Below are 108,953 nucleotides of genomic sequence, written 5' to 3' on the forward strand. Positions count from 1 at the left end.
GAGCTGGTAGGGCATCTTGCTCAAAGACACTTCAGCAGGGTGAATGCTTGCTGTCACTGAGTCTTAAACTGGTTGAAGGATGGGTCTCAAATCATCCTGCTGCACTAACACAATGGACTCAATCAGGCCCTGGTTTCCCGTCTGACAGGCAGGGATACTTGCCACTAAAGTAAAATTGTTTGATCAACTTACCGTATTGACTAGTTTAAGGAGAGTCTCTTTGAAGAATTGACATCAACCCAAGTTGTAGCGTCCTTCCGCCCAGTGACCGGGCTTCACACAGTCCACAGCATGAAGCTTCCTGTGCGGATCATAGGGAATTATTTTGCTTGGACTGCATAAAGTCAAAAGAGATGCATTGCCAAGGAACAAGCCAGAACCTTGCCCATGGTTAGTCTCCTGGAGAGCTGGGATTGGCAACACTTCCTTCTTCAACCCTACTATGCATTGCATTCGGCCCTATCTATTCCTACTGAATATTATGATGTTGCAAATGTTGCAATAACGATATTATGCATGTGTAACAAGTATAGCTGAGGTAGCCATTTGAATTTGGAAATAAATTATAGTGCCTAATGTGTGTGCGACTGTGTGTGTGTGTGTGTATGTGTGTGGATATTTACCATGTGGTCATGACATATGCTGTCTGATGGGAGAGGGTGTAGTGATGTCACTTCTAGGAAATCTCCATTTGTAGTGGCAACCAATGGGAGAGCTGCAAAAAAAGAGAAAAAAAAAATGAGGCAACCATGAGGCATGCTGCTGTTAGGCAGAAGAGAGCATTCTGGGAGGAGTAGGGTTTTCCAAAGCGATGGCAGTGACATTAGCCCCTGATAAGCTCTGGGCCTTGTTCCAACACTTGTAAGCTGCAACCTTCTTACCTCCCTTTCTCCCTTTTCCCCCCCTTACGCCCTTCTTCCTAAGGGTGCAATGACTGGATGGTCAAGGTTGTTTGTTGGAAATATGAAAGTACAGATAACTCTCACCAAGCTGTGAGAGAGACAATTCTTCAAGGTAATCCCCAAAATAGGTAAATCTGAAATTTTATGTGAAGTCAGAGAAGCATTTCCCCTCTTAGATAGTGTTTTTTTTTTTATAACCTGTGGCTGTGTGGCAGCTTTTACCAAGAGCTAAAGATGCTTGTGCCTTCAAAGAACGAGTGAGTGAGAGAGATAAAAGAAAAGACAGTGTGTGTAAGAGAGAAAGAGAGAGAGAAAGAGAGAGAGAGAGATGGTTTCAAAGAAAACGATATTGCTGCTGTTGCCATGGGGACAGCAGCAGGTTTTTGCAGTGACCTGAGTGTGTGTGCGCGTGCGTGTGTGTTAATATCATCATATCTGGACCACTTTGAGGTCAATTTAATGTCATAAAGGATCATATAATTTTTTCAGAGATGCTGTGACTTATGTTTCAGACATAGCCAGTGTCCACCAGTGGAACCTACAGTTGGATGCACTATAGTAACCTGTGCGTTCCCACAACCCACCACTAGATGGGGACATCAAATACTCACAAGGGGCCGGCAGTCATGTGGTTGGTATAATGCAAACCAATAGACATTGTTCATAGCCTCAGCTGACTCCTTCAAGTCCTTTACATAAACACAGAGCAAACCTTGGTACTGTTAAGCCACAATGCCTGATATGTCCAAGCCATGGCCAAAAAAGCACAAAAAGACTTTTGATGAAGCACCTGATGTGTTTTGAAGGCCAGTGCAGCTCACCAACAGTTCTAAAAATTTATCTCTGAGAGGTAAACAGGCTTTATAATAGTGATATTGTGTTATCAATGCAGAAAACCTTGTTTACCCCAGGTTATCTTTGGCTTGTTAGTTTCAGGAAAATGTGTCTTTGGATCCTAAATTCCAGCTCCCCCTTTTATCGATTGAAGTTAAGTTCCTGATTAACCATGCATCACTGACATGGGTTTCCTTGTCCTCTGTCAGCCAATGAGAATCCCCCCCCCTTGTGTGGCTATTTGAGAATGATACTGCTGTGGTTGCCCATAATGCCCATAATAAGTGTGGCACGGCCTGAAATAGTCGTGAGCTGAAGGGGTGTTCCCACTGCTCCCAGACTGGGCTCACATTTCCCAAGGGGACAGGCAGCGAGGGTGGCAGGGAGGCCGCTTGGGAGGAAGAGCAGGGGAGGACAGTATCGTCATGGGAGGCCAAAGCTTGAGGCCCGGGAAATGATCTGAGAGAGAGAGAGAGAGAGGGGAAGAAAGAGTGTGTGTCTGCTTGGATGCAAGTGTGTGTGCCAGTTTGCACAGCGCGTGCATACTTTTGCAAGCATCTATCTCTTTGTGTGTTGGGTGAACGTAGGGGTGGGGGTGTGCTGCATATTTCATATGTAGCGCATATGTGCAGTGAGGACGGGAATGCACATGTGAAGCGTTAAGCAGGTGAAACGTGGCAAACTTGCACGGTCTGCACCTGTCAGGAGGAGAGGGAAGATGAGGAAAAGGAAGGAAATGCCTCACTGGCCCCTAGGTTCAACAACAACACAAAGAAATAGACACTGGCAAAATAACGCATACACATCTCTCTCCATCCCCTCTCTCCATTCTCGCTCTGTTAGCCAGACAGTCAGACATAAGGACCTGCCTGCCACAGCGGGAGAAATCGACTTGTGCCCTCACACATTCACTTACTGTAGTCTGGGGAGCAGCCCTTTGCTACAAACTGCATGTCAAAAACAGAGATGGGAGATCAATGAGGGCTCCGACACTGTCAGAGCTAGCAGAGGCTGTCACACTGTCTGGATCCTAAAGCTCTGGGGCTACAGGCTCTGTCTGGCTTCACTTGAGAAACACTTACATATACTCATGTTAGGCTCTTGAGAAGCAGGAAAATGACAACTTGATGTACAGTAATCCAAACAATAAGAGGCACAGTCTTGGTTTGAAGCATCAGTCAGTGTATCAAGCCTTAGCAACAAAAACTATCCAAAATATTTCAAATTAGGTAATTTATCTTCTAATATTTTATCAAAGACTGGGCTAAGCTCTTGCATATTTGGCTCATCTCAGTAACAGAGGGCCTTAGGTTTACTTAGTGTTATTCCTGTGAAAGCTGTTTTATTACTGGATAATGATATCTGGAAACTTTGTTCAGCAGTTGGCCAATGATCATCATTACATCAGTAGAGGCAGCAAGCCGTTCTGGCCTTAAGTTTGGCACAGTCAAAAATCTTCTCATAAAGATGGTTCATGGGTTGTGTTATTTTCAATCATAATAGAAGGCCAGTAATTCTCAGCCCCAATGCCGCTTAGGATCTCTTACAGCAATGTTTTCATAGGCTCCCAGATAGATAAATATTAGACCGTGGACCCCCATTTGATAAGATTTTGTTTGAGGCACCTGGGAAGATGTTTGTTGTTGAATAATGGTTGATGGTAGATGACTGGACTACAGTCGAGAGAGTGAAACCTATGAACCTATGATGAAATTTTAAGTCAAACTATTCCTCATTTTGCTGGGGACCCACTGGAATCCCCTGAAGGTCCATGGCCCCAATTTGGGCATCACCGTTCTAGCGCTGTTGTTCCCAAAGTGGGGTCCGGGGACCTCCAAGGGTCCTTGAGGGGGTTCCAGGGGGTCCCCAGCTTATGAGGAATTATTGTATTTCACTGTTGTTTCGCTCACTCAACGTTAGCACGGTGAAAAACTGCAGTAAGAATGACTTTTCACTGTTGTCTTCCCGCCTACAGCATGCCAGACAACGAAAACGCTGTCAGATGGGGGGTCACTTGGGGTAAAATCTTTACCCAATGAATGTCTGTAGTCTCTAATTGGGGTACCTTGACACGACAAGGTCTGGGGGCCCTGCATGCTCTACAACACAGGTGCTCTATATATTCAGAGCGCTCTCCGCCCTCTCCGCCGCCACGAACTGCGTTCATTCGCTCTCCCCAACAGCCCGGATGTAGCGCACAGGACCGCACAGTCCTCCACTCAGTGATAATAACATGGCGCTGGCAGACACATAACGGTGCCCACCATAATAATAATAACCGTAAAACAGACCAAAATAAGCCACGGGACATGTGAGCACTCCCGATCCGAGAGAAGCAGGTAGGTGCGGAGGATTTATTCGACAAATGCGCTTTGCACGATGCGTTTCGGCGAAATGTGACTGCTTCTTGCAGGGGGGAGAAAAAGCCGCTCTGGAAAGGCGAAATGCTTGTCTAAGGGTTTATACTCTGTCTCTCCGTCCGCGCGTTTAAAAACAGCAGTGTCATTCAAGGGAGATTGTATTGCTGTTTACAGTGCAGCCGTGCATATATAAATCTGTCATTTCGTAGTGTAATGTGCTTGTCATGGCTGTCAGGCGCTCCGTGCGTCGACCGCTGTCCTTGGTATTGAACTGGGTGGGCATCACACCTATGCATCTTGCAAATATATTTTGTAGGCCTGTTTATGCTTGATTTTCATTTGTACTGATATCGTAGCTTAAACGAATAGGAATGGCTGTCGATGGCTGCCGGCCGAGCCAAAAATCACTGTCATATGTTCCTATAATAAACCAATAGGGGTTCAATAGTGAGTTTATGGTGACCTTAACGGACTTTATTGTATTTTCACTATTGTGTCACTATTACATGCCTATAGCTTTGTTGTGATATCTGTAAGGTATGCTTGTCTTTATTATAGGATTCCTCTCCGTTTTGTCAGTGCTGTGTATCAGTGATGATGACAGTGCAAGGCATTTGCACTCAGGCGGCCCGTGTTTTTTCCCAGTCAATCAGAGTTTGAGTGTGGTCCGGCTAATGTAGGCCAGGTAAGGGCTGGAACAGATGGCTTGTTTTCAAGTTCATTGTGGCTCTCGGATTAGAATGTGTAGACGAAAATTAAAAGTGGTGGCTAGGCCCTTTGAGCTGGGGTTCCCCCCCTAAGCTCATAATCGCCCTAACAGTAACAGTCTATTAATAGGGGTAATAATAACATCTAGCACAAAACCCCTGAATCTGTCGGTATAGGCCTATATTTTGCCCTAGAACTTGGAGAACAGTCAAATAGTACTCATTAGTGTTAGGCCTATATGTCTAGGAGCTAGCCTATGTTGATGCAGATTGCAGTACTGAATCCTATATTTTACTCTTTTGCCGTGATGTGGTAAATTTAAAAGGGGGTAAACTATGATCTGCAGTTGGTGATCATCCTGAGGCAAACCACCACCAATATAAGCAAAAATCAATTAAATTTTCATGTTAATATATGCCTTTTTTCTGTCTGCAGTCCCTCTGTCCCTATCCTCATATAACTATCATTTGTTTGATACTAGTTATCAAGAAGTGTGCTATGAATAAATGCCATAAAGCCTGAAAAGTAGGGATGGGACGATATGCTTATCTCACGATACGATTCGGGGTTCACAATTTGAATTCAATGACATCAAAGTGTGACTGTGCAGAATTATGTTTATTTCTGAGCCACAAATCTTTCTAGCAATGAGATTGGCTTGCCAGAATGTAAACAACTATTTAAAAATGTCATTACAAAGTGCAAATAATATAATTTGGATGCAGAGCTTGTGAAATTGTGATGGGCAAGCCGTCTCATTTGTGATTACTACAGCAGAGTAAAATGGAGCTAATATCGCGATTCATTTTTCAGCCCCATGATACGCACTGACACATTTTTGTATTGCGAAATTGTGAATTCCGATATATTGTCCCATCCCTACTGAAAAGGTGGGTAAACTCTGTTTTGCAGCTAAAAAAGGTGTCTAAACTGATGTTAGGTGGGATTACCCTCCACTACAACTCTGCCCTTTGGCCTGTATTCAGTTGATAATAGTGTTGTGGTGATTGGTATGCCTACCTTCTCAGTCAAAGTAAAGCCTTTCAGTAATAAATCACTACATCTATCATTGGTGTTGCTCTATAATCTGTCAAACCCATCTGCGTTCTATCCAGATGACATGGCAAGGTGAGATTAGTGTGAGATTTCACTTTATTTGTCCTTTAGAGACAGAAGGGATATGCGTGCTATTTTGAATCCCCCTCTAAAAGGTCCTGGAAGGTAGAAGCTGAGTCAATGTGTTGGTCTGTGTGTACAGTTTGCTTACACACTCTCTGGTTATCCACTCTGTAATGTATTCAGTGCCAGCACCGAGCACAACAGCTTTACATAATGATCAAAGCTAGAGGGACGCCAGAGCATGGCTTCAGCCTGCAGTAATAATAATAATAACCTTTGAAGTTATCACAATCCCACAACCTTATTCCTTTCATATTCTGCCTCTCTCTCCCCCCCCCTCTCTCTCTCTCTCTCTCTCTGTATATGTGTGTGTTTCTCTTTCTCTCTCCTACATGTACACACACACATACAGACCCACTCGAAGGTCCTCGTCTGTTTTATGTTTGTGGATTCAGGGTGAGCGCTTTAAAGAGGACAGTGATAATGAACACATGACTAACTATTTTAGTCCCTATGGCTCTGCACTAGACTGCTCATGCTGTCTATGAGGAGGCTGCCTTCATAGCTTGCACAAATTCACGATTACATAAGAGTCAGAGGGAGTCATACATTGAATAATTTGACAAAAAAAAAAAAAACCCTCAGCGGTGCTTTTCTATGCACTGCACACACTGTATTATGCGTTCCCTGTTGGTACTACTTCTCCAACCTTTACGACTGACCTCATGTGCCACAGACCAACATCTCTCTCTCTCTCTCGCTTCCTACCTCGGATGTGGCTAAATAGTGTTTGAAATGCAAGCGTGGGAATGTGTTATCTGTAATTGAAGCGTCTGCCTGATTCAGACCTCTATTTATGTGGGAGCCTCTCGAAGACTCATTGGCCATTTTAACCAAGTGTCTGGCAGACTTGGCCTGATCGATCCCGCTAATCGAGAGGCAGACTCGAGGAGCATGCAAACAACAAGGCCCAGATAGAGGAGAGGAAAGGAGAGGAGAGGAGAGGAGAGGAGAGGAGAGGAGAGGAGAGGAGAGGAGAGGAGATGCAACTGATGAGAAGCGTAAAGCAGAGAGAAGGAGAGGAAGAGTCAGGGGAGCAGGAATGGTGAGGGAAAGAGAGAGAGAGAGAGAGGAGGTGAGAGTAAAAAGATGAGGAGGGAAGCAGAGAGGAGAGGAAGAAGGCGGAAGAGATGAGAGACGTGAGAGGAAAGGATATGAGAGGGAGGGCAGACGAGAGGGAAGAGCAGGAGAGGTGACCATAGGGGAGCAGGACGGGGATAGAGAGATAAGCTGCAGCCCAGAGGTGGTGGAGGAGAGAGGTTTAACAGGAGAGGAGGAAGAAAGGAAAATAAAGGAGGGAAAAGGAGAGGGATAAATGGGTTGGATGGAGGAGGGGACCAGGGAGAGGAGGTGAAGAATGAAGATGAGCAGAAGAGGGGGGGAGAGTAAGAGGATCAGAGGGCCAGAGACTAGAAGGAGGAAAGCCAATGGAGGAGGGATGATCTTATTGGAGAGAAAGACAATTATAGGAGGAGAGGATGCCTGGCTGTATGTTTGTCTGTGGGTCTCTTGGTCTGTCTGTCTGTCTGTCTGTCTGTCTGTTGGGTCGATCTCTCTGCCAGTCTGTCCCTTCTCTTCATATCAGCTGCAGGAGAACAGTCAGTCTGAATGCCACAGTCATACAGATTCATCTTCACGTCAGCACTTTTGTCCCAGGTTATTGCATTTTGCTGTTTTTGTTCCGGGATTAAAAAAAAAGCTTCCCTTGTGTTTTCTGCATGACTTGGCATGTGTATAACAAAATGAGGTGCGTGTGTGTGTGTGTGTGTGTATGAGAGAGAGACAGAGAGGGAGAGAGAGAGAGATGGAGTGTATATGAGAGAGATGAACATACGTGATTTAGAGAGATGCAGGGAGAAACAAACTGTGTGTGTGTGTGTGTGTGTGTGTGTGTGTGTGTGTGTGTGCGCGGGATTAAACTGTAAAACTCAAAGTGGGTCCGCACAACACCTGGTGTCAGGTGAAGAAGAGTATCTCAATCGAAACGTGTCATAATAAAACAATTAAAAAAAAGAATGTTGTGCAGACCTACTATGAGTTATACCAAGTCTGTCCTTTTTCTCAGACAGCCTAAGAGCACGCACACACACACACACACACACACACACACACACACACACTCAGACAAAGAGTAACCTAGTTACTCCCATAGAATTAGTAGAACAGACGAGGTCCACCATAACCTACATACTCTGCAGTTCTCTCAGTCTCACTCGTGTGCGTCTGTGCTTGATGAAGCCATTCCATTTCTTTCCCGATTCCCTTTCTGTCCGAAGCTGGAGAGGCCTGACTGTGTCTCTGTGCTGCGAGTGTGTGTGTGTGTGTGTGCCATTGGTCATGGGGGGGTTGGCATCAGAGGGCACTGATGAGAGGCCTAGTGAAGCTTGAATACCCAGCGATGCCCTCAGGCTACTCACTGCTGCATCTGCCTCTGCTGCTGCGGCCCTTACCCAACCCAGCGCTGGCCCTCACAACTCTGTCATTCACCCTCCAGGCTGAGGGAGTTACGTTATGTCTGTGTAAGTGTGTGTGTGTGTGTGTGTGAGTGTGAATACAGGAATGGGGGTGGGGGAGAGTGTGTGAAGTGTTAGCATGCTAGAGCTTCCCTACGTGTTTGCAAAAAGTAGCTTGAGTATGCAGGCTTGTATTTGGGTGTGACATGTGGAGGCCTTAAAGTCACAGTGGAATGGCATTTGCAGAGCATGTTGCTTCTGTAATGTGATGTATTTCCAGTCGAAACAGGATATTGGGGCGGGACATAATGCAGGGAGGGGTCATTCAAAAGTGTAAACCAATGGGAGATCAGTTAGGGAGAGAAAGGCAGATTTATTTGATGGAAAGGGCGGGATTGTTCAAAAATCGGTGATGTTTCATTGGTTGGAATTTGTTAAAAAGGTGTATATTATGCCATGGAAAATTGGCAAACAAGGTGAAAAAGTAATTTTTTATTTCGTTGTGACTTTTACATGAGTACGCATGTGTGTTTATAAGCATTATGTGCGTGTGTGTGTGTGTGTATGCACTAGTAAACCGCTGTAGTAACCAGTGGGAGCGTAATTCCAGTTTAATCGCTATTAAAGCAATACCTGTTTAGAATGGGCAGCCTTAAAGCCAATTGCTGTCTGCACCCTTCCCCCAAAGCGCTTTTTGAGGCTGTGCTTTAGGACTATGAATTGGCATAAGTCTTCTTCATCTGTACTGACGCAAGAGAGATCCACTGATGAAAGCCAGTGCCACTCCCATTTGTTTCATATCCACTATATTACCAAAGCCAATACTGCCTTTTTAGGTCAGCACATCAGGGAATAGAGGGGTGGAGAGGGAGTGCCTTTAGCTCCTAGCAAGCATCTGAGGGATTTCACAATGATGGGTGATGTACGGTGTCTTATAAACTCTGTAAGAATGAATTTAAACTCTGTGTTTAAGACTAACATACTAAAATCTCCCATTGAGAATTAGTTCTAAAATTGACTTACCTAGATTTGGTGGGAGAGAATAGAACAGAGCTGACACAAGGGCTTCAATCTGGCAGCTATACCTTGTTACAACTCTAATACTCAACTTGATTTTGACTTAATCGACTCTTTCTGGTGAACTTTCAGTGTAATCCTCACACAGGCCCTGGTTTTCACAGCGGCTTAAAAATCAATTTTACTGCAGTGGTTCTGAAACAATTTGTGTTACCAATCTAGTTAAATACCAAAAGTTGCAGAGCAAACTACCTGACTGTTTTTAACCAAGGCATAGCACTGTAAAACTCATAACCTGTAGCAGCAGCGGCCTATTATGAATGCAGCTGCAAAACAGACAATTAAAACGCAGTCCTGGTGTTTCACTAGGACGATTCATTAGGTCTTATGCACAGCTAAATGCCATTGGCAGTCTATTGTACGCTATGTCTTTGAGATCCCTCTCTATAATTACTTACTTCTTTGTTCATTCCTGGCAGTCATCTCTACCTATCCTGAATACCGAAGGCTTTCAGATGGGCCCCAGACTTCTACAAAGCATGTCGCCAACACTACAGCGCCCCATCTCCTTTGAACTGTAGAAATGCTGCACAGTTTGGCTTATTGCTCATTTCTATATCCTCATAAATGACACTGGCAGTGATTTTGCCACAAATTGTGGGATAAGTAAGCTATGTTTGCAGCTTGTAATGCCTTTTAATGTTTTATTGTTCTGCAATAATATTCTGTGACTGGGACTCAAAGATGACTTGGTGATTTTGTGATATTTTAATGTATGATGTATAAATGTGTGTTTCCACAACATGCTGGTGAATGGGCAAGGCTCAGATTAAGTAGTTTACCATACAGAGTTGACACCTCATAAGCAGGTTAACTGCTGCACGTGTGCATAATCCTAAAATCTGGCCCAACTTCTGGGCTGAAACAATAAATTATGTCTTGTTTTCTAAACTGCTCCTCTGTGTGTTTTCCATTTTTAGAGGAGCAAACAACTATATGTGGCCAAGTCATTGGGACGGTGTCCTGCAGACCAATTAAGGAGCGAAAATGAGCTAAAATGACTTAGCATGAAGACGTCGACTTTAACACCTGTGCAACTGTAGACTCAGCACTTCTCCCACTCTTGCTCATCTGACTTCCTCCTACTCAGTGACCAGAGAGAAAGAGAGAGTGTTACAGAGAGAGAGAGAGAAAGAAAGAAAGGATGGAAAGAAGGAAGGAAGGAAGGAAGGAAGGGAGAAAGGAAAGAAACAGAGTAGAGGATCCTGAAGGAACAGATGACCTGAAGTTGCTTAACACTCTCCATCATATTGCCAGCCAGTATATCTTTCATAACAGTTGTCTTTCATAACAGTTGTCAGCGAGCTCTCGCACCGTTTTGCGCTGTGATTTGAGATCAGTGAGGTGGAATTCCACTAAAGCACAGACTTGAATACGGACATTGTTTCATTACGGCTCAATTTCATTACCAACCCCCAACTCCCAAACCCCCTTGGAGAGGCTTCAAAAGAAGCTCTGGGAGTGAAGATGTTGGCTCCAGTAGCACTCTGTGATACTTGCATCCTCTCCACCAGCCACACTGCCTCCACCCACTGGGAGGGATTTATGAGCCGATGTGCAGCAGTGGCCTAAACCTGACCTTTGTGTATTAGAGCCAACTGCATCCCTCTCTCAACCCTAAGACCTTCACACTCAGACTCATATTAAACATCTGGCGTAGATTAATTTGAATACAGTAGGACAAATGCCTGCCAATGACAAGGTCTGATTTGCAGCAGTCAGTATAGCCAGTGAGGTGAAACTGGACAACTGTTGTTCTGCTATTGACCAGAAAGTGCTTGGAATTCCATTTATTCTCAGCAAATGAGTGAAATCCATTCAGTCAGCATTAGAGAAGACAAATAGCATCCTGTTGTTAAGCTAATTATACAGAATGGATGACTTTCTGAGTGGACACAAGTCAGTTGACAACAATTTATATGAGCCGAGACAATCTAATCTATCCTATCACTAACATTTGGTGTGCGGCTCTATAAAACGTCACCTCCATTCAATTCCTGGACATTCCCCAGAGTCAATTTTGCAATTAAGGTTTCCTGCCATGCTTTCGGCCAACACAGCACTGTGGATGTGCTCGTACGTCAGCTGATGCGGCCTTGTAAACGCATGTTTTATAGAAGAAGTGTCTTATAACGGCGTGATTAGTGGTGTTTAACAGTTACCACTGGAATAAGGATGTTGTGGCTCCTTCTCCCCTTTCTCCTTCCTATCTCCTCCTCTTTTCTGGGACTATGAAAACCGTTGCTTCTCATCCCTCCGCGGAGCACAGAGTCAGTCAAAAAGAGCGCTGTCTGGCCTAAATTTAGCACCGCTTGGACACTTGACCATCACATAGATTAGCGTCTGTGATGTGATGTCTTAGCATGGCCTTCAGCTGGGAACCCAACACAACCTCGGGCACAAAAAAAGCCCCTCATTATCCTCTCAAGTCATGCTGTGTGTGTGTGTGTGTGTGTATCTGTGTGTGTGTGTGTGTGTAGCAGGGATTTTTTACTCTAATTCCTGCATGAAAGCACACACACACTCATACTCACACAGAGATAGATTCACATGTGAAAGCACATGTGCACCCACACTCATGCATACATGTGCATGATTGCATGTACAGTATGTGCACTCACATGAATACTCACACACACACACACACACACACACACACACACACAACATAGCATGTGTGCCAGCTACTCCAATTTAGTTGTGAACAGCCACACACACACACACACACACACACACACACACACACATCAGGGCGTGCTGCTAATGACGTAGCGTAAGGCAGAGCGCACAGATGCGCTGGCTGAATAGATTAAAGCATTCATCCAATGACACAGCTGTGCTCTCTTTGATGCCTGGGCATGAAACTGCAGGAAATTACAACAAAAGAGGGATGCAGAGCCTTAGCTGCTATAAAAAAGATCTACAGTACTCTGACGTGTATGGCATGTTAACGCACTGTAAACTTGTCAGAGCAGCAGCTGCAGGCTAATGCCCCTCTGTCATCTGATTCAGTGTTCCTATTAGACTGATTGATCTACTTCACTGTTTGTAGAGGGTGCTTAGAATGCTATAAGACCAACATCAAATCTTGACCTATTTGGTATTATGTAATTACTGGCAAAATGTTCTCCCAGTACGTCATTATCCATTTACAAAGTCTTTCTTTTGCAGTCACAATTATTTAATAGAGTTTGTTACTGCAAGAGGAAGCCGGTGCAGATGAGATGATGTCTAACGAGAAATGTAAGTAAGTGGCAGACCGCCATCCCATCACCATCGCTTTTGGACTGGGTTGCTAATTCTTCGCTGGGTTAAATGCAGCAATCTATTAGAGTAAGCAGAGACTAAATGTGTAGCATATAGGCTCGCTCGCTGTATGTACTCCGTGGGGATTTGCTGTGTGCCTGTTTGCCGGGCTGTTTTTCTGGCAGGAGCTCCAGCAGCCTCGCAGAGCTCGAGTTGTGCAGCATCCCCGGTGCTGCCAGCGCCATAGCTCTAATTAAGCTAGGCATGAGTCTCTTTTAAACCCCCCGTGTGCTTAAGAAAAAAAGACAACACCCTAAGTCAGCCGTGAGATGCAGGAGGAGGAGGAGGAGGACGCATGCTGCTGAAATATAAATGGGCTGCATGCCTTCCTTTGTTGTGAGTTTGCTGCAACAGAGCAAACAAAATGGTGGACTCTTCTAATGGCAACAATTGAGCACAGCATTATCCTTTGTTGACAATAGGACGGTGTAATTCTAAGGTGATTACCCTTGGATTTATATGGGTGGATTGTGCAGTTGTGTTGTCACCCATGCATCAACACCCTTGACCTAGTAACACAGACAAGGGTCAGTTGCATCCGTTTACATTATCTGGTGAAAAATGAATGAAAGAAGAATGAATGAAGTTTTACACCTAAACAGCCAACAGCAAAAACTAGGCCTACCGCCTCTTTTAGCCCTGCAAGCAACTGTCTGGTCCCTTTTGTAAAGCTCTAGGAAAAAGCCAGTTCTCCTGATTGTGCAGTTATGCAGTATGCTACAATGCATTATGAATTATTTGGCTTTGTTTTTCCCCTGTCGTTCTATTATCCTCCTAGCTAAGCCTCTTCATTTCCTCTGCCTCGGATGGCTGTGCCACTGTGCATTTCCCTCCCTGTAATTTATCCATCTGCAGAAATGGACCGCGCGTGTGTGTGTGTCTCTGAGTGTTTGCGTGTGTGTGTATTTGCGTGTGTGTATGTGCTGAGTAATAGGAAATGTTGTGTTTAAGAGTGATGATTGCTTTGGCTCTCGTGGTTTACAAGCAGACAAGGTAATGATGGTTGCTACTTCTCAGCTAGCTCCAGTCAATCCCCCCACAGTGTGTGTGCGTGTGTGTGTGTGTGTGTGTGTGTGTGTGTGTGTGTGTGTGTTTGTCTGTGTGCTGAGTAGTAGGAAATGTGTTTAAGAGCTCTCATGGCTTACAAACAGTAGGCCTGGGTATTATAAATTTTTTAATAACAGTATAGTTTTTGAAAATGTGTTCCTTTTAAAAATAACTTTCCTTATTGAATGAAAGCACATTTTAACCAGCAATTGAGTAAATTATTTTCCAAGTAACATTTATACATCTCTACATTTCCAAACAGAATTCCTCCATGAGTGCCATTAGGTTAGCGTAAAACCTGAGATCTCACTTTAGGAATCCAACATTTTTAATCTTTTCAATACTTTTTGATACCTTTTGATGCCTATAGATTCTGATATGGAAAAATCAGTACTGTGCTAGTAAGTATCTCTTTTGATACACAGTCCGAATAAGCAGACAAGGTCATGATGGCTGCTACATCTCGTCTAGTTCTTACCTGTTTTATGTAATGCATGCATGCGTGTTTGTGTTTGTGCATGTAAGTGTTTCCTCAATGTAGGCTAAAGGCTGTGTGTGAAATGCAAGTAGGTGAACATCTCTCCAGGCCAGTGAGCTGGACAGATGGGCAAGGCTGCTTCATCAAATTATAGTATAAATAGCAAGATGTACTGGGAAAGGATAGGAGAGAATGAGATGATGAGATGAGAGAGAAACAGAGGCAGAGCCAAATGAGAGAAAGACAGTAAGGCAAGTGAAGAGAAAGAGATGGGGCAAAATTAAGTTTTGTGTAACTTTGTGGTTTCTCGCACATAAGACGCTTCCTAAGAATCCACCCAGTCTCACTTTGCATGAGTTGTAGGCCTGATTCTAACCGGCTGTGACAGTATTATCCTCTGCTAGTAGTTCTTCTTCCTGGGATAGAATGAGGAAGGCCGAAGTAGCTGGAGAAAAAATAGAGTGAAGGAGAACCAGGGGAGATACAGAGAGAGCTGCTACTTCTTTTTACACTTAAATGCCATTAAGGGAGGTTTAACGCTGCTACTGGCCACTTATCTCTGCCCAAAATTAGCGATGAAAGGGGATTTCAAATGTCCATAGGCAGGCAGACGTCTCCATTTCCCATTTATCACGTGTGAACAGTGACCTGAAAATACCCTTCATCTAGTGATTCATTTCTGAACTACTTTCCTCTGTGATTTCTGATTGGTAGTTGCTCTCCTGACTTTTTAGCAGAGAATTTGGGGGAGTAGAGAGTCATTTTCACCGCTCCTCTCCATAGACATTTCATGGAATCTGGTCACTGGTTGCTGCTGGTGGGCGCTGTTAGCAGAAATTAGGCGCTACATGAGGTGTGCTTTGAGTTAAAACCCATATCTGTGTCTTTTACATGGATCCTAGGCCTGAGAACGGCACACACACACACACACACACACACACAGACACACTCACTCACACTCACTCACACACACACACACACAGAGGCCCTAATCCCAGCACGTTATCAGTGAGCATCAGTGTGTGAAGTCATGTGGACTGGTATGAGTCTGTGGCTGAGCCTCAGACGCCATACAGCCGGGATCCGCTGACGAGAGCATCTCCGCTGGACGCCTGTCATCTTTTCACACCCCTACCCACTGCCTAGCGGCCCACATTAGCTCAGAAGCTGTTTGGTAGAGAGGGAGAGAGAGAGAGAGAGAGAGAGAGAGAGAGAGAGAGAGAACAGCAAGCCGGGCTATATTTAGCATTATATGTAGTCAAGAGACGCTGTAGTCAAGAGACAAGTCAGAAGTCATATGTAGGGAAAATTCACAGTACTATAATGCTTCCTAGAACAGAATTCATGTATGCAACATTTTATGATCTTCGACAGCTAAATGAATTTGTGGACATCAGTTTTTTTTTCCATATCCAGGGAATCAAGACTTTAATCTTTGATGCTGTCAAGAGACACTAGGATTAGAAATTGATTTTGTTGACCCATACAATGTTTGTTTGAGCTTTTACATCCAGTTGAACTTAATTTCTTTGCAGTGCATATGGTCACAAACCAGAAAATGAGCCCATATGTCACTGTGTCCATTAGGTCAGTTCTCCCATTTGCTATCAGTGCAGCAGCTCCAGGATTTGCCACACATTGACACTCAACTACATTAGTTCAGCTTACTAAGTGAATTCTTAAATCCTTGTTTCAATTGCTCAACACAATAGGCCAATCTGAACTCATTGTCTCTGTCACATCGGCCTGTATTTGTCTGCTTTTCTGGAACACATGACTCAGTCTGTGTCCTCTACAAACTCCAGCGCTCTAGTACAGTCGCCCCTTGCACGCGTGGCTGTGGGTCGCTTCATGTGCACGATGGTGTTATTAACCACTGCCATCGCAACCACGCTATACTCTCCGTGTTGCATATCTCCGCTGTCATGCAGGTTCATCTTTTTCTAGAAATGTAATCCTTTAAGTAATAATCCGTGACATTTTCATATAAATCAATTTCAGTTTTGCTACGCTCTAGTCTTTCAACCTATACCCAGTTCATGAAAGCTATTACATTTGCTTGTTCTAAACAAATCCTCTGGCACACAGGGAGTGATGGGTTTTATGTTTATGGAAGCAGCAACAGTTTGTTTGGAATAAATAGGAGAAGAACTTGGTAGCTCCACCATGGCTGAACAGACAAATTAAATACGGGTACCTACAGAAACTCAAACTGCATCGACATAAAAAAAAAAAAAGATGAATCGCTCAGAGGAAAGCAAGCACGATAAAAAGGAAAGGGACCGTCTGAGACAAAAGTGGAGAGAACATCAGCATTGTGTTTCCAAGATGAAAAGCACTGTAAGATGAGAAGGCGTGATGCAGATGTGGCTCTTTGATTGCTGCTAATTGGATGCTCTTTTTTCTATAGCGCTAACGTTACTTTAAGCAGCCGCTGTATTTTGTCAATGTAAAGTTATTGAGCTGAGCTATCGCTGTAATAGATCACTTGCCCCTTCACAGGGAGGTCAGAGGTCGGGGTCAGATACAGTAGAACAGCAAGCCTGGAGCTGGTAGGGATTCAGTGTCTTGGTCAAGGACACTTCAGCAGGGAGGATGCTTGAATCCAGCTTCTCCGGTTGAAGGATGTTGTTTCTCCTCACTACGCCACAGTGCTGATAACAGGAGAGCAGCAGCCTCCCCCTTTCAAGCCTGGCAAGACAGTGGGAATATAGGTCAACAACAGGTGTAAGCTTGCATTTACCGTCCATGGCTAAAGACAAGTGGGGTGGAAGAGGAGGCAGTGGGATGTGAGCGCCATGCGGGGTGGATGGATGGAGGAGATGGAGGGGGAGGATGGAGGGTGATTGGTAGACAGACTGTAGCGGTAGTTTGATCAATGTTTTATAAGTGTCACTACTCTGATTGTAGGCTAGACTTATCTTTCTCCTCCCCTGTGTGGGATACTGTGGAGTTGTGACTCATACAGGGCTGTGTGGTTAAGATAACAACTTGGCATTGTATGCCTCTCTATGGGTGTGTGTCTGTGTGTGTGTGTGTGTGTGTGTGTCTGTGTTTGTTTACATATGTGGGTAGACCAAGATGGCCTGTGCACATATTGAAGGTCTACATCACTTTATTACACAGCTTTGTTGAATACTCAATTCTGATTGGCCAACAAACGCATTCTGAGGTCTGTTATTTCTGAATAACAGCCAGTTGTTTCACATCTTATCATATCACTCAAGAAGTCGATTTTGTTGATTTTTCAATCAAATTAACTTGCGACACCTTGTGCCAAAAATACATTACTCTTTGCAGACGAACACTCAACTAGCTGAGGTTAGAAACATGGAAGTTTTTTCCACCAGTACTTGCAAGTAATTTATTCAGAGAGCACAAAACTTTTGATTGCTGGTTAGAGGCAGAACGACAGTCTTACCTGATTTGTTTACGTTGCTATGGTTACAGTTCTGCTACAGTGTAGCCCATTGATGCTAGATACAGGCATTTCTATGGTTGCAGTCCTGCTGAACTGTTTTTTGTGGCAGAAGCTTGTAAATTACTTTAGCTTGTAATAAAATCATTTAAAATGAATATTTCATGTCGAATGATTGATGTGTTAGGTAAGTAGTTGTGTAAAAAGCGGGATAATGTGCAGGGAGCCGGTCATGACTGCAAAACAAGGGCTCCTGATACACCCTGCTGGGGCTTATTGTATGTTAACGACTGTCTCGCTGTACATTATCCCGTGATTATTGCCCTGTTTGTTTATGCTCTTTACCTTTTGTTTCCTGTCCGGACGTGCATGTTCACCTGACCTTTTACTCTTTAAATGAGGTCACATTGGTGCTCCTGTACTGTATGTGTGACTTTCTGGAGAGTAGTAGTCGCACTGGAACTGACTCAAAGCAGCGGTGTGAACTGGATAATCCACTGACTGTTGTAGTGAATATCCCAGGCTGCATCATCAGTCAAAGCTGACGGTTTGCTTGCTGTCCTTGGCTGAGATGTGAGGGATTGAGTCGCTGTCAGAGCCATGCCATCCGGCTCATAAATAGCAGGTCCGGCCACAGCTTTTGCAGAGGGATGACCCCTGCTATACCATAGGTAGGTCTCAGACATTGGCCGCTTCTTGTTGTGTCATGAACCCCTGTTACACAGAAAAGCTGTCAGAAAAGCAGTATTTAAACATGCATGGCTGATTTAGAGCCACTTACAAAGAGCAACTTGGTCCTTTTTTGTACCTTTTCATGCATGCATACAAAGCTGAATATACCCTATGTCATAAAAAAGGTGTTGATTTTTAATGCTAAACAACAGAACTGTCAAGTGTGTTTGTTTTACTGGCATTCAAGTTGAATGAAAAAGAAATTTTGCTTATCAGTAGCCGTGATAGATGACTATTGCGCTGTATTTTAAGGAAAGCCTCTCAGCCTCTTTTGTTCTCTTTCTTGCTGTCTTGCTCTTGCTCTCTAAGCAGCTCGCCCACTGGAATACCACTATAACACACACACACACACATACACACACACATACACACTTACAAGCACCATGCTGCGTAGTCGTTTATCGAAATCCACTTAACACACACCTTGCCCCAGCAGTTTTGAATTGAAGAACAGTCAGGCATAACAATACTCCCCAAACATCAACAAGGCTCATGTAACTCGGCCTACTCAAAGCCTGCCATGCTGTGCTGCAGCTAGCTCCATAAAGCCCTAACCTACATCTTTTACATCTCAGCCTCAACCATCTCCCCATAAAGCCAAGAGGGAATGCTCCTTGCCCAGTTATCAATAATAAACGATTAAGAAGTAAGTCAAGGGTTTAACATGCCTAGATAATGGAGAGGAGAGGAGGATGCTTTCAAAGAACTGAGTGCTTTTAGCCCAGAAAACCACCACCAGGAAACATAGAGTCTTTATGGTAAGGAGCGGTAGTAGCGGGTTTGGGTTACTTTCTGAATTTCATCTGTTACAGATCGCTGATTACTCATTTCAGATTGTAATCACTAACACTAACGTCCAGAAATGATAGAATATGTAGTTAAATGAACATTTTATTCCAATTAACATGCTGTAATTTGATCCGTGTTCTATCATCACCTCCAACCATTATTAATCATTATTTAAATCATGGTTTTTAACATATCTGTAATAGGATTACCTTGTTGTGTTTAAAGTGAGTGTAATTGATGATAGTTATAACTTTTTGTAATCACATTTCTGTAACCCAGTCACATGTAATTCATTACTCTGCAATTCTGGTGGTAGCCAAGAGTATCCAAGCCTGAAACCTTGTTGTCCTAAATATCTCTCATGTCCAGCTGCAGGTGTGTGGTGTTATGTTTACATGTCTCATAATGAATATATTGATTACATCCGGTGCTATAGGACAGGGTGAAGGTACAGTTTACTGAATGCTAAAGGAAGGGTTGGGGTTAGACACTTACTGATATATACACTAAGAGGCATGCTAATCACATCAAAGATAGAATAATATTATTATCATTATAGTAAATATGACAAACTTTAATTTATTTTAATCTCATCCTCTGACATTTGAAAGAGAGTAATTTTCAAATGGATCACTCTCTGTTTGATGTACCTTTGAACAAGTAGCACAGCAGCCATTGCTTTCTCAGGGTGAGAAGTTAGGCTCTGCTTCCTCTGGGTGTTAAATTCCATGCGCAATTATTTGCATTTTGGTTTAGTAAATCGATGGGAGTGAGCCATTTCAATAAGCTCCTCTTCCATTTTTGCGCCCTACCATTGCCACTCCTCAAAATACATATTAATTGGGTCAAATGTGCCAAAAGTCTCCTGTCAAGTGTCAAGTCTACCCCATTTCCACATGCAAAATGCTTGTGTGCACCAGTTAGTAGATCAGAATCAGCACTTTTAACGCATGCAACTGCATTAGTGCCACCGCAGACGCTTAGTAAATACGCCCTGATTGATTACGGTATGTCATGCACTGTCAACTTAGACTTGTCTGGCTTGCCTGAGAAACAGACGCATATCTGAGTCCGGAGCTAACTTTTATTTTTACAAGTGCATGTATAAAACATTACGTGGGGGAACTGGGTTCAGATGTAGTGTGTTACAGAGGAGAGCAGACACAGGTTTCTCTTGTTGCATCATCTCTGCCCGTCTGGTCCCTTTAATATGAGGGCAGACGTACTGGAGTTGTGCTGCAGTTTGAGAAGTGACTGAAAGGTCACTGTTTTGAATCTTCAGGACAGCTGGGAAAAGTGAGAGTGGGAAGTAAACTCGAAAATGCTCTGCCCTCCCTCAACAAAAATAATAATAATAATAATAATAAACTTTATTTATATAGCACTTTTCTTAACAATGTTACAAAGTGCTTTACAAAAGAAAATAAAACCAGACAAGGCAGATAAAATGAGAATAAGGCCAAAGGGCTTGAGCACAGAGGAAGTAAAGATAATAAAATGAATAAGATCAAATAAATAGAAGCAGTAGAAACAGTATAAAATAAAAAACATATATCAAACATTTCCAAAGGCTAAAAAGGTTGAAGTGCTCTTTAGCAAGGCAATCCCAACTGGAGCAACCAAGAGAAGGACTTTGCAAACCATCTCCAGGTGTTTGTAAGTGTGTAACTCTCCTTCCCCTTGAAGATACTCCCCCAGGTTGTTTAAATAGGAAAGTATTCTCAGTCAGCCTGACTAGTTAAATCAGGGTTAAGAAATAGCTGTAGTTTTTTCCTGCTCTAAGTAGCCCTTGAATAGTTAATAACGTGTAATGTAGCAAAGCAGCAATAGTGCTAAAATCTGACTGAGGACACTGGCTACTTTTTACACTGTGGGTAAATGTGTAGAGTACCAGGCAAATACAATAGGAGGCTTTATCACCATTAACGCATGCTCAGACCACAGATACAAACAAAAACCACTGAGCTCTCAGTGAAAAGAGGATACAATTGCATTGCCTTACCAGCTGCCATTTTGTTGTAAGCAGTTCATCTATAATCGTGTCTGTCTGCCAGCATTTCATGTATCACAAGTGTTCCAGCATTGGAAACTCTCGCACCATCGCTGTGAATGGCTCATTAGCCATCAATAGAGGACAGCTTTACAGTAAATCCACACACTTGCACACACACACACACACACACACACATACACATGCAATAAACACAGGCACCCACTGACCCTCAGGGTTGCCAGTCGTCCTCTTTGTGTTTGCCCACTTCTCATCCTTCTGATGGCAAACCCATGAGGTCAAAAGACAGAAGGCCGCTCTCAGTTTCAAAAAAAGAAACGTTTGTCTCCTCAGTCTTGATGTGATGTGGATGCTGTCTGTGTACAGATGTTAGCCCTGGGGCCCAGAAACAAATACCATATGGCAGTGCCTTCTTCTCACATGATAGCAGGACTGAAACGCTGTTATCCTTTGTACTTTTTCAGCTTATCGACTGTATGGGGCAGATTAAGAACTTGGCTTGATCTACATGTACCTGTTGGCTTTGAGATGTAGCAGATTGGTATGATTTTAGTGGTATTTTATGTGTACTGCTACATTCTCCTCTACCTTACACTACACAGAATGAATGATTAAAGCATTTCAGCTGCTTTATGTTTTTTTTTTTAAAACTAATTACAGCTTCAAATCTGCATGTGAACAACTAACTACTCTGTCACAACAGGTGTCACATACAAAAGTGCCAACAAGCACTACACAACAACGCTATAGTCACGTATACTATCACTTGCATTGATTTCTAACTTGCATTGTAGCACCTATTTTCTTTGCTGTTTTATTTTTGGGAACTTTTTAAAACCAGGACACACATTTCTGGGAACATTTTTGGATGACGGCCAGAAAATGTTGTGGAGCCTATACTTCTCTCTGTTTTATCATTGTCTTATGATTCCACATCTCTAACACTGCAAATTCATTTCTGAAAAATGGATGGATTAGAATATAATACTGTGTTTTTTCAAAATCTGGGCCGAGACTAAAAGGTGGGTTGTGGGGAGATGACAATTGCATCCATTGGAGGATTTAGTATCAAAAGTTTTCTGTGTTTTATTAATAGATGCCTTTGGCTAGGTTATGTTGCATCACAATAAAGCAGTATTAGCTAATAGGTTAATAGTCTGAAAATGTATTTACAAATTTTGATAACCTGAGAAAAGTTTGTTGTCCAAGTTAATAGTCTCTTTTTTTTGTACATGGATTGTATGTAAAAGCGTTGCAGGCCTGATCCTTCAGGTTTTCTGCTAGTGAGTAGGCAGTGAGTCAGTGGATATTGCAACAATGTCCAGACTTATCTATCTTGCCGCAGGTTATGGCCGCTAAAGAGAATAATTCATTCTCATTCAACATAGTTGGTAAACAAAACAGACTGCAAAAGCACAATGTGTGTCTGTTCTCTAAACGGATCCATGCTTTTCCACTGAAGTCTTTCAGAGTCAAACAACTATAGTGTGCAGTGAAACTTTCAGTGAAGGATTCAACATGGAAAATGAATCCTTTGACTAATGGCTGACACTGAAGCAGTGATTCAAAACCTAATGATTATATAGAAACTGTGGTGATGGGCAGCATGGGTCAGTTCCCATTAAACAAAACCCTGATGTCTCAAAAGCACTAGCCTCTCTATTCTAATTGCATTATGCAGCATCATTAGAATGTGATGCGCTTTTGAATTTGCACTTCGCATGTCTCCTCATAACTCTGAATAACTGAAACGTGTGAATTTTCCATTGAGATTTCACATCAGATCCACAAAAACCAAAAGCAGAATAAAAGACAGAGTGCTTCAGGAACTTAGTTTGAGGTCACCCTTCGCTTTAATGTGCTTTTAATGAAGGCACACACACACGCACACACGTACATACATACATATACACGCACACTCACACACGCTCTTTCTCTCAAACACACACTCACGCACACACACACACTCTGTCCTCAGGACTGTAGAGATCTCATTTAGATAACTCTCCTGATCTCTCAGTACCTCCCAGTCACCCTTCCCTGCTATATTCATCTATTACGGTGCCGCATCGAGAAGATAGCAATAACTTTTGCTGATCATTTCCCCCGATAGTGGCAAGATCATTGAAAGACTTGAAAACACTCTCTGAGTTGGATATCTGCCTTTCAGACGTTCAGTAACTTGGTCATCGGAGTGGTTTTCATGTTGCTAAACACCACGCCATTATAGAGAAACAGCCTGTACTTTGCACTAAAATACTGTATGCGAATTACTGTTTATCTCACTGACAAGCGTTCCTCTTGTGACAGTTGTGATGCAGCCACCCATTTGCCATGTGGACTGTGCTGTAATGATGCTGTTAGAGTGTACAGTACTTAGCATAGCAAAAGCTGCCTCAACTGTCGTAATTCTAGTTGCCTCTTTCTCTATTTAGTCTGCAGCTGCCCCCGCAACTCTCCACCTGCACAGCAGTTACAGTACTTCTTTGCACGGTGTGTGTGGGTCTGTGTGTGTGTGTGTGTGTGTGTGACAGAGAGAGAGAGAGAGAGAGCCCGGGTGAGACCCTCCCAAAGTGGCATGTGTATTTATATCCCAGAGGACTTGTGGAGGGGTGTGGCTGCTGTACTAGTCTGTTAACCAACAGACTCCCATATTTCCTCTCCCCATAATGCACAGCAGTGGGCCTGATAGCAAACCTCCATGGGGGAGGTGGGCCGATCAGTCAGTGACAGAATACAGGCAGCCCACGTTTTATCTTTAGACCTATTGCTGTGTGCATTATATAAGACGTGTTTTCTTGTCTCTATCCTTCTTTTTAGTAGAAATTGCTTTTAAATTTACATCGCATATGAACAGAAATCAAATGCTACACTGCATGAAATTTTGAAGGTAAGAAATGAGTTGCAGACCTGAAATGAAATAGTAACTATCAGGTTTACACTCTTGAACAGTCCCTCCCTGTATCACAGTGCTGCCCCAACATCCCGTTTCAGCCAGAAATATGTCAAATCACAGAAGTAAGATGCTCTCAAAATGCTGTTTCATTGTGACTTTGAAAAACACTAGATGTGCCATTTCTTTTTTCAATTTTGGACTACTGTTCTCTGACAAAGATTAAGCCTCCACTCTATAGCAAGATACTGTATGTCATAACTGTCATTCAATCAATCAGTCAACTCTGTTACACTTGGCTGTCAGTCTATTAATCAGTCTCCCTCATCTTTAGCAGCGTGGGGGAAGTTTGATAGTGAAAATCACCAATTTCAAAGCGATGTTGTCTGACGATGATGCCGTTCTTATATTGTAGTTTGGTGTTGTTTATGTACAGGCATGGAGTAGATCTTTGACCTACTTTCTAGCAAATTTGGGCCAGCCGGCTGATTGAACTGGCTGGTTATTAGGAAGTAGTAGGACAACTACCTGTTACACTACCTGTACACTGATGAAAGCCAAGGGCGGACATGTCTGTATATTTATCTATGTCAGTCATCTCTTTAAGTGCGAACGCTCTTTCTTGCTAACAAGTCTTATGGTGAGTCTTATGGTGGTTTTGTGTTTTGAGCACAGTAAAGAATCTGCTTTTTTGTACAGAAATTGGATTCGGCAGAGCTCAAAGGCTGGTAGCTATATAGACTGTCAGCCATAGCTCCACATTGTGCAGTTTTTACACTGTATCGTTCATCAATCCATACTGCAAAACTCAGTGGTGAATCGCAAAACACCAGGACAATGAGACGGACATTGTGAATTTTATTTGTCTACAACATTGCCTTTTTTCGGCAGTTGCTGGCTGAATTGTCTGCCAAACACATTGATTTACTTACATATAATGATGTTAAATGGCTTAGAGAAGGAAAGGTGCTGAACCGCTTCCTCGGGCTCAGACAGGAGATTGTCTTTCCTCTTGCAAATGTCAGCACAAACGAGCCGCAAAACTTTTGGAGAACATGTTGCACGAGAAAAGTCATGGTGAAAATCTACCTTCTCTGTGACATTCCTGAACACCTGAACAGTATGAATCTGGCATCGCAGGTGCTGGGAAAGTCTGTTGTGGATTTGGGAGAATGGTTGAATGCTTTCAAGACAAGTAATGTTCTTCTCATGGGACCTAAGAGGAATAAAGTTGCAACATTTTCCACAGCTATGTGCTTTCATGAATCACCAGGACATTGTCATGACAGAATTCCTGGCAAAGTTTAGTGAAAACTTATGAGAGAGATTTCAAGGTTTCAGCTGAGGTCCTGCAGTTTGCTCATGATCCTTTCTCCATAACACCTGATACAGACTTTAGTCATTCTGTAATTAGATGCACTAAAGCAGTACCTGCAGGCTGGTTGTGCAATGGACTTTTAGATTTCTAATATTTGTCAACATCAGTTCTCCACTCTGAATAAATTGGCATTGTTAACACTCACCATGTTCGGATCAACACACACCTCTGAGTCAAGCGTATCTCATATGAATGCCATAAAAACAACCTTACTTCTTATGAGCCAGACTTTGTTGAAAGAGCAAAATCAAGACAGCGCAACTTTTCTCATTGATAGAAGTAGAATTCAATTAATAGAATCAAACCATTGCAGTCGAGCTCTTGATGGATTATGTGACTAATGCCTACCTGTAAATATAGTACTGTATATCTTTCTGTAGTAGTCAAAATGTTGAAGAAAAAACAGTCAGCTAGTTTACTATTTATTTCAGGTCTGTTCGTGTACAATTCATTCCATGCATTCATAACTGCAAAGTTTGAAATAGTGTAAAATTTGATTTGATTGTTGATATGCAATGTAAATGTAGAGTGAAGGTCAATGGGATATCAGTTAGGGAGATGGGTGGGGTTGTGGGATGGGTGGGATTGTTAAAAAATCTGAGCTGGTACTATTGGTTGGAAATTTTTGCACATCAACTGGTACACCATGAAGTAACCATTAAAGATACCCTGTCTTCCAGGAAGTAAAAGCAATAAGATTTTGATATAAAAATTTTGGATCGTTTTGGGGCATTTATTGTTAAATAGAGTTTTTGTGACTTTTAGAACAGGCCAACTATTTGCTGCAGATACAGGTAACTGAATATGTTCAAGGCTGACATCCTGTATGTTCATTATGTCCAGTATTTTCATTTAGTGTTGCTCAATATTTTATTATATTATACTGGTAGGCCTACTATTGTCATTTGGCCCCCAGCCCGCTGGTTGACTAGGTTTACTGTATATTATCTCTTTCACACTGTAGTCATCGCTGCTATCTCTCCACCAACTCTCTCTCTTTCTCTCTCTCTCTCTCTCTTTCTTACTCTTTCTCTCCCTCTCTCTGTCAGGTGGTTCAGGGTGAGAGAAATAGTGTAGAATGTGATCCTGTCAGCCCAGTAGAAGATGAATGCTAGTTTGTGTGTGTGTGTGTGTGTGTGTGTGTGTGCCCTCACAGCAAGGCCTGTCCGTGGTTGTCACTGCTGAATGTCCCTTTGGTATCGGCAAATGGCCAGACTCTGTCACAGCCGCTGACTGGACCAGCTGTTTCCTTCTCTTTCTTCCATCTTATCTCCTCCCCTCTCTCTCTCTCTCTCTCTCTCTCTCTCTCTCTCTCTCTCTCTCTCTCTATCTGTCTTCCTCTCTCTGATTCAGTCACTTGCCTTCTGAAAGAGTCAGTGATAGGATGCCCGCTGGTGTAGAGCTTGACACGAAAGTTGATATCCACACGCGCTGGCATCACTGGTAAGGCAGTTTTGTGTGTGTGTGTGTGTGTGTGTGTGTTGTACAGGGCAACTAGGACACAAACACCATCCTGTGGATTGAGGGAACAAAGAGGACACATACACTCTCTTGTTGTTGTTGTTGTGGCAGTGTTGACAGAACGACAAGTGGGAGGAGGACTGCGAAGGTCGGAGGGTGTTAGTTTGGGACGTGGCCGGTCATACCGAGTTAAACAAGCGATGAAAGCGAAAGGGGATGGGTCCGGGCTTAAAGCTGTCTGGCTGTGCCTTGGTCTGGGCTGCTGGCGTCGGCACTTTTTGCCCTACGCATCTCGCATTGGGAGTTATCAGAGTGTGCAGGCAGGGACAGTCATCACAGCAGCAGGGTAGCGGTGGTAGACACTCACCAGGGGCTGCAGAGGGTCCTGGTTTGTCAACTGGATGACTAAATTGAAGTTTTGGTCCTCCAGAGAATCAGTGGGATCTATATTCGGCAATCATGGATCAGGCAGGGGACTCGCTGAATCATGTTTTGTTGGAAGAGAACGAAAGGCCATAATGGATTTATTAGGTGCGCAGTAGGAATGTTCGTTTGACATCAAAGTATAACAGCTGAGCAGGCTCTGATTGGACTGGACGATCTCACCATGGCTTATCCAGAGCATTTCGATTGGTTGAGAGAAACTATCAATTTTCTGCCAGGTAAGAGTATGGTAGGTGAGTGATTTAATGATTTGACTTCTTGGCTGGAATAGAACTTCAAAGTTGAGATGTAACGCAGCAGGACTGAAGTGAGATGTGCAGCGTCAGACCTGTAGCTGCACATGCTGCTGCTCACTGATCATGCTGAGACTTCAAACTTGACTCGAGTTTTGGGTTGATACAAACTTTCCAGCGTGCCGTAAACAGCGCGCTGCAGGAACACAGCGGTAAAAAGCCTCTTCCAGACAGTCAACTGAAGTTGTTTACTGCAGTAGAAATACATCTACAGGGAATGGAATCTGAAGTGCATGTCCATGTAAACATTTTCTTTTGAGCCAATTAAATCTTCTGAAGGGAATAAGATCTTGATAGAACAAGCGAATACAAATGGGGCAGAATGGAACAGCAAACAACAGAGCAGAGCAGGACTGGAGAGAGGCGAGGGATGAGAGAAGCTACTATTGATGAGGATGCAGAAACATTTGGTCTCACTCTGTAGCCTAATAGACCGACACATGCTCTTGTTTTGAAGAATATATGGAGCTGCCACACTTTCAGAAAAGATACTTGCCTGACCAGATAGCTAAACACTTCCTACATATTTAAAGCAGGCAAATGGCAAAAAGATGAGTCCTTTATGGTTGAATTTCTAAGAGTTTGTGAAGTTTCTGTCACTTTAACCAAGTTTAGCAGCATTCACAAACATTGATATAATCCAGTGGAACAGGAGGATAGTTTGGGCAAAAATGGAGCATCAAGTTTTGGTCTTTGCCTTTGAAATTCTTGACCTTTTGATTGAATTAGGAATTCCTCCTCTTCCCTGTAGCAGGAAGTAGAGAAGAGAACATCGCCCCTCCCTCCGCTTGTTTTTCAGGAAGAATTTGTGTCCTTTTCATGTTGCGTTTTTAATTATGTATGAAATGTATTAGCATGTTTGTGCATGAGTGAATGCTCTGTGCCCCAAATACCAAATTATGTTTCCGAGTTAGAATCTAAGGGATACAAAATTAATGTGGTATTTTGAAATCACACAAAATACGCCGTGCTTCAAGCAACACAGCATTAACATGTGCTTGGGCACCAAAAATAGACACACACACACACACACACACAAACAGCAAAATACGTACATGTTGGCACATACAGTACATGCACACATCCATATGTTTGCAAATGTTCAAACACACAGAGACATGTGCTCATGTGTAAATACTGTGAACATGCCCAAGTGCATAGACACACAAGCTCTCTCTCTCTCTCTCTCTCTCTCTCTCTCTCTCTCTCTCTCTCTTCTCGCTCTCTCTCTCTCTCACTCACACACACACACACACACACACACACACACACACACACACACACTCACACGCACTCAAAAAATACCTGTTTTGGTGTATTTTGGGGGAGGTTCCAGTGAAATTATGTATGTGTCGAGGCGTGGTTGGACAAAAGGGGAAATGCCTGCAGAGGCTCAGATGGTGACAGATGGTTTGGAGACAAATCAGCCTGGGAGTCAGGATCTCTGCCCTGGGAGTAGTAGCCCCTTTAGTGTGTGTGTGTGTGTGTGTGTGTGCGTGTGTGTGTGTGTGTGTGTGTGTGTTTTTTTGTGTGTGTCTGTGTGTGGCTGAGCATTTCTGTTTTTTGTGTGTAGAATGTCAAGCCGATGGTCTGTGTGGAATACACACATGCGTAAGCGTGGTTATGTAATGCTGCTGTAACGGCACACTGAATGTGACAGTAACATCAAAATATATTGTTTTTACATACTTTAAAGGGCACATATTCCTGTAGCAGGACAACATGCAGTTCTCAGTTATATAAGGTCATCTGTAGAGGTTTATGAGGGAATACACACAACACACACATGCATACATGGACACACACCTCCACGCTTACATATTCTTGCCTGTGCTTGCACATTGCTATTAGTTTGCATTGGTGCGTGCACACACACACACACACACACACACACACACACACACAGACACACGTGTACATAGTCAATGCTAAAAAGCACAATCCACTGCAGTCTTGCACACCTTGAATGATGGAGTTTCGTAATCTCCGCAATATATTACCAGGTGCTATTTCCCATCAGAGTGACTTTGTTCCTCTTTGGTGGAATAACCTTCTAGGCATTAGTTTTAAACTTCACAAAGTGTTTTACAATCTACCCATAAATTACAGCTCAAGAGGTGCTTGTGTGGCAGCCAAGAGCAGTTGTGCATTAAGTAGTTCCTGTGGCCTCATGGAGGCAATTCCCCGAGGTCCCTGCGCTTAAAGTACATCTCAATCCAAAACCTGTTTCATCTGTTGTGAGAAGGCAGCCATGCACACTGGAAACCATTCCACTCTTAACAGCCTTGCAAAATGAAGTTTGTGTTCTTGCGGTGTGTGTGTGTATGTGTGTTGCTCCATCTCTTAGCAGTTGGGCTCGGCCTAGACGACTTAAGCCCTACTAGCCTTAATAATCTCATTCCCAAGACATACCATCTAGGTCAGGGGTTTGCATCTTTATTATGGCTGCTTACAGACCACAGAGTCTCTGATGAAGGCCGGTGTGCTGAAAATGTTTTGTCCGTCGTGAAATAAATGCTTCTTAAAAATGTCCTTGCTGCAGAACGCAACCCCATTCTTTTAAATAGACATTTTATATAAGGATAAGCACAGATTGGTCTGAGCACAGTGGTCCACCTACAAACGGCATGCTCCACACATACACACACAAATGCATGTAAAAATAGATACATGCTCAAATGTTTTGTATCAGCAGAGGGACGGGACTATATTCTGCTGTTAGACCCAGTCTGATTATCACTTCCACTACCTTGCGGTTTAAAACGGGTGCTTAGTTGGATACAGTATTATGGGGTGTGTATTCGTTTTTGTTGACATATTGCTCTATGGTAACAGGGGCTTCAACTACAGTATGTGTTACATGATGATTCAGTGCAAGGCTGCTATCAAACCCTGTTTAGTCACTGTGTGTCTCACTGCAATGAATGCAGAAGGCAACTTTGTAGTCGACATTTACAAAACACTGGAGCGCTGCCTTCTGTCAGAAAGCCTCTGTCTTTTAGCTTCATCCTTGACGGCGTCTTCATTTACTTTATCTTGAGAGTGTCATTTCTCATAAGTGGAGTGTTCGCATGCCACTGTTTCATCTTGCAGAGGACACTTTGTTTACATGCTCCAGAAATAGTAACACGGTCAGACACCTTGGGCCAATTTGTGGAGGTTTAAGTGGCAATCAGCCAAAAGTGGAAAGAGGGTTGCTGGCATGTCCGCATTGCGTAAGAGATGATTGGCAGCTCAGCAGAAAATGGATAAGAGGAGGGCTAAGGATTGCAAAGCATTCACTTTTGCTGGCTATTTTAGGAGAATACCTGTGGAAGGTATGTATGTTATGCGTTTTTGTGCGTGGGATCATGTGATGGAGCAGGAGAATTTTGTGCTACTCTGGTTATGCCTTTTGGAATCAGTTACCATTGATTTATTGATCCTTTAGCAGTTAGTTCAGTTAGTCAGTTGCCCCTTCTCAAAATGACTAAGAGCATCCATGCCTAGCTCTCTCCTGAGCAATTTTGATGTTTCCACAACTCATTTCAAGTAATTGATCGCAGGTTAAATGCATGTTAGGCGCCTTGTGTCATAAAAATTGCACAGAAAGTTCTCTCTAAGCTACTGTATGCACCTTTTGGGGCCATAATGTGATATACTGCACTGACTTTCAAAGCTTTCCTTGGAGGACCCACATTGTAGTTTAATTTTCTTGGGACTCATATATGATTTTGCAGGCTAATCTAAAGTTTGGACTAATTTTGAGGACCTATCTCAGTATTTTGCTCACTCAAATCATATCCCAGTTACACTGAATTGATACAATGCATCCCTCAGTCATTGCAATGTAAACCAAGGCTTGCAGAGAGTGCAGCATAGAGGCTGGAGTTGTGTAAACATGCCTGTGGGACCAGGTTTCTATCTATGACTTCACACCCTTTTGATCCAGTATTGAGCTTTATACAGGCGGCGGTGTACTGCATAATAATTTGCTGTGCTATGCTTTTCCTCTACTGTATGCATCACAAAAGCCTTAAGCCTTCTCAACCTCCTGCCCTTCCTCCCTTCCTCTCTCCATTCCATCCCTCTCTCTCCCTCTTCCCCTCCTTTCCTCCCTCCATTCATTTCTCTATCTCCTTAACCTCCTGACCATGCTCCCTTACTTTTCTCATCTTCTGCACCCCCCCCCCCCCCCCCCCCCCCTCGCTCTCCCCTCAGTCCATCTCTCCATCTTTCCTGTTTGAGTCCACTAATTTGGCCTGTCTGGCTCAGCTGCGGGACAGGGAAGAAAATGAGAGAGACTTCTATGATTGCAGGTTTTTTTTTTTCCAATCTCTGTCTCAGGTTAGGTTGAGGAACAAAGTCTTCAATGAGTTCAGTCATTGCATCTTGTCCAGAAAGTACTGTTAGTCATTTTCAGACCTTTTCTTTGGGAACCCACATTTTCACAACCCAAAATCAATTTTGCACACTATTATGCAGACCTACTTATGCAGATATACTTTTTTTTTTTGACAACTAACCTGCTTGTCTACAATAGTTTATTCAACCATTACATGGGCTTGGTAGTTCTGTAGCAACATAACATAACCGGTAGGTTATGTCATGTTATGTATTAATTTGGGCACCCATTTTAAACTTTGTCTGCCTTTTAGCATCAACCCAGACATCAAAATCCTCAAGTGGTTTGGCTGAGACAAATCTCTCAATGTGTTTCCTTAAGTAGAGGTTTCTTGCTTGTTTTTGTGCACAATGCACATGTACAACACATGTGTTTTTGTGCATGCATGAGCGAGTGGTATGGGCTGGTACAGCAAGCATTATTTGTGAAAAAACATAAAGAATGGAGAGAGAGAGAGAAAGAGAAGAGGGGGGAAACAGAGAGAGGAAGAGGGATGACTTTGTTTTTCTCCAAGGACAATGTCTCTTAGAGGAAAAAGACACAATAGGCTTCTTTCACAAAATCATGACATCTTGTTCCTATGACTGGAGACTATGCATCCTCCCCTCCCAGCATTACCGCAGCACCCAGCAGATTTCCAAACAATTCCTCTTGGGGATGGAGTAACAGTGCAGCAGCAGTGTGCAGCAGTGTACACCTGAACCTGGCTGTATTCCCACAGCAAGGATACACAACTCTATATTGCTATCAAATATTACAAAAAAAATACTTATATGCTTTCCTAACTGAGCATAGTTTGTATTCTTGTTCTGTTTGCCTCAGTGCATCAGCTACTTCTTTTCTCTGATGTTTAGGTTACATAACCAAAGTGGACACTTGGTTTTCCAGCATTTTTGGATGTTTTTGCTTGTTTTCTCCTTGTTGTTTGTATCCTGCAGCATCTATAAGGCTGAGCGTAGCATGCTACACAGCGTACATAACAGCACAGCACAATACAAAATACAGTTACAGCAAAGCAGTCTGACTGATCAAAGATTATGTTCCAACCATGCTAACAATTTGTTATTGGTTGCTATGCCAACAGTATGTTAACCAGGGCGATTTGATTGGTGTTTATCAGCAATCTGTCTTATATTTACCTGTTTTTATGCATATACTAATTTGAAGTAAACTTTTTAGTCAGTGCATGTGTTGGTAGCTGTTGTATAAAAGCTTTAATACATTTAAGGACTTCGTTTTTTAGTATTCCATAGTGTAGCATCTGCAAGGCTCAATATTGGATCAAAAGCTTGGTATTGGATCAAAAGCTTGGCGAGTCAAAGAAACTGTAAAATCCTAATGCTTGTCGGCATGTTTACACAGCTCCACCATCTACGCTGCATTCCCCATCAACAGCGCTTTACATTGAAGGATTTAGTAGTATCAACTCTCAACATCATAAGCAATTCAATGTAACTGGAATGTGATTATTGTTCTCATCAGGGAAAATTAGCTGGAGAATTTTGGAGATGGAAATGGCTTCTGTTTGGCTGATTTAAACAGACAGCTGTTCAATCATTTTGCCAGTGATTTAAAGCAATGCTACAGTCTCTTTCCACTGCTGCTGAAACATGGAAACCACATCAACCGTAATGACATAAACCGTAATAAGGCTTTCACATGACAAATTTTCACCCAGCTGCCGAACGTGCGATGGCAAGTTTAAAGCTTTTAAAAGACCCTTGTACAAATAAACAGACGCTGAACGCTACGTGCTAATTAACTGTCAAAGCCCAACTGAAATGTATGTGTATGCGCTTGCTTGTGTGCATAGGTGTGTATGTGTTTGTGTGCGTTATGTTAAGTGTCTGATGCGTTCATTATGTTGCTCCGTGTTTTCTCCTTTCCCAGTAAGAGGACAAGTGCACATTTGATAATGCTGTGTCTGAATCCGTGGCATAAACGCCTCTCATCTGCATCCACTCAACCTAATGCACTGCCCCTTACCTCCCATATGAAATACAAATTGTGAATGCATTCAAGGTCAACAGGCTATACATGCTGAAGTGGAGGACAGATTGAAAAACCTTTGCCAAACCTAGAACATGCACTGCCCTTCAGGACAAGAGTATTCATTGTACAGTAGAGAGTGCTGCTTTGAAATACTGTGTGCAGTAATGAGTTTCATCTGAGTATTTATGGATTTACCTCTTGAAATCAGTCGGTGAAGCTGTTCCGCACTCCCATTAGTTCCTGGAAAACAGAGCATCTTTAATGGTGACCTCATGCTGCACTAGTAGACGTAAATAAAAATTCCAACCAATAAAACCATCACAGATTTTTGAACAGTCCCGCCCCTCCCATCACATAGAACTGCCTTTCTCTCCCCGACTGATCTCCCATTGGTTTTACACTTTTGAATGATGTAGTTTGTTGTTTCATGGTGGTCTTTAATCGGCTCTCTCATTTGGGTTGCCAGGTTTGCCAGGGTTTTCCAGCATGTTTGGGAAGAAGAAGAAACGGCTGGAGATCTCGGCTCCGTCTAACTTCGAGCACCGGGTGCACACGGGCTTCGACCCGCGGGAGCAGAAGTTCACCGGGCTGCCGCAGCAATGGCAGAGCCTCCTGGCGGACACTGCCAACCGGCCCAAGCCCATGGTGGACCCCTCCTACATCACCCCCATCCAGCTGGCGCCAATGAAGGTAGAGTGTGATTGGGCAGAGAGCATGCAGGCCGAAACACTGGGGGACAAATCATTATCACTCTCTGTGTCTGCGTTTGTCTCTTACCTCACCTCTCCTGCATCTGTGTGACTCTCTTGCTCTCCATTCCTATTTATTTCTCTCTGTTTCTTCTTATTTGACTTTCTCTCCCTCTCTCTCCCTCCCTCTCTCTCTCTCTCTGTCTCTCTCTCTCTCTATAGGTATTTATCTCTGTATAGTACCCCCTATTTTCTGATTGATTTCTTCTTTCACAGTAATCTCTCCGCTGTTCTCCCCCTCGCCTTTTCACTCTGTTTATTTCTGTTTGTCTCTTTCAGTGACTCTGTCTCTCACCACTCTGCTCTCCACTCACCCAGTTTGTCACAATCCATTCACATGTTGCACTCTGTTGTCTTTCTTCTGAGGGAAAATGGGTAATTCTCCAGTGCCATGTGGCCGCTTCATGCTATTTGTTTATATTACACTAGTATATCAAATTATACTACATTAGATTACGTTAAATTGCATTAGATTATACTAGATTATCTCATAAAACTACAGTGATTTTCTGTAAAACAAAGTCTCAGCTACCAGAAACCGTAATGCAACCTGCTGTTTTTGGTGGTTTCTTTTCCACACGGCTGTGTGAATTCCCCAGCTTACCTCCTCTGTGACCGTGATTGTGTGTCTCCTCTTGTCTCTGAACCTTCTGAGTGTCTCCTCTGATGTGTTGTTGTTCATTGGCTGTTCATAATATATTCGCTGATCAACTGAAACAGGACCACAACTGATAAAAAAGACACTGACACATTAAAAAAAAAAAAACATTTGATAAATTGCACCTTAATCTTTCAGCTGTGCACCTTTCTCTGAGGTGTAGCAGAAACACATTGTACTTTTGTATTCTAGAGGGTATTTTTAGGGCAATTCCCTTGCTGTATTCGGCTACATGGTGTTCAACACAGGGTCTCTCCAGGCCCAGTCACTGCTTAAAACGTGGCATTCCTCCTCTCCCCCTGCCCTCTGTCTGTGGTCCCATCATACTGCATGTGTGACCCAAGCCTTGGCCTTCCAGCGGGCCATTGCTCTTCAGCTTTCAAACCCTTAGACCTTTTGTCCTGTGTGTGTTACAACACCTGCTTGCACTGACACCATTTCCGTTGACCTTTATGATATACTTAACGGATACATGCCACATAAACGTGTCAGTTTCAAACAAGTTTCTCATATCTGATGCTGAAAGTTGATATTTAGCAGTGCAGCACTGAGTCATATTACTTGGCTGCATTTGAATACATCTAAAGCAATGAGGCTTAATCCACTAGTGTTAGTATTATAAATTATGATAAGCTATAAGGAATATTGACAGGAAAAGACATGATCAGACGTCCCCAAACCTCCTATAAACCCTAGAACAGCAATATGCCACAGGAGATATCTCTGAAGAGGGGGAAACAAGAAAATAATTCTCTTGCTCTCTTCACAGATATCTCCCAAGAAAGTCCGGTCATCCGAAACGCCGTTGCTAAAAGTATGACTTCTACTTCCCTTCTGTTTTTTTCCCCTCTTTTTTCTTTTTTTTTTTTTCTTTTGTTGGTCGCTCTCACGCAATCACAACTTGCTCTTCTCCTTTTTCTGTTTCTACATCCCTCCTCCGCTGCCTGCTGCCATGCGTTCAGGTGGAGGTGGTGTGTCAGCAGTAGTGGGGAGAAACATTGAGAATGACTCCACACATGACATAACTACATTGCTCTGCCAAGTCTTTTCTTAGACCTCATCACCACTCTCTTTTTGTGCCATTCGCATGAGACTCCCCCCCAAAAACGACAATATTAACTGTAGCGGAATGTTCCCTTGTTTCTCCCCTTGCTATGGAGTTGTGTCATCAGCGGCATTGATGATGATGATGATGATAATCATGTTGATGATGATAATGATGATGATGGAGAGAAGTGCATGTTGCCATGACAGCTGATCCTGCTCTGCCGTAGGCCCCCACTGTGTAGGAAATAGGTCATGTGGGGTTTGCATGTGTTAGAACCCTTCCTCCGATCCTTTTCTTGATCCGACCGAACCCCGTCTAGCCGGGCTGAGCCGGTTTCCATCCTCTCCTCTCCTCTCCTCTCCTCTATCCTCTCCTTTCCTCTTTCCTCTCCTCTATTGTCATCTCCTCTTGTCCACCCTCATCAAAGGCTCTTAGTCACTGAAATGAATCAAACATGATGCACTCTCTCAGTCGTGAAAGCACGATACGGCCCGGCTGGCTGGCAAGCTGTGCTTTTTTTTTTTTTTTTTCTTGTTCAATTACACCATCGACACGGAGTTGTTGTAAATGTTTTATAGAGCATCTATAAATCTTACATAGCCAAAATTGAATCCTGTTGTCTGTGTTTTAGGGCAAAAAGGTGAACATTCAAATTCAGAGCCAACATTTAGTCTTCATCACACCTTCACTCATCCTCCCTTAAGTACCCCTCTTTTCTCTCCTTTTGCTTCTAGAATAGAATGTATGTGTGTATATGAGTGTGAGTGTGCATGCATCCAGGAATGTGTGAATATGTGTGTAGGTGCGTGCATGCCTGTGTGTGTGTGTGTGTGTGTGTGTGGTGTGTGTGTATGCTTCTGCTTGTGTGTGTGTCCCTGACTCCCAAGGTGGGCTAGGTTATTTATAGTGTCCCACCCATGGCCTGATATCCTTCTCCTTTGGTTGCCCTGACACTTGATTGACATTAGGCTTCCTCTGCATGGCAGACTCCCCCAGCTCTGTCCACTTGTGTGTGTGTGTGTGTGTGTGTGTAGGGGTGAAGCAGTCTCCTGTCTGGCAGACCTCCAGTTCCGTCCCCACAGTACAGTACAGAGGGACAGACTACAGTAAAAGGTCGACATGGTGTGTGTACGTGTGTGTGTGTTTGTGTGAGAACATGTGTTGCTCAGGCAAGCCCTTGTGTGTGTGTGTGTGTGTGTGTGTGTGTGTGTGCACGTGTGCAGCAGTTAGAGAGGTCAGCGCGGTCATCATGCTGAAATAACTACCATCGTTGCCCTCTGGCTTGTGCGCTCATCGTTTATTCGCGAGGCTTGTAGCCTTGTTGTCAGACTGCTCATCTCAGCTGAGCATTAGTATTGCTTAAAGCCTTGGCTCTCTTCTCTGTTCTGCCCCCTTCCCCCTTCCCCCCTCCACCAGCCCTCAGCGCACATGCAAATCCAGAAGTAGGCTAACGTCATGCCCTAACAGCATTTCCATGTTTAAAACATTGTGGTCTTAAAGCTTCTGCAGTCAGTCTGAAATTGTGCATGTTGGTGTGCGCTTGTTTCTGCCTGTCTGTGTGTAACTGTGTGTGTGTGTGCGCGCGCGTGTGTGTGTGTGTGCGTGCGGGTATGTGACTAAGTGCACACTGTAATTGCAAATTTAGAGCATTTATAACTACTGCCTTGCAAAATTTGTGTCTTCATCTTTATCCTGGCCTTGTATTTCTTGTTTTGATGTAGACATAGATGATTCAAATGTGTGTTTGTGTGTGTGTGTGTGTTTCTGAGTGTGTGTGTGTGTGAGTGTGTATGTGGCAAGGATGTGTGTGTGTGTAAATTTGTCGCATTCGTTAGCAGTAGCAGGGACAGCGCCGTGGCTATTATTAATGGTAGTCTCATGTAGCTCCTTGACTTTCACACCCTCAAAGTGCCGACTCCTGTGGAGCTGAGGAGATAATTTACCAGGATGGGGTGTGTGTGTGTGTGCTTCTAGTATGCGTATGTGTGTGTGTTGGCAAGCATGTAAGTGTGTGTGTGTGTGTGTGTGTGTGTGTATGACTGCCTGTTGATGTTATCACCCTGTTCTTATTTGCTCATGTTTCCACAGCTGTGTGTCAATATTAGATGTCTCTGGTTTTGTGAATGAGACAGTATGACGAGTGTATGAAAGGTGAGTGTAGCAGAGTATTACTTTAGTGGGAGTGGATTGTGTTTCTACTGTATTTCCTGCCTCTATTGGAGACCCTGTTACCTTGGCTGACTTGAGGGTGCCACCCACTTCTCCTTGTGCCATTTCCATTACATTACATTTTGTGCATTTAGCAGATGCTCTTATCCAGAGCAACTTACAATGAAGTGAAACAGTAGAATAAGCTTAACTTCCTACATAACCAACATTTCAAGCAACCAACAGTAAGGAGGGCAGGGTCAGAGCGGTAGAGGCCTGACAGTATACATTCGTGGCAGTAGAATGATTATGCAAGACAGAAGTGCTAGGAGAAGAAACAGGAATAAACAACTGAAATGTGGTCTTGGGATTGTATAAGACAACAGAGAAAAAAAGTTTACAGTAAAGTTTACATCCTCTACACAATGTCAGGCTGACCCAGAAGAGGATGACACCCCAATGTCAGAGCTTGGCCTGGTTCTCTGGCACATAGAGAATAATGTATCGTTTGAGCTCAGAGATGGTGTGGTAGTTCAAGTCAAAATTCATATATTGTTGTCAGTGTGCTGCAAAAAGAAAATGTCAACTTTTCAGGAACTGAGAGAAACTGGTTCATTTCCGTTTTGACACTCATAGATTTTGTATTTATTTTATTTTCATTAGTTTGGCTCGGTCCCAGGGTTATCAAACAATCCTTCACACATGGAGGTCAGTGTCAGTATGTTCATTACAAAAAAAATCAACATAAAAGGACTTTATAGAACTCTTATGATATATTATTCCTGGCCAGTTAAATCGAGATCTATCAAGTGTGACTGGAAGCTTAATTCTCTTAATTCTGCAGTAGCAGTGGAAGAGAGTTGTTCATGTTCACAGATATTGATTGAATGAGCCGAGATCACAGGAATAACATATGCAAATCCTGTTTTAAGGTGGATTTTTCTCACATACTGTACCTCTCCTGGATGAGGATCAAATCCCTCCAGAACCATAATCCTAATTCTTCTCATTACACATACTGCCTGTGACGACAAATACTGCAGAAAGTGGACTGTTGCAGAATATTTTATTACTTTGTATCGCCCCTTATAGTCCATGTTCTGCCTCAGTTATGTGTACACAAGGAGTTACAGTATATGCCTTGAGCATGATTATTATAATTTATCTCCCTGTGCCTGTGGAGAAGACCTTGTCCAGAGTAAAATGAGCCCTAAACATAGGACTGGTCTTTGAACAGTGGCATAAATATTAATAGAGTACAGTTAATAAGTGAGAATGATAATAATAGACCACTATAGTGTTTAATAGCTTGAGTTGGTCCACCAGATTAAGCTCACAAAACGGCAGGGATGGATGGGGAGATTTGAAGACAGCAGTGAGAGGATCAGTCATAGAGATATGGGTAGAGTGCACAAATATTTGTTTTGTTTTGAAAAGTGCTATATAAATAAAGTTGACTGTTATTATATTGAAAGAGTGTGCTTTTGGAAGCATTGAGTGAGCTCCATAGTTGCTGTGATTTTAGTTTTTAAACTATCCAACCACACAATGGGTTTTTAACTGTTCATCCCATACCTCCAAATTAAAGCTGCCTGCATCTAAATTTCAAATACAAAGTACTGCATCTCTGTCCGAATGCTTACAAAGTTTGCTAACTCCCAGCGAGGGTCAGGGAAGATGACAAGGGGTGACAGTGTTATTAAGGAATAGGCAGGTGCTGCAGTGAAGATGTTGCTTGGTGTGACTGATGCTGGGGCTGCAGGAAAGGGAACCATGTGGGGAGTGAGAGGGTGACGTGCAGGGCGTGAACCGCGCTGGTTTGCATTAGCGCTAACATGGATGTGACTTTGGTTCAAAGCCACAGGGGGACCATGCATATAAATCAGACAAATATATATTGATATTCAGAGTAATGAAGGTACGGAACAGTGTCTATGTTAAAGGGAAAATTCCACCCACGGATACTCCTACACTGTTATATATCATCAGTCTGTAATGTTCAATGCTTTCCAGGAGTTATTTTGTCATGAAGCGTTGTAAATTACTTATTGGTGTACCCACTTTCCCTCATCCTGCCTCATCTACTTCGGCTTCAGTTAGTGATTTCCTACATTTCCCAGAATTACTTTCAGCAGCCCCTAGAGAACTGTGGCTTTTGCATGTAGGTGGAAAGAGCAACAGCAGTGGCGATTGTGGTGGGAGAGTTTTTCCAGTCGAGAACACAAGTGAGAGACATGTCCTCTGGCTGCATTGCATTCTGGTCTATTGAGGCTTCTGTCAGTGGAGAAATTGGTCTCTCTGCCTCTTCTGCAGTGGATCTCTCCCTGTATGATTGTCGAACATCGGTGCAAAATGGTGACTCTAGAAAGAAGCCCTTTGATTCTGAGAGACTGACACCAAAACCTGGCATTTGATGTTTTAGATAGCTGAATTTTTTTCTCCAGTCAATCAAACTACATTGTAGCTGCACTGGAAATATCTTGATGTGACACTACACTATTCATAGGAATTAGAAAATACACTACCAAACAACAATTTTCCCTGTAACATATGGAATTTGGTGGACACTTTTATCTAAAGCACCTCACAGTACCATGAATGCATACGCTTTTCAGCATGGGCAGCCTCAGTGGGAATCAAACCCGTCACCGTGACAGTGTTAGTGCCATGCTGCAACCAGATCAATTGAAGAACAGTCTGTAATTCATCCACACAAGTCATATTTCTGTGAGTTAAGTGACACTGAGACTTAGCTTCTGTACATTTAGTCCGAGTCAGACAATAGTGAGGCTGTCACAGTGTGGGAGACTGGGAGACAGAAGAATGGACTGGCACAGTGGGAAAAATGACACCATGACAATGAGCATGACACACAGTCTGGGGGGGGGGGGGGGGGGGTCATAACTGTTACAGCGCCACTGTAAATGTCAGTGGGTCAGTGATAGCAGAGCAGGCTTTTTGTGAGCCAGCCCTCCCACCTCCCCTCCCCTCCCCTCCCCTCCGCACCCCCCCACCCTTGGCAGGTGATGGAGCAGGAAACTCGATCACTGGGTCGCTCGGAGGGTAGGGGGCCGTGGGTGTGCAGACGGCAGAGTGGCTGGATGCGGCGGCAGCAGCTGGGCAGAGCGACTTATGGCGGGGGGGCGAGGAGCAGCAGAGGCCCGGGCCGGAGCGAGCGGGAGGAGAGAGGGGCCGGGAGCGGCGGGGAAGGGGCAGCTGAGGCCGGGGCCGAGGCAGGTGGCGGGAGCGGTGAGGAGGGAGAGAGCGGCGGTGTTGGAAGCCCAGGCACAGACGATGCATAAGCAGTTACAGGTGGGGTGTTCAGTGCTCAACTGTTTCTGGGTAGCCAAGACTGCATGCTGGTATGCTGGCTATGCAGATTTGTCTGTCTGTGCAACAACAGGTCTCCGTTTTTCTCGCTGCTAGCAACCTGACTGGATGATATACTGAGTAAAAACCCTATTAGAATAAACAATGATGGTGTGGAAAGGTTATGCTGTAGCTGCATGTAGGGATTAGGTTTTTCCAAATAGCATTTACTCTCACTTTTTACTTTGTGCTGACACTGATATTACAGAGATCAGGTGTTTCAAGGGTCAGGTATTTAAGATGTTTAAGACCTGTTACTATTTTTGTGGTGTTTTCAGCAGTGAACCATGACATTCCATAAATTAAAGTGCTTATGTGTTTTCTCATGTTTCTTGGGAGAGGTTAAGTTTGTGCTGCCTGTAAGTATGGAAAAGTTATTTTTGTAGCGCCGGTGCATTGCTGTATGTGTATGTATGGAGACAGAGCTAACACAGATAGTGTTTCCAGTTAAACAGGGTCACCCTCCCTCTGCTTAAGGGGCGGAAATGCAAACCTGCATCTTTATTTAACAGGGAAGTGTAGCATTAAGGTTCTGACATAGTGCAGAGAGTTGCTAATTTGAGGAGACATTTTATTGCTGTATGTGTTAATGATACTGGATGCTTTCCAAGGCAGTGAACTCTCCAGACTCAGAATGGATGCGGTCTAGACAGGTGCTGCTTAGATGTGGAGCAGGTCCAGAATCTCTAACATGTCTCTGTGTTAAAGTTATTGTTGTTATTCTGATGAAGGTCAGCAGCCAGACAGTCTGTCTACTGTCTTTTTTTGAGAAAGTGTCTCCTCTGGTGTCTGTTTGTTTGGGCATTTATCTCTGATATTGCTGCTAATTATCAACAGTCCAGATCACTGTCTGTTTAAAACAAGCTACAGACAAGTTGTGCTACTACGATTACCACAGTATTTAGTATTTAGAGGCACATTTTGAAAGAACTCCAGAGTGAGGCTGTTTTCCATGATGATGTTTTTGCAAAGAGAGCCTCCTTCATTCATCACAGAGACATTTTAGTGCTTAAAATCTGACAAACTGCATCTTAAAGTGAAACTGAATAAATCTGTCTAGTACTCTGGATCCTCATGCACAGTGATTGTGTATGATTTATGCAGCTACTTCACTGACAGAAGAAAGGTAGATTTTGAGATTGATTTGTGCTTGATTTTAATGGTCATTTGAATTCGACCGCACATGTATGAAACTCTTTCCTACATTGATCTCGGAATAGTCTCGGAGGAAAATAACTCTTGATTGATGTGTGTTTGTGCAGACACACACGCACACGCACACACACAGATAGAGAGAGCATCTGTCTTTCTTGGCAGTCAACTGAAGTGGATGGCATTGATTTAGGCCTCTCTCATTCCTTCCTCCACTCTGCTCCTCCTCCTCTGCTCTCTCACTTTGTCTTCTCTCGCTGCTGCCATTCACAGTCACACTCTTCAGATCACCTCCCTGGGAGGCTTCAGAGTCGCAGTCAGTGGGGGAAGTTTGGCTTTCAGCAGCGTGCGCCGTACCTTGCCAGGGCAGCTCAAAATGTCCTGGCTAACAACCATCCTCCAATGACCGAATGTGGGTTTTTTGGAAGGACATTTCAGCTGTGAATTTTAAAAAGGGTGATTGTTGAGGAAATTGATTTTTGAGGTGATTGGTGTGTCATACTTTAAAAGCTGCAAGTTTGTAATGGATTGAAGAGAACGCTTTCCAAGTTCTTAATTAGAGACTGGAGGGCGACTTTTGAAAATCCTAATCTTCCAGAAACCCTCAGGACTTTGGTGTCCTGTGGAGTTAGCTCAAGCATACCTTGGGAATTTGTTCAAATGAGAAGAAAATTAATTTTGAAGAATAAAAAAAAGCTTTACATTAAGTTTGTTAAAATTCAACCTAACAGGCTAAAATATATATATTTTATGGTACCATAAGGTAGGTCATTTGTTCTTTTTTCTTTGTCCCTTCTCCATGGTGATGTGGATTTTTGCATCTTTCTGACGTGTACCTCAGCATCTAAAAAGTGAGAATCACGAACACTGAGAATAAGCTAGTTTCTCACAATATGAAATAGCATGATGTCTATGACATTATTTGAATTTTATCTTGTGTTTCTCAATCAGCAGAAACTAATGTACACTTTGGTGTGAAATAATTTGTTGACTGGATCTGCAGTATCCTCGTGTGGCCAAATAGTGAACTACAACTCTCAGTTCAGTGTGTTTCAAACCCCCATCCTCCTATTTTATAGCGCCATGGTGGAAGAATGTTTGATGGGAGGTTTGCAGTCACTTTTTGATACATCTGGCATTTTTTTTGGCAGCTTAGAATGGGCATCTATTTTATCATTTTATAGTTATCATCTCTTTTATTATTTTAGATATTTTTGTCAACAAACCTCATATAGAAGAGGTTCTCATATATTCATATATATAAAGTTACATATTGTGCTTACAAACAAATCCAAGCCAAACATGTGATTTGTGAAAAATTCAACTTGATGCAAAAATCTGCAATTTACATTAACTTTCTATTATATATCAATGGCTATACATGATCATTATCCACAGTATGGTTGTCAGCTTTATCTTTAAAATGATTGTGGAATGGAACTGGGACAAAGTAACAAGGCAAGTAACATTTTTATAAATCATGCTTCAAAAAGACAGTGTGTACTTCAAGTCACCGTAAGGCTCCCCCATTGATAATCTATTGTAGCTGTTCTGTTCTACATCCCATGTCCATGAGGGACGGAAGAGAAGGAAATCAATGCTGTGATAGAAACAGGAACAGAAATGAGATTCTCAGCTAACATCTTTTGTTGATGAATGATTTGTTGATGAATGATTTAGATGCTTTCCACAGGACTTTCAATGTCCTTCACTTCATTTTTCACACTTGGCACAAAGCCTATGATCTCTGTTACTGATTTAAGGTGTAATTTTATTATAATATACTTAATGACCCTTATGTCCCTCCTTCTCCTCCCCTCCCTCCCTCCCTCCCTTGCTCTTGCTCTGCTCTTATGGAAATGCAGGTATCATTATATGGTACAGTAATGCATACTCATTCTCATTCATATTCATAATGCGACTTCAGTTTATCTTTTGATGCTGACCTTGAAGATGGGAAGTGTAAGATAGAGAGAAATGCAAGTGTGTGTGTGTGTGTGTTTGTGTATGTGTGAGAGAGAGAGAGAGAGGTGGGGGAGGAAAAGAGTAAAAAAGGACAGGGGTAGAATGAAAATGAGAGAAGAAGAAAGGTAGAGAGAGAGAGAGAGAGAGCGGCCTTATGAGAATAAGCGAAAAGAGGAGTAGAAACTGAGTGTGGAATGAGAATGGCAGGGGCGGCGATGCATTGCAGAGGCCTAACCGGGTGACGGGGCTTAGATTAACGAGCGAGCGTGAGTAATTAATCTATAGTGGGCTGCTGTCCGTCTATCTGTCTCGGAGCTGAAGAGTAGATAACTGAGGGACGTCTAATTGATCCCCTCCTCTTCCTCTGTCAGCCCGTCTCCTCTCCTCTCCTCTCTCCTCCTTCAGATCAGAAAGTTTTCCTGACAGTGATGGACTCGCCGGGAAACTCCTCGATATTGAATGTGCAGGTCGAAAACAATTAGACACTCGCACAATTCGATCACATCGGCAAGGATACAGTACTGCAGCTGATTGATTCTGCTCTTTTTTTTTCTTTTTTCTAGAAATTTCTGTTTCTGAATCAGCCTAAATCTGCCACTGCTTAGAGGGATAGAAAAAGAGAAGGGTGTCCAGGCTTTACTGCCAGTAATATGCTTAAGGTCCAAGGATTTGGTCCGACTGTATGTTTGTATTTCATTATGCCGCCGCTAATCCTTTTTTCTGGAAATGATTCCTCGCTCCGCGCATGAAGCCCCCCTCATGTGTGACTCGTGGATCCTGAAGCTCGGTATAGTTGAGAGGCTTTTACCCCGACGAGGTCAAAGGTAACTGGGTCACGCTGGTCTCAGCTGCTGGTTGGGGGAGCTGGGGGTGAGGGGGTGGAGGGTGTGTGTGTGTGTGTGTGGGGGTTGGGGGGTGCGGAGGCATCACATCAGAGAAACATAACAGAGCCGCAAAAACTCCCCACCTCCAGCTCTTCTGCTTGTGTAAGGGTCTCCCCCAGTCTCCCTACAGCAGCATGACACACACACCCACACCGTACACACACATACACACCATACACACACGTAAAGCAACGCAAACCAAAACACACACTGATACGCATTAATCCCAATGCATGTACACTGAAGCGCACACCGAAACACTAATATACATAGACACACATGCACGCCAACGCATGCACACATGTGAACACATGCAGAGAGAGAGAGAGAGAGGGAATCCCCCGCCCCTAACAAATATGGCACTAAGATGTAAGAAATGTGAGGTAAGCCATCCTTTAAATAAAGGTGAACCATCTTGATTTCCCTTTACAGTGAATGTTTTATGGAGTTTGAGTAATTGGATTGGTGATTGTAAAAAACAACTAAACTTCACATCAGTTACAAGCAGAGTCTTCTACATCTCCCTCATACTTTTACACATGCACACACACACACACACACACACAGAAACACATGTGCACAGACACACACAAACACACATTAGCTGCAAGGCATTGTAAAGCCCACCAGCTTTAGCAGAATCCTCCCTTACTAGTCGAGGCACATTCGTAGGATTTGATTTTGATCATTAATAGGGCATTTTGTGTTATATCAGTGTCTTATCATGGTATCCACTTATTCTATTGAATCCTCAGTGAGTGTACAGTCTCTCTGCAGCGTGGTGAGATGATGGTTATTAGCCACTGTAACTAACAGGCAGCAGGATGCCCAGAGGAAACAGGTCAGCTCGCAGCCTATTAATCATGGAAACGCTCCAAAATCCTCGCCTTGAATAATCCTGTTCATGTTTGCTAAAACCTCATCTGTAGCTCGGCTAATAACATGTCAAGAACTCAGTGGAACCGTTTCATGAAATCCTGTAGCAAGTAATACGTGGCAGGTGGGTCAGCCTGTCAACCTGCGTACGCTGATCTGAGGACGTATTCGACTGGATTTTGAGGTCAGGATTAGTCATTCTAATTAACAATTTAGATTCTACATCTGCGCCTCAGGGCATCTTCCTCCCCGAAGCCTCACTGTACTGTGTCCTTGTATCAATGAAATTTACACCCACATCATTTTAATTCAATGTGTCCCGCCTTAGACATGCAGTACTGAGTAAGACCAGCAGGGAGCAGCAGAGCCTAAGCGTTAATAAGAGACTTCCTGCTTCTCCTTGCCTGCTGCCATCTGAAAAACTTACTAATTGCAATTTTGACATTGGTTGACATTACTCAATTTTTTCTTACTTGAATTTAGCCTCTACATAGCACTTTGTATACAAATTTTCATCAGCCTATGGTCCAAGAAAACCAATGAAAACACATTGGCTACATTTACATGCACAGAGAAGTGGTTTTGGGTCTGATTATTGGGGATTCAGCCCCAAAAAAGACAAGGCTAACCTACTATTCTGATATTTGACATCTGGTTTGAAGTTATTTCTAAGGAAGTAGCATGAGAATATTGGAATTATATTGTGAATGTTATCTTACCTTAAATCATCAATTCAAAAACTTTTTTTTCAATGTTTTCAATCACCCTGGTACATAGTAGGCAGGACCCTATGTCATCATGGTGGCATCTGTGTGTGTGTGTGTCTGTCTGTGTCTACACACATTCCTGTAAACACAATAACTCAAGAACAATGTGTGATAGAAACTTTATACTTTCACCACAGGTTCCCCCTATAGAGTAGATGATCTGATTCAATTTTGGAGTACCTTGCATTTGCATATTAATGAGGAAAACCTGATTTTCCTGATGATACGGAGTTCATATTAATACTTCCCCATGTGTTATGTGAAGACAAGTATGTTGAAATATTTGCTAATTAATGCATTAATTAGCTTAATTAATGACCTCATTAGGGTAACTGGTTGTGTTTAATATATCATGGTGATTATTGCGGGACATCAGGCAGCTCAAGTGCCTCTTGTTACGTTTACCTCTTGTCGACGTTGTAGCTTGACCTTAAAGTCTTTTATGAATGGGATCTTAGAAAATGGAGCAGAAAGTAAAATTTCATTCAGCATCTTTGTTGCTTTTATCACTTCCATCCAGCAGAGAGAGCTAGAGGATAAGCACACCCACTATTGATGTATTGCCTATTCTATCTGTGGGTACCTAAATAGGGTAAGATTATTGAATTATATCCCTTTCATTTTCGCTGTGAATGCATGTATTATTGTTAAACTGATGACTAAAAACCCCTGTGTCTTGCACAATATCACCTACATCAAAGCAGAGCCAAAAGCAACTAATACGGTGCAGTGATAATGCATGGAGCTACATTTATCGCTCTATGAAAGCTCTATCTATCTCTACTGATGAATGCTTTATTTTTACACAATAGATACAGTACCTTTATTCTTTGTTTATGCATCTGCTAGTTGCTATGTGTGAGCCTTCATTAATCAATACTGTAGATCATGTTTGGTCCACATCAACCGACACTCGAAGGAGAGTCGTGAGTCGTCTCTTTGTCCGCTGTCTCAAGGGCCCGCTGATATTATCTGTCTCAGACGGCAGTGAATAAGCTACTGTCCGCAAATTGGTCACTGATGCAGCGGGATACTGCACTTCAGGAGCAGCAGGAGTAGTAGTGTGTACTTGTTGACCGTGTGTGTGTGTGTGTGTGTGTGTGTGTATAAATATATATACCCATGCATGCTTATTCTCTGCAGCGTGAGTCGTGACAATGAGATTCACACATTCAGTATGGAGAGAGAATACAGGGAGGGAGGGAGAGGGAGGGAGGGAGAGGGAGAATAGTGAGAGAGGGATAGGGAAAGAGAAATACTACGGTTGCACTAAGATTTTGAAGCACGCTCCCAGTTGCCATGTGAGTGAGTCATGAAGCAGCATACTTTCATTGTACTACATCACAGCACATCAGCAAACATGTCACAGTCGAGCCTCATCATTTCTGTGTGGCTGCATTTTGTCTGTTTGTCTTCCAGAGTGCGTGGGCAGGAATTTGTTGAGAGTGGGGGTGTGAGGAGTAGGCGTTGCTCTGCAGTGTGTGTGTGTGTGTGTGTGTGTGCATGATCGGGTGCAGCACAGCAGCCGTATGGGAGTTTTGTGAGTGTGTGTGTGTGTGTGTGTGTGTGTGTGTGTGTCGGCATGTCATTCTGAGAGCGGGGGTGTGTTAGGTGATGTGTGGTCATGTGTGACTAAAGACACACGAGGGGGAGGAGTTACGCATCTGCCTCTGTTACTATATATGTGTGTGTGTGTGTGTGTGTGTGTGTGTGCCTACGTGTGAGTATCTGTGTGTGCCTGCCTACATCAAATATCAGGTCATTTCTTTTTTCCTTTCCAAACATGACTATAGGGTGTTACAGAATGAAACGCTTCACGTAAATAAATAACTTTTCCATATTTAGAAAAGTGCTATATTTATTATTTAACATAAGCTTTGATCAGAGCTTATCACTGTTGTCAGGTGAAAACCACATTATCTCCAAAACGTCCATTTTTCAGAAAAGTAGCCTTCTTTTTAGCTTGATGACCACGCATTTGTCACTTTGTCCAATAAGGTTTTCATAATCTTAAAGGTACTTAGAACTTTCTCAACTCATAGAGGAGCATGTCATTTGTCAATTTAATTTAAAACATGAAAATCACTAAAATTGCAAGATTTTCACAACAACGATATGCTCTAACAACGGTCATATAAACCAAAAGCCTGCATTAAAATATGAACATTGCGTTGATCTAAGTGTGCAGAAGTTTCATACAGCTTTTAAAAACAATTCCAAAGCCATAGTAGAATGGCACCAGAGGAGCGGAGCCTCTCCTCCTCCGGTCCCTCTGTCGTCCCGGGACCCTGCTGGCCAGCGATGCGCAGCCTCTAAACCAGGGTTCTAGCTAGGAGTCACAGGAAGGGCAAGCTCATTAATTATCCCTCCCTCTCTTCCTCCCTCCATCCTCCCATCACACCTCCCTTCATTACCAGCAAGGTTAATCCCCCCTTATCTCCCAATGAGCCTCATTTTTCATCGCTCCCTTTCTCCCTCCCTTCCATCCTTCCCTCCCATCCTCACCCCTTCTCCATCCTTTCTCATGCCATTCCTCTCTCTTCCCACACTGCTGCTTCTCTCGCTTTTCTGTGAGTGCTGATGAATGCTGGCTTTCTTCTTCTTCTCCTTCACTATTTCCAGTTCCCCATTACCCATACTGGCTATTTTGGTCACCACGCACCCACACATACTTTCCACTCTTCTGTGCTTTTCTCTTCTCTCACCCTCCTGTTTGCATTCTTCCTTTATTCTGCTCTCCTCCCTCTACTGTCCACTTTTTCCTCCCCCACTCGTTCCTCCTCTCCTCTCCTCTCCTCTCCTCTCCTCTCCTCTCCTCTCCTCTCCTCTCCTCTCCTTCTCCTTCTCCTTCTCCTCTCCTCTCGCCTGTGCTTACCTTGAGCAGGCCGTGGTGAGTGGAGAGAGTAGATCTATTACAGCTTATCACTAAAGGACAGGCCAACGCCGCACGCCGGTGAAATATGGCTGCTGTCACAGCACCCGCCGAACACGACCCGTGCGCGGAGCTCCCAGAGCTATAAGGACGGGGGAGGAGGGGTGAGGAGGGGGAGGATGGGGGGGGGGGAGACACGGAAGCCAGTATCAGCCCCCTAATTCAAATTAATGGAAAGATTTTCAGGCTTGATGCCGACCGTTTGACAGTGATTTGGCACACAATTAACCTTGTCTCTCTCTCCCCTCTGCACCCTCGTCACCTCCTCGCTTTCATTTGCCGTCTCCCTCTCCCTCTCTCTCTCTCTTGTTCTCTGACTCTCTCTCGCTCTTGTAACTGTCACGCTCCTTGACACACGCTTATTGATTATGAACCAAATGGAGACGATGATGTTTTATTAGATAACTGACACTCCCTACTGTTGTCTGCCAATTGAATTAGGCGTGAATCACCCGCAGCCGTACAGTGTAACATGATGTGACTTGGCCTCATTTTAGGTTTCACACGAGAGCACACCATTTACAGTTTCGTAGCACAGTTTAGATGAAGTGTTAGAATAATGATAATGACAATAACAACAGCAACAATTATCATTAGTAATAATATTGGCATTAGTATAGCATTAGCGTTATTGTATGAAGAAGAAAGAGATCAAGAACAAGCACAGGCCTATTTGAGTTTTTTTCATCAATGTATGAGTTGTGAGTTGTGTTTTTTTCTTTTGTTCTGTTCATGTCAGCCTAAGCCCGCGCTGTGTAACATCTGTCCAGAACATGATAGATTTCTACCCAATGACCTGTTTAAAAGACCATCCGTCCCGGTCTCCCCTCACCCCTAAGCCTCTCAGCCAGACTTTACTCACTGGTTTATAGGCTATTTCACCTTGGGTTCCAGTTCACAGCACCAAACAGCCCCGGCTCTCAAACAGAGGAGAGCAGGAGAGTGTTAAAGAGGGAAGCGGTGCAGAGGGAGAGAAAGGTGTATGAAGTAACAAAAGAGAAGGCAGAGATGATGAAAGTATACCTGTGTTAGCCTTGCTAGGAGAGGTTTGTGCAAAGAGCTTCCTTTTAGTCTGGAAAGAAATTATTCAGCTCTTCAGTGGAAAAAAACAACTAGTAAGTGGAAGTCAAAAATAAAAAGTTGTGGCTGTATAAGTTAAAATAGGAGAAGAAGAGGTAGGAGAAAGCTGGTTTGGCACGTTTCCCGGCTGGTCACCATGGTAACCCCCATGTTTATTTTCAATTGATCTTTCAACCAACAGTCAAGAACTACTGTATATATCAATAAGGACAGATACAGTCACACTGACATTATGGCACAAGCAACTTCCTATTATATTGTATCATGGCATGTTAGCTAATGTTACCTAGTTTTCAATACCTGTTTCTAGGAGTAAGTGGCTACATAGATATATGGGGGGGGGGGGTGTTGAAAAATCATCAACGTAAACATTATTTTATTTCATTATTAATTGCAGTAGCTTGGTCGAGCTGAGATACATATATAGATGGGAGCAGGGTTGTTGTGGGAGTTGCAGCTCAGTAAAGGCGTCTAGATGTTTCCCTGTGTCAGCGAAATATTGTTGAGAGGTGATGATTATCCCAGCTTTTCTCTGCGTCTGGCTCAGCACATGTGACATGGGCAAACTACAGCAGGGACAAGAATGACACTTAATGTGACAGACAGAGAGGCGAGAGGCCTGTCAAAGTGTGTCGAAAAACTTGCTGATGCGATGCTCTTAGGTCTAAGAGTCGGGTTAAGCACAAACACCTTTAGAGGTGGAAAGGACTAAACAAGTACCTAGAGAGCCATGCAGTCGGTTTATTATTAGTATTTCAAGCCTTCACACAAATTGATAACATGAGCTTTTCATCTGTAAAGTGAAATATAAGCATTTCACAGGAAGAGTCTGTCTTTGGTAGCTTATATCGGTTTATAAAATGGATAGTTCCAATGCTCAGTTCTGATTGGCTCAATCGTGTTCAAAGCCATTCTGAAATACCCAGTAAACACCTGTGACCGCACACCATTTAATTAAAGTGAAGCTGTAGAGAAGAGTGTTCACTGTAGATCATGATCTTTCTTGGTTTATTGCATCTATTTAAAGTCGAGATGAAACGGCATTTTGAGAGTATCTAACTTCCGTATCGTGACGTATTTCCGAGTGAAACAGGAAAGACAGGCGGGACATAACGTTGGGAGGAATTTGATTTGAACGTTGAAAAGTGGGTGTGTCATAACACCCGAAGACACACCGAAGTACCATGCTGTTGCTAGCTAGCTAACTAATGAATCTTAGCCTCTTAGCTCTGTGCGCTAAAAGTTGAAGATTGATTGATGGGTGGATATCATGATATTATTGGTTGAAATTAGTTACGGGCATGCTTACGTAAGCACGGCATATTTTGTTTTACAGGAAGAAAACATGATTGAATTTTGATATAAGAATACAATGAAATTGATTTTTGGTATTTTTTTTGGCATATATTGTTAAATAGGTGCACAGTATGACCGGGGATGTGATCTAAAAGGGTTAAAAAGGCATTTTTCATTTCATCTCGTCTTTAAAAGTTAATATGACATATGACATAGGCCTACCATATGCTATTTGTTGGACTTTTATCCAAAGTGCCTCACAGTATCAAGTACATTTCTAGCATGAACCAATAGTGGGAATCAAACATTTATCCCTGGCGATGTTAGTGCCATGCTGTACCAGCTGAGGTACAGGTACACTGGACCACGGTTAGCTAGTTTAGCTAGTTCAGTTCAGTTCACGATAAGCTTTAGTCTGCTCCATGACTGCTACAGCTTTATGAACCTGTTAATTTGATGACGTTACAGTCAGTGGATTTAGGATTTTTCCAGGCTTGTGAAAGACTTATGCGATAACATCGCCAGCTGGATGGGTCATGCTTTGGGACAGGAGGCTGAGAACTCTCTGAGACCATAAAAGCATTAAGGGGCAAATACCCTGAATGTCCAAAGTATTAGGGACACTAACTCTTTTCATGAAGCACACTGATGAGGTGAATCCAGGTAAAAGCTATTATCCCGTATTGATTTCCCTTATTAAATCTACACCAATCACAAAGGAGGAGATGTAGATAAGAAAAGCAGAGAGAAGTTAGAGAAGGATTTTTAAGCTTTGAGACAATTGAGATGTGGTCTGCGCAATAGGAGCTGCAACTTAATATGAAGATGTCCCGAATATTTTGTACATTCAGCTTTTTAAACCTATTCTGAGGCCGTAATGCAAGGGAAGCACCACTGAGCACCACAGTCAGAGGCTTTATGCAACAAAATAAGCTAAATTTTTTTTTTAGTTTTGTTCCATGATGAGAAAAAGCCCTCAGATAGGTTGCGTAAGAGTTTGAAATTCAAGTAACCCCTACATCCTCCTCTCAGCACTCAGCAGTCACACAACATGCTCCCATTGTTCTAATGCATTGTTTCCCATAAAACCCAAGTGGTAGAGAGACAGGTAGATAAAAGCTGTGTCATTGGCTTCTGCCCTCACTCTCATGCTTTTCACTGTACTGGTGTGTTGATCCTCTGGGTTCACACCACAGAACAGCATACACACGTGCACGCACACACACACACACACAGACTTTGATTCCTCCCAGAGAATGCAGTTTTGTGAGTACTGCTGTAGCACAGTTCCCCGTGACTCACGACACAGCCGTGTAAAGGGTTTAGCACAAGGTAGGAGGGGATAAGCAGCACCCCTGATGTTTAAGCTGCATTCGCTTCGAAGCAGATGTGAGCACGTATGTTCTCTCTCTCTCTCCCCCTCACTCTCTCTTTCTCTGTTTGTATGTGTGTGTGTGTGTGTGTGCGCATGCATGTCTGTTCATGCGCCTTACGAGCACCACACCAAATGTCACGACTATTAATGTATCCTGATCAGCCCACTGAAAATGAAGCTAATCTGTTGCGAGGGAAACGGGGCAGGAATTAGCTCCTTCAATCTACCACTGGTTTCCTCTTAGCATCGAAGGTATCTCGCCATTTATTTCCATGCATTTTCTGGCTGCATCCTAACTCACAACTACTAGCGGTTTTGTAGAATGATGCCTGCTGTTCTTTCAGATGACAAATACTGGCATTCATTTATTGCAAGTGATGATTAATTTCATACTTGTCACTAAGCCCTGATACACATGAATTGAAATTCCAGCCTGAATATTTAGGTGTTGCTAATTAACTGAATTTGATTAAACAGGAATTCCAATTCATCTCCTTCAGCTTTCAGCCAAAAATGGCTGAACTGAAATGGAATGTACTGCAACCCAAGGTATCAGGGCTATCTACAAGACATCCATCAAACTATCAGCCAGCTGGTTCTCTTGTGTGCTAAGTGTATATGTGTTTGTTCCTCCTGTAGACCATCGTCAGAGGGAACCGGCCGCCCAAGGACGCGTCCATCAATGGCCTGCTGGAGGAGTTTGACAACATCTCAGTGACGCGCTCCAACTCCCTGCGTAAAGAGAGCCCACCAGGCCCCCACCAGGCCGGCAGCAGCTCCAAACCGCCTGGCGGCGGTCATCCCAACACCCCGGAGGAGAATGGCTTCAGCCACTACTACTCCCGCTACTCCTGTGACCTGGACACCTCCAGCAGGGACTTCTCTCTGGAGCCTGGCAAGCCAGGCTTCTCCATAGATGGGGACTGGGCCATGGGGAGGCATTATCGCTTCCCCAAGCAGAATGGCCACTCGCACCCAATACGCAGCCCCTTCTACCCGGACGCCATGCCCCAGAAATCAGACTACGGCAAGCTGCCGCCGGACTACCACACTTACCTGGAGAGCAAAGGGCGCTCGGCCGATGAGGTGGCCTCCACAGTGGGGAGCGGGGTGGGCTCCAGCGGCTACTACCGGGCGTCTGTGGGCGGCTCATCCAGCCAGGACTACCGGGACACGTCAGTGGGCACGCCGTCTCGCGCCTCGCTCCACAGCGAACAGATCAACTACCCAGACAGCGAGTGGAGCTACGGCGGCCTGCGGGACGAGTACGAAAAGCGACCCAAGAGTTCCTACGTGACTCAGACCAGCCCCACGCCGGCTATACGGCAGCGGTCTCGGTCGGGCTCTGGGCTGCAGGAGCCCAATGTCCCATATGGGGCCAGTGGGGCTTTCAAGAACCCTCCTCAGGCCCACCCATACAGCTCCTACACCTACCCCCGCCTCTCAGAGAGTCTCACCAACTCACAGACCATAGTCAAGGTATGTCTGCATACAGCTACATTAGCACAAACTCTTTGGATGCAAACTCTCTCATCTGTCCTTCAGTGTACTGTATATGCCAACCTGATAGTGCTTTGCATAAGTGTTTTTGTAACACAAAAGATTTGAGTACATTTATTCAACAATTTCTTATACAAGTTATACTTTTTCATCTCAGTTTATGCTAAACAGCTGAGTATATAAGCTACCCAGTTACAGTGACTGTCCAGGAAAGGTTTTAACACTACAGTGAAATCTCTAACAAGCCCTTAGAACCATTGCAGAGAAAATTACAGATATATTGGCACTTGCGCCCTTATCTCACACCCCCCATCCACCTACACTCTCTTCTCTGTATATTTTTCTCCTCTCTCTCTCTCTCTCTCTCTCTCTCTCTCCCTCTCCCTCTCTTGTCTCAGTCTCTCTGTCTCCCTCTCTGTTTCTTGCTCTTTCTCATCCTCTCCATCCGTTTTGCTGGCCTTCCTGCTAGATAGATGGTGTCAGCTGTTAATCTACTCTCCCCCAGTGGAGGCAGGCGCTGCCACATACAGAATTACCCCTCTTCAGCAGCCACTCTCTCTGCACGCAAATCAATTAATGCACACACTGACCATCACATCAACCAGATAGCACTAGAAAGCTAGAGAGAGAGACTGAGAGAGACTAGGCAAAGGGAGGAATGAAGGAAAACAGAGGAGAAAGGGAGATGGGAGAAGAAGAGTTAAAGCAGGAAGAAAGAGAGAGAAAAATGGGATGTTTAAGATGGAAGAGAGGAAGAGAGTGGTTCACTTTGGAGTCTCCCCATCCATTACTTCATGACAGAGACAGACAGATACAGACCTACAGGCAAAATGTATGTGGAGAAATATACTAATCATGATTGCATCTTGAAGGGCTGAAGAACTGTCTTTTGAGAGCATAGGATACTTATCTTGTCCTAAGATGAGACTGTTAATTAATGCTCATCATGTCAAAAGCACACTCCCAGAAGTGTAACAACCTCTTATTTGTGATGAGGAAATCAAGTCTAACCAGAACAGACCATGCTAGGCACAACAGTCCAGACCACATAAGACCAGATTAGATCAAACGAGACCAGAGCAAACCAGAGCAGAAATATATAAATAAATGTCTGTTCTGCTACTATCGCAGATTGATATGACACAGTAGTGATTCAACCTATACCCTGTTCATGAAAGCTTTTACATTTGTTACATTTGCTTGTCTTTCCTGGTAAAAATCCTCTGGTGCATAAAAAGTGATGCATTTTACATTTCCAGCTGCAGCAACAGCGATTTGTTTGGACTAAATAGAAGAATTAGCATGCTAATTAGCATGAGCAGCGATAGCCACCATGGCTGAACAGACAAAGAAAAGAGAAACCCACAGAAACTCAACCTTCATCGACAGAATGTCCAATAATAATAACAATAAACTTTGTTTATATCGTGCTTTTCAAAACAAAGTGCTTTACATAGCCAATAAAGTGAAAGATAGCACAAAAAGCAATTAAACAAATGAATAAAAATTGAAGATAAGAACAGGAGAAGGGAGAAGAATAAAAGAGAGGATAAATAGTTTGTAAAGTAACAAATAAAACATAAACCAAGAGAAACAAAAAAAGGACTTGTAAAAAGCCTGTTCATAAAAGTACGTTTTGAGGAGTCATTTAAAAGATGATACTGATTTGTCTAGCCTTAGTTTCTTGGTCACCTTTAGTAATTAACCAAGTGTTTGATACTGCCAGGAGAGCCATGCCCAATGTCGGTGAGCCTTAAAAGTTGTCAGTAAAATGTTAAAATCAATTCTAAAACTAACTGGCAGCAGGTGAAGACAGGCTAAAGTGGAATTTGTTAGAAGCCTTGCAGCTGCATTTTCCACTATAGCTGCAAACAAAATCTCTGACTGAGGCCAGAGCAGAAGATGAGATGAGATAAAAGCATGAATATCCCTCTCAAGGCCTGCAAAGGATAGAAAGGATCTTATTTTAAAGAGGAAACAAATCAAATATCACACTCAGGTTTTTAGCAGCCACCTTAACACAGGCTGGTAGGTAGCCAAGATCACCCTTAAGTATGTTAATAGTTTGGTGGGCCAAAAAGAACCAACTCAGATTTGTTGTCATTTATTTGGAGGAAATTTTGTGACATCTAGCATTTAATATCTGATAGGCAGGCCTGGAGTCTAGGTGAGCTGCTGCTAAAGAAAAGGTTCTGGATCTCAGGTAAGAAAATAATCAATCAAATCAAAGAGCAGCATTCAAGGTGGTTTAGTAGTATGTCATGGTCAACTGTGTCAAACACTGTGTTGAGATCTAAGAGGACAAGTACTGAGCAGCCACCAGCGTCAGCTGCAAGGAGAAGGATGTTAGTAACTTTAAGAAGAGCAGTCTCTGTGCGATGGTCGCTTATCACCGAAGATGTTGGCAATAACAAACAAACAAAAAAAAAAAACAGATCTCACAGATTCCCACTTATGGTGATGATCAAAGTGATGTGCAAAATGGGCAATCTAGATGGGTAATATTACATTCAGCAGGGATTACCAATAAAAACAAAATTGTCATGATGAAAAAGATATAAATGTCAAATTCTGTATTTAATTATGAGCAAAATTACATGCAGTTACATTATTTCATAGCTTATGTTTCATGGCTTGTGGCTTCCCTTTGTGTGAACAGCGTGTGTGAGTGTGTTGGCACTGAGCGCTGTGCAGCAGTTGTTCTCCTACCAGCCAAATGCCTGCGACTTGCTCCAGTGGAGCAGCAGCAGCAGCAACCAGGAGACCCGAGAGATGCCTCCACACTATAGACATCAGCAAACAAACGTCCCATGCATTACTGGCTGTGTAATGCAACCTTATGTTTCCAGTATAAGTCATTTGTGTTGTCTCCTTTAAACGAATATGAATGCATCATACTACATACACTACGTTACGTTGTCAACTCAATGACAGAGTTAATAACAGAAACAGTGGTGATTCTCTAAAATGTTCTTTTCTTTCCTAGATATTGTTCTCCAAAGCCTTCCTATTACACTGTCCCATTAGGCCCATTATAGGAGTGTGTGTAGCGCTATCACACCCGTCCACTATCCCTCCTTCACACACACTGCGAGTCCAGTAGCTGAGAAGAGAACTGGGTTTGCTGATGTAGATCCCAGGGTGCCTTGATGAAAAACCATTTAACCTGCATGCCTCAGTAAATAGCCACTCAAGAGAAATGCATACACTCGTACAAAAAAACAGCCATGGAGAATGCAAGAGTAGCAGGATTGGAGCTGCGGCAGGAGGAGGTCATTTTTTCTTACATATTATTCTTTCTGAGCGGCTGTGCTTGAGCAGAAATGTGTAAGGAATGTAAAGATTCAAGGCTAAAGTGAGGAAAACATGATTCCCATTCCCATTAGATTCCCATCCAAATTGCATGTTTGGATTGTAGTTGAAACACATGTGTTTAGTATTTTTTTCATTGTAAAATGGTAAAAAAAAAAAGGTATCTATAGTAAAGCTAAAAGAAATGAACTCCAATCTGACTGTATTTGGCGTGAAAAAAGCTTTTAAAATTTGATTTGATATTCTGTTTGTTGTTTAGTTCTGTCTTAAACCCAATGGGAAATAGGCCATATTGAAGTGTTGGCTTAGGAAACAACGCAGCCTAATTTGCCTTGTGATGCTTGTAGGAGAATTTGCGGCACTGGCAAGGAAAAACAAAGAGCACACTAAGTCATCTGGCAGCTTAAGAATCACTATTCTTCTTGGCTCATGGACCTTGTAACAAACCCACCCCTCTCCTCTCTCTCATTCTCTGTCTTTTCTTCTCTTTCTTTCATTCAACCCACTCATACCACTGAACTAAATCCTTCTTTTTCCCCGCCGTTGTTGGGAGCCGGTGGGGATGTAATAGTAGACAGCATGGAGACTTGGCCACACACAGACGCACAGACACACAAAGACAGAAATACACACTAACTCACTCACTCACTTTCTCTCTCTCTGTCTCTCTCTCTTTCTCTCTCTGTCTGTCTCTCTCTCTCTCTTTCTCTCTCTGTCTCTCTCTCTCTCTCTCTCTGTTGTGTGGCAAGCGTGAGCTCAGTGCCGCAGCTCTCGGTGACAAATTGATGTTGCGGCACTTTCCCTTTCTGCAGCCTTAGCATAAAACTGGCCGAACGATGTTCCACCGCGGAATTCAATTTCACAGTTGAGTTAGGTTGTTGATTACCCTGCCAAACTCAGATTAATGCGCGTTTAACCAACATGGATCAGGAGACCCTTGGCTGACAGCCAGCCAGCGGTGCCGGCCAACGATAGGGGGGCCCGAGACTGGGCCATCCCAGCACCGCCACCCCCCCACCTGCCTGAGAGTGATTGATTAAAGGAGTTCACACCATGTAATTATACACCATCCCAACACATCAGGGCTCCTCCTCTTGCCCTGTGTATGTGTGTGTGTGTATGTGTGTGTCTCTCTCTGTGTGGAAGTGTAATAGATAAAGAGCGATAGTCATTGAGAGAGAAACAAATAAAGAGCAAGAGAGAGAGGGCGAGACAGAGAGAGAGAGAGAGATTTTTTCTATTATCCTCTCTGTCTCTTGAGAATTTATGAGAAAGAAAATCATGCTGGTTGAAGTGCGTTTTTGGGAGGAGTGGCAAAGGTAATTTAATTTAGTCTCCTCAGGGTGGAGGCAGCCTGCTCCTCTACTGTCAGTGCATTAGTCGAGCTTCTGCATCACACTCTCCTGTTCAGTCCACCCTGGATATTGATATTTAGCCAGTTTCACTGTCATCTCTTTAAATGTGTCATGTTACATACATTTACCTTAGATTATTATTTCATAATTTCATTTCAGGTCTTCCACTTTCTCTATAGATCAACCCTTAACCCTTACTTTAACCCTTTAATTCCTATGAATGTGACCTCTATGGCAGCTGTGCATGATAAAATACTTTTTCCATGGCAATCCATATAATGGATTCTCTTGCCAATGAGGATTTAATACCACCAGCATTCCCCCCCCTTTTTCCTATTTTCATTAACTGTAGTCATTTAACTCATACAGTAGCACACGTTCAGCCTAAACAAATTGACACACTATAATGAGGTCATTAAATACTTCATTTAAATTACTACTACTGTAGTAGTACTGTAGTAGTAGGGGCAATAGATTGAGATTCTTCTCCTCAAATGATGGGGCTTTTACAGTAACAGATCTCAGAGTGAAGCACTACACTCTCACTGTACTCACTCTCTCACTGTGTGTGTTGTGTGGGTGTGTGCATACTGTATTTGTGTGTGTGCTCCCACGCTGCTTTCAAAGACACCCATATGCTTTGTTTGTTCCGTCGATCATTACAGCCTGTTATCTAGAGTGTAAGAAGGTTTACGTGTAACTTCGACTGTAACTTTTTTTTAAATGGGATCTTAAGGAAGTGGCGTGTCCCAGATCTGGGTGCTCCCTGGACTCCTGTGTGATGAATGGAGTGGTTGAGGAGCAGTGTGGGGTGCTAATGATAAAGTATGGTCCCTGTCCTGTGGACTAAATGTCCTCCATTAGATCTGTCTAGGGCTAACGTACCTGCAGACAGACCTGGGAGTGGAGCCGACATTTTACTGTTAACACAGAGGGAGTGTTTGCAGGAGTTTTATGTGTTTGTGCATGTGCAAGGAGGCAATTTTTATGTTTCAGAATGTATGTTGATCAAGGAGGAAAGTATTATTTCACAAAGTGGTAACCATGAATGGAATATTTCCATTCAACGCATTCAATAAGTCAAGAATGCTACGGAAATGCATGTACCGAAGCCCTGGTGATGCACCACAACACACCCGGGGGACGCCTGTGTACTGTAACTGTGGGACAAATTGTACAGAAAACCTGAAATTTCTTTAAAATTTGACCCATTCAGACACTTGACCCAGTCCTTGTGCCCTCTCCCTCAGGGCGACTACGAGCGTCCATCGCGGGACGGCAGTCCGCAGGTTCCGGGTGGTGACACCTACCCCCGAGGGCCTCTCAAGCTACCTCAGAGCCACAGCAAGCCGCCTGGCTACCCCCCTGTACACCTGCCCTACCCTCCTGTCTTCCACCATTACAAACCCTCACCCTACCATCACCCCCCCTCCCAGCCCAGCCCACCATACACCCCTCAGGTACGTTCACTGTTTGAATAATGCATACAAATCTCTATAGACATGCATGTATTGAATTTTACATGTATATAGACATTCTGTGCTAGCAGACTCAGCATGTCCTATATCCATGGTACCGTTAAGTCTTTATAGGTCCCGTATTATTCTGTAATCATGATTTTGTTTTCAAAATTGTCTTCTATGGCTGAGCATAAAAAATAATGTTTTTTAGGATGTTTTGCAAGTAAATGTATAAATATTAAAATGGTAATTGTTGAATGTATTTGAAGTCTTCACGGGCAGAACAGTCACAATACTGGGCCCTGATTGGCCGGCAATACCAGCTCCTCTAATTCTAATGAGGCAAAGCTGCTGAGTGGAGGCTTTCCACTTCAAATGGTGCAAACTTGCCTGACTGTAAACAGTCTTGTCACGATTTGATGACTGGAGTTCAAAAACAGATGGATATTTTCAAAATGCACTCACTATAAATAAAATAAATAGAGGCAAATTTGAATTCCTTTAATAAGGCCACTTTAAAAGCCATCTCTCTCTCGCTCTGTGTGTGTGTGTGTGTATGTGTGTTTTCCATCCAGGGGGCCTACTCGCAGCCTTCGTCGCCCTACATCCCCCCAGGGGCCTACCCGCCTCCTTCCTGGGGCTCCAGCTCAGACACGCAGCCCTCCAGAGTCTCCCATGAGCAGTTCAGAGCTGCACTACAACTGGTGGTCAACCCAGGTGAGAAATGGACTCCAACTTTAGAAAATGGAGGGAAATATACAGCTCTAGCCATTGTAGAAGTTTTACAGTGTAGTAGACATGTAAACACAATCACTTTCACAGCTGATACATCTGTACAAGCGTTGAAATCTCTATTATATACAGTACATGTTTAAGTATAATATAATCATTAAGCTTCAGAATTCAAATTCATTATGAATCGCAGAGCGTATCAAGTTCTTCAACAAAAGTTTCTCCGATGCTGCAGCATAATTAATTCATGTTTTCGTGTGCCATCAGGCGACCCTCGGGAGTACCTGGACAGCTTCATCAAGATCGGCGAGGGCTCCACGGGCATCGTGTGCATCGCCAGCGAGAAACACAGCGGCAAGCAGGTGGCGGTGAAGAAGATGGACCTCAGGAAACAGCAGAGGAGAGAGCTGCTCTTCAATGAGGTGTGAAAGGCTGACAGAGATGGGGTTTAGATGGGACTGCAGGCAGAGGAGTAGCATAACTGTTGACTTCTAGCTGTAGTCTCTCTGCAGAAAGTAGCGTTATCTCAAGGCATGCTGACACCTAAAGAAGTACGTTTTAACACCCACATGTTATTGGCATCACTAGGTATTCGTAAATTCATGCATTAATACATTTTGTTGTGAATATCAGATGCCTTTTCCCTTGTTTTGCATGTTAGGTTGTGTAACAGGGAGCCTGATGTGTAGAGGAGTGTTTTGGGGTTTGGAGGTGTAGGTTTGAGTTGCACCTCTTCAGTCCTGTTGTGAGCTGCTGTGTCAGACTGACCCTCACCAATATAGAGCGTACCGCCTCACTCCCACATCACATCTGAGATCAGAGCTAACAGTGTTCACCGATTGTTGCTAGCTCGCACAAGCTGTTTCCTATAGCAGAAGCAGAGATGAAACAAGATAAAATAACATAATTTAAGATAACTTGTTTAATGGCAAATGGCTAAAATTAGATCTCACCAGCCCACAGCTAATTTCCTCATGGCAGCTTGCTTGCTACCTTGCTAATTAACCAACAACATGCAGAGTTCAGTTTGGCTATATTTCTGTGATACATTTCCATGACAATCAAAACACATTTTGCCATCCTTAATCACGTTCGTTTACCAAAAATTCATTAGTGTTCACACTGGACACCACAGGCAAGTCTGATAATTATTCATACAGTAACTGATTCTATTCACGGTCTGTGAACTATTGAAAAAATAAGCTCTATACGCAGTCCCTATTGGTACATTTCCCATTTCGGCAAATAATATCCCTGTTTAATTTAACCATATTTGCATACTTCATGATTACTTGTTTAGCAGAAACTAGCAAAGGTGAAATTGAGTAAAGGGTGAACTGTGTTTTTCCTCCATCAAGCAATTTTGCACAGATTCTATTTTGGGTCTGAGTGTGTGTTTATGTGTGTGTGTGTGTGTGTGTGTGTGTGTGTGTGCACATGAGAATGCATGCATGCATGTATGCATGTGTCTACAGTGAATGCATTTGCGTAGCAGTGGGTGTTCAATTGGGAACTAATGTGCTTCATGTTACCCTATTAATTTTTCAATGTAATCCTTTTATAGTTAAGCCTCCATGACATCTACAAATTAGAAAAAAGAAAGTTAAATTATTGAAATATTCAGAGATTAATTCATTATACCACACTCACATATTCCCACAAATAAGATTTTGGGTATTGATAAAAAAAAAATACAACATTGATTAGGGCAAATACTTTGTGAAATATTGCAATAATTGTTTTACAAATATAAAATGGCCTTCAAAGAATCAGAATATATTTTATAGTCCATGGAATGTGATAGTTCTTTATCACATGACTTTCCAGTATAAATAGAAATCTTCTCGCTTCACTTGCAAACAGAAATTGAAATGGGAAACACATAAGGATAATGACTGGAAGTGTGAAAAGTTATTTCCATGCCCTTTTAATGGCTGCTGTAAATACTGTGATAGTGATATTGCTTTACCCTGCATCAGCAATGTAATTCTCTTTTCTCTCTCTCTCTCTCTCTCTCTCTCTCTCTCTCTCTCTCTCTCCCCTCTCTCTCTCCCTCCCTCTCTCTCCCTCCCTGTCTCTCTCTCTCTCTCTCCCTCTCTCTCTCTCTCTCTCTCTCCCTCCCTCCCTCCCTCTCTCTCTCTCCCTCTCTCTCCCCCTCTCTCTCTCTCTCTCTCTCTCTGTGTTGTAGGTGGTGATCATGCGGGACTACCACCATGAGAACGTGGTGGACATGTACAACAGCTACCTGGTGGGAGACGAGCTGTGGGTCGTCATGGAGTTCCTCGAGGGCGGGGCGCTCACCGACATCGTCACTCACACCAGGTAACCAATCGCGTGTCTCCGAGGCTGGAATTTCACAGCAGCAGAGAAATCTGTACGTTTGTTGTTGTTTTCATCGTTTTTAGAGCCCACATTATTAGAATTTACTGCTCCGCTAACCCACTAATCTCGCTTCATGAGACAGGCGGCTCCAGATCAGATGGTTTTTCAGTGTTTAGCCAGCATTTAGAAGATCATGTCTGGATTTACAGACATGATCATTAAAAATAATATTTTCCTGTATCTATGATGCCATGTGATGTCACTGAAATCAAATTTATTCATAGAGCACTTTCACAATCAGTCAAACAAATGCTCTGCAGAAAACAAAGAATGTACAAACAGATAAAACAAGGGCGATTCAAAACAAGAGATAAAACAAGTACAACACAAAGTCCAAGAAATGGGGCCGGAGCTTGTGTGTGTGATGTTGCTTGTGTGTGTGTGTGTGTGTGTGTGTGTTTATCTGTACATGCCACCATGCACGTGTGTGAGTGGATATGATAGCAATCGGCAGTACCGGGGTGGTGTGAGGCAAAGTGAATGACAGACTGCAGGGAAGTAAACAAAGAGAAAGGAATGGCAGATAAAGTGGATGTTAAGGAAGGTTGTGCTGAATAAATCGCTCTTGAGTCTGGACTGAAATACTGAGACAGTGTCTGATTCCCCCCAAAATGACACAAAGCTTGTTCTAGAGAGGGAGGAGGCTCTTCTCCACACAGTTTTCTTTCAAATGTGTGGAACGACAAGGGATGTGGCTATTAACTGGAATTGCACTACTAGAATACCTGTGATGTTCAGGTGCGGCTAGCGAGACCCTGTCATGGCGATTTGTTGCATCCAGTGAGTTTAACTGACAACTAGCAAGCAGGGAGCTGTTGTTCAAAATCATAATGGTAGGGTCATTTTCTCTACACCCCCAAAAAAAACTTCACACAATAGAAAATTAAAGATGGGTGAGTTCACAGGACCACAAGAAACAAGCAGATGGGCTGTTATCCAATCCTGGGTTTGTTAATCTCAGGGTTATTGTTCTCCAACTTTTCCTAATTGCTCCTCTGTTGTTGAGTTGTGTTTCTAAGCCACCGCCTCATTGTTTTAAGCTTACTTTGTGCTTGGTGTTTAATTACAGTCATTTGCGTGGAGTGTCAGCATTAGCGCTGCGCGGTGTCGGATGCTAATAACACGCTTTGGTGAGGCTGAGCACCGCTGTAGCTGTGAAGTATTTTGAACAGCCACAGTCTCCCACACAGATGTTTGCCTGCGTGTGTGTGTGTGCGTGTGTGTGTGTGAGTGCACACGTGAGAGCTTTTAGAGGTACTAATGGAAATCTCAGTAAATGGGATATTATTGGGCACACATGTTTTCTCTTTCACGCTCCCTTTCCCCCTTTCTGTGTCTCTCGCCCTCTCTCTCTCTCAAACAACACATGTACACAATCAGACACCCCACATGGGTTCGTTGGATTTTGAGTGGAACTAAATGTGGGTGGGAAATTCACGACAGGCTAAAGTTTTGCGCCATTTAGATGAAAATGAGATTCCTGCTATGTTCCATGTTTTCTAACCAGTTTTCTAACCAGTGAAACGACAGTTGGAGGGGTAGAAATGCACAATAAATGCACAATAAATGCACAATAAATGCACAATACAAACAGAATACTTTAATCTGTTATATAAAAGCCATAATAGCTTAAATATTGGCATTGATATCCTGTTGATTATCACCAATCAGAAGAAGGAAACAAAGAAAGAGGAAAAACAAGTTTACTAAATGTGATTTTAGTTCCTAGATGTAATTAAACACCTTGTGTGGGTACGTGATTGAGTTGTCAGCGTTAAATCCCCGAGCTGATAGCAGACGAAACAAGGCAATGTGTTTTCCCTCGATGAATTCAGCCATTTTTGTCCAGGTGAAGCCTTGTTCTATTTCTGTTAGGCCTTTTGTTGTGGAAATGGCTGCAGCCTGCCTCTCCTTGTGCAAGCCTCATCAGCTCCATGGGTTGCTGCCAACGTACACACACCTGCACATACACACACAGACATACGTAGACACACACACACACACACACATACACACACACACGCAGGCGAGTGAACAATGGCAGAATGGGCCTCACCATGTGCAGCGTCCATGTTCCTGAGCTATTTCAATTAGGTTCAAATTTCAATTATACTCTGGAGGTTGTTAATGACTTGCACTTCACAGGGATTCATCCAGTGTAACAGAAACAGCACGTGTATTTGTGTGTGTGTGTGAGCTGGTGTGTGTGCGTGCATGCCTGCGTGTGTATGTGTTTGCGTGTGTGTGTGTGTGTGTGTGTGTGTGTGTGTGTGTCTCCTCCCCTTGACAACATTTACAGGCTCATTAGAATTGTTTTTCACTCTGCGTTTGAAACAATTTTCTATTTCAGCAATCCTTTGTTTTCTGTTTGATTGTGTGTGTACGTGTGTGAGAGAGAGAGAGAGAGAGAGAGAGAGAGCGGGGGGGCACTAAGAGGTGAATTGTGTACACATCTCCATCCCATTCACTTTCAGTTAGCCAGTTGTTTTTCTATTAGCAGAAGGCTCATTTATCTCTTGTGTTTGTGAATGCATACATGTGTGACAATAAAATCTGCCGCAATCTGCGTGTGTGTGTGTGTGTGTGTGTGTGTGTGGCCTGGGGGTTGTTCCTCATAATGACAAGTTTGTAAGCGACTGCTAAGACAATGGGATCCTGCGCAGTGAGAGGGGACAGCGGCACAAGGGGAGATGAAGGGACTGCAGATGAAAGGGAGGTGTGTGTTTGAGTGTGTGAGAGAGTTAAAGAGAGAGAGAGAGCAGTGTGTGTGTGTGTGTGTGTGTGTCCCGTCAGTGACTGTGTACTCCTGTATACTGTATGTGCATGAATGTGTACATGTGTGCTATATACATGTGTGTCTGTGTGTGTTAGTTTGCATTTGTATGTACAGTATTTGTGAATGATAATGATAAAAAGAGTGTGTATGCTTAGTTGTATGTATGCAAATGAGGCCGTCTGTGTGTACATAATGTGTATGTGAAGGCAGATGAAAGCACTACGTGGACACACACACACACACATACAGAGTCACACACACACACACCACGGCCTGGCCAGCTGGGTCTTGATGTTAATGTTCAGTGGAGCTGTGTGAGTTTATGTGTGAGCTCAGCCAGACGCACCGCTTGCCCCGTCTCTCCATATGGGACCCTCCCGCCTGCCTGGCTACAGCCACTACAGGCTAGGAGGGGATATGATAAAACAGGGTTTCTGTGGCATCGCTGCTGTATCGGACAGTAATCTCTTCAGAACCACAGGAAAGTCTGAAGCCGGACTCAAATCTATGGTCTATGCTGGAGCCAAAGACACAATGGATATTTTGACATTTCCTCCACGAAAGATGTGTATTATCATTTAAAAATACAGTGACTTCCAGAAGTTTTGGGACAACATAGTCATATTAGTTGGGATATGGGATGACAAAATTACAATTAAGTTTAAGTGCAAACTGTCAGCTTTAATCTGAGGGTATTTTCAGCCGTATTTGATGAAGAGTTAAAAGCTAAAGCCCCTCGGTAAATGGTGCTCACATTTTTGGTTGGCAGATTTAGAATTCACCTGAATAAACTACACATTTTTAGCACAATGACCTCTAAAAGTCTGTAACCCATAAGCATCTGATATCCAATTTGATATATTCATCTCAGGTACTCTCCCAAGCTTTTTAGCATATTTGTGGAACTCTCTGCAGATTCAGTTTTGGACTTCAGTATCTAGTACGTGGTTAATGTGGTCTGAGGTTATAAAAACAGTTTTCAATCATTGTCTTCTTCCCATCGCGTTTCAAGATAGGCACAGTTGCCTTTAGCACTTTCCAAGTAGAGATCAACAGGAAAATCAGTAAGTAGAAACAAGTGTTGAAGTCAGACATGCCTATCTGGAAGCTCTGTAGTGGGAACATTATTTGAGTATTAATTCAGTAATTGGGAAACCATGTGAAATGAAAAGGCTGTACTTCTTTGTCTGTTTGTCAAGTATTGCTGAAAATACGAACAAATTTACTTTTTGAGTTCACTGTATGCAATACATTTGTGGGTTCTTGTTATCGTATATAATCCCAGAAATTTATTTTATTTTGATGTTGAAGTTGGAGTTTACTTTACTTTACTCCCAAAACTTGTCTAATGTTGTGCTACATGCTCTCCTACTTTCACTGTCACCACTGACGTGTCTGTGTTTCTGTGTGTGTGTGTGTGTGTGTGTGTGTGTGTGTGTGTGTGTGTGTGTACATGTGTCTCCTCACAGGATGAATGAGGAGCAGATTGCTACGGTGTGTGTGTCGGTGCTGAGGGCTCTGTCCTACCTCCACACACAGGGCGTCATCCACCGCGACATTAAGAGTGACTCCATTCTCCTTACCAGTGATGGCAGGGTAAGGGCACACAAACAGTGTGTGTGTGTGTGTGTGTGTGTGTGTGCTCAAATGTGTTCTCCATTCACACTTCACATCAGGGCGTTAAGAAGCAGATGATCTCCTTTTACACAACCCCAGGTGTTAATAACACCCTGCTACTACCCCTGTTTACCACACTAGCTCAGTATCAATATATGCCAGTATCACAGTCTCAGAGTCTCTGCCACACACACACACACACACACACACACACACACACACACACACACACGCACACACACTGACCTTCTCCGTGGGTGCCAGTCCTGCTGCTCGTCAACAGCCAGTGCCAGAAACTCATCATCATCAATTACCACTTAGGCCCCAGTAATTAAATCCTGCCTAATGCCTCCTAACGAGCTGATAAGACATGATTAATTGAAGGATAATTAACCACTAATATGCGGGATTAGTGTCTTCTATGAAAGCTCTTCATCATAAAGGGTCAGTGCACTTCTTGACACCACACACTGACGTTCTGAAGTAATAAAAATCTAACATGAACATTTACGCTACTGTTTCACGTTGAAAAAAACAACAACATTGTGACTGTGTGTCCTCAGATTTGAATGGCAGAGTGTGAAAGCCGAAGGCAGCAATGTGTTTGTGTGTTTGTGTGTTTGTCGTGCAGATCAAGCTGTCAGATTTCGGCTTTTGTGCCCAAGTTTCCAAAGAGGTGCCCAAGAGAAAGTCCCTCGTGGGCACGCCCTACTGGATGGCACCGGAGGTCATCTCTAGACTACCTTATGGGACTGAGGTGAGTATACACACACACACACACACACACGCAGATGCACTTTTTTTGCTCTAATGCAGTGATTCTCAACCTTTTTCATATCAAGGACCCCTAATTTAATCCACATTAGGGCCACGGACCCCCATTTAATGAAATTTTGTCTCTTGGACCCAAATCTGAGAATATTTTTTATTGTTTGATATGATTTTATCCAGAATTCCATGACTATCTGTATTGTAGGTAGAGAGATAACAGAGAAACTATGATCAAAATAGTCATTCTTCTACATTCTCTAATTGTGTTAACTTCTTGTAAATGGAATAATGGTGAAATTTAACAATTCACCAAATTGCTGGGGACCCCCTGGAACCCCCTCAAGGACCCCTGGTGGTCCCCGGACCCCATGTTGAGAAACACTGCTCTAATGGACTCTTCACAGTGACGCATCCATCTCAAATGGTCAGAAGCTGAATCAGGAGAGACATATACCGTACATTTAATGCATCACTGTACTGACTTCAAATCCAGTGGAAAGACTCAATGTTCTTGTGTGTGTGTGTGTGTGTGTGTGTGTGTGTAGGTTGATATCTGGTCTTTAGGCATCATGGTGATAGAGATGGTGGACGGGGAGCCCCCTTACTTCAACGAGCCCCCTCTGCAGGCCATGAGGAGGATACGAGACAACCTGCCCCCGCGGCTAAAAGAGTCTCACAAGGTAAGAGAGTCCTTGACACCTTACTGCAGGTTTACTGGACAGGAAGCATGAGCACAGGCTAGCATAGGGATGGAATATTTAAATCTAGCTTGTGATAAAGAAGCATCATTTTATTGATTGTATGTATCAGTACTTAAAATATTAAAATCCACATGACCATTCCAAACAAGACCTTGTTGTGATACGACTGCAGTAAGACAATACATGCATTTTAATCATATGATTGCCTAGACTCATTTTTTTCGCTGATCTATGTGTCACACACGATATCTCAAACATCGACCAGACTAATTTTGACAAAACTTGGAGAAATGATGCATCTCACCGCTGCATTCCAGCATTCAAAATTTCACTGATTGGCCCAAAAGGGAACTACAGTTACAGCTCAAAACAAGATGACATATATGTTACTGTTTGGCCCAGACGGGGATTAAGTCATTCCTGAGGGACGACATGTTTCCTGTTGTTTTCAAATGTTTCAGTGTCATGAAAGCTTTATCTTGCCCATTAGTACACTTGCATAATGTCTTGAAAAAGAAAATGATTTGTGTATATGAATGAATTCTTTCTATGTGGTTTATTCAGCAATGTTTCAACCCAAACTGTCCCTCTTACACTTCATCTGACCAGCAGAATTTGTCGCTCACAAGCTGCTGCCAGCATATAATTGTATTAATAGTAGATTTCCCTTTACAATGAATGGTATGAGACCGAATTAATGACCAGAATTGAACTGATTCTCCCTCCCTCTTCCTCCAGGTCTCGTCGGTTCTGAGGGCCTTCCTGGACCTGATGCTGGTGCGGGAGCCGTCTCAGAGAGCCACGGCCCTGGAACTGCTCCAGCATCCCTTCCTCAAGCTGTCGGGACCCCCTTCCTGCATTGTCCCCCTAATGAGGCACTATCGCCACCGCTGACCTGGCCTAACCTGACCACCTACCCCCCCCCCCCCTCCCCCTCCCCCCCCCTCCGCCTGCCCACACACACACACACACAAACACACACACTACCAGGGCGGCGATGCCCTCACCCAGCCAAAACACCCGCCGCTTGGTGGCGCGCCACTAAAGTACCACTCACACCTGTAACCGTGAAGTAGATTAGCTAGAGGAATATCTAAGAAAAAAAAAAAACAAGAAAACAAGACAGAGAAAAGAAGAAAAAATCATCTACTATTTTGAAACTCTGAACCGGAGTAGCAGAGTGTACTGTGCCAGAGGAACTCACTAGACCGTTAGATGTCCAGTAGAAATGTGTGGGCTGGCTCGCCCCCGCCGCAGTCTTCTTTCTTCCCAGACTGTGAGTCTCAACTCCCTGTAGAGTTGTAGTAGCCATCGACTAGAGCTTCAGAGGGGCGCGGTGAGTGGCTGACGAGCGGAGGGACCCCCGGGACCGGCGCTCTGCTCCAGACCAGAGCAGCGGAGGGCAGAACAATCAGCGGAGAGCGGAGGAGGGATCGACCGGTAATGACTGAGTTACTGTAGTGTGGCTGCTGTGTTGTCGGTCCATCTGGAGGACAGGCTGTCGGTCGGCCGGTCGGAAAGAACCGAGCTCTCTTAAATCTCACTTCTCTCTTCTCACACACTAACAGTGAAAATGTATTTTAGAGAAACTTGTAAGTTTTTCTGTACAGTTTTGATAATTTGCAGTATTTTATCGTGTCGTAACCATTGTGATATGAGCAGTATTAAATAGAATTCAGAGTTTCTGCAGAGATCTTTCCTACTGTTTATAATCCATTTTTTTGCTTAAAGATATGAGATATCCCAAATAAACCAACCTAAACCTAACTGTTACTAAAAATACTGAATATATTTATTATCTTACATTTGTAGACAGAACTTCCATTAAATGTTGGAAAAAGGGTAATGTCAGAATTTTGTATGATGTTTTAAAGTATTTATTTATTTTTTGGAATTGAAGGTTTATTTTTTGGTAGTGTGGCCTTTTTTTTTTTTTTTTTTTTTTTTGGTTTTGTTTTACATTTCTAAATGCGCATCGGCAGACAGTGATATCGGTTGTTATATCATCCAAGCAATACCCCAGACCTATTTATTAAACCATGTCCTGTATTTATGATACTGTAATTACACCACGCGTTTAAATGTAGCACAGATTGAGTGGATTTGACAAGAAGAAGAAAAAAGAGGAGTCGCCATTTATTCTACACAGGCCTGTTTTCCTTTATATCAGCTGTCTCATCCTGCTTCTATAAATGCTAAGGGGCACCCATCCAAGACTCCCGTCTACCACGCAGATTTTAGGATGCTGATAAAAGGTCTCGTTTTCTACTCACATCCTCACTGTCATCATCTCACTCCTTATCCCACCCCAGTCAGACACACACTCCCTATCACTGGAACTGTGCTGCCATTCTCATCTCTGGTCGGACCGGGAGAACAGTGTAATCCTCCTCCCCACATCGTTTTTACCCATCAGTCACTGTGATATGTAAATATGAATGTTGCGTATGTGGATGCGTTTGCGCGCGTGTTTGTGCTTGTGTGTGTGTGCGTGTTTGTGTGAGTCGAAGAGAAAGAGTAAAAGAGGGAGAGTGTGTTTATCTCTGTACAGCATCTGAAAGTGTTTGTGTGTTTGTGTGCGTGTGTGCGTGCGTGCGTGCGTGCGTGTGTGTGTGTGTGCGTGTGTGTGCGTGTGTGTCTGCTGCTGGCTTATCCTTGACAAAGTGTCAAGACTTGAATGAGTAATACTTATCTGTGGTGTTGGCTTGTACAGTGATATTGCATGTTTGTTATCAGTGAAGCTGGTTTCAATTAAAAAACGCCCATAAAAACATTGAGATGTGTTGCATGGATTTTTCCTTCATCACCCTATACTATCTCGTGTTCTCGCTCTTTCCCCCTCTTTCTCTCTATCTCATGTCAAACGGAGATTTTGTTGGAATAGCGCCCTGTCAGATTATTCAAGGGAGTTTCCTTTCAATCATCAGCAGTTTATTTTCTCTTTGTTGTTCGGGTCCTCCATATTCTTGAAATGTAACAACTCTCATCGCCAACTCAACTATTTCACCCTAACTCCACCTCTGAAGAGAGAAGCAGAGAGACAGATCCATGGATCGGTGTTGCCATAATATATGAGGTTATTTCTCTTTCTTTCCTCTAAGCCTTTTTCCCTCTGAGACACTATAATGGGATATTGATTTAGCCGGGACAGAGAATGGGGCTTCTTTCTCGGAGGAAGATACCTCCACCAGCAGCCCAGTAAATAAAACAGCAATAAACACAACTACTGGGGCCGGCGGGGCTGCGGGGCGTCAATGAGGGTCACACTGGAGACTGTAGAGAGTCACTATTAGAGGATCTATACTACAATACTTCCATATATTCACAAAGGGCCAAGCTGGCACCATAAGGTCTTTTCTATAACAGCTTAAGACAGGCTATACATTAGGATGGTGATTTTATAAAATGTTAAATATGAGCTTCCTAAGGGGATCAATCATCTTGTCCGACATGTTACTTATAAATGCCACGTGTTTACATCTGTGTGGGTGCAAATCACTGTTCATATGCAGGGTCAGAAATTAATATCCACCCAACCAAAAGTGCAAAATGAGGGTAAATCTCAAAGGCAGTCCTGCCATCTGACCTCAATTGTGCTGAAGGCAGAAAGGTTGTAGACACTAATCCAATATATTTGACTCATCGCAACAATCACCTTCAGGACAAAGGATTCTCCTATGTGATGATGTCGCACCACTAATTTTTATACATAATGGCAGACAAGTGTGGAGGACAAACGGTCCATCAACTGCCATGACGATGGGTCCAGATAGGGGAGACCGGGGACGGTTGTAATGCTTTTGGTTTCAGCATCTATAACTCAGTGGTTGTTTGTGATGGATCTCTCAATCTTTGATACAAGCTACTCCTATTTCTCTAATACAAATAACAGTCCTCCAGACATCGACTACACAATCACAGGTTATGTGAGGTAATGTCAAATGTAACGAGTTCCACTGTTACAACCTAATCCGCTACTGGGGTGAGTGGTAACCCTAACTGGGGATGTGTGTAACAATGAGAAAATTTGCTGAAATAAGGCTCACTGTGAAATTTATAAAACAATTTTAATGAAAAATGTTTGAATAAACTCAATTTTTCAACAAAATAAATGAAAGTGATAGAGAGTCAGTTGTTTTTTCTTAAAACTTAAACCCTTTTGGCCCTTTTGCAACATTTTCAACATTTCAGTATTTTCAAAATGTAAAATCTGTTTTGTAAACATAAATGTCTCTTTTGTTCAATGTGACACATCTCTTAACTCTTCAACTTCAACTTAAAATCACACAAACAAGACAAGCCTAATAGTACTACATAGTAGCACAGTGTGTGTGTGTGTGTGTGTGTGTGTGTACGTGTGTGTGTGTGTGTGTGTGTGTGTGTGTGTGAATATCTAAGTTGACTATTGAAGCACTTTGAGGAAAGTGTTACAACTATCCCCCTCCCTGCTGTTCATTACATAGATAACTGTTTCAGCATGTGAGTTTGAAATTAACATGAATTTAAAGCATCACACTCAACTAGAGAGACTACTAGTTAAACCATTTTACCTACAACAGCGCTAACCAAAATAACAATTGTTTTATGGTGTAAAATGGTGTAAAATGCTCAGTTTTGCACACAGAGCCATTAAACTTCTCCTGTGAGCTCATTGAACACACCACCATAGCTCATTCCTGACTGGTCAATTAGACAGTGTTAACATTAACCCCATGTTACAACCATCCCCAGTCTCCCCTATGCTTGGTGAAGCAGTGGCATGGTGGTTTTGTCCTCTTTGACTTACTTGACTGTCATCACATATGAGACTCTGTGTTAAATCACAGAGAGAAACCTGGGTGTTGGGGATGTTGACTTGAGTGATACAGCTGTGACCGGTACAGATTTAGTGATTAATCAACGCTTAATCAGATTTACACATGTGAGGACAAGTGTGGATAGCTAATGGCCTGTAAACCATGACCCCATCTGGTGTTCATATTTACTAGAGACAATAGATGAGGGCAGGTTAGAGGGGACTTCCAGGGTCTTGAGTGGCCTTTCCAATAAAACCAGTGTTGGACACCAATTCTGCCTTTGTCAGATAAGCATCGTGTTAGAAAGCTCTTGTAATAGGAAACACCTTCTAAACATTGACTGGGAGACCGTTAAGTTCTCTACACCTGTCTGTCATCAGATAAGTAAATCATCTCTGATTTGTCATGCTGAATGTCCACCAACCCCATCTGCAAAACCATTTTCATAACCAATTTTGACTCTGAAAGGAAACCGTCTTTTATGTCAGCTAACATAGCTAACATTAACACTAAACCACCATATGTGTCACTGCGTGTGTCACTGGACATGGAGACCACATCTGTCTGTTATCATGTACACTGAATATGTACAAAATATTAGGGACGCTTGCTCTTTTCATTAAGCACACTGATGAGGTGAATCCAGGTAAAAGCCATTATCACTGATTGATTTCCCTTATTAAATCTGGATTGTGCAAAAGGGGCTAAAATTCAAGCTGTCCCTGATATTTAGTATTATGCAGTGTATGAAAATGTAGTGAATATGCCATGTCATTATCTCCTCTCATTCCTGTGTCTCTTCACAAGCTCCCATTTGTTGTGATTGGACCAGCTCCATGTTGTAGCCCTTGATGACATCACACACTGGAGTGTTTTCCATATTCAGAAATATTGTCCTTTAATCATAAAATTACCAGAGTGAGTTATGTTTTAAAATCAAATGATGAGAGGATGAACTTAAAGGCCAACTACTGTGGGTTTAGAGTTCAGAAACAGTGGGATTAAATTTAAATTTGTTATAATCATTTTACTGTTAAAACTGCTCTAACATACCTGCACACAGGCACTATTAATGAGAGCGTGATGCTTTCCAACAATGAAGTGGCCAGGCTGAGTGGGAAAAAAATGGATTAAGGGCTTTGACTTTGATGACTTGCGATGATGCATGATGTCCGGGCTGCTGAAACAAATAGGTGCGGGTGACAGGAATGCTCTATTTATTTTCAATTAGACTTGTTCATATCGCGTTTCCTTTGAAGGCCCAGAGTCAGACGACAAGATCAATACTTCATCTCTGCAGCGTCTCCCGCGACAGGCGCATCCATCACCTTTTCCTGCCGCTTTGTTTCATCTGAACGCTGTAATGTTGTTTGACTTTTTTAAATATAGGTCGATTTGAAAAATGTTATCTCCCTACAGAACTACAGCAATGATAAATTGTATTATAATATGATTTTATAATATTTTATAATAATATCCCACAGGATTATTATAGAGATATCATTGACGATTTTAAAAAATACAATAAATAAAGTACGATAATATACATACAGTGCGATAAGTTCCCTATAAACTCACTATTGGGTGCCACGGACACACTATTCTTATAATATTCCCTGTAATATTCCAATATTTCCAATAGGAATTGTAGGAAATATCCCTATATAGGAATCCCTACAGGAATATTACAGGAGTATTATAGAGATTTTTTGTTAACACTCCAAGTTTTATAAGAAAAAAATAAAATAATAATAATCGTTTGACAGGGTTGTAGAGATGATTCCAGCAATTTATTTCAATGAACAGAATACTGCACAAGTTTGCATCAGCAGAGGTTTATGCATAGACTTTGTTTCTGAAAATATTATACATATATTATTATTATTTTTCAAATAATCTCTCTGTACTTTCATATACACTTCCTTATGGCATTCTGACCTGTGATAAATTCTTCACTATGTATTACAGGATTTTTTTTTTTTTTTTTTGTCAGGTGGTATGTATTTCTTTCATTTTTCTTGATATGTTCCATAAATTGAGTTGTGGAAAAGGATTTGTCAAAGTCAAAGCAAACACATTGCAACTCTTTATGATTCTGAATGCCACTGAAAACACCTGCACACACCACAAGACTGTCCACTGTCAACACTATGACTGCATTCAAAAACGAAATAAAAGGGAGTCTTGAAGAAAAAAAACCAGAAACATTAGCAAATATCGAACCACAATAGGTATTGAAATTATTATTAGCAGCAATTTCGAAGAGAGGAAGAGACAAAAAAAGAAAACTGCTGGCAAATGAGAGCGCAAGCTTAGGCGATTTCTGAAATTTCTGTCAAAGGGAAGTTTTGGTAAAAATGTCTGAACAGATAAACTAGGCCCCAGTGAGGATGTGGTTAAGAAAAAGATGGGTCAAGTATGACTTCAGTTGGTGATTATCATAAGGCAAACAACCACCAGTATAAACAAAAATCAATTACATGTTCACAAAAGCATTAATTTATGCTTTTTTCAATGAAAAGACCCCATCTTTATATACTTACATCAGTTTGACACTACTTACTATGTGAATGTATGCCATAAAGATTCATGTTAGCCTAAAAAGGCGAATAAACTCTACTGCACAAATAAAAAGGTGCATGGGTACATTGAGTTTTGGTGGGTTTACCCTCCACTGCATCCCTGCTAGGCCCAAAACACTTTTAATACCCCAGTTAATACCCCACCTCACTTCAGTTGAAGCTGTTCAAAAGCTCAAGTTGGGGCCTAATAGGCTACACACATCTATCAATCGAGGAGTCAGTCCACCACAGGACACTTTTCTGTGCGGTGTCAGGCCTTGGACATCGAGGAGACAAGTCCTTTTTTCAGGTTGGCTTTGGAGAGAGCTGAGGGAGTCGGGGGAGAAGAGCCGCCGGCGTTTCTCGCTACATGTTCTTGTACATGGAGCGGTCTCTGGGGAGCTGGGGCTGGTGCGCCGTCAGCTTGAGGTGGAAGTGGTAGACGGAGAGCGTGATGACGATGATGAGCCCCAGGATGAGCCCCAGGACGAGGGGGAGGGTCTCCTCCAGACGCTCCCTCTGGTCGGTGATGCACTTGTAGGCTGCAAAGAGGGGGAACACACATGGATTCAGCATGACTGGGTTACTGACCATGACCTACAAGGGCCCATAAGCCCCGGGTTTGTGTGTAGATGCATTTGTGATTTATTTGGAAACTTGCACTCATACAAATGTGCGTACTACCTCGATTATCTTCAGTAGTTGTATGTTTTAGTCCGGTTTACCAAACACATCTGAACCACAGAACATGCTCTTCCTGTGGCCGGTATAGCAGGCAGGAAAGCATATGTGCAGCATGTGTGTGTGTGTGTGTGTGTGTGTGTGTGTGACTGGGAAAAGGAGGTAGCGTCACTGTGTGCAACCTTGTGTGTATAGACATTGCATGCTGTGCACTTTTGAATCAAATCAACTGTTACTGATGTTTTCATCTGCCAAATGAGCTCAGCAGAGCATTCACACACATGCTAACCTCCCTCTCTCAGTCACACAGTCATACACACACACACACACACACACACACTCCCATCCATTCATCCATTCATCCATTCATTCATTCTTTCTTTCTTTCTTTCTTTTCTATGCTCACACCACACACACACACACACACACACACACACACACACACACACACACACCTTTTGAGTAGCATGTCAAAGAATATTAGATAAAATGTGATATGCAGCATCTACAATGGCGTAGTTGTATGCATGTGTGCGCACATACATGTGTATTGGTAAGGGTGGGAGTGGGGGTGGGGGTGGGGGTGGGGGGGGCACCAAAACCACAACGGGCTATATCTATATGTGGCTTAAGGTTGAAGGCCTTTCTCCCCCTGGACAGGAGTAATGCACACCAGGAGGGAGGCAGTGAAGCATAGCACAGCCTAGTTTACAGCAGCTCAGAGCAAATGATTCTTCCAAGGTGATTGGCTTCAGAGGACAGCCAGGTACATTGTCTAAGTACGTCTATAAAAGCTGCATTGAGGGCAAGGATATATAACTGCACTCATAAAGTCCTAATGACCTTTCTCTCAACCCCCCCCCTTCTCTCTCTTTCTCTCTCTCTCTTCCCCTCCCTCTTTTTCTCTCACCCCCCCCCTCTCTCTGCAGCTCTACTCCTCATACTGCAGCAATAACCCCCCAGAGAGATGTGACTGTGCGTGTGTGTGTGTGTGTGTGTGTGTGAGAGAGAGAGCGAGAGAGAGAGAGAGAGAGACTCTGATTCTCCAGGGACTCTTACTTGCAATAGTGTTGTACAGCTGTGATACAACACCATTGGGATTTATCATCATCATCATCATCATCATCATCATCATCACCACCATCTTTAAGTTTTTTGGAGTGAGTGACAAGAGGCAGAGGGTTTGTGCTGCATGTACTGTAACTTTACACTTTACTTTAGAGAGAGTAAGTGGCTTTTTTTCATGCTAATCCTCGTCAAAAAGTCATCTGTGTTGTTCTTACGTTCGCTGAACATGAAGTCGGAGGTGATGTCGAACGGCTGGATCTGGATGTCGTACATGTACAGAGTGATGCCTTTCTGGTGGTCGCTGGAGATGAGGGTGAGGGTCTGCTGCGCCGCGCACAGATATGAGCGGCCGGCGGGGGTCACCAGGGCGGAGAGGCGGTGCGTGCTGGCGGTGTGCTTCCCCGCTGAGAGAGAGAGAGAGAGAGAGAGAGAGAGAGAGAGAGAGAGAGAGAGAGAGAGAGAGGGAGAGAGAGAGGAAGAGAGAGAGAGAGAGCGAGAGAGAGAGAGAGGGAGCGAGAGAGGGAGAGAGAGAGAGAGAGAGAGAGAGAGAGAGAGAGAGGGAGAGAGAGAGAGAGAGAGAGAGAGAGAGAGAGAGAGAGAGTTATGAATGGATATGAAGTAAGCAGGAAGGTACCATGATGTAACAGGGTTGACGGTGCGTATGTTGTGTGTGTGTGTGTGTGTGTGTGTGTGTGTGTGTGTGAGAGAGAGAGAGAGAGAGAGAGAGAGAGAGAGAGTTTGCGGGAATAAATTCTGTTCTCAGGTTGCTACCTCATACACAGTGAATACAAACATTTATGAATATAACAGAAAAGTAGAAAAGAAGTCATCAGATTCATATCAATGTCTACTATAAAGATTCATATTCTGAAACAATTCGGATGGATCCATGCACTGCGGCAAAAGCAAAAGGAACAACAAAATAACAGGAAAAAAATGAACTTAATGAACTTTCAGATTCACAAAAATGTTGAAAATATGACAAGAAAATAATTAAAATATATATGATATCCGAAACTGGTTAATTTGGAATTATGGCAACTAATTTGTTGGGAGAGGTCCGACATGTGTGTGTGCGAGACGGATTCATGCACTCATTTGATTTTATTATGAATAATAATACTACTACTAATAATACAATTAATAATAATAATAATAATAATAATAATAATAATAATAATAATAATAATAATAATATAGGTAAATAATGAGTGATGTTTTTTCTTTAAAAGACTTAAAGAAACTTACGAAAAAAAATGGACAGCGTATCTAGAATAACTATTCCACTAAAACTAAAACAAAAGACAACAATTTCCTATACATGAGGGAGAAAATAATGATAAACCGTTGTATGAATCAAGCCTGTAATTCCAGCTGGATGTAAGTGTGAGCTGACTGCTGAGTGGGATCAAAGCAGGCGGGATGAAAATCTGCTGAGTAGCTACAGAGGCTCGTGGGCGACTCACGGTTGTACGCATTGATGAAATGCGATGTCTCCGAGTTGTCGTAGACGAACTGGACCTTACTGATCTTCCACACCTCAATTCCCTTGTCACGGAATTCCTGCAGCACGCAGAGACAACACACACACACACACACACACACACACACACACACACACACACACACACACACATGCGCGCGTCAAACCGGGCTTTTCCACAACAGGGAAAATCTACAGCAGAGGATTAGCCTACACTGCACTATATCCATTTTGACGAGTCTTTTAGGCTCATGTTCAGTGTTGAAATCTGCTTTCTGTTAGGAAAAGTGAAAAATTCTGCCCATGGAGAGAGAAAATTCCAGTTGATTCTTACACATTTTCACCTTTTTCAGGAATTTTCTAGACAGAATAAGGGACATCACTCCGATAATGACACTTTATTCAAGAAAAGTCTTGAAACAAGTCGATATACAATGGAAACAAGTGATATTTCATCACCTTACTGGCAAATTCTTTCACTTGTTTTAACAAAAATAAGATTTTAAGAGTCAACACTAGATCTAGGCTTGTTAAAACTGATATTTTGCAGTGTATGGCGTCATGTGTTGGCGTCTTGATATTCCCGGGCGAGGATTCAGATTTTTTTTTTTATTGCATAGCATATACAGTATTTGAATATGTGGATTATTGCTGTTTTTTCTGTAGCTATCTCGCCCACCTTAGAGAAGTAGATGCGGAGTATGTAGGCGTTATTCTTCCAGGAGATGTGGATCTCCGACTCCGTGCTCCCACACTTCCCCTCGATTTCTGCGCCACGGGGCAGAGACAGGGACGCCTGCTCGGTGATCAGCTAAAAAAAGACAACATGTGCATGAATAAGTAGACAGCAGGGGCTAATTATGATCATTGTCAATGCTTGGTCACTTCCATAAAGACTAAAATGTCGCTGGAACTTTTCGTGTCTGAGACATCACGAGTTTTTACGCACAAACTCACACTGTAACCTCGTATCCAAATAGCATTCAGGATTATTAAAACTAGCTTTTCCTTATAAATAAGAGGAAAAACACAATCAATTTTAATGGATGACAAAAGCTAGATTTCCAAAATGTGCCTCTTCTTTTTCACGAAGGGGTTTTATCTCATGAAACATCAGCATTTTACGCACGACCACACACTACAACCTAGCATCCAAATACAATGCTAATCTATTAAAATGAGCTGTTCCTTATAAATAAGAAAAAATGACCAACTGCTATAGATGACAAAAAGTTTTACATGTCAAAAATTCTTCTTTCCTGTCTATATGAATGGATTGTGCAACCAGTTTTACGCAGGACGGATAAACCGTTGCGTCAGGACTTGATATCAACATTTCGCCCAAAATCCGCGTCGTTTATTTATTTATTTATTTTTAAGAAAGCATCCACCTATACTGCAGATAGCACCTAAAAGGTCCGTGCATTAAAGAGAACGGGGGATTCCTCACGTCTATCCCGTTGAGCGCGAGCACGTCATATGGCACGAGGAATCTAACGGCGAACTCCACCATCAGGCAGGTCGTGCCGTTCTCCCGGACCGCGAAGATGCCTTTGTCCGGGTTGTTGGACAGACCAGACAGGTTCTCTCCCTCCTGCTCCGCCAGAACCACAGACCGGGCCAGAAGACCTGACAGTAGAATAGCATAGAATAGAATAGAATAGAATAGAATAGAATAGAATAGAATAGAATAGAATATCAGCGGGGATCAGGGCTGGGGGGGTAAACAGGAAGGTTGGAGGTGAGGAATGGGGCGACTTGGTGCCAACGGGGTTACAGATGGGGCACTCGCTCCAAAACATGCACAATCAGCAAAAGCAGCTGATGAGTAAAGGTTGCGCTGAGTTTAGCAGAAGGTCTCTTCTCTTCACATCGCCATCTCACCTATTTCCTCATGGCAAAGTCAAAATTAGGTTAAAACACGCGAGACCAAAACCTGCAGTATCAGGAGGGAAAACAGCATGCCGCTGGCTGCAGTCTAAACAATGACCGAGACAGATGAACTGCAAACTCTGGTAATGTTTGAATGACTTGTATCAATATTTAGAAACACATGAGCGGGGGGAAGAGGTGAGCTATGCCAAGTCAGTAGAAATTTATGGACACACGCACGCATACAAACACACACCTTGCCACGCGTAGACACATGCACGCGCGCGCGCGAAGATACACACACACACACACACACACGTACACACACACACACACACACACACACACACACACACTGCAGTGAGGAGTCACGACGCCGATGCACAAACACGCTCTTACCAAACACACACAGCAGAAGTCGGGCGCTCTCCGAGGTGCTGAAACCGAGCCGTCCCATTGCTATCAGTTTCCTCGGCGCTAAAATAAAATAAAAAAAAAAGGGGGGGCTTACAGACTGGGCAGCCTGTGCTGAACCCACGACGAGAAAGAGAGAGAAAGAAAGAAAGGCAGAGGGAGGAGGCGGGAGAGAAGGAAAGAAAAAAGAGAGAGAGATAGGGGGGAGAGAGAGAGAGAAAGAGAGAGAGAGGAGGGATGCCTCTACTCAGCGTCCAGAAGTCACGCTCAGATCATCGTGAATGCAGCAAAAATTTCTCCAGGTTGGACGTGAGATCCGGTTTGCGCTGCATAAGCACCCAGCTCCGAGGAGCGTTTGGTATCCAGACCGAGCTCACCCCCAAAATCGAGGGGGGGCGGGTTGACACGTTTCAGCCAAGTGTCACCTGCAACGCCGAGTTCCTTCTACACATTATCAGCATCGGGAAACCTGCTCCGTCTCCGAAGAAGAAGAAGAAGTCCCCCGCCTGAATTTAGTTGCCGTAACAAAGGACTCGGCATGCAGTCCCAGTTATTCCCGCAATGCTGTTGTCTCCATCTCTGTTGTAGCAGCTGCAGGTTGGGCTGAAATGATGTATGTCTGAAGGGAAATGCCGACACCCCCCCTCCCCTTCCTTTACACTCCACTTCTGCAAGGTTGCAGCTGTGAGTGTGTGTGGATTGCAGTCTGAGTATGGGCGCTGCAAAAAATGTCTATTTTTATCACGTCATTTAATCTAATATTGAGACTAAAAATCTTATTTTTTATATAAGACAAGTGAAGAAATATGTCGATGGGGGTGAGATTCATTGTAAATCAACTTGTTCCAAGAATTGTCTTCAATCGTGTCATTTATTTTGCCACTATGGAGTGATGCCTTATTCTGCTTTTTGTCAAGATATTGACAGCTGTTTCGAAAAAAAAATCATGTCACAAATGAATCTGTATTGGAAACAAATGGGATTATTTTACCCCGCTGGCAGAGTTTTCCCACGTTTTCAGAAAAATAAGATTTTAAGACTGAATATGACACTACGTGACTTGTCTAAGATGGACATTTTTTGCAGCGTGTGAAGTCAGGCGGGAGGACACAGCGCACTGTGCACGTGTGTGTGAGAGAGAGCGCGCGTGTGTGTGTTGGGGATGCGTGTGTTTTAAGGTAGAACTCGGTACTTACTGCCATTTTTAGGAATAATGACACGCTCTTCCAAAGTCTGCACGCTTGAAGCCATTAACAGTGCGCGTAAAACTACAAGCTCGTTAAAGAACGTTAAAGAAAACCTTTTGTATGGGCATCCGTTATATTCTTGCAGATAGAATATCCTCTGATGTGTGTGTGTGTGTGTGTGTGTGTGTGTGTGTGTGTGTGTGTGTGTGTGTGTGTGTGTTGTGTGTGTGGGGTGGGGGGTATCATCTAATAATTCTCTTAGGAAGCGTGGATATGTGCTCAGCTATAAACCAAAGCCTGCAATCAGAGAAGAACAGCTACCTGTTAGGATTGAGATATGACTATACCGTACTAATCCCTAACCCACACATACTGTATAAGGATGTATTGGTCATTCTCGCGCTTAAGGTTGAATTAATAAGATGTTTTTCCAACTCTCTCTGCCTGCCTGCCTGCCTGACCGTCTGTCTTTCTCCCACACACATACACACACAGACACAAACACAGGAAACCATGTTCTTTAGAGATACTGAGAATTTATTTACTGTTAGAAATCAATGAAATCAACACATGAAAATGACAGAATACCCAACTAGTATACACATTCTGAAAAGTACTGAGACAGATTGACGCGATTTTTGTGGCACCACACAAGAAAATGTTATGAACCATAAATAATCTATTGCACATTGCCCCCCCCCCCCCCCCCCCCCCCCCCCCCCCCCCCCCCCCCCCCCCCCCCCCCCCGCCCAGCCCCCACCCCCCCGCGCGCCCCCCTCCATCCCCAAAAGGGGTGGCTAACGCAGCTGAACACGGGATCAACTACAGAAATAAGAAATTACATAGCGCGCTCCATACAGAACTTGAAGCTGCGAATCAAGGGTGCCCAAGTTATCCAAGTGACCGGTCGGCATTTACGCACAGTGTTGGTGGTAATTACAATACTTAACCCAAAGTAATTAGTAGTGCAAACGATTACTGTTTCAATTTCTGTTATATAACTGCAGTTACCAAGTCGTTACTTTTGTAATTACCCCCTCTAGTATTCTCACTACTTTGATTTTTCCAAGCGAAAGAGATGACAAGAACATTGGACATCGATATGTTTACCAACACTTTACGCACGACGCACATTGGCTTTTAAGAGGGGGGCGTCCTGAAATGAAAGTCAAACTCGCACTTCACAGAGCTGATGCTGTCGATGCTGGGTTTACTGTCGACCTGGGGGTGTTTCGCGCTCAGGGGGAAACTCTCTGAGCGCGGAATGCGCCCTGAAGCCAACGCTGGATCCTTCTCCGACTCTTTCACGTCCTTTTTAAACTCCGGGGAGGTAAATCGGCGTAATAGTTTGCTGCTCAACACTGAGAAAGTCGTGGTTGAAGTGGCGGCAGCTGGTGCGGTAAACTCGAGAGATTCAACCTTGGTGGGAGAAGTCGCGCGCCTCCTCACGGTTTTGGATTTGCGTAAAGGCACTAGGGTGCGCTCCGGAGGTGTGGGGCTGAGGATACTGGTGGGCAAACTACACCTCTTCTGATAGTAGCTGTCGTGGAATCTGCGCACACCGAAGTCTAACATCTTCGATTTTTCTTTTTCTGACTCATTCTCACCTTTGTTTGCTAGAATGGGAGTCAGTAAGATGCCCAGGGCGGTGGGCACACACGGTTTGGGGGTGTTTCTGCCGGGCCGGGGTGAGAAGAAGACAGATTTCTGAGGCTCAGACCCCTGGATGAGAGGTGGCAGGTGATCATCAGGGGTGGTCAGCTTTTCCCCGGCTTTGGGGAGCTTACAGACGGGGGGATGGTCGCTGGTCCGCGGAGGGGGTTTAGGGGCGAGGACTCCGGAGAAGACCAGCTCCTGTGGCGGTGAGGGGGAGCTGTCGTTCTCTGTTTCAAACTCCTCTATAGAGTCCATCGATGGCAGCTGACCCTTATTTCTCCGACTGGCAGGTCTTGATTGCCAAGTCCCATCTTGAACCAATGCGTTATCATCATGATTGTACGGTTGGAGAACTTCAAGTTTTTTCACTAAAGGTCCCAGTTTTCTGTCAAACTTCTCAGTTGCATCGGCGCATCCCAGACTAACTCGGGGCTGCGCATTTCCCTGAGCGCCTCCTTCAGTCTCGCGGCCCTTCTTGGTGTTGTTGGTGAGCGCAAAGAAACACTCAGTGTGGCCGAGAAACTTTGCCACTTCCACGGCCGAATTGCCAACTTTATTCTGCCTGTCTATCTGAAGACCCAGCCTCTTGAAAGCTCTCACCAAGAACTCGACAACGGGGGAGTGACCCGCCACTGCGGCGTACATCAGAGCAGTATTCCCCCAGGAGTCCACAACCTCTGGGTCTGCGTTGTTTCGGACCAGGACCTTCACAGCGTCCAGGTAGCCTTTCTCACACGCGTAACTCAGCGCGGTGCGCCCATTCCCGTCCTGACAGTTGACCCTGGCGCCTCTCTGCAGCAGAAGCTCCACGAACTTGCACCGAGTCTGTCCGTCAGGCAGCAGGATAGAAGAGATGAGGGGCGTCTGCGCACCCTCCGTTTTGGAGTCCACTATTTCCCCATCCAGTGCGTCCAGAATGAACCTCGCCAGGTGGACTTTATCCTTGGACATTGCCTCGAGGAGGATCTTGGTGCCCGTCTGTCCGTCAGACTTGCCCGGAGCCTTGAGCATGGTTTTGAAATGAGTCACGGGTTTATGGATGAAGGGACATCTCCCATCATTTGGAGCAGGCTTGGTAACCTCTCTCCCAAACCAATGCTCACCGCAAAACAAACAAACCCCTTCATCCCTGTTATATAGTCAAGGGAAGCCATGGAGTTGCCTGGGCAACACAAACATAATTACCATGCTTTGTTCGGCTTTCTAATGGAAATATTTGCTTGTAATGACAATAAAGAGGCTTCAGAGAGAAAGCCGCCTGTGTTCATGAGTGGGTCTGGGATATGAATTCATTTAGCACGTACTTGTTGAATGTGATTAGACTGCAGTGGCCATTGTTTAAGAAAGAGGTGCGTGGGTGCTGTGTGCGCGTTTCTGTGTGTGCGTGCGTGTGTGTGCGCGCACTCCAATCGTAAACAACAAATCTACAATCCCGGTTTGACCGCACGTCAGACCATTTCAACACAGAATTATCAGATATTAGAAGAAAGAGGGCGAGGGAATGAACAAAGGAGAGAAAATTATAGGTCAAACAATGTTATGTTGGTCATAGATTACCTTTTCACCGCTTCGAAGAACAGATGAATTTTCATGGAAATTTAATTTATGCTGCTGTTAAGGTTAGTGAAAAGATTCAGAGGCCCCACAAAGTCACAGCAGACCTGTGACCATGTTGTGCAATTTACAAGTTTATTACACGTTTTTGTACAAGTAATAATCATATTAAGTTACTAATACTACATTCCTGCCACAAATGGATGCCTTGTTTTTGATGTTTCAAATTTAAATTCCTTGTAAATTATGGTTAAAGCCTCATCCAAATTTTTGGTGACCCCCGCATCCAAACATACACACACACACACACACACACACACACACCACAATCCTATCCCATTAAATCATCCCAGTATATGGGGGTTTCTATGGGATCTGTAGGCATGGGTAAAGTACAAAAACTCTACACAATGGTGAATTTAATGACATGTAAAAGCAAGTGTGAAAACTGCCACAATACACTTATAAGCACAAGAGGAATATTTTCTGACAAACAACAAAATGACCCAGGATCTAAATCTACATTTGACTTGTTTCCATTAAAAACAATCCCTGATCTCAGAATCAAATTTTGCACTTTGAAGAGACACAAATGAGGAGCCACAACACTGTCACGTTCCATTTTACACCTGGATATTTTATTGGTACACATACTATAAAACAGTATTAAAGGAGCTGGATAACAACAGTATTTTCATTGCTATAAGTTCAACAATACAATATAAATACAAAAACACGCACAGAATGGTCCGTTGACAAGCTACAGTTAAAATAGAAAACAGAGGAGATAGAAATTGAGGAAATCAAATCAGTGACATTGTTCTGCAAAAATAATCTGCTTTCTTGACAAACTATAGAGAGCGAAAGGTTACATGTAGTCGCACAACAGAAACATTCAACTAGTGCAAAAAAAGCCTCTAACAAACATAATATTGTCTTAAACTACACACTATATCTAATATATAATATATATATGTATATTTATTTATATATATCTTCATATAAATAACCCCTTAATTTGGCATTTATCATTCGTAAAATAATTTAAACGTCCTAACAGACATTGAGTGGCACATTTGAAAGCGATGGAATAAAATTTAAAAGCACTTTTACTCGTTTATCTCTGCACTAGATATGTGGTGAGAGCGTTATACTGTGTTGTGTGGTGCAATAAGGGCAGACCGGAAGAGAGAGAAAATAAAATAAAATTAAAAGAAAGATCAAAGAAGAAGAAAACCCAGTGGTTGATAAATGTCTTTCCCAGCATCCAACAGATCCACTCTATCCCCGAGCCCTTGAATGACAGAACTGTTGAACGCATTTGGTCAAAAAGTCAATTAAACTACATACATTCCAGTATATACAATAACATCTCTTCTACCCTTTACGTGTGTTACAGCAGAATAAAACAGCAGAATAAATCTTTAAAAAGGACAAAATACCTAGAGGTTCTCTCCACTTTTTTTTTTGTGTAATATCATATCATCACCATCATTATGAGAATTGTTTTGGTCGATCTTTGTGAGTGTAATTCCATGCCATGTGAACGCCCGGCACGATCGTATGTGCACAAATACTACAGTACCCATAATATTACTTCATAACAATACTTCCACAATGCAGTTCTCTCTTTGCGGTGGCTTATCGTTCCAACAGTGTCACCAGGGCTGCGTCCGAGAACGCCTCCCCAAACTACCTGCCTACTGTAGTCCCATAAACAATAACATTTGGGAGTTTGGAGAGCCCAGCTGAACCTGAATCATCTGTTACATCGACCTGCTTGACCGTCACCAGGGATGAGACTCAGAGGGACGCACGCCTCGTCTGAAATCCCCGGTGTGGCTGGCGTGTGAGAGCCATGTCACACAGGCTTTGTTAGAAACCTGTTGTAATTATTTTGTCTGATCTCCTGAGACCGCAGAGCAGGGCCAAGCAGGGAAATTATGAGGATTACAAGCCGAGTTTGCTGAGGTACGGTCAAGAAGCTATTAAGGGAGCACTTCACCTCAACGTCGTCTTAATGACTGGGAAACTGACAGAGGAGACGGCTTTGACTTGTGTCTTTACTGAAAGGGAACGGCCTGTCAATGAAAACAATGCATTACACCGGGATTTATGTGCTGCTGAGTGTGGATTCATTTTGTTACTGATGTACTTCAGTTTTTTACAACAGCTTTGGCCCAGTTTTGACAACAGTTTCGATGCGCAAAACTTACCAAAATGATTTGTTTAGATACAAAGTGCACAACTCTAAATCACAGCCACTTCTCAGAATACACTTTCCTCATGTAAGAAGAATGTTCTAGTGCTTATTACTAGACATGTGGTTCACTAAATCAATTCAATATATCATGTCTTCTTACTTCCAATAACATTGCCCAGGTTAGTGGCACTGCAACATAATTGCTAATTACTTCACTGCTATATGAAAGGCTAAAATACGTAGCAACCACATTTTTGGTTACTATTACTGTCCTATTTTTACTTTTGGTTTCTTTGAGTTACTGTTACTGTAAAATAAGTGTAATGTATTGAGTTTCTGTTTTGTGTGCACCTTACATTATTGTGCTGCTATAGAAATGGTCACTGTATACTGTACATTACAGTATTTGTATGTACACATTTTGAGTGAATCTGGTGTTACAACATTCCTGTATCTGTTCATATTTAGTGATTAGAGTAAATTTAAGTGTAGCAACCATAATATCTAATGGTTTGGTGTTTGGTGTTTTGCGTAAAAACACAAGCTTTACAGTAATGTAAACAGAACAGAGATTGTATAGTAAATTGATACCATAAGGTACAATCAATACATCTTTCATCTCATTTTGCATACATTGTTGTGTGATTTTGAGCCCAAAATTAGGAGTATAGAATTGTTTTGCACTTGGAAACTCTGTTGTGATAACTGAGTCTAAGCACATGTAAAAAAAAAAACTGTAAAGGAGACAATATAGTATGTTATTGTCAATTAAAACACAGCAGTCATGCCATCTCTGGGTATTTCCTAGTGACTAAAACAAAGTTGGAGTGAGAAATCGGCCTGAGTGATCACAGTGAACATCCATCCCTCCCTGCTCCCTTCATAGTCTTCTGACTCAACAAGAGAATAAGCCTTTTGTAGCGGGCTAAAACATTGTCGAATAATAATAATAATAAAAAAAAGAAGTCATATAATACATTTTTGTGAAATCAAACAAGTTGCAGTGTAGGACTAGGTGACAAGGGGGCCACTCCTTCATACAGTGATTTCTTTTTTTTGTTTACATTCTTATTGAAATACAGAAAACCTACAGTAGTGCACTGCTACATTTTCCACATTGTTATGATGGCCTACCACATATAAAGTGCTCAGGACAGGACTGGTGTGTAGCGTACAGTATATTTCACATCGTTTATTTTAATTTGTGCTGACATGACATTAAATCTTATACATATTCGTCTCCCCTTCTTCCACACTGTTTCTGGAGCTGTTACTGTTTATCTGGTACCGAAAAAAACAAACAAGTCAAAAAAGTGAACGGATGTTGGTTTCATCCGACAAGTGAGCGTGTTGTGTGTGTGTGTGTGTGTGTGTGTGTCAGTGTGTGTGAGTGTCTGTGTCCACCAATAGCTGCAGCTGTTGCTTGTGTCGCCAATAGGAAACAGAGCACAGTGAAAGTGATATAAAATGTAGATCTACAGTGGAGGAGGGTGTGTTTCTGACTCTGTGTGTCTTTGTCTCTCAGGTACCATTTCCTCTTAACTAAGTGGTTTAACCCCCTGTCAATCAATAATCAGCACCAATGGCCCAATGGCATTAAGTGAGTACGCGGGTTATCCAATGGGATGGGGTGCAGAGGATTTGGAGGACAGGAATGGTGGGGGAATGAAAGGAGACTGAGGTCAGGGGAGGGTGCTGTGTGCGTATATTTGTGGTGAGTGTGTGTGTGTGTGTGTGTGTGTGTGTGTGTGTGCAGATAGAGTGGATTTCAGTCACATGACAGAAAAGAACAGAGACAGCAATGTAGGTGGGGAGTAAGTCTTAAGAGTTGTGGAGGGATTGATGGGCTTTTTTTTGTGGTGGGGATGGTGGAGTGTGTCTGCATCTGCGTGTGTGTGTGTCTGTGTGTGTGTGTGTGTGTGTGTGTCTCGGTCTTAGTCGCTCACACCACCGTGGCAGGTCTGCGGTCCATCTCCTCCTCCAACTTCACCATCTGCTGCATGTTCTTGGCCTTCGAGGGGACAGAACACACAGCGTTACACAAAACACACAGGCGCCCGAAACGAAACCTCACACAAAGCATCTATCTCGTATCTGTTGTTCCCAATCCCTCATTAGCATAAAACTGTACATACGACAAACACACACACCTTTATCACACAAATTCTATCTTCTAGTATAATATATCTGCAGTGTTACATTGCTCATCCACTGATCAGGAAGCGACCAATCCCACCCTACCTCAGCATTAAGAACTTCTGTTGGTTGAATTCACCTTTTGCAGGTGATTTAAACCAAATGCTGACTAGGAGGGACATGTAGTAGTTGCCACTAAACGTCCGCAGAGGGACGCTGTCACGTACTATGAAAACAAAAGGATTGTGAGCCGGTGTGAAAGCACATTGGGCCAGGTTCTCTGCCTCTTTTTGCTTAGTAATGGCCTGTGAGTCATGGTGATAAATGACTCAAGCTGCTAGACGGCACCGCTGACACCCCGAGTGCTGCGGAGCCGACTGAAAATGTGGGTATGTGGTTTCACAACACAAAGGAAAATGAATCACTTTCTTTCTCTGTTTTTTTATCTAGCAATCTCTAGAAAAGACGGCCCTGCTTTACTCAATGGCCTCAGATTCTAACGGGCTCAGTAGGAAAACTGGGGGAAAACATAACGTCTGACAGGGAAAGAGATGGAACGAAAAGGAAAGGTGATCACTGAGTACCTGAGGCACTGACAGAGGGGTGGTGCTGTAAATATGATGTGGGAAGGAAAGAAAGAAAACAGAAGAATGGAGCAGAGGGAGAGAGAGTTGAGTGAGATGGAGATGCCTACCTTGAACCTGTTTGTTTGCATGGTGTGATTTCAAAAGCTGTGCCAAAAGAAGCAAATCATATTAAAAACAAATGAATATGTGCATACATGTAAGACACATGTACAGGTAATGGAGCATGACAAGATGGGAACATGAAACACAACAATGGAGACAGGAGACCTTAATATATGAAGTGAACTCTACCAGTTATAGTTTATTTGTAGTACATACTTTTCAGAGGTGCGAGAATGGCAGAGAGATATGGGTCAAGTTTTTAATTAAGGACTTAAAATATATGTCCAATTATTAAGCAAAGTTGTGAAGAATGCTGTGCCACAATAACTCATTACATGACAGTCAATACAATACTGACAGACTTTAACATTTTTAGTCTTTCTGTCTTTGGAGGTTGATAAGACAATACTGATGCCACCTTTATGGACTGCTTCGTGTGAAGCAAATATAGCTTACATCACAACAACATGTAGAGAACAGCAGCCATTACCTATGACAGCTTGCAATAGGAAGGAAGATGGAGTCTGGTAAATTTTGGGTGGTCGGTAAGTCTGTCAATCCCACTAGCCGCTTTGGCAGGCAGGCCACTTGTGTTTTTTTCAATTCTGAAATCTACTTTGGCTGCTACGGAATCAAACTGCTTGGTGAAATCCTGGCTCCACTAGTTGGCCACTGTGGCTGACCAAAAAGTAAGTTTTGTTCTCTTTTCCTTAGTGTTGTACCTGCTCATTGAACTTGTCCAGTTTGTCCAACTGTTCTCTCTGGTTTTTCTCTAGCTGCTCCATTTCCTTCTGGTGCTTCATGGCCAGCTGCAGACACATTCCCAGGGACAAGGGCAAAGTTAGTATACTGTGATATCTAATTTAAAGATAAAGACAGTACTCTATGGTCATGTAGTTGTAAAACCATAAACAAGGAATAGGTTTAATTTGTTGTAATTTTACGCTTAAACATAGCACTTTATTATGTCATGCTTAATAGACAAGAAAAGAAAATCATTGAAAGCAGTGGTGCTGCCTGGAGTGAGCCCTGATCATTTTTTTACTTGAGTAAAACAAATGAAGGTCAACAAAAATATCAAATTAACTAAATTAAAATTCAACCAAATTGCTTTAGAGTCACCTGTATTTCTTTCAGTAAATGCATATAGCTTTGTTTAGCATTTGTTCACATAATGCTATCACAACGTATTTGGCTATACAAGAAGCCATGTGACAACTCCAAAAAACCAATTACTTTGTGCTTTGTGAAATTTTGCATCTCACCTAAGCTGTGCAAAGGCTCTGAAAAGAGAATCTGTGGTATAAAGCACATTTGTCAACTAAATAATATAAAAAAGAGTAAACTGTAGGTGCTGTACCCTTTTCCTCTCGTCCAGGAACTTCTTAGTGTTGCTGCTGTTTAACTCTCGCACTCTCCTGAGGAGCAAAGACAGAGGGGGAGTGTGATGTCACCAGGGCTACATAATACTCATCACAATTCAGCATTGAACAGTAGGGCCAACTGAGTATTGAATGGTGTGTGTGTGTGTGTGTGTGTGTGTGTGACCTACCTCTCTCTCTCTGCCTTGTTTTTGATGCTCTTGTCCTGGCTGATGGCTTTGCTGTTTTCCATGGATGACTTGGCCTGGTTGGCACGCATCTCTTTGCTCTGCCTACAATGAGGGAACAACGATCCACATGTAAGGACACCTGACCACCAACAATAACAACAACATCAGTAATAATAATAATCATCATCACCTCCATCATCATCCTATTCAGTGCTTTTTGATGCATTTTATCAGGTTTCTCTTATCTGACTCTCATTCCCTGTGGTTACAATTGCAAGTTTGTGCATTTATGTAGGTTTATACGTACGCATCTGCACATATGAGTGTGTGTGTGTGTGTGTTTGTGTGTGTGTGTGTGTGAGCCTCTCACCGTTCGTGGATGAGTTTGAGCTGCATGGTCTGCTGCTCCTGGACGGTGGCCAGGAGTTTCTTGAGGTGCTCGCACTGCTGCGTGACGTGGCTGTCCCTCATCTCCTGTTCCTCGTTGCTGTGGCCGCTGATCAGCTCCGACCACTCTTTAGTGTGCTGTGCCGTGATGTCCTTTACCTACACACACACACACACACACACACACACACACACACACACACAAAGGCAGACATACACACAAACAGGCAGCCAGGCAGACACACAACATCACACGTACACACAGAGGTCAGTTATCCACAGCTGATGAACTTCTCATCCTCACAGATAATGGCTTTGTGGAGGTCAGCTTTGTGCTAACAGGCCGGAGGAGCCTCACCTTAGCTTTGTGGTCAGTTGTTAGCGTCTGGATCTTATCCTCCGTCTCCTTCTTCAGCTCTTGGCAGTTATTTTCCCTGGAAGGACACCAGATACATGTAAGTGAGGATCAAAGCCAACCCAAGTCAAATTTAGTTTAAAAGTGCTTTCAACTAAAAGGTTTGTCACCAGGTGCTTTACAGAGGAAAAAAGGGATATAAATAAAGATAAAAAAAAAACAACTGATAAAAACAACAAAGAACAAGCACATCAGAATTTTTTAGGATGGAAGGCAAAGGGATAGTTCAGGTTTTTAAGAAGCCTTTCTTATTTATCACACATCAAGTGTCCTTTCAGTCTTTCCAAAAGCATTTGTGCAAGTTGTGTCTTTGGAATTATAATGTTGCATCTGACATTATGGTCAAAAATGAATTATTCATATAATGTAGTTATAACAAAAGAGGTCTCTCCATGTGACTGAAGTTGGCTACTTTGAACGCAGCTCACGCAGAGTTTTTGTTATTGAAATATTGTAAGGATAAGTTAGTGTTTGTTAGCAATGCTAGTGGTGCGGCTGGCTGGGTCACTGGGGTTGAAAACAGTTTGGAAGAAAACTGTTTCACAAACGTGCACTACCATTGCAGTTAGGTGCAAATGTTCTGCATCTGCAGATTGCAGATGTTATTTATTAGGCTGTCTGTCTAAAAAAACAACATAGGTGTTTTTTTGGCTGAAATGAAAGGACTGCCATAAAGTTCGCCATAAATCTGATGGGCTTTTTAGAAATCTGCACAATTCCTTGAAAGTTTATTAGTACTGACCATCTCTCCATCTCTCTACCTTCTCTTTTAGCCTTTCTGTTCAAATTCTGGCTGGTGGGGATAAAGGCCCTGGACTGAAAAACACTATCCACATGTTAACAAGCCAGTAACATTCACATCCCTGAACCTGAACCAATGCGTAGCTTGCCACAGACCCGAGCACTACAATGCTGATGGCAGCATGGTGTATCTGTCATAGCTTCTTCTTCCATAGTATCTTTATTGTCATATATAGAATGTTAAGTGCCATTTTTTCCTCATTTACCCTCGTTTCTTGATGGCTTTCTCCAGTAGTTTCTCCAGCGTCGTCTTATCCTTGTCGTTCAGAGAGACCATCTTGTCTACTTGGGTGCAGTGGGCTTTCTGCATGATGTTTTGATCCTATTGAGGACAAACATAAATCATATGGAGACTTTATATCAACTGACTAGTTAGGGCAGCAGGTTAGCAGGTTGGCAGTTAGGGATGTCATCTAGTTGTTGAAGATTTGTTGGCTGGATCCTCAGCTCAAACAGTGCTCAATACTGCCAAAGTGCCTCTAAATAAGGCTGCCTAGCTGCCTAACTACAATGTGTACCAACCTGCTGCAAGGCCACATATTGAGAATTAGCTTACATTGATAACGCAGCATGAGAAACTGAGATAGGATTATAAAAACATATTCATGTTGTTGTTGACGATATGTGCTCACACACCAGGTAATGAGGCAATAGAGGCATTTTCATTCAGTCAATAGATGGGTCTGGATGGTACTACTGCACATGTCTTATACAATAGGCTTTAAGAGTGAGCTAATTAATTAGCTAATATGAATAGACGAGCGCCCACCATGGTCTTTATGGTGAGGTGGGGTCAAAGGAAGGCAACTTTAGCAAGTCTAATTTCTTGCCATCTGTTACGTATGTGAGTGCATCTTTGTGTGTTTGTAATGGATAGAAACTGTGTGTGTGTGTGTGTGTGTGTGTGTGTGTAGGCGAACACACTGATAACACAACAGTCAGTGGAAGATGAAAGGCAGAACCTCCCCTCTCTCTCTGTTTCTCTGTCTCTCTCTGAGGATCAATGACTATCCAGAATAATGGATCTTCAGGAGTGTCTTTGTATCACCAGCAGGTCTGCTCTAAAACAATCACCCACCTTTGAGTGTTTCTTCTTTAAAGTGTTGAGCTCCTTCTGTTGCTTTTTAATCAATTTAAGGTACGTCTGCAGGGGGAGAGAAGCAGATTTAATTATTTTGTGCAGGTCACGTCAAGAAGACGCCTTGAACATACCAGACTGCGGCAAGATGGCAGTTGGGTACAGGCATGTTTTGAATGTAGAGCAATAATAATTAAGAGGGTATTCTTTACTGTGATTATGGGTGCTTTGGTCATGCATTAGGTACGAGGTGCAGCCTTGAGGGTATTATGGGTTTTATACCATAGTTACCAATGCATGTGTGCTGTCTGAAAAGGTTTCTACAAAGTAGTGCAAATACATAAGAACCAAGACAGATCACTAAGGAGGGTTTTGGTTACCACAAGAGTTAGCATGGAAACCAATTCCATATTTGATAAAGACACACAGCTAGCCGTGCATTGTGGGAATTAGCAGCACAATTACAATGCATCCTTGACATATCAGATTTAATGGTTGAAACTACCCAGCTGTATAAGAGGTAATGTAGATGGCTAAGTTTACTGTGAAATGTGACTTGTATGACCTGTATCTTGAATCTTGTTACATACAAATACATTTGTAACAGTATCACGAATCGTAGGATCCCATCCTCATTGAGATAAAGGTCAGGAGTCAGGATACAAACCTTCATTTGTTTCAAGTCATCGATGCTAACATTAGGCACGAGTGCAGATGTATCTGGAATGGGAGGAAAAAAACAATCAATTTGCAATTTGTACATGAAGCAAGCCAGTATAGATAGCTCTGTGTTAGAGTGCATAAACTGTCTGCACAGAGTAATTTGTCTTTGTGCACGTGTTTATTGTGAGCTAACTGTTTACAGCAGTGACTATATACACATATGTGAATGCGTGTATGTGTGTCACCAAGTGTATATATGTGTAAGTGAGTGTGTACCCTTCTTGGTCTCTGCGGTGTTGTTTTGGGCAGAGTTGGAGGTCTGGGCCATGTCTGAGCTGGCCTGCGGTGTCACGCTGGTCTTCACCGTGTCTCCTTTCCCCTTCCCCTTCTTGTCGTTCTTTGAGCTCCCGCTGGGAACGTCTGCTATGTCGTTCTACAGGTGGAAATGAGAGGGGAAAGGATGGATTTAGGTGGGCTGGGATGCTGTTTTTATTGTATGTGTGTGTCTATGTCTGTGTATGGGGGGAAAGGCCTAGTTGCAGAGTCCTAGAGGCCTGGAGATCTTTATCCACAGAAGAAGAGTGAAGGCTACTAAACATTGGTTGTGCCCTGTCAATCAGCTGTGTATCTATGTGTGTGTGTGTGTGTGTGTGTGTGTGTGTGTGTGTTTGTGCCTATGTGTACCGTGTCAATCCCCAGCGCCTTCATCTGGTCAGCTCTCTTCTCTGCTATGGTCAGGAACTTTTTTGGGTCTGACAGAGCATCCACAATGGCTGGAACACATATAAAGATTTATCAATACATACAAACATACTGTAAGCTAGGTTTAGAATGGACAGCACATCCAAAATTTCTGGAAAGCATAATAGAGAAGATTCACTCATAAACCTGATGCCTTGAATACGTGGGCAGCTATGAGAGATTTGACTGGGACGTGACTTTTAAATAGCACAGCCCACCCAAACCATTACTCAGCCTCTTACCCTTTCACACAATGTCTGCCAGTGTTTGTGGCCTATTGAGCCTTTATTTAAAAGAGTGAGGGATTGTAATCGAGTGAGTGACTTGTACAGTGTCATAATGAGCAACCCAAATGTCCCCTATGACGGGCTGTCGTTACGCACAGCCCCGAAGCCACTCAAAATCCATGTATTTCAGATAAACTAAAAACTAAACAAAACTAAATCAAAATGAAATAAGATTAAAATAAAATACAAGCAAGGAACGAAATCTGAGAGAACATTGTTTCTGTTGACCTTGGCAACCATTTTTTTCCTAATCTTGTAATATATGGGGCAGTAAAAAAACCAAACAATTTGTGCCATGCCTACACATTGGCCTGTCTCAATATGCAGAAGAAGTATACCAGCTCTAAGTAGAGACTCACATGGATTGTTACTTTTTGGTTAAATAATGCCTATTTTTCAGCCAAGTATTTCTTCCTGAGCTACGAGTGCAGTGCTGTGTTTAGGAGGAGAGCGAGCCTGGCGTCAGATCTTACAGCACAAAGCTAATAGTTCTGGTAATGGTTCCTCAGACCGTGCCCCTTGGCTTTGTTTAATGACAACTCCAATTGTCCTGTTCATTTGTATGCTTCTGCCTGCTTTAAACTGTCTGTTACTGCAGATCCACTGTCATCATCATTTGCGCCATGCCATTACTCTGAATGTTCAAACCAACCGGAGGCATAGAGTGAGAGTGAGACAGAGAGAGAGAGAGAGAGTAAGCAAGAACAAGAGAGAGAGGGAGAGAGAGAGAGAGAGAGAGAGAGAGAGAGAGAGAGAGAGAGAGAGAAGCACCTTGTTTTCCATTTCTCTCCTTTCTTCTCTTCTTCTCTCTTGTCCCTAAAGGCTACGGCAGCCACTTCATTATCAACCATGAATAAAATGAATGCAACGATAAATTGGGTTCAAAGTGTGCGTGTGTATGTGTGTGTGTGTGTGTGTGTGTGTGTGTGTGCCAAAGTAAGTCACAGTACTGTCATAAGGGCCTGCTGAGAATGGACACTGGTAGCTTATGTGGATCAGATCTACACACACTCTCATATGTGCACACACACACACACCCTTTGCCATTCTCTCTGAAACAAAGCTGTACCTCTGCATGCATATAGTCAGCAACATCAAGCATGAAGTTTTGTAATTTAGTGTGTGTGTGTGTGTGTGTGTGTCTGTGTGTGTTCCCCCTCACCTCCGAAGCCGTCGGGCACGTAGGTCTTGAGGATGATCTGGCAGAAGATGGTGGGCAGCGACAGGGGCTTGTTGCCCTCGTTCCTCAGGGAGATGTGGCGGTAGCCCGCCTGCAGGCCGTCCAGAGGCAGGATGCGCTGGCCAATCAGCTTGTTGTTGTCGTCGTAGACCGCGATACGCAGCACCGCCAGGTCCGGCAAGATCACCTGGGAGGCAGAGGAACGAGGAGGAAGGAGGGAAAAGCAAGGTGGGAGGGGGAAGGAAGGAAAAAAGGAAAAAAAGAAAGGATGGAGGGATAGGAGAGGGAGGCAGAGAGAGAGGACGAGGGAGACAGAAAGAGAAAGGTGTGAGGACACAGAAAGTGAGGCGGAGGGAAATGAGAGTCACAGTTAAGAGTCAGTCATCAACCCCACAGCAGGGACTGAGGGTAGTTTACTTTACTCACTCTGGTGTGAAAATAGGTAAACGAGGAAAACTGTTTCACAGCTGATGCGGTAAAATAGTCTATTTTGTTTCAAGTCGATGTGAAAACGGCATCATTAAGAGGGAAGGTCAAGGATGAAACAGTAGGGGACACTATCTGGGGACGTTCACTGTGGAAACAGGCATGATAGCAGAGCAACACACAGCATATCTGACTACTGACAAGGCCATTTCCACAGCTAGCACGCATCCAGGGACCGGAGCATATCTTGCATGTGTACGTGTGCGTGTGTGTGTAGCTTGTGTCTGTGAATGAACTTGCGTGCGCATGTGTGTTTATGTGTGTGCACACCCTTGAGAGAGAGGGAGACAGAGAGAGTTAACTGGCCTTGTGTGTGTGGAGATAAGTGAACGGAGAGCGAAGGATGATTAATACCTAGGCAAAAGCGAAGGTAAGAGATAAGGCCAAGGAACACTCACTGGAGATGATGTGTGGAAGCGCCTGCTTGTGTGTATGCCTGCGCAAGAGTGAGTCAGTGTGTGTGTGTGTGTGTGTGTGTGTGTGTACGTAAATGTAGCCTTGCTGACGGACTGTGTGTGAGCGTTGGTGCTGTGTACTGTACGCATGGTGTCATTTAGACAGCTTTGTGTATGCATGCATGCCTCAAGGTGCAGCAGTCGGTGAGGGCATTTGTGTGTGTGTGTGTGTGTGTGAGACTGAGAGTGTGTGTGTGTAGATGTGAGAAACCAGTCTTGCCAGGCAGCCATGCTTGTGATGCCCCCCCTTGATAGCACTGTGTAAGTGTGTGTGTGTGAGTGTGTGTGTGCAGAGCAGCACTGCGGCAGGCTGTGATTGATGGTGTGTGTTAGGGAGCTGGAGTCACAGTCATGGCTGAGAGACTCCTCATTCTGCTGAGAGCAGCACTATTACACACACACACACTCTCTCTCTCGCTCTCTCTCTCTCCCTCTTTCTAGCTCGCTCGATTCCTCTTTCTCTATCTCTCTACTCTATATCTCCTATCTCTCTCTTCCATTCTCCCTCTTCCTATCTCTTTCTCCCTCTGTCTGAGTCACTTTCTTTCTCTGCTTCTTCCTCTCCCTTTCTATCTCTCTCTCTTCCTCCCTATAAGCCAAACACAGGCACACTCAATCCCTCGTTCTTCCTCCTTCTGTTCCACTCTCTCTCCTTTTCCCACACACTTGCAAGTGAACAAAGGCATACTTCCCTCTCCTTTCCGCTTTCACCAGTCTCCCAAATCGCTACATCAATTCTGTTTTCTTCTTCCTTTGCTCTAACCCAGTCTTTTCTACATTTTTTTTTTATCAACCATTCTGCTTCTCCTCATTCTTGCTTCCACCTCGCTCTCTCTTTCTCCGTCTCCCCTTCCTCCTCTCTTATCTTTACTCTCGCTCGGACGCCTGATATTTTTCTCTTCACCTCTGCCTCTTTCAGTTTTCCCCCCTTCCTCTCACTCTCCTCCTCTCCATCCTCCTTCCTTCCCCCTCTCCTCTCCTTCTCCGCAGTAAGGACAAAGTGAGTAGCCTCCATCACCGCCGAGACCTCTGTTCCACCCCAATCATTCCTGTCCTCCATCCCTTTCCTCCTCCTCCTCTTCCTCTGCTTCCCATTGTTCAGATAACACCGCTTTTAATCACAATGCAGACAGCATTCCAATACGTGCATCGCATTCTTCTACCTCGCTCTATCCGTTATCTCCACCTCCACCGTTCCCCCCCACCCAACGGCCCCTCTCCTGCCCTCCTCGGTACCTTTCTGAAGACGAAGGGCTCCTCGTTGTAGGCGGGGTTCAGTCCGTTGTTCATCACCATGCGCGTGCGGAACTCCTTGCGGATGGTGTCCGTCGGCAGCCCGTACATGTCCACCTCCACATACGTGCCGATTTTCTTATCCGACAGGAACTGGCCGGAGAACACCTGAAGCGGAGCAGAGAATGTCACTCTGGGTTATTTTGAATATTATAGCAATAATATCTGAGAGGGCATTATTTACTGCGATCGTGTGTACGATGTTGATGCAATAGGTACGAGGTAAAACTGAGTACTATCGGCATCACTAAAGCATCCATCAAAGTAAAGAACTTCAGAGAGGGGATTACAACTTTTATACAATGGTTACCTTCATACCTTCAGAATAAAAAAAGGAGAAAACAAAACAAAACTGTCTCCCTGGTTAACACAAGAGTTTACAGAACACCCAATTAAGCACAGCTAGACATGCTTTTATTGAAATTTTCAGCAAGGCTGGAACATGTTTTTGAGCAATGAGACTAAAACTACCCACTGTATAAATCCGACAATATACCTATTATACTGGACAATGGTCTTTAGGCCAAAATGCTGCAATTTAGCTGAGTTTATGTATTTGTATTTAAAAATTACAGGAACAAAGTCTGTCAAAGCAATGATAGATTTTAACTATAGTATAACATTGGCTTTGTTCATCACCATGTTATGCTTCCATCTCCATTGGAACATGCCAAAATCTTTGTGTGTTTATTTTGAAGATAAATAAATGAATGAATAAAAAACAATATTGTAACAGTAATATAAGTGTTACATAAATAAAGCTATTAAAAATAGTTATTAAAACATTGTCAGTCCTCTACATGTGACCTTTGAACCCTGACCTGTACGCTGCAGGTGGCGGCGATGACCCCGTCTACAGGCGTCTCTGAAAAGGGGTCAAACATCCTGTCTGACCGCCGCATGAAGTCAGGCTTCAGTAGGTACCTGATACACATACACACATACATACACACACACACACACACACACACACACACACACACATATATATACAGACTTAAATGTCATAATATGCTGCCTTGTGTGACCGTGTTTTAACAGTGGCATTAGAATAAAAATGGTTTTGGTTTTTCAGTTACTCTGCATATTTTTCATACATTTCAATTTCATTTCCGTCCAAATATGAGGAAAATGAGGAAAACGTCGAGACAGCAAAATCTATCTATCTATCTATCTATCTATCTATCTATCTATCTATCTATCTGTCTAAATATATGAGGGATCACTGAGGTTATGTAAAATACATAACCAACATGTTGTTCCCATAGAGACATTTTTAGATGCAACTGAGCCCTACAATGGTCTTTTGGGAATAAAAAAGTACAGTATAAGAAGGCTCTATGTATCTACTCTGTGTGTGTGTGTGTGCGTGTGAGTCTGAGGGAGTCTGTGTGTGTGTGTGTTAACCGGGGCCCCATTAGACTGGCATTAGCAAAGATGGGTGTCTGCGACAGCACTGATCTCCTCCCATATGAGATTTCCAGCATTAGCGGTGAAATCTCTGCCCTCAGGGCCGATATTAGAGCGGAGGGATAGAGACGATGGAGAGAGAGGAAGAGATAGATGACGGCGGAGAGCCTGGGAGAGAGGCGAGCCGCGCTGAGTGAGAGGAGCTCGCATCTCCAGAGCTCTCATTGGCTCTTGGGGCGGACAGTGGCTACGGTCGCCGCTGGCAACCACTAATGAGATGTGACACGCTTTAATTGATGAGCTTTGGAGAGCGGCGAGGAAGGGGAGGGATGGGGACGGGACGGGGGTGGGAGGGGGAAGGACAGAAGTGGAGCGCTGCTCTCACCCGCAGGAGCCGTTGTACTCAAACTTTCCCTGGTTCAACTGCATGGCGAGATCTGAGAGAGAGAGAGAGAGACAGAGAGAGAGACAGAGAGAGAGAGAGAGAGAAGGTTGTCAGGGAGACACTGATTGCAGCACTTCACATTAGTCACACAAACATCAAATCCAAACCAAAACACTGAAATAAATTGCCGATGTAAACGATTCAGTTAATTTGTATCTGTTCCTGTAACATGGAGCTTTTGTTTGGCCCAAAGAGAGAGAGGGGGAAAGAGAGTGTGACATCTGACATCTCTCTCTTCCTCTCCTCTAACCATCCATCCCTCCATCACTCGTATGCTCCACCCCTTGTGTGCCCCCCTGCAGCCCTGCACATGCCCACTCCCAGCAGGCCATATGGTCCGACCCCCTCGCCTCCAGCCATGGGGCAGCAGCTGTTTTCCAACAGGCGTCACTCACTCACTGTATGTGTGTGTGTGAGCGTTTGTGAGAGTGTAAGTGAAAAACAGAGATGAAGAGAGAAAAAGAGGAGGAGTGTGTGTCTGTGTGTGTGTCTGTGTGCTTATACAGTGCACACAGGTTCATGCATGCATGGACTGAGAGTAATGCTGCAAGATGGCATGCAAACCGCTTACAGAGGCTAAAAACCAACTTCTGTATGTGTTAAGTCTCCACAGGCTGTGTGTGTATGTTTGTGTGAGACAATGATTGGTGAATGATGTGAGGTGCAGGATGGAGTTTATGTCACAAAACACACACTATGGTCAGAAACAGCATGGTTTGCCAATGCAAAATTCTGCATTGGATGCTTTTAACATAGAAACAACAAATAAAATACATACTAGTTCACACAGTGAAACGATCCTGTGCTGTGAAGGTCAACACATACTGTACATGTGATGCTTAATTTTTATGTGTGTGTAAGCACATGTATGCTTGTGTATGTGTGTGTGTAAGTTGGAGGGGTGGAGAAGGTTGGGGATCAGTGGGTCCATGTTGTGTGTTCAGCAGAACAACACATGCATGAGATGCCTTTGATGTGTGTGTGTGTGTGAGGTCAGAGGTTCAGTGTGTGCTGCAGTAACTTGGGTCAGAAAGGAGAGCGACACCATGTGAGTGCTTGCGTTTGCATGTGCCTGCATATGTGTGTGTGTGTGTGTGTATACTGTATGTGTGTGAGTGTTTGAGTGTGTGTACGGGGTCAGAGGTCCCATGTTGCGTGCTGTGGTACCTGGGGTCTGGAAGTTGAGTGAGACCATCTGGCAGCCTGCGTTCCAGAAGATCTGAGGCATGTAATTACTGGAGTCCACCCGGCCCCCTTTGGGGTAGATACGGCTCATCTGACGCTTGTTGTAGCTGCGCTGACGCTCAGGAAAATTTAAAAAAAAAAAGAGGGAGGGAGAGCATGTGTTCAAGCACACATGCGTGTATGTGTGTGTGTGTGTATGCATGTGAGCGCTTGTGTGTGTGTGTGCGTCAAACAGACCGCAGGACTATTTTTAGCATGGAACAGCTTGGGTCCAGCAGTCCCATTGGAGAGAGAGAGAGAGTGCGTGCGTGTGTGTGTGTGTGTGTGTGTGTGTGTGTGTGTGCCTGTGCGGGGTGGAAAAGGCCTACTCACACAGTCCAAAGGCACACTGGCCTCTAGAGGCCTAGAGTTCTTTTCCGACAGGAGAGTGGAAACAAATATGGCTGATAAACATTGGTTTTGACCCGCCAATCAGCTCTAATTTAGGTGACCTAAATGCATAAAGTTAAAACTCAAAGTTTTTTTTCATTTCTGTTCTAAGAGAACATATCTCAATTTTAACACAAACTAAAAAAAACCCAACTAATTAAGATTTTCTGATACAGGTAATTAAATACGTACTGAAACAATTTAGCCACTATATTATATCTACCTTGCATTGATCAGATCCAAAATACAATCTTGTTAATAGCAGCATTGAGTAAGCTTCCATGTCTGCTTATGGCAATTCCATTTTTTAGGTAAGTAATGCAACAGACTATGAGTTCACTGCAGATCAAAGGATACTTGACAAACTCTATGGCATTGGTCTTCAGATAGCCCAGGCCAACGGACTCGTTGAAAGATGACATGTTATGGTGGATGTTCCTTTCTGAAAGACAGGGACAGTAGAACAGTAGAATAAGCTTCAATTCCTATATCACCATCATGAGAAGTAACTAATAGCAAGGAGAGCAGGAGTCAGAACCATAATGCCCTGACAACATCCTGTGAAAAAGTGCCGGAACAAGACAGAAATATAAGAGCTAAGGACAGTGGAAGAAAGCAATTTTTTGTTACTTATATCACTTCAGAAAGTGGATTTCCTGAATTGCAATTAAAAATGTGGACAACTTTTACCAAAAAAGATTTTTTTTATATCCAATCCGAAATTATTGAGAATGAACGTTATTATTATATTAATTGTTACCAAATAATATTTTATGAAGAAAGAAAAGCCAGCACTCATTATGAGTGCTGGCTTTTCTTTCTTCATTTATTAATCTTTGGCCGTGTACCTAAGGAGGATTTTTTGATCGAGTTGTGCTTGCACTTGGCGGAGTTTGGACACCAAATAATATTTTGCATGAGAAGAAACTGTATTGTCAGTGTCATTCAACTTTTTCAGGACATTATACAGTATTTTAACTATATAGCTTGGTCCCAAATTTTCTATGTATTTGGGAAAAACATCATTTGATGATCACAGTAAAAACAAATACAAAATTTCAAAATGCACAAGACTCAGCACAAAGCTTACCTTCTGCCACATCAAAACTCTGGAACTTGACGGGCTGCGCGTAATTGACCATGGCTGAGAGGTAGGGGTGGATGTTGGTGGTGGCTCCTACGTAGGTGTACTGGGCTATCAGAGCCTCCTCAGAGTCTTCCGCTGCCTCCCCACCCTGCACAGGACGGGTGACAACACACACACCAATATCTGTTATGTTTCACACAGTCATAATCTATATAGGTCACTGAGGGGGGAACTCACACATACATACAGGAGAGGCATGGCAGATTTTTGTTCTTCACTATACGTGTGTGTGTGTGTGTGTGTGTGGGCAGGTGGGTGCTTGCCTTCTTGTTATTGTCCTGGTCCGATGCTTCAGAAATGTCTGTGGCGTCTGTTGCTTCTGTGGCCTCGGAGATCTCCGTCACCTCATCCTCAGCCACCTGGAAACACACACACACACACACACACACACACACACACACACATACACACACACACACACACACACACACAAACATTCCCTCTCAATTCCCATGTCAGCACTTTATGTCTAGGAAAGGATCCAATAATTTGAGCATATAACTGGCACTTTGCAGAATGCATGTAATGCCTTACTGTACTCTATGTTACTGAAATAATTACAATGCCTACAATAACAGGGCTCCAGAGTATTTTTTCCACTGGTGGCATTGGTGTGCGCTTAATCTGAAAGCAAACTCTCCATAACACCTCTGGCTTATTCTGCTAGTTTTTTTTATATTTTCCCGAGCTTCAGTCCTGGTCGAGATAGATTATCATTTACCCACGATTTTTCCTACTTTGTACTTTTTACAAAGTGAAAGTGAAACGCATTTTATACAGTGATTTTCAGCATTAGATTGCGTAGGTTTATACATCAGTTTACTGCAATTTTAATTGTCGTTAGCAAAGCTTGAGTGGCTGATCTGACCAAATTGCATTCATCAGACAGTCTTGATTCCTAATGAGATTGACCAAAAATATCTAGGCGAGGGCAGAGTGACAGCAATGGAGCTCTTCCAGGTCTGCCATGCTAAAATGGAGTAGCCTTTATCAGAAATAGCCTATATTCGTCAATAAATTTAGAAAAAAACACAAAACATGGCATTAGTATTTTTGGGGAGGAAATTGAAGAGAATTGCCTGTTTTGTTTTCGTGTTTTTTGTTTTGTTTTGTTTTTTGAAAAAAATTAAGTGGCACTACTGGAAAAAAGAGTGCTACCCCTCCACTCGCCTCCCTCACTCTATCGTCCTCAACATTGGCATCTATTGTTCTGAAGGCATGTCAGTAATTACACTGTATCTGTGGAATTGGTGTCACTAGCTTTAAACGATGGAGCCACTCAGTTGTTGCTAGGGTTGCCCAGCCTTGCACTTCCCTGGATAGGGACAGACGTTCACAGTGTGGGTGTGAAGGCCGAGGGGCAGATTGTCTGGTGGGGGTCTGACTAGGTAACACAGTGAAGAGTTTTACAGAATATATTTTTCAAGGAAATGTTTTAAAATTCTAAAAAACAGACATTTAACATTAAAATATTCATTCATTCATTTTTGGGCAATTATCCAGAGTGACTTACAATGATTGAGTAGATAGATGTTCAGTGTCTTGTATGGATGATGCAGGGATCAAAGTTATAACCGCTTCATTATTGGACTTTCATTCTGACCACAAGCCTCCTATTAAGTGATGGAAGGTGACAAACCATTTACAATGCTGGA

At 43.2% G+C, this 108,953-nt stretch overlaps 3 protein-coding genes across 3 annotated transcripts in view; 1 reads left to right on the top strand and 2 right to left on the bottom strand.

Annotated features, from left to right (window-relative positions):
- The first annotated feature begins 34,625 nt into the window (after positions 1 to 34,625).
- On the top strand, positions 34,626 to 71,939 carry pak5 (p21 protein (Cdc42/Rac)-activated kinase 5). The gene is made up of 10 exons (XM_078289833.1): positions 34,626 to 34,829; positions 55,078 to 55,917; positions 61,856 to 62,065; positions 62,641 to 62,782; positions 63,065 to 63,219; positions 64,986 to 65,119; positions 69,425 to 69,551; positions 70,204 to 70,329; positions 70,889 to 71,023; positions 71,783 to 71,939. The coding sequence occupies exons 1-10, from the start codon at positions 34,626 to 34,628 to the stop codon at positions 71,936 to 71,938; spliced, it is 2,229 nt and encodes a 742-aa protein (XP_078145959.1). The 3' UTR covers position 71,939.
- A 6,828-nt stretch (positions 71,940 to 78,767) lies between these two features.
- On the bottom strand, positions 78,768 to 83,962 carry lamp5 (lysosomal associated membrane protein family member 5). Its single transcript, XM_071912470.2, has 6 exons — positions 83,905 to 83,962; positions 83,084 to 83,262; positions 82,313 to 82,444; positions 81,617 to 81,713; positions 80,366 to 80,554; positions 78,768 to 78,943 (listed from the first exon to the last, which is right to left on the bottom strand). Exons 1-6 carry the CDS (start codon positions 83,960 to 83,962, stop codon positions 78,768 to 78,770), a joined length of 831 nt encoding a protein of 276 aa, XP_071768571.1.
- A 7,115-nt stretch (positions 83,963 to 91,077) lies between these two features.
- The window catches only part of plcb4b (phospholipase C, beta 4b), a 35,617-nt gene continuing 17,741 nt past the window's right edge, over positions 91,078 to 108,953 (bottom strand). The window contains exons 17-36 of the mRNA XM_078289953.1: positions 107,562 to 107,657; positions 107,242 to 107,386; positions 106,509 to 106,593; positions 105,705 to 105,829; positions 104,478 to 104,529; positions 103,504 to 103,606; positions 102,626 to 102,790; positions 100,431 to 100,635; positions 98,925 to 99,013; positions 98,517 to 98,673; positions 98,245 to 98,297; positions 97,578 to 97,643; positions 96,706 to 96,821; positions 95,642 to 95,717; positions 95,267 to 95,442; positions 94,897 to 94,998; positions 94,705 to 94,762; positions 94,067 to 94,153; positions 93,350 to 93,386; positions 91,078 to 92,530 (exon numbers count right to left, since the gene is read on the bottom strand). Coding sequence (XP_078146079.1) covers positions 92,454 to 92,530; positions 93,350 to 93,386; positions 94,067 to 94,153; positions 94,705 to 94,762; positions 94,897 to 94,998; positions 95,267 to 95,442; positions 95,642 to 95,717; positions 96,706 to 96,821; positions 97,578 to 97,643; positions 98,245 to 98,297; positions 98,517 to 98,673; positions 98,925 to 99,013; positions 100,431 to 100,635; positions 102,626 to 102,790; positions 103,504 to 103,606; positions 104,478 to 104,529; positions 105,705 to 105,829; positions 106,509 to 106,593; positions 107,242 to 107,386; positions 107,562 to 107,657 — 2,070 coding nt within the window. The 3' untranslated portion in view covers positions 91,078 to 92,453. The remainder of the gene's footprint in view (positions 92,531 to 93,349; positions 93,387 to 94,066; positions 94,154 to 94,704; positions 94,763 to 94,896; positions 94,999 to 95,266; positions 95,443 to 95,641; positions 95,718 to 96,705; positions 96,822 to 97,577; positions 97,644 to 98,244; positions 98,298 to 98,516; positions 98,674 to 98,924; positions 99,014 to 100,430; positions 100,636 to 102,625; positions 102,791 to 103,503; positions 103,607 to 104,477; positions 104,530 to 105,704; positions 105,830 to 106,508; positions 106,594 to 107,241; positions 107,387 to 107,561; positions 107,658 to 108,953) is intronic.

Source organism: Centroberyx gerrardi, chromosome 18 (assembly GCF_048128805.1).
Source record: "Centroberyx gerrardi isolate f3 chromosome 18, fCenGer3.hap1.cur.20231027, whole genome shotgun sequence".
Classification (NCBI taxonomy): Eukaryota; Metazoa; Chordata; class Actinopteri; order Beryciformes; family Berycidae; genus Centroberyx; species Centroberyx gerrardi.

Excerpts from the sequence above, each read along its gene's own strand:
- pak5 (XM_078289833.1), top strand. The coding sequence starts at position 34,626 with ATGTTTGGGAAGAAGAAGAAACGGCTGGAGATCTCGGCTCCGTCTAAC. Across the intron at positions 62,066-62,640 it reads GCCCACCATACACCCCTCAG|GGGGCCTACTCGCAGCCTTC; the intron begins GTACGTTCACTG and ends TTTTCCATCCAG. Across the intron at positions 71,024-71,782 it reads GGCTAAAAGAGTCTCACAAG|GTCTCGTCGGTTCTGAGGGC; the intron begins GTAAGAGAGTCC and ends CTCTTCCTCCAG.
- lamp5 (XM_071912470.2), bottom strand. The coding sequence starts at position 83,962 with ATGGGACGGCTCGGTTTCAGCACCTCGGAGAGCGCCCGACTTCTGCTG. Across the intron at positions 83,263-83,904 it reads ACTTCTGCTGTGTGTGTTTG|GTCTTCTGGCCCGGTCTGTG; the intron begins GTAAGAGCGTGT and ends TTCTACTGTCAG. Across the intron at positions 81,714-82,312 it reads TCCGCATCTACTTCTCTAAG|GAATTCCGTGACAAGGGAAT; the intron begins GTGGGCGAGATA and ends TGCGTGCTGCAG.